Genomic DNA, 121,896 nt, shown 5'->3' on the forward strand with positions numbered 1-121,896 from the left:
TCCTCCTTATGCGGGCAGTCTAAAAAAGTTTCACGGACGGGAGGAGGAAATGGCGACCGGTATTCACTGTTTGGACATTACTCGGCTTGCTGAAGGAGCGAAAGTTTGAGCTGATAGTCCAGCAGCATGCTACGCGCTGCAGCTTTTTGCTAGCCTACAACCATAATGTGAGTTACACCTTCCAAACAAATCTTCCTCTCACCAATTCCCTATTTAAACATCATACACAATATATACACGGCTAAACTTGTGACTGGGATAAAAGTTAATTTTGCAGTTGATGTCACGCATCGTCATCCTTGATGGATGGATGGATGGATGGATGGATGGATGGATGGCCGTCCGTCCGTCCTCAACTATGTCAGACAAGGAAAGACACGTTGGACTAACTGGTCAGTGCTTTCTTTGGCAGTAGGGAGCTTGGGAAGAGCAAGAAAGTGGGCTGCTTTGGAAAATATGTCAACAATGGTGAGAATGACGGTATTACCTTTAGACGAGGGAAGTCCGGTAACATAGCCCAGGGCGATATGTGACCATGGACGTTTGGGAATGGGAAGGGGGCGGAGCAGGCCACAGCTAGGTATGGAGGAAGTTTTGTTCTGGGCACATAGCGTGTATGCCAAGACGAACGAGTGGGTGTCCTCCTCCATTGTGGGCCATCCAAAATTTTGGCGGAGAAAAGTCCTGCAGATACCCGGGTGGCAGGTCAGTTGTGAGGAGTGGGCCCGCTGAAGCACCTGGGAGCGGACGGGGTCAGAGACAGTTCTGTGGAGCTCCAGGGGGAAGAGTCAGTCCGACGTGGGTCTTCCTCACCAGTGCTTCGATTTCCAACGTGACAGATGTAACAAAACAGGTTGGAGGCAAGATTGGGTCCGGATCCGTTTTAGCGCCCTCTGCTGAAAACTGGTGGGACAGGGCATCCGGCTTGGCATTTTGGGACCCTGGGCAGTAGGACAGGGTCAACGTGAACCGATCAAAAAACAAGGCCCACCTGGCTTGACGAGAGCTCAGTCTTTTGGCAGAGCGGATGTACTCCAAATTATTTTGGTCTGTCCACACAACAAACAGCTGTTCGGTCCCTTCCAGGGGCTGTCTCCATTCTTCCAGTTCCCTGTCACCGATCCCGTAGTTCCTTTCCGCCTGAGAGAGCCTGCGTGAGTAGAAAGCACATGGGTGGATCTTACTGTCCTCCAAGGACCATTGGGACAAAACCGCACGAACTCCCACCTCCAAGGCATCCACTTCGACTATGAATTGTCTCTCTGGTTCTGGGTGGACAAGCACAGGAGCGACAGTGAACATATGTTTGAGTTTGTCAAAAGCCAGGTCAGCCTCCTCCGACCACTTGAAGGGCACCACTGTAGACGTAAGGGCATTAAGAGGAGCTGCAGCACGGCTGTAGTTTTTGATGAAACAGCGATAGAAATTGGCAAAACCAAGGAAGCGTTGCAGCTCCCTTCTGGACTCAGGTTTGAGCCAATCGGTGACTGCAGTTGTTTTTGCCGGGTCCATCTGGAGCTGTCCCTCAGAAATTACCTAGCCCAGAAAGAAGGTCTTGGCGACATGGAGCTCACACTTTTCAGCTTTCACAAAAAGCTTATTTTCAAGGAGTCTCTTGAGAACCTGGCGTACATGTTGCTTATGTTCAGAGTCAGAACTGGAGAAAATCAAGATGTCATCCAGATAAACCAGACAAACTTTCCAATCATCTCACGCAGAACGTCGTTGCCCAGAGCCTGGAAGACAGCAGAGGCATTAGTCAAACCAAAAGGCATGACAAGATATTCGTAGTGCTCGTAGAGGATAACTGAGTTGATAAAGTTTTTTTGGAGGAGGGTTGTGGTCTGTCGTGTGCTGAAAGCTGGGTCTGGGCGGCGAGGCGTGTGCAGCATTCAAGGAGTGCGGGCAAGATGTCAAGATGGAAACAAGTACGGAAATGCAAGTCAGGATAGATAATCCAAGGCTAACGTTGAATTCCAAGGAGTGGCTGGATGTACGAACTCATCGAGGAGTTGTGACGATCTGGCAGTGTGGTGAAGTCAGAGGCCAGTTTAAGTAGAGTAGTTGATTGTGATTGGGAACACCTGCTGCTCGACTCCAATGCACCACACCTGGACGGCTCAAACACATGCTTGCTTGCTTGTAGTTGTCCATTGAAGCTGATGATGATGTCCTCTTCTGTCTAACGGTGAGTTTTTGGGTGACTGAATAATCCTATCCTGGATCCACAGGCCCTGTTACAAGTGGGACTAGTGTATGTAGTAGTAGAGTTGCTGGCAATAGCTGCTGTGTTGGCTTTTCTGTGTCTTTTTTGCTGCATCCTGTCTATCCTCTCCTCAAGTGTTTGGATCCCAACTGAGCATAGTTGTCGCCAGGTGTTTCGGTTAAAAGCCACACTCTCAAAGACCCCAAGCTTGATCAAGCACTTCTTAAGTGCTATTTTCAGCTGGTCTTTATAGCGCATTTTGTAGCCTGCTGCAGAGCGCTGGCCATGGTGTAACTGGCCATAAAGCACTCTACGAGGTAGGCGATTTTGGGGCATCCTGAGAACATGACCCAACCACCGCAGCTGATGGTGGATGATGGTGGCCTCAATACTCTTGCGGCCTGTTCTCCTGAGAATCTCTGTGTGAGGCACTCGGTCAGGCCAAGTGAGTCCTAGAATGCGCTGAAGACAGCGGACGTGGAACTGCTCCAAGGACTTCATATGGCGACTGTAAGTGACCCAGCTTTCACAGCTGTAGAGGAGGGTAGTGATGCAGACAGCTTGATATACGGACACTTTTGTGGGGAGATGTAGATTCTTGTTTTGAAAAACCCGGCGCCTGAGTCTCCCAAATGCGGCTGATGCTTGCCGGAGACAGTTTTGGACTTCATTGTTAATGCTGTTGTCCTCAGAGAGGATGCTTCCCAGGTATTTAAATGATGATACGACTGGCAGTGCTTTACAGACGGTAGTGAAGGTAGGTGGTATGGGAGGGTGGGGCGTGCTCTACTGACACCTCTATTTTAGCAGTGTTGATTGTCAGTCCCAGTCTACTGTAAGCCTGAACTGCTGCGTTAAGAGCAGTATGGAGATCTTCTGGACTGTGAGCCACAAGACCACAGTTGTCCGCATACTGCAGTTCGAGGACCCTTTCCCTGTACAGTTTGGTGGTTGCTTGCATCCTCCTTATGTTGAAGAGGTTGCCATCTGGCCTGTAGGCAACTGACACCCCACCGCTCTCCTAAATTTCTTAATGGAGAAGCTGGGTGACACACATAAGGAAGATGTTAAAGAGCACTGGTCCAAGTACACACCCCTGCCTGACACCTGTGCACACAGGAAAGGAGGAAGACTCTTGTCCCCCAATTGTCACCCTAGCATTCATTTCATCATGGAACTGTCAGAGGATGTTTACAAATTTGTTTGGGCATCCAAACCTAGTGAGGATATCCCATAGGAGGTTCCTTACGCCCAATTCCCACTGACTGCGGAACGGACGCTGTGCGTTTTCCGTACGGCCGCCGCAAAGAATAGAACGCCTTCGAGTCTGCGTGTCAATTCACACCAGCTGCAGTGCTGTGCGTATGCGGTGCGAAAGGGATGCAGCGCTGCAGGAGGTTTCCGCAAGTGTTCTATTTTTTCCGGATGCCGCATGCGGATTTTCATGAAGCTGAAGAAATTACACGAGCCAAACAGGAAATTGAGCGTCGGCATCAAGGTCGATCCGGTTAATTTTAATGTAAAACCATTTGTGAACGCAATTTTTGGGGGGAGGGAAGCTAGCTAACAACATAGTATGACATGAATCGGACATTTAAGACAAAAAACGAGCTCAGATTAAATCAAACAGGACAAAATTGTCATGTCTGGGAAGATCTGGTTTTGGTTGAGGGTCCCGATTGGTCCTGAGTGGGTTCCAGCCCTTCCGCGGGTTGACCAATCCGGGCCCTCAGCCACTTGTGCCTGGCCCCAGGTGTGTCTAGTTACCCAATTAGTGTGGGTGTATTTAGTTCCCGGGTGGTGATCAGTCGGCGTGGGATCATTGGCGCTTGTCACGGTCACCCCCGGAATTCTGTCTGTCATTTTGATTTTGTATCTTTTCAGTTTGTTATTTAGTTAGCATTAACCAGTACCATGGTTAGTGTTTTCTGTAAAATAAAGTACGCCAGTCTCGCCCGCACTCCTGCTGTGGTTCTCCTGCCTCCCTGCATTTTGGATCCTCCACTTCACACGCCTACAGACACCACGCCGCTCCGTGACCACACCGTAACAGAATGATCCCACCATAAACAGACCCAGCGGACCAAGAGGCAGGTACCATTCCAGTTTCCAGCGGCGCGTGTGGAGCGCCCGTTGCCAGTTCTGGCGGCGCTCGTACAGCGGCCGTTGCCGATGTTCTGGCGGCGCTCGTGTAGCGCCCGTTGCCAGTTTTTCCGGCGGCGCTGATTGAAGCGCCCGTTGCTGATGTTCTGGCGGCGCTCGCGTAGCGCCTCTTGCCAGTTTTTACGGCGGCGCTAGTTGAGCGCCAGTTCTGGCGGCGCTCGTACAGCGCCCGCTTCCAGTTCAGGCGGCGTGTCGTGCGGCAGCGGCCACCGGCCCGTTCGCCTGTGCCGCTGCAGCCCCTGGACCGCTCACCTGTGCCGCTGCAGTCCCTGGCCCACTCGCCTGTGCCGCTGCAGCCCCTGGCCGGTTCGTCTGTGCCGCTGCAGCCCCTGGCCTCTACACCGGAGCCGTCATCCGGGTCCCGCTACCGACGTTGACTTTTGTTTGGGACGTCTGGGATCCGTCCCTTAAGGGGGGGGGGTTAGTGTTTTCTGTAAAATAAAGCACGCCAGTCTCACCCGCACTCCTGCTGTGGTTCTCCTGCTTCCCTGCATTTTGGGTCCTCCACTTCACACGCCGACAGACACCACGCCGCTCCGTGACCACACCGTAACAAAAATAACACTATATAAACACAAAATGTCTGTCTACCCATGGTAGAAGAGCCACGGTAGTCACAGAAATAATGTCCAAAAGCGTATCAATGTGACTACAGGCAAGTGTGGCTATTGTTTATAAAAAGGGCTCTATTTACACAGTTGTTAACGCGTAAAGTCACTCTCCAGCGTGAACCCCCATGATCTTGTGGTCTGGCGAGTGCAGATTTCCGGACACGGACAGCTCACGCAACGCACGCGGTGTAAATTGCGGTCCGTGCGGCGGCCGTACGGAAAAGGCACCATGGGCCTTCCGCAGTCAGTGTGAATTGGGCGTTACTCTGCACTAGGGGTGTTCCGATGAGGGTTTTATGCTGCCGATTCAGATTCCAATTATCCATGAGTGATATTGGCCAATTCTGACGCCATGGATTAGCTGCACAGTTTTCAATTTTAGAGCTGTTCACTTCAGAATATTTTAATAATTGATTAACCTGTCAATTATTTTTCAATTAATTGATGAATGACATAAAAAACATATTATGCATATTCCATCCCTTTATTACAGAAAAACACGAAATTATTTCAAATTGACAGTAGGAAATACACAAATATATTCTTTCCTCGACCTCAACCTCCTGCTCGTCCCCCACTGATTCCCCCTCTCAGTGTCACTTTTCTTCCTCTGACTTCTTCCGTTTTGGTTGAAAGCAGGTGAATTTACCTGCTGCATTTTTGTAGTGCTCAAATCCAACAAAGCAATCATGTGTTTAACCCTGGAGAACCCAAGAACCCTTTTCTTCTTTGGAAAATTATGAATTATACATTAAATGACTGCTATAAATTCACTGAACACCAAAATATATGTTTTTTCAATTTTAACCCTTTATTCCCTAATTTAGGATTAGGGTGAAATTTGACCCTTTGGGATTTAGGGGTATCATTTCGAAAAATCTGAATAACAAAAACTGTCAGTAAACTATTTAGAATTTAATCAAGCGGCTCATGAGTGTGGTGATTTGTCAGGAAGGAAGTGACATAATGATATACATGATGTACTTCTGTTCAGTGCCGGACTGGGACTCATTTTGATTCGGAAGAAAATCTGATAGCCACCATTAAAATGAAAGTTTTACCCCAAATAAATTATTTTTTCTCAATGATTCTATTTAAACCTACGTCTAACTGGTTCCATTTGTTGGATTTGGCCGTTACCAAATTTTACTGGAATAAAAAAAAGAAGCAAAGATTAGTCTATCTACTGTTCAGAAAAGTAAATCCAAAGGAGGTCTCGAGGCATCAAATTATATATATATATATAGCTAACGAGCTACAATATATTATTCTATGGGTACAACCCAACAGAGATACTAACTGTTGACTGGACCTAGAACAGAAGGATTGTAATAACCTCAGACTTTTAGATTTACTCTTTATTACAACATTGATTAAGCTACACAATTGTTTTAAAAACCCAATGATTTCTGCCACCCTGACCGCCTGGTGGAAGGCACTAGGAATGACAAAAGCCCAATTGAAGCCCTGCGGGCTTTCTCCCATATGGCATAACCCCGACTTTCAACTTAACAACCAATTGTTTTATTTTGGTGTGTGGGAGAGGAAAGGAATTACACGTCTCCACCATCTTTTCTCAGATAATATGTTTATATCATATACATCCTTGCTCCAAAAATACAAAATAAAAAAACTTAATTTTTTACATTATCTGCAAGTTAAAAATATGATAAAGAAACAAATTCTAACACTTTGGGGTACACTCCAACTGCCTGTTTTAGCTAAAGATATTACAAAGCTTTCTCCGACAACAACAAAAAAACTCTCAAAAATATATAAGTTACTTTCGTATCCTTATTAAATGTATTTACCCATCTCGACATGGGAGACAGACTTGTTTATAGCTCCGTAATTTCACTTTTAAATTCATATTTGTGAAAACGTATTTAAAATGACAAAACACACAAATTTACAACTTATCTAATATAAAATTATTCATAGAATATATATTACCCAATATAGGATGAAGAAAATGGGACTCTCAGACTCCAACATTTCTCCGGCCGGTGGCCCATGCGGGGCTCCGGGGTTGTGCCTTAGCGCTGCTGCGGCCTGGGGGGGGGCATGCGGGGGTGTGCTTGCTCTGTCCTGGCCGGGGTCGACGGCTCCCCTCTTTGGTGTAGGTTTTCATGCATGCTAGATCCACCACACCAGCATCTACCGAAATTCAAACACAATCTGCTTCTTCCTCTGGTCGTTGAATCGGTGGAGGCTGATCTATCATCTATCCTTCCTTCCTTTCCTCAGTCTTTCCTTTGGTCTCTTGAGGTCTCCCTAATTTGTTGGAATTTAGATGTTTCTGGGGTTGGTGAAAGATTCTGGTTGGTAACCCGGTGGGTAGTAGGTGATGTCTGGTCGGTGCTGGATTTCACTTTTCTTTCTTTTCTTTGATCCTTCCTCGGGTCTCCTGACAACTTCACGACTCTAGCTGGATTCTAAATTATTCGGTTTAGGTGAACGGTATGGGATTTTTAATAGGTTTTAGGTGAATTAATGAGCACACACACGCACGTATACACACATATGCACACACATACGCACATACACATTCTCGCACACATACAAAAAAAGAAAAAGAGAGAAAAAAAAGAGAGAGAGCATTGATGATGACATGTCGAATCGGTAATATTATCGAATGAACAATAGTGAGCTCTCTCATTAAAAAAGAAGAAAAAAAATCTAAAATAGCTTCACATTCCAACTCAACATTGATATTAATAGTGTATGTGATTTTTTGTTAAAAAACTATAATTTAACATTTAAATCAAGGAATATAAATGTATACAAAGGATATTAACACTTTATTTTTTTCACACTCTCAACTGCCATATAATGCAGATAAAGGGACAGTAAGACAAGGTACGGGACAAATTTTCTATGTATGCAATCAAACTTTAACTTCTTTATAAGTGTTGTGAGCTAATATGGGTTTTCAATACTATTAACAAGGGCAGGGTTTATAAAATCAAATACAAAATGGTATTTTCATTCACATTTAAAAAACAATCTTTTCTACAGGTCCAGCGCTCAGCCCTGCTATTTTATCTCTTCCTCCTGAATCTCATGACCAGTCTTACCCTAGCTGTGGGCTGCATGGTCCCCCCCCCCCTTTTTTTTATTACTAATAATAGTTACATTACATTACATCTCAATGTAACTTGCCGACAAATACACTTGTGGAAAGAAAATCAGGCAAACATACTGGACAATAATTTGCACATTATAAAAGTGTCTGTTTTGTGTTGTGCTAATGTGCTACATAGTGTCTTATGTGTCTAATGTATACAACTGTGTTTTGCAAATCACCGTGTCTTGTTCTGCAAAAAGTAGTGTGAGAGGCTAACTTCGTTTTTAGTGGTGAAAATCTCATCCAAAGTTTTGCTCCTTCAGTGTAAGGTGTTGATAATTATTTAATTGTTCTATTTGTAGTGTTTATGCAATCATAATTGTAATACCAATATACCGTGGATCCTGCATATTTGCTGTTCGGCACCTGCTGTTTCACCTATTATTATTATTAAAAAATATATATTTATTTATTTATTTTAATTATATGCAGATTTTAGCTATTGGCGGACTTGCCCGGTCCCAATAGTGGGAGTCCATTCTACAATATAGTGAGAATCTCACAATTGTCTCTGACACACATCCGACAATCCCACACTTCATCAGCAGGCATTTAATGGCATTCCTCTCAGTCAGTGTGTGTGTGTCTGCGTTTGAGGGCGAAACGGGGGCGAAGTATTTATGATTCCAAACTGTGATGTGACGGAGGCACTGAGGGAGAGAAAGTGCAGTTGGGTCGTGTTGCTGGCAGGCTGAATGTGGTAAAACACCATGGTGTCCTGCTTTATGAGCGGAGCCAGGTTGTGCATAGGTCACAGTTGTTAGTGCAGCTGAGCTGGAGGCCAGGGGCCGCTGGTGACCTGGTTTGATGTGTTGAGCTGTGGCATTTGTCAAAACAGGCGCTTTGATGGCCTCTCCGCCACTCAGGACCACTCTCCCTCCCACAGCACGGGTTAGTCTGGAAGCCATTTGCTCCGTTTCCACAGTGAAAGTTCAGGCTTCATCACCCTTCGCATCTGCTGAGTGTTTATTTACCCTCAGCGCTTAACCCATTAGACAAAATGAAAAATCCACAGCTCACATTGTATCTCTGACGACAACACGAGCCAATCTGGGGTCATCTATATTTTCACACTCTACATCTCATTAAAATGTCACTATTTTTCTTTAAGTGAGCGTATGTAATATACTTAAAGCATAGCCTACAGTATATCACTTTTCACACAGTGGTCAAAGTGTCTGGATGGAGAAATAAAAGAAAACAAACAAAAAAACAATCCTAAGAATACATTAACAAGCAGGTCATTTGGCGGCTGGGGCTGGCTTGTGGTGGGAGGGGGGCAGCGGGGGCTGTGGGCCGGCTCCTGGGTTTGCTCTCCGGCCGGTGGCCCCTGCGGGGCCCAGGGGTTGTGCTTGCTCTGTTCCTTTCTTTTCTTTGATCCTTCCTCGGGTCTCCTGACAACCTCACGACTCTAGCTGGATTCTGGAGTATTCGGTTTAGGTGAATGGTATGGGATTTTTAATAGGTTTTAGGTGAATTAATGAGTACACACTCACACGCACGCACCCCTGCACACACATATGCACACCTGCACATACTCACGCACATACAAAATAAAAATAAATAATAAAAACTTTTTTTTAAAGAGAGAGCAATGATGATGACATGTCAAATCGGTAAAATTATCGAATAAACAATACTGAGCTCTCTCTCTCTCTCAAAAAAAAAGTGGTCAAAATGTGTGTGAGTATGTACACTGTAACAAATTTCTGTCAAATCTACAGTTACAAAAATACAGCATTATCAGTTTTTTTTATTTCACAATATTTATCTGTATACCGCAATGCACTTTGGGTAAAACAAAGTGCATTATAGGTATAAAGTACAGTAATTTGCTGTATAATTAGCGGTCAAATACTATCAATTTTACAGCAACTATGTTTTGGCATGTACAGGTGCTGATCAAAAAATTTGAATATCCCTTATAAAGTTGAATAATTTCCATAATTCAATTCAAAAAGTCAAACTTTCACTTTTTATAGATTCAGGGCCTACAGTTTAAGTGATTTCAAGTATGTTTATCTTTACATTATTTAGGCTTCCAGCTCATAAAACCCACGAAAACAGGATGTCAAAAAATGTTAATACTGTGAAGAAATCATCATGCATATTTCCCAGTGTTTTGCATGAGAAAAATGGATGGATGGATAGATGGATGGATGGATGGTATTTTCAAAACGATATATCAATCTTCAGTAGTTGGTTGGGAATCCCTTTGCCTTAATCACTGCCTTGATGCACCGTGGCATTTAATTGCCTGGGGGTCCTGGAAGCCCAGGCTTTCTTGATGTTTGCTGTCATCTCTTTGTTTTTGGGTCTGATGGCTCTCATTTTCCTCTTGCAATAGAGGACTTGACCTTTTATTAAATGTTATTTTGTTTTTTTGCTATCACATTGTTGAACAGTGTGGAAATGATTGAAGCATAATTAAAAGCTTTGAAAACAAATGTTTCAGATAAGGTCAAAATTGAAATATTATAGCCTACGCTAAACTTCTGTTTTATTTTCATATTCAACTCCAGAGGAGTCAGTGCCTCATTAGTCACCGCACGTCACTGCTATGCTAAAATAAAATATTGAACACACCTTTTACTTTATCATCTTCTTCCATGCAATTGCGTTTGGTTGTTGTAGTTACACATACAATACAGTGGCCATTGTACTATGTTAGTTGAGGACAGTCCCTCAAAGCTAAAATGTAAGGCTACTCTTTCCTTCATAGAGGGGTGACCCTGCCCCTATAAGAGCCCCTCCCCTCCAAGATAGACCCTCAGGCAACCCCATCTTATTGAAACGAGACAACAAGCACGGCTGACCAAACATTTAGCTGGGTATAAGCCTACTTTGCTCCTGTCTCCATGCAGCTGTTGAACTGCGAAGAAAGATCGGTCTTCCACTAATCTGCACTAATGATGGCTTTCACTATGCTGAGGTCGATGTCCACTCATCCCTTCTCGTTCTCCGTTGACCTGACCCTGACGTCGGACGAGGACGAAGGAAACCGCAGCGAGAGCGAAAGCAGCACGGACCAAGGTTATAGGTGCTGCGCAGTGCCGGGCACAGGCGGCGTCGTGGTACAGCAGCGGAACGTCGCCAACGCCAGAGAGAGACACCGGACGCAGAACGTCAACACGGCTTTCAGCGCATTACGGACGCTCATTCCCACGGAGCCGGTGGACCGTAAACTGTCCAAAATCGAAACGCTGCGCCTGGCGTCCAGCTATATTTCGCACCTGGCCAATGTGCTCGTGGTTGGCGATGAGAGGGAGGACGGCGCGCCGTGTCTGAGCGCGGTGTACAAGGAGGCAAGGGGCAGTGGAAACTCCAGACAGCCCCGGAGCATCTGCACGTTCTGCCTCAGCAAACAGCGAAAGGGGGTATTGTTCACATTTACATTCGTTTTACTAAACATAGTGCACTTAAATCCACACGACTCCCCATGTTGAAATAGATTGTTGTGAATAACATCGAATAGGCGGAGAAGCTGTCAAAACAAGAATACAAACATAATTTCCAATTCTATTAAATACAACACATGTTCAATAGTGGGTTTGCAATGACTTTATAAACTGTAAAAAAAAAAAGAGGAAAAAAAAGAATGAGTAATATTTACTTGAAGACACCTAGGAAAGTTTTTTTCACTCAGAAAATTTGAGTACATTTTAGAAGAGGGTTTTTGAAAGTAAATTTTACTTGCATATTATTAGTTTATTAAAAAGAATAACTCAAATAATAAACCAATGACAGAAAATCGTAAATAAAGCCATTTTGCTCTGAAAAAAAAGCAAAACAGTCACTTTGCAATAGAGACTCAAATTACAAAATAAATTACAAACAACTTATCCCGAATTTCGGATTCATTTATAACAAATTAACCAAAGTGCAGAAAAAATGACAACTAACTCCAAGTTTCCTGGATGGCATTAAGCAGGAACAATTATTTAATAATAATTTCATTAATTAAAAGCACACTAATATATTATGTTAGTGTACATACATAGTGTAATTAGTGTACAATGTACATTATAATGTACGTTAAGCATTTAAACGTAAAATTATAAAAAAAATTCTCTCTCTTCTCGCTCTCTCACTCTCTCTTTTCCTATAAAGCTTACTCGTTATTAGCAGTTCTAAAATTAATCTCGTTAACTGAGTAAATCATACTTATTTTTTTTAATTTAAAACTTACTTCAACATTTGCTGTTAAAACATTACACGCAAAAACCAAGTAGCACATTAAAGTATACCTAATATTTTTAAGTAAATGTGAATAACTGGGGAAAAAGGTAAATATAATTATGAAACCAAGGTAATATTTACAAGGGCAAAAATCATTTTTATCAGTGCAGTCTGTGAATGGGACATAAGCAGCTATAGAGCACTCCTACATTATATTTCAGCAAAGTTGTATTTCAAACCCAACATGTGCTGGTACAGAAGCAACATTTAGGGAAAATGAGTCATTTTTGATGAAGACAGTTTATATGAATTATTTAAACATAGAGTTTGAATAAAACCTATTACAAACATTCTCAATTTAGCTCAATTTATGTTCAAAAATGTCTCTTGGGATTTTTTAAAGACACCTCAAACCTGCCAATGTCTTCTTTAGATTGAAATGATCTGAACATTGCCGTTGTAAAATAATCTGACTGACAGCCATTTCTTTCTTTGTTCACAGGCGAAAGACAGACGATGTTGTGTGAAAATGCATAAAGGGCCAGTGAGAAAACTACATTCTCGATAAAACTCTCCCTTTATTGGAACTAAAAAGAAATACCTGGTGTTTTGAGGAAATTTTAAGACACCAAATACTCTTTACCGGACTGTTCTGTTTTTGTTTTGTTTTTTGCCCATGAGGAAGTGTCACCAAACAAGATGCATTCTGGCTCAAGTGTGCATACTAATGCTTCATAAAGCCAATAATGAGTAATGTTTATGTGAGAAACATAAAGCATCAACATATTGGCTGATCGGCTCATGTTTATTGTCAAACATGGAGAAAAAAAAAAAAACAGTAGTCCAATACTGTTGTACACAGGAAGGACTATGCATTGTTTGTATGCACTTAACTACTAAGGAATGCTGAAATGATGAGAACAAATAATAATAATAATAATGATTAACAAAATAACAGTTAGTGTTTGTTCTTCCCAGCCATTTTCTGATTTACCCTCTGGTTGATTTTGCTGATGAATTAGCATAGCATGTTTTTTTTTTGACACAAAAGTCATTCTCTTCAAATCAATCACATTTACTTGTTTTACAGAGTCTGACGGTTGATTGTTCAGATTGTCTGATGTTTTATTAGGTTTTTGTAACTAAGAGCAGCATTTTGTTTTATAGATGAATGTGTTCACCAAATGGAGTTCAATTGAGCATGTTAAAGAACGAATCGAGCTGTCTTTGGTTGCGTTTGATTCACAAATATTTTATAGATGCCGATAGTCTCAGGGTGAGTGGCAGCCTAGGGAACATTATCACTTTTACATGTCTACAAAAGAATTAAAACAATTTTTACATTTTTATTGGATCTTCATTTTAAACATATATTTGCATGTGTATGCAGTGCTGTAATATATATATATGTATATATATGTATATATATGTATGTATGTATATATATATGTATATATATGTATGTATGTATATATATATATGTATATATATGTATATATATGTATATATATATATATGTATATATATGTATGTATGTATATATATATGTATATATATGTATGTATGTATATATATATATGTATATATATGTATGTATGTAGATATATGTGTATGTATATATATGTGTATGTATATATATGTATATGTATGTATATATATGTATATGTATGTATATATATGTATATGTATGTATATATAGAGATATATATATATGTATGTGTATATATATATGTATGTATATATATATATATATATATATGTATATATATATGTATATATATATATATATATATGTGTGTATATATATATGTATGTGTATATATATATATATATATATTAGGGGTGTTTAAACAATTATCGATTTGGCAATATATCGCAACATTACAGCGCAATTCTCATATCAATATGCAGCCGAATCGATTTTTAAAGATCAATTTTTGATGGAAATATTCAACAAAATGTCTTAATTAGAGTTAGGGTTCACACTTAAAGCATGGAAGAATGTTATATTAATGGAACATTAAGCCTTAAAATTTGATTTGTTTGTTTGTTAAATACGGTGAACCACAGGTTATAAGCCTGAAGTACATTTTCATATAAATCTTACAGTGTACATGGACAAGTTTATTGATTAGTATTTTCTAAATTTGAGTTTAAAAAAAATCACAATAATTTACTTAATCGGTATCGAATCGTGACCTATGAATCGTGATACAGATCGAATCGCAAGCTACTAAGCAATTCACACCCCTAATAAATATATATATATATATAGGCAAAAGATGCCTCTATCTATATATATATAGATAGATAGAGGCATATTTTGCCTACATGGAGAATTCCAGTGAGGGTAACCTCAATCTGAGTAATGCCAAAGAATCACAAGAGAGGAAGCCATTAATCTTTTTCTCAGTGGGATTACTGTGGATTTCTTCAACGTATTTCAGTAGTACCTTCCACTGCTTTTGGGGGTGGTAGTTCATGCCGAGCACCATTTAGGAAGGTATGAATCAGTGTCAGCCACGCGAGTTGTATAAAGGCAAAATAGGAAAGACACAAATTAGCTCTGTTGCATCTATTGTGATGGCTGATGATTACTCATAGGACAGTACCACACACTGCTGGACATAGGCCAACAAGCTCAAACTTAAAAAGAAGAAGCACAGTTAAAAGCTTCACATTCCATCTAAAAAATATATATACAATACACAATACCTTACAAACACAGAGCCAACCAAGACGATACACATGTGGTGTTGATCAGTCACAGTTAAGATCACCTAGCACCCTGTGTCCTGACAAACTCAGCTGTTGTTAAGGTAAAGGAATAAATCAGACAAAAAAAGGGGAAGAATCCCCGAGATTCTACATGTATACTGGAATAATGATAATAGTAAGGCAGCACTGTGGTTTCAAACATATCTACTTTATAGGTTAGATGTCCCAAAGTTGAATCACGGCTCAGGCCTCCTTATGTTGAGTTTACATTTGAGTTTGTAAGGTATGTCTCAACTTGGCAAGGTTATTATAGTTAATGAAATCTAACAAAAATAACCAGCGGTGTCTCTGGCATGAAAAGTTGAATGGGGCACAACAGTGGGCACTTTACATCCACAAGCAGCAAAGCCTACACAATAAATTCTAATTCAATTCAAGATCACAATCCGGTGGAAAGACACTGTATAAATGAAGAAGCCTATCATTTATTCATAGCCTTACAAATTAAGGCTATGAATGAAACCTTCGAATGGTTCAAAATAGGGTTGTGCAATTAATCGAAATTACAATTATTACACTCCACAATTACAAAATTGGCATAATCGTAAACAAAAATAAAAGATTATTAATGATAATTTTGAGTTGTTTAAATGTATATATTTGCACCTTTTTTTATTTTAAAATGACTAATTCAATAAATCATGTTTGCTCCAAAAGAACTTACATAAATAATTAATGGCCTATACAGATATATACACAGGACTGAGTTTATATTGTTTGTATGCATAAATTAGTTCTGGTTTCCTGGAATGTTTGTGGCGCTCGCTCACAGGCAAAAATAATAAAAACTTTAGACCATCTCTTAAAATTAAAAGCAGATATTTTCCTCATACAAGAAACCCACCTACAAAAATCTGAAGAAAAATTACTTATTGATAAGAATTTTAGCCAAGCGTACTCTGTCCCTTATAACAGTAGACAAAGAGGAGTCTGTATACTCATACATAAGAATTTACTCTTTACTCTAAATAATACAATAACAGACCCAGAGGGCCGATACATTATTATTCAGGTGACTATATTTAATAAAATATATACATTTGGTCATTTATATGCCCCTAATAATGATGATCCGGCCTTTTTCCATAAATTTTTCTCTAAGCTGTTTGAATTAGCAGCGAACTCTACTATTATTATTAGAGGAGACTTTAACACAGTCTTAAATCCATTAATAGATCGTTCTAATAATACAACATGTATAAGGCGATTACAATCTACTAAAGTAATAGGGGAATATATGGATGATTTTGGCCTCGTCGACAGCTGGAGACTTAAAAACCCAAATAAGAAGGAATTTACCTTATTTTCCGCTGTGCACAGGTCTTTTTCAAGAATTGATTTTTTTCTTACAAATAACTCTATTGCTGATAAAACTGTTACAAAAATACATCCTATTATTATTAGCGACCATGCACCAGTCTCCCTTTCCCTACAAGTTGATTATACCTTTAAACCACCACCGACATGGCGTTTTAACATCTCACTGCTAAACGACGCAGAATTTGACAAAATTATAAGAAAAGAGTGGGCAGACTTTTAGGAAATAAATGACTCTCCAGACCTATCTCCATCTCTTCTCTGGGAAGCTGGGAAAGCAGTAATTAAAGGTAAAATTATATCATATTCATCTTATAAAAAGAAACAGGATCAAAAATAAGAAAAATACTTGGAAGATAAAATTAAACAACTGACGGATGAGTACGCAATAAACCCAAATAACCAAATATGGACTGACTTACAAAATACAAAAATACAGTTAGACGATATGCTAACTAAAAAGACAGAGTTTATAATACAACAATTGAGATACAACAACTTTGAATATAATAACAAATCAGGTAAATTTCTTGCAAACCAACTTCAACGCAATCGGGAAAAATCGCTTATAACGGCTATTAAAGGGACAACTGGTGAATGTACACAATCACCAGAAGAAATTAATCAAATTTTTTATAACTATTATCACAACCTATACTCAGAAACTAACAAGCCTAACCCAGAGCATATTGAGGCATTCCTCAGTAGCTTAAATATACCTCAGTTAACTACTGAATATAAAGATATGTTAGATGCGCCACTTACTATAAACGAGTTGTACAGTGCTCCAGATAGTATGCCAAATGGCAAAGCACATGGCCCGGATGGTTATCCGGCTATATTTTTTAAGCACTTCTGGTTAATGCTTGCTCCACTATTCTTAAGAGTAGTAACAGAAATTAAAACTAATGGTCACATACGCCCACACATGAATACAGCAGCAATTAAACGTTTATTAAAGCCAGAAAAAGACCCCACCCTTCCATCAAGTTACCGTCCTATTTCACTAATTAACACTGATATTAAAATTATCACTAAGGCTTTCACATCTAGACTAGAAACAGTCATATCGACAATCATTTATAGCGACCAAACAGGCTTTATTAAAGGTCGTCACTCTAATAATATTAGGAGGCTCTTTAACCTTATTAGCATGTCACAGCGGCATGATAAAAAGGCAGTCTATCGTTGGATGCAGAAAAAGACTTCGACAAAGTTAACTAGTCATTCCTCTTTGCTGTTTTAAATAAATTTGGCTTTGGGAAGTCATTTATTCACTGGGTGTCAGTATTATATGATTCTCCTAAAGATACAGTTACTACTAATGCTATTATATCTCAGAGTTTTACTCTACAGAGAAGCACAAGACAGGGATGCCCACTGTCCCCTTTATTATTTGCAATATTTATTGAACCGCTTGCATTAGCCATACACCAGGAAAGAAGGATTCAAGGAATTCACTCTGGGGTAACAGAACATAAAATTCATCTATATGCCGATGATATTTTACTTTATTTAGAAAAGCCTGCTATTTCGTTAGGGGAAGTATTTGACTTAATAACTAAATTCTCACAGTTATCAGATTATTCTATTAACTGGACAAAATCAACACTTCTACCTATTACAGAAAATTCATGGAACCCTGCAAGCCAGGACCCACACTACTCATTTCCTATAGGTAATTTAAAATACTTAGGCACAAAAATTTCATCTAAATTAACTGATTGAATTAATTTAAACTTTACTCCACTTCTGGATAGCATTTATAGTGACTTGGAGCGCTGGAATAATCTTCCTATTTCTCTAATAGGACGAATAGCCACTATTAAAATGAAAGTTTTACCCAAAATAAACTATTTTCTCTCAATGATTCCATTTAAACCTACGGCTAACTGGTTCCAGTTGTTGGACTCAGCCGTTACAAAATTTTACTGGAATAAAAAAAAAGCAAAGATTAGTCTATCTACCCTTCAGAAAAATAAATCCAAAGGAGGTCTAGAGGCACCAAATTTTATGCACTACTTTATAGCTAACCAGCTACAATATATCATTTTATGGGCACAACTCAACAGAGATACTAACTGTTGGCTGGAACTAGAACAGAAGGATTGTAATAACCTCAGACTTCTAGATTTACTCTTTATTACAACATCGATTAAGGTATATAATTGTTTTAAAAACCCAATGATTTCCGCCACCCTGACTGCCTGGTGGAAGGCACTAAAAATTACAAAAGCCCAAGTGGAGCCCTGCGGGCTTTCTCCCCTATGGCATAACCCCGACTTTCAACTTAACAACCAATCGTTTTATTTAGGTGTGTGGGAGCAGAAAGGAATTACACATCTCCACCATCTCTTCTCAGATAATATGTTTATATCATATACATCCTTGCTCCAAAAATACAAAATAAAAAACGGAAATTAAAAGTATGATAAAGAAACAAATTCCAACACTTCAGGGTACGCTCCAACCGCCGGTTTTCGCTAAATATATTACCAAGCTTTCTCCGACAACAACAAAAAAACTCTCAAAAATATATAAGTTACTTTCATATACTGATAAACGTCTTTACCGGAATCTGACTTTTTGATTCAAGTTTGTGAAAACGTTTTTAAAATGACAAAACACACAAATTTACAACTTATCCAATATAAAATTATTCATAGAACATACATTACTCAATATATGATGAAGAAAATGGGACTCTCAGACTCCAACATTTGTCTCCAGTGTTTACAAAACACTACAGACACTTATTTTCATGCTTTATGGTTATGTACTCCGGTTATGTATTTCTGGACTAAAGTCTTAGAAAAACTTTCCGCTATCTTGGACTGTAGGATACCGTTCTCTCCAAACGTGTGTTTGCTAGGTGACTTAACAACAACTGACTTACCACATAAACAATTTCAATCTACACTTGTAGCTCTTACTATCGCAAAAAAACCCAATCCTTGTTAACTGGAAAAATATACAAACTCTGAATATCGACCAATGGTCTAACCTCCTCATAAATCACATTTTAATGGAAAAAATATCTGCCTCAAATAAAAACCAAATATCTAAATTTATAGAAACATGGTCTACGTATATAGAGAATTTTAACCTAAATCTGGTTACTTAATTCTGCCTGTTAGCGAGAGCCACCGCATCGCGATAACTTACATTGATGTTTCTGTATTTGGCAATTTGTAACTAATGGTTGTGTTTTTATAGTCAGGAACCCAGCTGCTGCCAACAGGATCGAGCAGATTCACCTCCAATGGGCACTAAGGGTTAATATTCGGATTCACTGCATGCCAGTGGGTTAATTCTATAGGTGCTGTCCCCCCCTGGCTGGGCGTGGGCGGGTCTGCCCCTCTGTTGGCTGCTGGGTGGCGGCTGCGTCTTGGCCGGTCCCTGGGTCTCTTGGGGGGTGCTGCGTTGCGGGGCTCTCCCTGGTGTCCGGGGCGGCACCACTCCGGCGCGGTCCGTCGCTCTGGGCCCGGCGACGCGGTTCGGGGCCTGTAGGCCGCCGGGGTGCCCTGTGGTTCCCTCTCCCCGCTCCATTCCTCCCGCTTGCTGCCTCTCCCTCCTCGCCTCTCCCCGCCCGTCCTCCGCCTCCCTGTCCCTTCTCCCTCGTCACCCTTCCTCCTCCTATCCCCCTCTCTCTGCGGCCCTGCCGCTGCCCCTTGCCCTTCTTGTTGTCTCCTTCCCCCCTCCCTTCCCCCTCCCCTGTATGCCTTCCTTCCCCTCCCCTGGGCCGGGGGGTCCATCCGTGGCCCGGGTCTCGGTGCTCCGGGGGCCGGGGGGGTGGGTGTGTTTGGTGTTGTGCCCGCCCCGCTCCGGTGGACCTCCTGGGACCTCGGGCGGGCCCCAGTATCCGGGGGGCAAGCCCTATCGCCCCGCCGGGCTGGTCCCATATGCCCGCCGGGGTCCCGGTGGGGTGGGTGGGGGTTTGGTGGGCGGGTGCGCCTCCTGCCCCCGCCCGGTTGGGGGGGGCCCGCTGGTCGCTCCTCTTAACTCACTGCTCCAATTTTAATGCACCACACAACTGTGTGTGTGTGGGGCGGGGGGGGGGCAACGGTTGGGGCAGACCGCAGTATAGAGCAGTGCTGCGGTCCCCTGTCCGTGTCCCCGCCGCGCCGCCCCCCCCATTAATTTTTTTAATGCACCACATACACTCACTGACATGCCTGGGAGGCGGGTGGATCGGAGCGTGGGGATATAATTTCCCTGGGGGTGGTGGGGGGCTGGTGGGGGGGGGACTTGGGGGCCTGGGGGTGGCTGGGGCTGGGTTGGGGTGGATGGCGGGGGTGGATGGGGGGCGGGGGGTCGTGGGGGGAGCGGGCACTGTGTACCGATGGGGTGCCAGGCGGGCCCCGTCCTGCTGCGTTGGGTTGGGGGCACGGGCCGTGTTGGGGCGGGGGGCGCTCCTGCTCCTGGGTTTGCTCTCCGGCCGGTGACCCTGGCGGGGCCCGGGGGTCGTCCTTTGGCGCTGCCGCGGCCTGGGGGGCCCTGAGGTGTTGCGCTTGCTCTGTCCTGGCAGGGGTCGACGGCTCCCCTCTTTGATGGAGATTTTCATGCATGCCAGATCCACCACACCAGTATCTATCGAAACTCAGACACAATCTGCTTCTTCCTCAGGTCATTGAATCGGTGGACGCTGGTGTCTGTGGATCTCACTCTGCTTCGTCTGTCCTTCCTTCCTTTCCTCAGTCTCTCCTTTGGTCTCTTGAGGTCTCCCTGATTTGTTGGAATTTAGATTTTTCTGGGGTTGGTGAAGAACTCTGGTTGGTGGCCGGGTGGGTGGTGTCTGGTCGGTGCTGGATTTCACTTTCCTTTCTTTTCTTTGGTTCCTTCCTCGGGTCTCCTGACGGCGGTGTTCGGTTTAGGTGAACGGTATGAGTTTTTTTTAATAGGTTTTTGGTGAACTAACGAATACACACACACTCACACGCACGCACACACGCACATACACATACTCACCCACATACAAAAAAAAGAAAGAAAAAAAGAGCAATGATGATGACATTACCGAATGAACAATACTGAGCTCTTAAAAAAAAAGAAAAAAAGAAGAAAAAAAAAAGGAAAACGTCTTCACTGTTTGCTGTCATTCATTTTGTGTTGATCAGCAGATATCACAAGTTTTAATTCTTTCTGTCCCCCAATCATTTCTTTTTTTAATGAGTGATTTAAAATAAAATGAAATAAATAAAACAGATTATATAAATGAACCCCAGAAAAACACATTATTATTGATTATATAAATGAATGATGATTATATGATTTGATTATATAAATGAACCCCAGAAGACCACATTTTGGTGTTTTGATTCCAATTCATGCCAACACAGTCACACAGTTCAAATAACAATCAAAGCTTTGGCCACCAAAGCTGAAGCCTCACGAGCTGAACCTTTTTGTGAACCAACTGGATGGAAAGCTTCAAGGGTTCAAAAGGCTTCATCTGCCCATCACTAGGTTCAGCTGCCTTTTAAAGCAGTCTGATTACAGATCAGCGGTAGATGCGTCGCTGGAGGATCTGTCCACCATCATTCAAGTTGTACTAAAAAAAACACCCTGGATTGATCACCTTCCAATTACAGGGCAGACATTTAAAAACAGAAAAACACAATTAGCAATCCTATTTGCTGTCTGTGTCTTCAGTGACTTTAAAATACAGTACATGTTTTTAGGAGGAAGCTACCTGAATGAAAAACTTCCACGCAGAGAGACTATTTTGTTGTGAGGCAGCAGTGCTAACTCATCCATTGTGCTATTATAATCAGTATAGTGTATTTGCTGCATTTTAGTAAATGTTTATTTTGAACATTTTTGACAGAAGAAAATTATATATATAAATATATATAATTGAAGGAATTTCCCTGACGGGATGCTCCCATAAATAGGCAATTGATAGGAAAAGTGTGTGATTGACAACTAAAAGCCATCTTCACCATCTAGTGCAATTGTATAGAGGATATCCTCAATCAATCAGAGTACTTAGAATAGCCTCACTAACAGAAAACAGCTGTTCCCAAACATCCTCAACATCATGCATGGGGTCAAGCAGAGACAATAAAGTTGGCGTGCTTCAACCAATGTGACATTCTATCTTCATTCCTCATCTAAAACAGATTCAAATCATCACATGTATACAATAGCATCAATATCAAATGTTGTTTTGTTCACATCCAGGTTGTTATTCATTTACATTATTATTGATCCTGACCGACCCCAGCATGCAGGCATGCAAAGAGCGCGCAAATTCACAAAATAGACTCGTAGCTGTTTCAGGTTTGAAGGGTGCCCTCTCCAACCAACATGTTTGAACTTGTTCTTTCACTGTAGGCACAATGTTTAGGAATTACACTGATGAAGAGCAGTGCAGCAAAGAGGCAAAGCTTGCGACAAAAGTAATACGTACAAGAGCACTGTACTGGGCAAACATAGGCTATGGATGATCAGAATTCTAAATATAATTTCATGAATAGCTTGTATGATATTTTTAATTACTGTATCATTTATTCAACTGAATGAAAGTCCTCAGTGAGATCCAGAGGAAAATCTTTTTATCCAGAGTTAGCTGGAACATAAAAGATAACTTCATTAATTAAAAAAAAGAAGAAGAAGAAAGTCAAACATAGCACACAGTTTATAAAACACTGCACACAATCTGTAAATGAGGAGCAGCATTACGTTTTGAACAATTCCACTATACATTTATTTGCAATCACATCGGAAAATCTAACTATCTATTCAAGATCTTTTAGGCTGTACTGATTCAGTAACCCAAGAAGAGATGACGTTTTTGCAATATTTTCTGTGATTTTTATAGCAGAGTTCCTGAATAAGTGTCTTCAATATGTTCAGTATAGGCTATACTGTATGAATTAGTGTGTAGCACCCTCCTTTGGTAGGATAAGGTATATTAGTAAAATTAGTCACCAATCTATTATGCTCGTTGGACACTATTGCAATTCCTTCAGAAATTGCACATGCATGCTGAGAACAATAGCAGAAATACAAAATATCTATCTACGTATGAGTGATTGAATGATTTAACATCAATTGCAAATTATTTGAATTTTTGTTACAAACTTAAAGTAGTTCGTAATGTACCAACAACAACAAAAAGAACATATTAACTAGCCCAATAAAGATGATGCCTTTTTTGCATCATCTTTTTGTGGTCAGCTCAGCTGTTAGGGGCTTCATGCCGCTGGTAGGTGAAAAGCAGGTCCTAGAGATGCATGGCTGATGGCTCACAGCCGCCAATGATGACCACAAAAAATTGACAAAATTGTTCCTCAAGTGGTCGCCTGGTGGCCAAGCCCGCAACCATGGCACAGCCCAAAGAGGCATCTCAGACGTTCTGCTGCGCTGGCCTTGGGGCGTCAACCATGTCGGCGAGGGTCGCTGGGAAGAGAAAATGACATATTTTGAACCTCAGGTGCAGCCAGGAAGAAAAGAGGAAAGTTCTGACATTATTTTTCATTCTTTTTTGTTGTTTATTCACATTAAATGAGGTCCGTCAAGCTAACCCTCATCAGATGAATGCTAAAAACCAGATCATTTAAAGAGACAGAGTTTGTCCATACCACCCCATCACAGTAAACTACTCCGTCACAGGATCATCTTGCAAAAAAAAAAAAAAAAAAAATTTAAATGAGGGAAACGGAGTGAAATGCTTCATAAAGTAAATGCTGAATAATGTTCTTGTTTTGTGGACTAATTAAAGGACTATAGGTTTTATTTTGAATTTTGAAGTCGATAGATATTTGTAAAAACAATGTAACAGATGACGTGAAATTCATATTTCATGGCCAATGAGCCTAAAAAAGAAAAAAACTGATTAAATTACATACTGTCTTTTGATGGTATAATAAAAAGAGGACACTTTACTATTTTCAAAATTTATTTAATGTGCCATCACTCAAATAGTGCACATATTGTCCCTGACGTAGTGGAGAGGTGGGATATAAATATATATACAGTGCTGCTCAAAAGCTTGTGAACCTCTTGAGCAATTTGGATTTTCCATTTGTTTCAACCTGATTTTGTTATTCAATCTGAGCCATTACATTTTATATGAATTAACAGGTGTAGGTTTAGCATTTCAATGCATTGTTCTTTTAAAAAAAATCTATTGTGTCGTCAAAACTAAATTAAAAAGAGTTTTTGGTCAATTCATGTAGGTGCAAAAGTAAGTGAACTCTGAGCTGCATTGCTTAAAACAAGCAGCCAAGTAGGATCAAGTAGGACAAATTGGTAGCTAAACTAACCACTGAAATGGACAAATGAAATGAGAGAGGTTTAGCGAAGAAATTGTGCATCACTGACTGAAACAAAGACAAAACCACGTCACTTTAATCTTACCCAGGTGAACTCATACAGGTCAGTCAAGATGAGAGTAAGAAAAATCTCAGGGGACCTCAGGAAGTGGGTAGTGACAGCACATCTCAAAACTCATCTGTTTAGACAAGCATACTCTCTCTGACTAGAACTGTTTCGTCTTTTCTTAATTTTTTAATTTACCTTATGTTGTTCTTACCTTTGTATTTGTATGCTTTAACTGATGTTATAAGGTGACCTTGAGTGTCCAGAAAGGCACCTATGAATACAATTTATTATTATTAGTATTATTATTGTTATTACATCTGTCTGGGGAAAGCTATAAAGTCATCTAAAAAGGTTGAGCTTCATCATTCCACCGTGAAGCAGATCATCTGCAACTAGAGAACACAAAATGATTACAATCCAGCTTAGAAGTGGATAACCTTCAAAAATATCAGCAAGACCCACAAGACAAATGATAATTCAGGTGGAAGCCAACTTGTGGATCACATTGAGGGATTTGCAGACCTTTTTTTGCTGCATCTGGGACACATGTGCATGCTTCAACAATCAGAAGAAAAGTAAATCGACAAGGCTTTCATAGAAGGCTTGCTCGGTAGAAGCCTCTGCTCACAAAAAAGATCAAAGCTGCCCATCTCAACTTTGCCAGAGAGTACCTGAACAAACCTGAAGCTTTTTGGAAGACCCTTCTGTGGACAGATGAATCCAAAATTGAACTGTTTGTTCACAACTAAAACAGTCATGTTTGGTGAAAAGTCAACACTGCATGCCAGCAAAAGAACCTTCTCCCTACAGTGAAGCAGGGTGGTGAGAATTTTAAATTCTGGCCTGGCTTTTCATCCTCAGGACCTGGACAACTCCACTAGTCCAGGGAATCACGAATTCAGAGGAATAATTTGAAATTCTTTGTGAAGTTACAGCCTGGTAGAAGATGGATCATGCAACATGACAATAATCCAAAGCATTCCAGCAATACAACCAAGGAATGTCTGAAGAACAAGATTCATGTTCTGGATGTGCCCAGTTTAAATTATTTCAAAATACTGTGGCAGGACCTGAAGCGGGCGGTTTATGCTGGACGCCCATCTTACCTCTCACAATTGGCTGCACATTACAAGGAAGAGTGGCAAAAATCCCCCAAAGTAGATGTGAAAGACTGATAAGTCACTAAAGAAAGTGTTTGGATGAAGTTATCATTGCTATATATATATATATTTGTATTGGAGGATCAATCGCGTGTCTTTCATTTGCTAGATTTTGAAAAAAGGAGTTTGCCCTGCAAGGCGGCACGGTGGCTGACTGGTTAGCACGTCTGCCTCCCAGTGCAAAGGTTGTGAGATCAAGTCCAGGCTTCGGCCTTCCTGGGTGGAGTTTGCATGTTCTCCCCGTGCTTGCGTGGGTTTTCTCCGGGTACTCCGGTTTCCTCCCACATTCCAAAAACATGCATGGCAGGTGAATTGGACACTCCAAATTTTCCATAGGTGTGATTGTGAGTATGGTTGTTCGTCTCTGTGTGCTCTGCGATTGGCTGGCAACCAGTTCAGGGTGTACCCCGCCTACTGCCTGAAGCCAGCTGGGATAGGCTCCAGCAACCCCTGCAACCCTTGTGAGGACAAGCGGTACAGAAAATGGATGGAGTTTGCCCTGCATGAAAAGCTTACAAATCTCTCTCTCTCTTTCTCTCTCTCTCACAAATAATTTGTGTAAATTAGTCGAAATACCTCGCGGGGCTTGTTTGTCCTTCTGCAGCTTCCGTCTCACTACTTGGTGACGTAGCAGTCGTGTTCCGCCATATTGTCTCTGATACAGCAGAAATCTCACATTAGAGCAGGCATACCGGCGACCGTCCGAAATTTGACAATTGGGATTGACAACTGATTTTCTGGGGCAGCGTTTTGTTCGTCTCATTGATCACGGGGGTAAATATGTACAGTATATCTGCTGATGATGTAAACCAGTCAAAAGTGGCTGACAAAACAAGTGAGCTTTGCCGTTTGCTATGGCTAGGATGCTAACGTCAAGGGTCCGCCCAACACGGATGAGTTTGTAGTCCTCTGTTAGCAGTAAACCCAGTCAATTACGCCAACCATATCGCAGGCCAATGTACTCTTATTTCTCTCATCCTTCTGCATTTCTCAAAACAAATTTTCAACATGCACGTTTAATATAATTTGATTACCAGCTTGTATTCGGCTGTGAGTCCCAATGCATCTAATTGTGTGCGAATAATCTTACCAAACGGCAGAAAACGAATCATCTAAACTAAACAGAAACCGCGTAAGTGATGTGCTTGGTTTCCTTATTGTGTAATTTATATGTTCTGATTGCATTACAGACTGCTGCATAACATAGTCACTTAATATATTGTCAGCGGATATTGTTGTCTGTGCTGAACATACAGCATCTTATGGGTCATTTCGGACAAACGATTACATATGTCGTTGTTGTTTGTTATCTACAGTCAAGTGGATGTTATTGATTATGACATGTAGACACAAGGTTTCCTATTTGCTGTGTCTGGAGAAGCATTTTGTATGACAGGCGTAATGTCATCATCTCCAGACGAGTTCAATTGGAATCTATTCAGCTCTGTTTTGTGTTTGTTGTAATGGTCGCTTAACAAATTGTTATTAGTGCTCTAAAAAAAAAACTACCCATTTGAAACAGTGTAAGGTGGTCGAACATGAGTGATATGCTTTGCTACACATGAGCCTGCAGTAGTTAGTTGTATCCCGGTTGAGGAATGACGTACTCCAGTGATCCTCGCTACTTTTTTTTTTTTTCTTAAATATATACACAACAGCCACATTAGCAGAGCAAAGTCAAGGGGGGAGTCACTTTAGCAATAATCTATCAAATCACCCCCAACCCAACAGTAAACTGGAACACGGACTGGAGCATGCTGTATTTGCGTGTGCCTAGTGTTTGTTATATTTTTATAAAGCAAACTATACAAGTATGGTTCTAAGTTGCCACTAGGTATGAGCCGATATTAGATTCTGACGGTATGATAACCGTGAGCACAAATTACATCTCTAAAATGTCCTTTTTGCAATTATGAGGGTGCGTCAATTACTCACTGATTTTTGCTGTTTGCTGAGTTCACCAGTGCTTTCTTTTTACCATAGTGTATATTTTGCCATACCCAATGTTATAGCAACTTTGCGAATGTTTCTTTTTTGTTTTTGTAGCTTAAGGATGATTTTTTTCTTCCAATCTTTCGAATGCAATAGTATTTCATTCATTTTCTTATCATTTTTTTAAGCGACAACAACCACGTGCCCTGGTGCCCCCTCCCTTGTCCTCTAATAACCCCTCCCCCTCCCATACCCCTTCCCCTTCTGAATTAAACCCTGCACCCCTCACCTTTGCTCCTACCCCTTCCTTCCTGAGCCTTCTGCTGCTGAGAGAGCCCACCATCCACTCTGCCAAGCTGTCGGACATGTCAGGACCCGTGCCAAGCCGGGCCAGAGTGTACAATGAAGTCAACACTCACCGGCCAAGGGAGTACTGGGACTATGAATCCCACGTAGTGGAATGGGGGTAAAGTGCTTGTTGCCTGCTTCACTATATTTTCACCATGTTGTTTCCGGTTTCCAACCTGAATTATGTATTTACAGTAACCAAGATGACTTTCAGCTGGTGCGAAAGCTAGGCCGTGGCAAATACAGTGAAGTGTTTGAGGCCATCAATATCACCAATAATGAGAAGATTGTAGTAAAGATCCTCAAGGTAAATGAAGCTATAAAATGATGATGGCGTGCCGCACGATACACGTCACCACACTTAATTAAAATTCATGACACTAGTGACTGAGGCTGGGAGGGGGGGGGGGGGCAGTCATGCTAGACACATGTAAACAGTCTACGAGCGAGATGTCTACTGAGCTTAACCTACTCATTCTGTCCAAGAATGATGTCCTTGGTGCCAAATTCATTGGTATAGATGTTGAAGAACATACTAATGTTCAATTGAAGAGATGGTTTGAGTGTAGAGGGCTGAAAAAGACACGAAAGAGCCAATCTGATCCAGAGGTTATTATTATTATTTTTTCGTCCTACACAACTGACACTGACATTCTCCTGTTTAAACAAGCCATCCTTTACCACTATATGCCCTGTCTGTCATATCTATCTGGTTGTTTTAGATGTTTGACAATTGTTGGGGGTAAATTTGTATTGCTTTTTTTTGGGTGTGTAGCAATCGCAAATTCTACTTGGGCACAATCAAAAACACTTGCTATATTAACAAACCTCAATTATTTTAATCCTTCCCCCCTTACTAAGGCTGTTTCCTTACTTTATAAAAGGCCCTACAGATAACTCACAGCATACCACGATTTATATGTAAGGCAAAAAAAAAATTAGTTTTGTAAGCAAGACGGGTTCGAACAATAGTGGCAAAGCTATTTTTAGCATTCATTATTGTCGTCCAGCAGTCGGGGTAGTGTCAAACGCCACACAAAAACCCCCCAAAAGAAAATCGCTTACCGGTACCTCTTCGGGACAAGCGGTGGCCGGTAAGGGATCAAGATTGTCGTCTGTAGGAGCATGCATGGCCCCCAACAAAATGTTTACTACATACAAGGATGAAGATGAAAGGCTTCACCTCGCTGGCGTTAAACTGGTCTTTTCGACGTCTGCACAAAGTTGACTTATCGTTCACATATAGAGTTTTTGGCTTCGGGAAGAAAAAAACCCCAAACATCCTTCATATGTGGGCGGTCGTAGTGTCTGGAGTTGTTTCTGCAAGTTCCATAGCAGCAGTGTTTACTTGGCATGTTGTTTTTCTGAGATAAACAAGAACAAAAACAAGCAGTACTAGCATGGGTCACCTGTGAGCGCGCTTCTACATTGACCCCCTTCCGGTTCAAGCTGCTGACGCCACGCGGCCTTGCAGTCTAAAAATATTACTTGTGTTGCACCCTATTATCTATGTTAGCCGTACTTTCATTCCAAAAACATTAATGAAATGTATGTCTTGTCAGCCTGTCAAGAAAAAGAAAATAAAGCGTGAAATCAAGATTTTGGAGAATCTACAAGGAGGCCCAAATATCATCTCACTCATAGATATTGTCAAAGACCCTGTGGTAAGTGTGCATTTTTTGTAATTGATATACTGTACAGGAATGGTCAAATCAATTTGATATATTTCTCTTGTCACCAAATGCAATAGCATGTTGATACTGTCACTTGTGTAAGCTCATCAATGTTTTTTTTTTGCTAAAATGATGTGACACCTCGTCCTTTTTATGGAGTTGACTTCCCGTTAAGGCTCTGCACACAGCCATCTAGTGAAAAGCAGAGTAATTAGTATTTTTAAAGATAGCTTTTTTGTTGCTTCAAAAGCAACACAATACCTTGAACATTGTTGTGTTTCAATGTACACATTGATGTCCAAACGGCGTTTTAACCAACCATGGATTTTCCAGTGAGTTTAACTCCCTCGTGAGTTGCGATGCTATTTCTCAGAACTTGCTTTCCTGGATACCGCAGTGCATTAAAGCAACACTAAATACGATTTTAACCTTCAATTCATATTTTCATAATTGTGCTGATGAAACATTGACTTACAGCTAGATTAATGAAACCATTGTCATGGCCTGAGGGGGGTCGGTGTAATTTTTACTTTTACTAAACAACTTTGAGGAGGATGGTGGGAAAACTGGCACACAAAATAGTATGAACGTGCAGACTGCTTTACGGCATACATCACATTCCCCTTTCTCCATTCGATCCAAAGACAGAAGTTAAATCAAACGTCTACGCGTGATTACTGTTGTCATGGAGAAGCTGCAAAACAACCCAAGAAACTAAGATTTTTGTCTAATGAGACAAACAAAATAAATAAAAAAGGAGTCTACCTGGATAAAAGCTAGCGTTGTTCCATTTTTTTGGCCCCCAATTCCGATACCACCGATTCTGATACCCAGATGATGTTGTTGTTCGACTGACCTATTTTTATACTGTGGTTTTGTGCTTCTTTATGGACCCGAAGCGGCTAGCCATACACCTAATTAGTTTTTACTGCGGGCCACATTATGTCAAGGTTGCCAAGTCACAGGCCAAATTGTTGTTTTTTCTTGGGTGTGCCAGCACCAAATTTTTTGACCGTATCACATTTGACACCGCAGTTCTCCAGTTTTAATGTTATTTAAAAAAATAATAATAATAAAATAATAATAATCTTATTGAAAAAACACCAAAAAAAACCCTGTATTTTCTGTAGTTAAGGGAGACCGTATCTTCACGACCATAAGGCGCACCGTATTAAAAGACACAGTCTCAGTTACATGCTTTATCTGTATTTAACACACACATAAGGAGCACCGTATTATTGGGCGCAGGCATGGTAAAACATACGCTAGCTTAAAACACACTGTAGCATGCTTTCACGCTAACACATACCTAGCATATAAAAAAAAAGGCAGTGTAATTGAAACTACAGTCATATACTAATAATACTTTTAACAGCAATAACGTATTGTATTTACTGTATTTTCACAACCATAAGTATTAAAAGGCACAACCATCACCACTACACATTAACAGAAGCCCAGAGGTGTAGATTGAGAAGGAGTTTATGTTTAAACATCCTGTATTTAAGAAGTGTTTATTTCTGAGTCAAAACGTTGGACAGTGCCTTTAAATACAGAAATAGCACACATAACTCAGATTGCGCCTTTTAATACTTATGATTGTGAAAATATGGTCAGTTGATGCTGTTAAAATTATTATTAGTATATGATTGTAGTTCCAATTACATTGAGTGTATTGGGTGAAACGTTTTTTTTTTAGAAGCTGGACTGTCATTGTTTATGCACACGCATGGTCTGAGGATGTTCTAAATTTGTTCGCAGAATACGCACAAATTCAAGTACGAAGATAATGATGAATCTCACATTTCATGCGTACCCATGTTTTGCACACGACTTGGTGCGTGAGCACAATAGTAAATCAGGCCCATTGTGCTTAACTCTTTGACTGCCATAAACGTTATAAAACGTTTAGTATAAACCTACGGAAGGGCGCCGAGGACGTTAAAAGACGTTCACTATGTTTTTTTTGTTTTTTTTGGAAACGGGTGGATGAAAGCCTTGGGCAGCTGTGCTGAAAGTATCAGGCAGATCTAGTTAGTATAATGACTCGTTTTGGCCCCTAGATGGCAGCGATGACTCTTTGCACAAGGTTGGGTGGCCCGCCCACCGTGGGCGTCAGTACAAGACGTGAGGCGGAGCTAGAGTGTTGAGGAGACGATGGCTGATCATGCAACAATGGCTGATGAAGCAACCGGTTGCAAGCAGCTCACGCTTGAGCATTTTTTTCAAAGACGGAAAGCATCGATCAATACTAAAAAGCGCATTGATGTCGACGATGATGATGACTCCGAGCTTGACGCCAAAGTTGGAAGCCTTGACGCGACCGTTATGATCACATAGTAAGTAAGCCTCACCGGCTAGCGCGGCTAGCGCTGCTAACGCTGGAAAACGCGCAGCCAGCACAACCGACCGGGTACTTCTGCACAAGCGGAGATTCGATCGGGCGAAGGAAGAGTTGTCGAAAAGCATCGACCAATGCACATTGATGATGATGATGATGATGATGATGATGGTGAATCCAGAGGTTGACGCCACAGTTGGACGCCACAGTTGGACGCGGCCTTTATTCTCACGTCATAAAGCCTCACCGGCTAGCGCTGCTAACGCCGTAGCTGCACAAGCGGACATTTTGTCGGACAATGAAGAGTACCCCGAGTCCAATGCATATTAATCGGAGGAGCGGGTACAGTCTGATCACGGAGAAGACACTGGTTCTGGACTACGATGCCACCATGAATGGAGTGGATAAGATGGATCAGAACATCTACCACCCGGTATAGCAACTGAAGGACATGAGGAAGCCAGACTAACGCCACCGTAACGTAACCGTAACATGATCCTGATATTAGACTTTATGGCAACACACACTGCAGTATATACTTGCTATTCCCCGGAAAAAACGGCCTGCAAGAAAGTGTAGCTTCTGCACGCGAAGAGGCAATCGTTTCCTTGCACGCAGGGGAGTGTTTCACAAAAAGAAAAACTATCGTTGAAACATCCACATAATTGTAAATAGCACCACAGTTGCACACATTTGTAAATAGTTTGCCAAATTGTTGTCAAATTGTTACACTGTTGAATGTAAATAAACGTATTTTGCTATCAAAAAACACTTTTTCATTCTTGGTGGTAGTGTTTTATAGAAGTAAAGCACTATTTAGGTGTTTGTGGCATCATTCATGGACAAAAAGAAGTGTAAAATTCACTAGAGTGCATGAAATAATATCGTTTCACTAAAAGCTTGATTTCTCCGTATTTTGGTCCAAAACAAGCGAAATCGGGTGAAACTAACCATTTTCTATTGTTGATTACTAAAGAACGGAATAAGGTAGAAACAAACTTTTTTTTCTGATGAAAGATGAAAGTTCAATCTTTCATTTGGTAGTATGTGTGTTTCCATAGTCCAAACAGAACATTTTCTGTGGACCTTGAAAGATCAGTCAAAATGCTTAAATCGGCTGGCACTGACAGCATGCATCCCTTTTCTGAAAACGTCTCACCGCGTCTTTGCTTGTGAATAACGGTGCAAATCAGAAAACTCTTTTTATACCCAATCATTGCGCCCACCTGTTAGCCTGTTGACCTGTGGGATGTTCCAAGCAGGTGTTTGATGAGCATTTCTAAACTTTTTCAGTCTTTTTTGCCACCTGTCCCATCTTTTTTGGAACGTGTTCAGGGTTTTTTCTGGCTCAAATTGAGGCAGAGGTGGTACCATCCTGACTATGATGGGTGACTACCGATACCAGTATAATCTGTATCTGTGCCAATTCCAGTCTTATTTTAAGGTATCGGTACTCACGGCGGTGACGATACCATTATCGGCCACCCTCCTGCGGCCGTTTACAATCAGGGACAAGGAATTAGAAATGATATGAATACAAAGTTGCCATTAACTTCATCCAATTTTAAGGAAAAATAATATATTGGGATGTATAGGTCTTTCTTTAAAATCATTTGTCATTTAAGGGTGGGAAATTGTATTTACGAGTGATTTCGGTATTTGGTATCAGTAGCAGTGACTACTGAAGAGTTGCGTATTGGTCGGGAAAAAAGTGGTGTTGAACATCCCTAATTCTGACCATGCGTCATGACCTGCATGTATTCTGTAAATTCCAACTGATTCTCTTTAATTTTTTACTGGCAATATATAATAATTCCATGTTCCAATAATAAGAATAATTGTTCCAATAACATTATGACTATTATCATGTTAAAGCATTCATACATTATCAGTCACTCAGGCTAGAGGTGGTGAGCAAAAAAGGTGGAGGTGGCTGCCTATGAATTTTGTACACAGGAAAAACACTGGTGTTGCAACCATACAATTTTAAGTTAATGATTATTTGCTAAAAACGAAGTTTATCAGTTTGAACATGACAAGTTTTGTCTTTTTTGTATATTCAATAGGTTGAACACGATTTGCAAATCGTTGTATTATTTTTATATTGTTTAACACAATGTCCCAACTCCACTGGAGTTGTTTGTATGCAACTTTCAAATTGTAGCCATTGCTATATGAAAATTGCATACTGTTACATTGCAATGTTGGTTTGAATTTTGATTAATTGTCCCTAAGTGTTATAAATGTTTCATTGTTCTTTTTTCAGTCTCGTACACCTGCCTTAGTCTTTGAGCATGTTAACAACACCGACTTCAAGGTGAGAAATTTGTAATTTCTTCAAATTATTTAAAAATTCTAAAACATCTTTCTTCTTTTTGCACTTTTGCTTTTTTTGTTCTTTGGTATGTATGTATTGACAAAGTTGTTGGTACCCCTCTCTTAATGAAAGGAAAACCTATGGTCACAGAAATAACTTGAACCAGACAAAAGAAGTTATAAATTAAATGAAATTATTTTTGTCATCGCACAGAGCAACGAAATTAAAAGGCACACCCCATGAAACATGAAAAGCAATGATGAACAGAGGGAGACAGAAAGGGAGACAGAACAGGAAAGCACGTCAATTAGCCACTGAGGTGCCCCGAGATCTAAACTAAGGAAAGAAACCACTAAGAAGGGCGAGGGGAGGAAAAACAAGGCTCAAACTATGCTCCTTTAAAGGGGATGCCACAAAAGGAAATGGCAAATTGGACAAAAAACTACTTTAAAGGTCTGGAATCAAATACAGTTTGCATTCAAACTACCAAACAATTTCACCTTTGGCAAACATTGTCATTTGTACTACCTTCACCCTTGAAAACCTTGATGCTGGCTTTATGAATTGGTCAAATAATAATAAGCTGAGCAATATATATCAGCTAACCGTGACAATCTTAAATCATTTGTCAAAAACAAAGCTCATGCTTGGGGGAGTATGGCACAAATATGGCCACATTCATGTATTCTGGTCATGCGCCAAATTTGACATGTTCTGGGAAGATATTTTTGACACGCTTAGTTATTTTTTTTAAACAGAATATTATTCCACAAAGCCCTGTAAGAATATTAATCCATATTCTTCCACATAATGTATTATAATGTAAATAGGGGACATTTATCAGGTAGGTGCAAATTACATATTCGTTAAGCCTCCAAAAACATTTAACAAACGTTGGAAACCTGCCATGCCCTTACTAATACAATGAATTGGTGACCTATGACTGCTGACATAATACATAATGGAGCGTAAAGAAGTGCACAACGGGAGCTTTAAGATTGCACTGGATGTTGAGAGTGGATTTATACACTTTTTCATTTATGTATGTATGTTTTTTTTCTCTTTACCCTCTGTCTTCTCCTTTTTTTTTATTCAAGTGTCTGTAATTGTCAACATTTCCCATTTATGTTTATTTGACCTTTGTATAAGAATATAAAAAATGTGCACAGTTGTAAGATGGAAATGTACTTGTACGCAAAAGGAAATGTATACTGTTAAAAGAAAAGAAAACTTACCGTAATTTCCGTACGATAAGCCGCAACAGTGTGGCTTCTCCACCAGGTCACGAGGAGGCGCACTATAAAGGAAGTGCAAGGGCGCCAGGCCGAGCAAGTCAAACAGTTTGCGCCCTCATTATGGAAAAGAAACTGAGAAGTGAAAAATATGCTGCGTTTAAGTTGAAGGCAATTGACCTGTTTGATTCTGACACTGACAAAAGAGGAAGAAGAGTTATTTTGGTTTTGAGAACGACAACCAAGGAGAGAGAGTGGCTGACGAGGCCATTCTGGGCCTGTTTATTTCCGACACAAGGATGAGGATGATGGCACGAGAATAAAGCACCTTTATTGCCGTGTTACAGGCAAGCACTTAAAAACGGATTTCATTTAGCCATTTGACGTTATTGCCTTGACAAGTGCTACAAGTTTTGTTCTCTTATACTGTACTACTACTGTGACTGCAGGACGTGCGCTTTTTTAAAATTTGTGCACCTCACGAATGCTGTTCAGATGTTAATAAATGAGACGCTTTGCGTTCCCAAACAGTCACCTCTGTCCCGACAATCCCTTCTGTGGTAGCGGGAACCCTTATATACCGGTGCAGTAACATTAAAACGCCTTTGGCTTAAAGTCGGGTGCAGCTTATACATGTAACAATCTCGAGTATTCCCCAAATTTAGCTAGCGCGGATTATCGTTAGGTGCGCCGGAAATTAGTCGGGGAAATTACGGTAAATTTAAAAAAAGTTTTTTCAAGGCTGTGAGGTTAAGATCAGGGGATGTTAATATTTGAAAACTGAGTGTGTGCGAAGCCTTTTAAGTCTGTTGTGATTCAAGGCTATATAAATAAACTTCACTTAACAAAATATCAAGTTACACAAAGAAATAAGCATCGACAAACACAGTAGTTAACAGCAAGAAAACAAAAGTAGGTTACAAAATTTACTAAAAGAACATACATCAACAATTTTGGTTAAGAAGGGATGGTGGCTGGGCAATAAATCAAATTAATTTGACACATCGTCATTTTAAAAATCGAATCGTTGAAAATTTGCTAAATCGTGAAATCAAATTTTGTCTTCCGGATTATTAAAAGATGTTGTTCTTATGTACTGTTACATTCAAATGTGTTTGTGATTTGCAATTTTGCACAAGTGGCAGAGAATGCTGGATGGGTGGTTTACAAGACATGTTTACAATAGCTGCCAACTACTTAATTTTGGCATTTAAGCACAAACTATGAATGTTAAATCTATGTTAAAACTAATTTAGAACCAGTATACATTATTGTAGTCTTAACATTTTGCACAGAAATTATTTTTGAAAAATGAAACCTTTAAATGTTTGTTGGGTTTATTAGATTAAAATCGATTAAAATCGTAATCGTCCTGAATGACTGCAAAAATTTTGATTTTTTTTGGGGGGGGGGCCATATCGCCCAGCCCTAAATAGGTCTATAATTTGCTAGAAGGGATACATCCAGCATTCTCTTTTAGGAAGGGCTGGACGGCAGCTACTTTCAGAGATTTAGGAAGCTCGCCTGATTGAAGTGAGCAGTTGATTATTTCCTTTTTATTTCTTTATTACAGATTTCACAATAGTTTTGAAAACCCCAGAGTCAAGACATCTCGTGGAAGGTTTCAAATGCTGAACCAAGTCTGTTATAGTATTTTGATCCACCGAGTCAAATTCTGTCATAGTAGTTATTCCTAGGTGATTTTAAGTGCTGCATCATTTTTTTCATTGTGCTGGTTTTGTGACAATGTTTGACCTGATGGCTTGTACTTTTTCACTAAAGTAGCAGGCAAATGAATTGCATTTATCTGTTGAAATGAGTTCTGGCGCTGTTTGATGTGGGGGATTTGTGAGTTGGCCGACCACGGCAAATAGGGTGCGTGTATTGTTGAGGTTCTTACTAATGATTTCAGAAAAGTGTTGTCTCGCTACTACTAGCTCTTTGTTAAAATTGCAAAGACATTGTCTGTACAGATCAAAATTAACTTGGAATTTAGTTTTTCTCCACTTTCGCTCTGCCTTTCTGCACTTTGATTTCAAAATCATTACGTTGGTAGCACACCTCCAAGGTGTTTTAGGTCAGGATGAAATGGTCTTAGTTTTAATAGGCGCAACAGCATCCAGAACATTTGAGATTTTTCAGGTGAATTCATCCAGAAGTTCATCAATAGTCTCTGCATTGACAGTTGGTGATGGAGCCATTAATTCCATAAACATATTGCTTGTGTTCTCATTTATATACTTTTTTTAAGAGAGACGGTGGTTGTCTGAATTTCTGGGATTGTTTGTACTTCAAATAACACACAGAAATGATCTGAAATTGCCAGATCTTTCACCTCAACAGATAAAATGTAAACACCTGTAGAGATGTCGAGATAAAGAATGTGACCTTGATTGTGTGAAGGATGTGAAAATGCAAGCAAAAACCTTTAATGCATATTTTCTGGGAGTGCTGAGCAATGTGAAACCCCTCTGTCACTATCTCTGTCACAGCTGCCTTCCCACAGGACATTGTTTGGAGCTTGGGGTCAAATTAAACTAGAGAAGCAGCAGGTGAAATCAGGTGTTTTGTACTGGTCAGAGTGCCCATTCGCATGAATTCCCCCAGCTGTTAGCTGCCTTCATCAACTCATGAGCCGCCTTCATCAACTCATGAGCCGACAATCACACTTTGACTGGCTCCGTACAGGGTCTAAAGCTAGTTATTTGGGGGAAAACACAAGTCATACAAACCGCGGTATTGTTCTTGACATTCCTAAACATAATTGCAAAATTATTCAGACCAATTGTTTTGGAAGTGACATTTATTGTTTGGCAGCTCTGCCTGCTAAGATCAGACTTGGGACAAAAGGAGTGGTAGAGTAGCAGTGCTTTGCGGGTCGCTCATCTTGGTCAGCCACAAATGCACTGATGTCCCGTTGTACCGAGCGGAGGTGGGCTGTCTTTCTTAGCCGACTTGGTGAAATCACAATACCAAGGACAAGGACATTCCTATCTATGGTGACAGCACACGTCACTACAAAAAGAACCAGGGAGCGCACACTTTAAAAAAAAAAATTCTAACACATAATCTCTTTTGGGTTTGGGCCTTGGTTTCCTAATTTTCAGTTTTTGTTTTTTGGCCAGGAATATTCATTTTGGTGCATCACTAATGTATGTGATAGTGGAGCATTATTGTCCAGTGCCATATCTTCTTGTTATATCCTCAAGCACTGGTGCCTTCTGGCTGCACTTTTTTTGTTGTTGCAATGAGTGATGCATTGTTGTAGTCGTATAGTCATTATTCTAAGATGTACCACCCTAATGACTTTGCTCTGATCCCTAGCAATTGTACCAAACTTTGACAGATTATGACATCCGGTTCTACATGTATGAGATCCTTAAGGTGAGTCAACCCTGAATTGTCTGCTGCACACAAATCTAGGCTTTGTTTTCTTTCCATATGTTATGCAAGTTGATGGGGTGGTTCTTTTCTACAGGCCCTGGACTATTGTCACAGTATGGGAATCATGCATAGAGATGTCAAGCCACATAATGTGATGATTGATCATGAACACCGCAAGGTAAGAAAATGTCTTGGTCTCATTTTTCTGAGTTGCACCACAAAAAGCTGGATTTTTGACAGGGTTATGTAGCCTTTAAAAAAAAAAAATGATATCCACTGTATCTTGTTTACACTTGGAACCAGCTCAGTGGTCTAGTGGTAGAGTGTCTGTCCTGAGACTGGGAGGTTGTGGGGTCAATTCCATAGTCTTACCAAAGACTATAAAAATAGGACCCATTTGCCTCCCTGCTTAGCACTCAGCATTAAGGGTTGGAAGTTTTTTTTGGGGGTTCGGGTTAGATCAACAAATGATTCCAGAGTGCAGCCGCTGCTGCTGCTCACCGCTCCCTCAGGGGATCGGTCAAATGCAGAGAACGAATTTCGCCCCACTTAGGGCGGTTTGACAATCAGTGGTACTTTAACAGTAGAACCAAAATTAGGTAGAAAAGGTCAAATTGCTATTCCAAGGCAAGACTGTATAGGGCTCCAACCGATCTTTTTGAAACTATCTTTTAGAGCAGGCTCTCGACTGATACTGTTTCTGTTTGTGTTGTCCACATGTTTATGTATGTGTTACAAACTGTAGTTACGTCTTATTGACTGGGGCCTGGCAGAATTTTACCACCCAGGACAGGAGTACAACGTCAGGGTCGCCTCACGCTACTTTAAAGGACCAGAGCTCTTGGTGGACTATCAGGTACAGCTGAGATTAATAGGGTGTAAAAGGAGAACATATCCTTGTTTTATCAATTTCACATGAACTTTATTGTGAATTGTATGGTACATTTTTGAATGATTTAAGAAAAATAATAATAATTAGAACGTTTCCCCGCTGCTGGAATTCTTTTTTTTGCATAGTTTGGCCACTTTAAAGCTGCTGAACGCAGAAAATTGAATGTGGCAGTAGCAAAAATGCACACTCCCTAATTCATGTACACAATGGATTCTGGTTAGAATTTCCCACCCACATCCACAGACAGAGGGTGGGAAATTCGAACCGAATCCAGTCTAAAAACTATTGGCCAGAGGTTTGTAGGAGTACCCATTGTGAACAACTAAGGTGTTAAAGGTATACTTGACTGATTGAGCCATTTTCAGCAGTAAAAAGTTCATATTTTGTCCAGAATGAATTTGATAACTTTATTATTTTGCTTGTACAATTAATAAATAAAAAGAAAAAAAAGAAATCCCACTTGCTGTCGACTGAAGATGACCTGTGCTGAGGAAATGGGTAACAACCAATCATGGCTCACCTGTTTTCTGGGTTTGGTCAGTAAATTATTGGGAGTTACCTACTTCCTCAGCACAGGTTATGTCATCTTCAGTTGACAGCAAGTGGAAAAATTAGTATTTAAAATTATCAATTGTACATGAAAAATAATGAAGTTACCAAATTCAAAATATTTTGCTGCTAAAAATGGCTCAATGATTCAAGTATCCCTTTAATCTGCTAATTAGAAGATGTTTCAGTCATGAATGGTCAAAAAATAAGGCTATTGTAAAGATATTTTTATGCTATATATGCTATGATATTGTTACATAGAGCTACATAGACATTGGGATCGTCAATAAAAAAAGGAAATATTATACAAGGATGACCCAAGTAAACATTAAATATAGCCTATTTTTAAAATTTTGTTTTTATTTAATAAGGAAACAAAACTATTCAAAGCTATCTAGCCAGCTCTGTGTGTGGGGATAAAAATACTTGTGCCCTTGTTAAATCATGAATTAACTCTTTAACTTTAGAAAGCTGGGTTTTCCCTCAATGAAACTCATTAAGTGAAGTCTTATCAGTGTGCTGCCCACCAGCACCTGACCACTGGCGGCTGTGCAAAGATATTTTCTCAATTGACAAAACATACTTTGTTTATAAAACACCACTAACGCTAATGCTAAAGTGATTGTTGTATCACATTCAAATGCTAACGGGAAAATTTGCATCAACTTCGGGCGTGATATTCCTTCAAATAATGAATATTCACAACCAAACGCTGTGGAAACACATAAATACAAGTAAGATAACACTACTCACAGGCACAATTTTTTCCCCCGATATGTGAAAAACAAGTTATATTAATAGAGCTCAAATGCAACTTTCTTCTACCTCATTGTAAACGTGTACTCCATGCATGCACGGCACCACACTGCCCCTAAGAGGACAACACGCTCAGGAATGGTTAGTTTTTTTTTAAATTACCATATTAGTATACACTATACAGTATTTTTTTTAACGTTTTTACTAAATTCTTCCTGTCATTTGAAGTTATATTTAAAGTTTAATTTTGAAGGAATTTTCCTTTCTTCATAATTCAAGGATTTAATACTCTAACATACATTTCCACATGGCATGGCACAAAATACAAACCCTGAGGTCCCAGGTTAGCCACTAAGTCCCAAGACTTGTAAACATAAGATAAAATAAATATGATGAAGAGATAAGGATATTATAATGCTTCAGACTGAAAATGAAGGTGTGAAAAAGCAAAAGGCTTGAATTATGAACTAGTTCATTTTTGGAACAATGAACTTAGTTCGGAAAATTTCAGTTATTAACTATGAACTGAACTAGTCAAGTTAAGTCAAGTTTATTTATATAGCCCTTAATCACACACGAGTCCCAAAGGGCTTCACATGCCCGCAGTTGACAAATAACAACAACATCCCCTAATAGAACCACAAGAACCACTAGTTAATTTTAAAATTTGTGAGCTGAACTTTAATAATTTGTGTAGAAAATGAAGTTTTCCAAAACAAGATTGCAAAGACGTTGTTAGTCTCATTTCTTATTGCTATTTCTTACGCAGCACTATGTGACCATGCATTTTTATTATACATTGATATGGTTTTCTAAATCAGCAGTCGCTGCTCGGGCCCTAAATAGATTATTTTCCATAATCTTTCAGACCTAGTTTGTTCAGTATTATTCAAATAATTGTACATGGACCTACTGCAGGATTGGCATCTCTGTGTTTCAGATGTATGACTACAGTCTGGATATGTGGAGCTTGGGGTGTATGCTTGCGAGCATGATCTTCAGGAAAGAGCCTTTCTTCCACGGCCATGACAACTATGACCAGGTAAATACGGTTTCAAGAGTGAGTTCTTTATAGCCCAATTGCTTTGCTTTATTGATTCATTCAAACCCCTCTAGCGCCATCAATTGCCTGCCAATTGCGGATCTCAAACAGATTTTAGTGTTAAAAAAAAAATACAATATTTATTCAAGAATATTTTGTAAACGATTCTGGTTTTGGTCACAAAATTACTTCCTATTTGGGCACATACGTTAGAGAATGAGAGAGAGACAGAAAGCTAGACGGAGTCTATTACTGGGTTGCAAAGCACACATGGTACGTTGCTTTATTGTTTATTAAATGTTTGAGTCAAGGAGATGATTATAAATATTAGTGATGTGACATTCATAAATAAATCTAGAACGGCTTTTCAATATGAACGATGGGACCGAGTCTTTATAGAGAGCCGTTCACCCCCTTATTTTCTGATCTTATACTTGCTGCCACTTGCTGGCATTAAAAAAATAAAAATAACATTGGAGTCAAACCTAATCTTTCAGTCAGAAGCTGCGTCAGACCCTCCTGTACACTCTTGCATGAGAAAAACGCTTATGACGCATAAATACCTCATTTGCGTGGTGACTATGACTTTTATAACGTATTTCTTATGTATAGAAAGAGTTAAAATAGTTTAAATAGGTCAGGGAACAGTGTGCAAACTGTTTCTTTTTTTTCACAGGACAGCAACGATATGTTCTTTATGTGTTCATTAAATTTTTCGAGAGATACATGTCCTTTTTTAGTCTTAATCAGTGAAAAAACATTTGATCATTACTCCAATTTAGAGTATCCGTTGTGCTGAGTAGCTGAGTAAGATTTTATAACTTGACTTTTGACTTGCTCGAACAAAGTAATGACTAGACCTGCTTTTTTGGTGACTTGCTTGATTTATTTTCCCACTTGAGACTTGTTTTTGATATGACTTGCACATATGTGACTAACTCCCATCTTTGGTGAGTACACAGCTTTGTTGTACCTTTTGCCATTCAATGAAAGAAGAGGTGGGCATTTTACATATTTTTGATGTTCCGTCATTCCTCGATGTCTAGTGCCCCCTTCCGTCATTGTCAGTCTACCATTTTTTTTCAAGCTGAGCCAACCTGTAATCGCTGGTCTGTCGATTTGCCGTGTTATTTTACCTGTGCTTCCATTGTCACTACTATTTTAGGACATTCCGTCAGTATTAATGGACTGTCTGACAGTAGTCCTTTACGTATAAAAAAAAAAAAAGCATTGCTGCTCTTATTAGTCGAGTTCACATTCACATGAAACACATGATTAAACTAGAGCTGCGAGCAGCTATAAAGGGCCCTCGCAACCTGGGCCACATTGGGGTACTGGCACGTCAGGGTATTGGCACTGGTAAATAGGACAAGGACCGTCTAAAATTTTAATGTTTTTGCCAAGCCCTGTGTGTACAAAGTTTCATTTAAAGGTAAAAAAAATGATGCGCAATTCCCAAAATAAAATAGAAATGGCGGACTTCCTGTTAGGTTTAGCATATGGCTACAAAATACTTTTTGTAGGTCTTAGGCATGGTAGTAGGTATGCCTCCCAATTTTCACAAATCTAGCTGAATCATATTATCAGAAATGCTTCATAAAAATGTGTAGAGGGCACAATTGAGCCATTTATTGCAAATTGCACAAGACATCTCTAAAATATTCATGTTCATGACAGGTCTGATGTGTGTGTGCAAAGTTTCATTCGTTTTTTTGCACGTTAAGACTCAAAAAAAAAAAGCTGCGTTCGTCTTTGCAAACAATGCATCGCTACGGATACGCCAAGCGACAAAATAAAAAGCTTTCGATAACATTTCATCTTAAACATCTTAAGATGAAACATGCGAAGTTTAAAGACGATCGGATACATTTTGTAGTAGGAGTTTGATCAAATATGACCCCTATAAATGACCACAAAAAATGGCTATAAATCCCAAAGTAAATCAAAATGGCGGATTTCCTGTTAGGTTTAGTATATGGCTCCCAAAGACTTTATGGTACGTCGTGGGCTGTTCTATATGCCTCCAAATTTTCATGGCACAAGGTGCAACGTACAACCGGGAATGCATCGTTAAAGAGTAATTTTGGAACTGCCTTTAAGTGCTTTTTACAACCGGTAATGCTTCATTAAGAAGGAATTTTTGCCTTTGCAAACAGTGCATGCCACGGCAACAGCGTGCGACGAAATAAAAAGCTTTCCATAACTTTTCATCTTCAACGTCTTAAGATGAAACACACCAAGTTTGAAGACAATCGGATAAATTCTGTAGGAGTTTGTTAAAATAAGTCCCCTATAAAACGGCCAAAACATTGGCAACAAGTTCCAAAGTAAATCAAAATTGAAGACTTCCTTTTACGTTTAGCATATAGCTCTAAAATAGTTTTTTGTACCTTGAGGGCTGTTCGGCCAAAACATTGGCAACAAGTTCCAAAGTAAATCAAAATTGAAGACTTCCTGTTACGTTTAGCATATAGCTCTAAAATATTTTTTTGTACCTTGAGGGCTGTTATATATGCCTTTAAATTTTGGTAACTCTAGGTGAAACGCACAACCGGGAATGCTTCATTAAGTAAGAATTTTGAAACCAAAAATTTGATGTCCCGCCTCTGGACTACTTCCTGTTAGGTTTAGCAAATGGCACCAATAGACTTTAGGTCATAGGCTGTTACATATGTGTACATATGTAGGCTGGGAATGCTTCGTTAAATAGGAATTTTGAAACTCCAAATTTGATGCCCGACAAAAACTGAAGATTTTTTTTTAACCTGATATTGTCCCAGATGTTGAGATAGTACAGACCAAGTTTGAAGTAAATCGGGTTAACCGTGTAGGACAAGGGGGCAAAAGTATGACCCCTGTAAATGTGCAAAAATGGGTCGAAATTTGCCATTCAAATATTCATACCTCACTCCGGGTTTTTTCTTCTTTCTTTTCTTCTTTTCTTCTGAGAGAGCTCACTATTGTTCATTCGGTAATCTTACCGATTCGACATATCATCGCTCTCTCTCTCTTTTTGATTTCTCTTCTCTTCTCTCTTTTTTTGTATGTGCGTGAGTATGTGCATGTGCGTGTGTGCATGTGTGCGTGCGTGTGAGTGTATACTCATTAATTCACCTTAACCGAATACTTCAGAATCCAGCTAGAGTTGTGAGGTTGTCAGGAGACCCGAGGAAGGATCAAAGAAAAGAAAGGAAAGTGAAATCCAGCACCGACCAGACATCACCTAGTACCCACCGGGTTACAAACCAGAATATTTCACCAACCCCAGAAACATCTAAATTCCAACAAATTAGGGAGACCTCAAGAGACCAAAGGAAAGACTGAGGAAAGGAAGGAAGGATAGAGGAAGCAGAGTGAGATCCACAGACATCAGCCTCCACCGATTCAACGACCAGAGGAAGAAGCAGATTGTGTTTGAATTTAGATAGATGCTGGTGTGGTGGATCTGGCATGCATTAAAACCTCCACCAAAGAGGGGAGCCGTCGACCCCGGTCAGGACAGAGCAAGCACAACCCCCCATGGCCCCTCAGGCCACGGCAGCGCCAAGGCAAAACCCCCGGGCCTCGCAGGGGCCACCGGCCAGAGAGCAAACCCAGAAGCGGCCCCCACCCCAACACGGCTCGCGCCCCCAAGAAGATGACAAGAAGGGCAATCAGCGGCGGCAGGGCAGCAGAGAGAGGGAAAAGGAGGAGGAGGGGTGATGAGGGTGAAGGGACAGAGAGGTGGAGGTCGGGCGGGGAGAGGCGAGAATGGAGAAGAAGGGGGAGGGGAGAGGGAACCACGGGGCACCCTGGAGGTCCACCCACCCCGAACCGCGTGGCCGGGAACGGAGCGATGGACCGCGCCGAGGCGGCGCCGCCCCGGACACCAGGGAGAGCACCGCAACGCAGCACCCCCCAAGAGACCCAGGGAACGGCCAAGACCACCCAGCAGCCAACAGAGGGGCAGAGCTGTCCACACTCAGCCAGGGGGGACAGCACCTATAAAGTTAACCCACTGGCATGCAGTAATTCTGAATATTAACCCTTAGTGCCCATTGGAAGTGAATCTTGAGGAGTTGGTGACTGTAAGGTGTCATTTGATGTAGTCTGCTCAACTGGGTTCCTGACTATAAAAACACAACCATTAGTTACAAATTGCCAAATACACAAACAGCAATATAATTTATCGCGATGTGGTGGCTCTCGCTAACAGGCGGAGTTAAGTAACCAGATTTAGATTCTATATACGTAGACCATGTTTCTATAAATTTTGATATTTGGTTTTTATTCGAGGCAGATATTTTTTCCATTAAAATGTGATTTATGAGGAGGTTAGACCATTGGTCGATATTCAGAGTTTGTTTATTTTTCCAGTTAACAAGAATTGTTTTTTTAGCGATAGTAAGGGCTACAAGTGTAGATTGAAATTGTTTACGTGGTAAGTCAGTTGTTGTTAGGTCACCTAGCAAACACAAGTTTGGAGATAAAGGTATCCTACAGTCCAAGATAGCGGAAAGTTTTTCTAAGACTTTAGTCCAGAAATAGATAACCGGAGTGCATAACCATAAAGCATGAAAATAAGTGGCTGTAGTGTTTTGTAACACTGGAGACAAATGTCGGAGGCTAAGAGTCCCATTTTCTTCATCATATATTGAGTAATGTATGTTCTATGAATAATTTAATATTGGATAAGTTGTAAATTTGTGTGTTTTGTCATTTTAAATACGTTTTCACAAACTTGAATCAAAAAGTCAAATTCCGGAGCTATAGACAAGTCTGTCTCCGATTTTAAGATGGGTAAATACATTTTATCAGTATACGAAAGTAACGTATATATTTTTGAGAGTTTTGTTGTTGTTTTCGGAGAAAGCTTTGTAATATCTTAAGCTAAAACAGGCGGTTGGAGCATACCCCAAAGTTTTGGAATTTGTTTCTTTATCATACTTTTAACTTGCAGATAATGTAAAAAAATTCAGTTTTTTATTTTGTATTTTTGGAGCAAGAATGTATATGATATAAATACTAGAAAAATTTCCGCCGAAATTTTGAATGGGCCTGCTGACTCTTTTAAATGAGCTGAACAGTTTAAAATTTAAACCATTGAAATCGGTCAAGAAATGTGGAAGTTAACCATAATCAACTAAAAGTATTACTGCCCCTTTAAGAAACATGCACATTCACGCACACACATTTGATTTTAAACTAACATTTCAATGAGCTGAACAGTTTAAAATTTAAACCATTGAAATCGGTCAAGAAATGTGGAAATTAACCACAATCAACTAAAAGTATCTCACTGCCCCTTTAAGAAACATGCACATTCACGCACACACATTTGATTTTAACTAACATTTCAATGAGCTGAACAGTTTAAAATTTAAACCATTGAAATCGGTCAAGAAATGTGGAAGTTAACCATAATCAACTAAAAGTATTACTGCCCCTTTAAGAAACATGCACATTCACGCACACACATTTGATTTTAATTAACATTTCAATGAGCTGAACAGTTTAAAATTTAAACCATTGAAATCGGTCAAGAAATGTGGAAGTTAACTATAATCAACATCAACTAAAAGTATCTTACTGCCCCTTTATGAAACATGCACAATCACGCACACACATTTGATTTTAACCAACATTTAAATGAGCTGAACAGTTTAAAATTTAAACCATTGAAATCGCTCAAGAAATGTGGAAGTTAACCATAATCAACTAAAAGTATTACTGCCCCTTTAAGAAACATGCACATTCACGCACCAACAGACGTCACGCACCAACATTCCATTGATTTTGTATAGGATACGCTCACCTCAAACAAAAGCCTCTCACGACTTAACGGTTGAAGTTGCTTGCTCCGCTCAGCAGGCCCATAATTATCTGAGAAAAGATGGTGGAGATGTGTAATTCCTTTCTGCTCCCACACACCTAAATGAAACGATTGGTTGTTAAGTTGAAAGTCGGGGTTATGCCATATGGGAGAAAGCCCGCAGGGCTCCAATTGGGCTTTTGTAATTTCTAGTGCCTTCCACCAGGCGGTCAGGGTGGCGGAAATCATTGGGTTTTTAAAACAATTGTGTCGCCTAATCGATGTTGTAATAAAGAGTAAATCTAAAAGTCTGAGATTATTACAATCCTTATGTTCTAGTTCCAGCCAACAGTTATTATCTCAGTTGTGTTGTGTCCATAGAATGATATCTTGTAGCAGGTTAGCTATATAGTAGTGCATACAATTTGGTGCCTCCAGACCTCCTAATCTTTGCTTTTTTTTTTTATTCCAGTAAAATTTTATAACGGCCGAGTCCAACAACTGGAACCAGTTAGACATAGGTTTAAATGAAATCATTGAGAAAAAATAATTTATTTTGGGTAAAACTTTAATTTTAATGGTGGCTATTCGTCCTATTAGAGAAATGGGAAGATTATTCCAGCGCTCCAAGTTACTATAAATGCTATCCAGAAGTGGAGTAAAGTTTAAATGAATTAAATCAGCTAATTTAGGTGAGATTTTTATGCCTAAATATTTTTAATTATCTATAGGAAATGAGTAGTGTGGGTCCTGGCTTGCAGGGTTCCATGAATTTTCTGTAATAGGTAGTAGTGTTGATTTTTTCCAGTTAATAGAATAATCTGATAAATGAGAGAATTTAGTTATTAAATAAAATACTTCCCCTAACGAAATAGCAGGCTTTTCTAAATAAAGTAAAATATCATCGGCATATAGATTATTTTTGTGTTCTGTTACCCCAGAGTGAATTCCTTGAATCCTTCTTTCCTGGCATGTAGCTAATGCAAGCGGCTCAATAACTATTGCAAATAATAAAGGGGACAGTGGGCATCCCTGTCTTGTGCCTCTCTGTGGAGTAAAACTCTGAGATATAATCCCATTAGTAGTAACTCGCTTTAGGAGAATCATATAATACTGATACCCAGTGAATAGATGACTTCCCAAAGCCAAATTTATTTAAAACCGCAAAGAGGAATGACTAGTTAACTTTGTCGAAGTCTTTTTCTGCATCCAACGATAGACTGCCTTTTTATCATGCCGCTGTGACATGCTAATAAGGTTAAAGAGCCTCCTAATATTATTAGAGTGACGACCTTTAATAAAGCCTGTTTGGTCGCTATAAATGATTGTCGATATGACTGTTTCTAGTCTAGATGCGAAAGCCTTAGCGATCATTTTAATATCTGTGTTAATTAGTGAAATCGGACGGTAACTTGATGGAAGGGTGGGGTCTTTTTCTGGCTTTAATAAAAGTTTAATTGCTGCTGTATTCATGTGTGGACGTATGTAACCATTAGTTTTAATTTCTGTTACTACTCATAAGAATAATGGAGCAAGCATTAACCTAAAGTGCCGGCGGGTGGTGTCTGGTCAGTGCTGGATTTAACTTTCCTTTGTTTCCTTTGGTCCCCTCGGGTCTCCTGACGGCGGTGTTTGGTTTAGGTGAACGGTATGGGATTTTTTCTAATAGGTTTTTGGAAGAAGAAAAAAAAAGAAGAAGAAAAAAAAAGAACCAAAAGTGCTTAAAAAAATCACTTCCTGTTCTTTTTAGGGTACAGCTATCAAAGTATTTTTTGTTCGTCTGGATGTGCTACAGGTGCCACCTAATTTTCGTAGCCGTAGGACAATCGTAGCGGGACAGGGATCCGTTAAACCTATGTAGGGGGTGCTACATACCCATTTTTCTGTTATCATGTATGGCAACTTTAAAATATCGAATTTTTTGGCCAGGCCCGACGTGTGTGTAAAATTTGGTGAGTTTTCGTTCACAGTTAGTGTCTCAAAAATGCGAACGTTTGCGGAGAAGAATATGAATAATAATTCCTTCCGTAACAATAGGGCCTTGCAGCGGCGCCTCCACCACCGCTGCTCGGACCCTAATTACAGGGTTTAAATACTCTGGCACAGTGCTGGATTTCCTGTGCAAGCCCTATATGTGTGTCTTGTTTTTTTAGAGAGAGCTCAATATTATTCATTTGGCAGCCTTTCTGAGTCAACATGTCATCATCATTGCTCCTTTTTTTTTTTTTTTTTTTTTGCGTGCATATGTTTGTGCGCTTTAATTCACCTGAAACCTATTATAAATCCAAGACCCTTCACTGGATATATCAGAGTCCCGGCAGAATCGTGAAGTTGTCAGGAGACCAGAGGAAGGACCAGAGGAAGGAAAGATGAAGCAAAGTGATATTCACAGACACCAACCTCCACCAACAGTTACAAATTCAGGACAATTTACCAACCCCAGATGCATCAGAATTCCAACCGGATCCAGGAGACATCAGGAGACCATAGGACAGACAAAAGGAAAGATAGATGAAGCAGAGTGAGATCCACAAACGGCAAACTCCATTGATTCAGCGACCGGTGGGAGAATCTAATTATTTTTTGATTTTTATTAGATGCTGGTGTGGTGTATCTGGCATGCATTCTCTAAGAACCTCCATCAAACGAGGGGAGCCGTCGACTTCGGCCTGACGAGGCACGCTAAATGCGTCCATACACACCTTAGCGAATCAAAATACTTAATTCCCTGGCAGTAAGGGTCCACCAATAGCATAAGTCAAATTAACAGCCACTAGCCAATCAGGCAGAGTAGGGCGGGTCTTGTCTTGAAGTAGCGCGATGGCATATGCAAATTTGCGACCCACACATCTTCAAAGATGGAAGGGAAATCATAAACACGGTGAGAACACATCTTTAATGAAAAAAGTGTAAAAAACAAATGGCGCTGGGCATGGCTCAATGTAAAAGGGGGCGATGGAAAGCCTTTCTATCCTAGGTCCTTGGAGAGCAAGCTGGATGAGCTGAGGAGCCTCACCTCGGCCTGCCGCGAGCACCGGGGACGCCTGCGCCATGGTGTTCACGGAGACATGGCTCCACAACTTTAATTTTATCTCTTTCTATTCTGTTGTTTTTTCTTTACTGTAACTGCAGCTGGACGGAGTCCAGGAAAAACTTCCCCACGGGGAAAATAAAAGTATATCGTATCGTATTTGTGCCACAATTTGACACACCAGTGCTAGCTTATGCTATATGTGCTCAAAGAAAGATGTACAGTAGTAGCGGAAAGAGAGAGTGCTAGTATGCCAATAACGCCATGAAGGGGACCCCAGCCACAAAGCTTCGGTTCGTGCGCTTAGCTATTACTAGTCCATTGCAGGTTTTGTGCCAATGTAGTAGTACATTAGCGCGATATATACGTTTGTTTTCATTTCAAGACATGACCACGCTTTTTTTTTTTTACATTTTCAACTGCATAAACAATGTTTTGCAAAAAAGTGCTTGCATTTAACAATGATAGCTAGCTGTGTGGAGAGACGTAAAACAAAAGTACAGTAGGCTGCTACGTTAGTCGCGTTTGGCAGTAGACTCAAGGTGCAACATCTGAATTAAACATAGGAAAACCTCATTTAATGTATCAAACCGAAATAACTCGTAGTACTTGAGCACATTGCAGTGGATAGTTGAAAATATTTGATAATTTATTGTATTGCTGTTGTTTTATGTCATGTGTCTGTATCAGCCGCATGTAAAGTCAATTGTCATACACATATTTAGAATCATCTCCTTGACTCAAACATTTAATAAACAAAAATGTAACATTATATGTGCACCTTGTTAACCCAGTAGTAGACTCTCTCTCTCTCTCTGTCTCTCTCTCTCTTTCTGTCTGCGAAAGTGCCCAAACAGGAAGTAATTGTATGACTCAAACCTATTTATAATAATAGAGCATTCCTATTTATATTTTATTGTTGGTAGTATCTACCATATATCTGAGAGGACTGTTTGTTTTCATTTAGCTGGTGAGAATAGCCAAGGTTTTGGGAACAGAAGATCTATACGACTATGTCGACAAGTACAACATTGAGCTAGAACCTCGCTTCAATGATATACTTGGAAGGTAAAGTGCTACTCAAGTTGAGTTTTTTGATTTTAATAGTGTCTCACATCTGCAAATTTCACTTTGAAAAGAGTAAAAACCTATTTTGAGTTTGCCATAGCCTCCGCCGCTACAATATTTTAATATGTATTCTGTATCTCAAGAAGGTTTAATATGTGGCATCTTGCACAATTTTTGCTTGTGTTCTAGGCATTCTCGTAAGCGGTGGGAACGTTTTGTCCACAGTGAAAATCAGCATCTGGTCAGCCCGGACGCTTTAGATTTCCTTGATAAGCTGCTGCGCTACGATCACCAGGCCCGGCTGACTGCTCGTGAGGCCATGGATCACTCCTACTTCTGTAAGCACTCGCATGCAGTCACGAGAGTTCAATCCGAAATGGGAATTGCTTGAAGTCCTTTGCACAAGGTGTCTCTCTGAAACTTTTGTGGTACAACAATGTATTTAGTGCACTGCTACAAAAAAAGGGAACTTAAAAAAAAAAAAATAACACCCAAGTACAAGTAAGCAGAGCTGGGCGAGTCAATGAATTTTGATCGTCTGTCATTTGGCAATCGTCAAGAGTCAAGACATCCTTCCGTCATCGTTAATCCGTCAATATTTCAAGTCGAACGGCATTGTAATGTCAATCCGTCATTCGCTCAGCGAAATGGGCGTCCGCCATGGATCCGTTGATGGACTGACGGACCTTTGACGGAATGCCCACTTTTCTTCCAAACCTAACATTAACGTCAAGTCCATGCGCTCGGCATGACTGACATCTAGTTGTAGAAACAGCACACTGCATGCTTCCAAAATCATTGTTTGTGAGACCAATTTTTCCGTCATGGTTTCATGAAATAAAATTCCAAACATATTAAAAATACAAGCAGGACCATATATATTTTTTTTTAAGAGCTCAGTATTGTTCATTCGGTAATGTCATCATCTTTGCGCTCTTTTTTTTTTTAATTTATTTTTTATTTTATTTTTTTTATTTTTTTGTATGTGTGTATTCGTTAGTTCACCAAAAACCTATTAAAAAAATCCCATACCGAACACCGCCGTCAGGAGACCCGAGGAAGGACCAAAGAAAACAAAGGAAAGTGAAATCCAGCACCGACCAGACACCACCCACCGGGCCACCAACCAGAGTTCTTAACCAACCCAGAAACATCTAAATTCCAACAAATCAGGGAGACCTCAAGAGACCAAAGGAGAGACTGACGAAAGGAAGGAAGGACAAACGAAGCAGAGTGAGATCCACAGACACCAGCCTCCACCGATTTCAATAACCTGAGGAAGAAGCAGATTGTGTCTGAGTTTCGATAGATGCTGGTGTGGTGGATCTGGCATGCATGAAAATCTCCACCAAAGAGGGGAGCCGTCGACCCCTGCCAGGACAGAGCAAGCGCAACACCTCAGGGCCCCCCAGGCCGCGGCAGCGCCAAAGGACGGCCCCCGGGCCCCGCCAGGGCCACCGGCCGGAGAGCAAACCCAGGAGCAGGAGCGCCCCCCACCCCAACACGGCCCGCCCCCCCAACCCAACGCAGCAGGACGGGGCACTGCAGGCCTGCCAGGCACCCCACCGGTCCACAGCCCCCGCTCCCCCCCCCCCCGCCCCCCATCCACCCCAACCCAGCCCCAGCTGCCTCCAAGCCCCCAGACACCCCCCCCAGCACCCTGCCAGCCCCCCCCCCCCCACGACCAACCGGCAGCCCCCGGGGACCCCCCGCACCCAGGCATCGGCGCCGAAGAGGGGTGGGGAGGACGGCCGGCACCCCGAACCCCAGGCCCAGCAGGGAAAGGCCCCGGTCGTCACTCCAGCGTTCTTAGTGAAAGCTAACCCCTGTTAATGAGTCTGCCAGCTCGCTGACTGCCGAACTCTACCCCTAAACCTTGAATGTGACCCCACCCAGTGTATATACAAGTGTGTGTGTGTGGTGCATTAAAATTGGGAGCAAGTGAACCGGAGCAGAGGGAAATGATATCCCCACACCTCTCACCCGCCTCCCAGGCATGTCAGTGAGTGTATGTGGTGCATTAAAAAAATTAATAGGGGGGGGGGGGCGGTGACACGGACAGGGGACCGCAGCACTGCTCTATACTGCGGTCTGCCCCAAACGATGGCACCCCACCACGACCCCCCCCCCCCCAGTTGTGTGGTGCATTAAAATTGGAGGGGAGTTGTAGGGCGAAGACGGTGTTTCCACCCTACCCCACCCACCCAAAGTGTGTTATGTGCCCTATATGTCTATAAAAGTGTATTGTGCAAACCTAGTGCAGTGAGTTAAGAGGAGCGACCAGCGGGCCCCCCCTCCAACCGGGCGGGGGCAGGAGGCGCACCCGCCCACCAAACCCCCACCCACCCCATATGGGACCAGCCCGGCGGGGCGATAGGGCTCGCCCCCCGGATACTGGGGCCCGCCCGAGGTCCCAGGAGGTCCACCGGAGCGGGGCGGGCACAACACCAAACACACCCACCCCCTCGGCTCCCGGAGCACCGAGACCCGGGCCACGGATGAACCCCCGGCCCAGGGGAGGGGAAGGAAGGCGTACAGGGGAGGGGGAAGGAGACGACAAGAAGGGCAAGGGGCAGCGGCAGGACCATATCTAAGTAATATGCAGGTTTATAATTGTGACGAAGTAAGAGTCATTGTGCTTTGTAAACATGGTTTCAATTGATGTGCCATCAATTGCACTGTGTAAAATGGAGATCACTGATTGGCTCTCTCTCTGAGCTCGCAAATACAAATCATTCCTCCTCTGGCCGAAGATCTCCGCTGGTTTATGATGTCACGCTACGGCAACGCCATTAGGACAAACTGCATTGCACCCCATTAAATAAGAGTGATAGGTCATTTATTAGTTCAATTTGTTCGTTGAATTCACCTGGAACTTTTGTCTCAATGTGTAATATATCCGTTGAGCCAGCGTACATGAATAAGTTGGAATGCACTTATCTTTTGACTGAGACTTTAACATGCCACGTTCTGACCATACAGTAACATAGGTGAGTCCGACCTCTTAATGTGTCACACCAGATATCTACCATTAGTTCCTATCTAACTACTCCCAGCACACCATGTAGTAAAGATAATGACAATTAACTGAACTTTGATTTGTGTTTTGATATTTTTTAATGAAATCTTCAGATCCTTGAATGTGAGTCTTACTGTAACTCTTGCGTTAAATTTAAGTAGCGAAGTTTGACTTGTCTGCAAATCATTATTATTCCGGACAGAATCACCATGTTTTTCTTCTCTAATTGAGATATAACTGGAAGAGCTAGAGCCATTGGTTCAATAATTTGGGGAAATACTCTCGATTGGTCCCTTTATAAGTCGCACCGTCTTTAAGCCACAGGTGTTTTAATTCTACTGCACCGGTATATAAAGGTTTCCGCTACCATAGAGGGGATTGACGGGACAGAGGTGACTGTTTGGGAACGCAAAGCGTCCCATTTATTAACATCTGAACAGCATTCGTGAGGTGCACAAATAATGTAGCACACGTTCTGCAGTCACAGTAGTAGTACAGTATAACAACAAAACAAAACTTACAGCGCTTTGACGAGGCAATAACGTCAAATGAGTCAATGAAATCCGTTTTTGAGTGCTTGCCAGTAACACGGCAGTAAAGGTGCATTAATAACATGGCTGTACAAAAATACATTACTGTAACAAAAATAACCAGCCTACTATAGCAGAAAAGTCAGTCATTACCGGGAATTCTCGTGCCATCGTCGTCTTCCTGAGTGTCGGAAACGAACAGACCCAGAATTGCCTCGTCAGCCACTCAGTCCTTTGTTGTCGCTCTCAACAAACAACAAAAAACTCCTCTTTGTTAGTGTGAGAACCAAACAGGTCGATTTAACTTAAATGCAGGTCAATTGTCTTCAACTTAAATGCAGCATCTTTTGCACTTCTCGGTTTCTTTTCCATAATGAGGGCGCAAACTGTCTCGCTCTCGTTCTGTCTCCTACTGTATTTGGGCTCACTGGTTTGTTTTGTTCTGCTTGGCGCTCTTGCGCTTCCTTTATAGGAGGATCCTTTGTTTCATCTTTGTTTATGTTTCGCGTGTTGCATCACGGGAGCTGTGTGGCAAGAAACAGTGTGTTTTAAATGTAGCACATTTGGAGGAGGATTAAGATGGTTCATTCTTGTTGTGCCATCAATTGTACCTGTTGGGGGTCTGTTAAAAAAGTTGTATCGCATCCCCACCAAAAGGGGCCGCAAAAAAAGAAAGAAATGGCTGTGAGCGATCAAGAGAGTATACCTGGACGTTTTGGAGTGACGTCTTCCACAAACTTAGTGTAATGCGATACACCTCCTGCATCGTCTTTCCTTTGGCACCACATAGGACATTTATCAATGAAAAATGATTACCCAGCTTTGCAGTCGCATTGAGCAGTGATGATTTCCCCGTTGTCTTTACGATCACCCACGGGCTTGGCCACTTTTAGCACAGTCACGGATTTGTGCTTGGTTGACAAGACTGGTCCAACTTTCCTCGAAACAAAATAATTGTAGGCCTCCAGGTTTTTTTGAAAGCCTTTAATTTTTCTGTAGAAAAAGGTCCAGGGCTTTCTATTAAAAAGAGTAAATGTCCCCAAAGCAGAGGTCTGTGTGGCCAGGTAACAGGTTAGTCGGACCAGTGTTTATCATCATCCCACATCTCATATCATTAGTTTTGAAGAATTTCGTCGCCAATACATATATTATACTTCTCTGTAAACCTCCTTCGGTTGTTAAAGTGCTTAAATAGGGGTGATTTTCGCCCGCTAACTTTAATGTTGTATGTCTCATTTATACAGCACACGTTCATTTTCTGCCACCCAACCAACTGCAGATTCGCAAAATGTCAACAAATGATCCTCCTATAGTGCGCCCGCTTGTGACCTGGTGGATAAGTCGCATCGTTGTATTAGCCTCAGGGTCGAATGCAAGTGAAAAAAGTAGCGCCTTATAGTCCGGAAATTACAGTACTACCAAAATAATCGTGATTTTTTTTTTTTCATAATCGTGCAGCCCTACTGTAAACATACCTCTAGCCTCTGGTGGCGGGCAAGCAAGCACAACTAGTTTGTGCCAGTCGCAAGCCCAGATAAAATAATAGGGAGGGTTTGAGTCAATAACGGCCTTTGACCTTATTAAGCCACACCAAAACTTCATGAAGCGATCTTGAATAGGGGAAATGTTGGGATGAAGAAGATAGGGATATTTTTTTAATAAAACAAATGCAATTTTGCCAGGGGTGGCCAAAATAGAGCTTTCTGCTTGACTGCAGACTTTTGGAGGATCCTGCATTGGGAGGGGCTTGGGACTCCAGAAACTCCAGCAGCTTCAAATATCAGTTTACAGTGACTTTTTAAACAGTACAATGATTTATCTGAAGTTTTCTTAAAATGTTCAGGGCCCTCAATCTTTTTGGAAAAACGTTTTTGATTATTACTTTAAGTAGTTTTCCTTTACTTGAGCTGAGCTGGGAAATGAATTATCAAACCTTTTTGTGATTGATATATGAGCTTCATTTAGATAGACTGAAAAACATAATTTACAAAAACTAAAATGTTTAAAATGACAGAATTACTTGAAACTAAATGTTTCTGACTTGCTACTGCTACTTGCTTATTAGCTGAATAATCTGGTTGTTGATGACTTCCAATTCTGCACCACAATACAAGGTTGTGATATGCAAAAAAAAAAAACATGCCTCTTGGTTTTTATAATTATCTGGATGAGGAGCAAAATACAGATGGTATGTTGTTCTAGCATGAATTTAATCGAATAATTTTTGGTTGTTGTTCTTTTAGTCCCCATTGTGAAGGACCAGTCTCGTGGTGGAGCTGGAGTTGCCAACCTACCCAGTGGGAACACGGCTGTCAGCACAGCCAGCATTATCACTGGTGAGAACGGTCACACCTCAGATCTCCACATCACAGTTTTCACATACTACTACAGTCTTGAATTATTATTTTTTGGTCCATGTATTGTAGTGAAACGCCGTGCCATGTTTACTGCACGTTTCCATTTGTGAGACAAGAACTGATCACTCTTGCAGTGTTTTAATAAATCAAGCATCCATACTGTAACTAAACATTATGCCTAATGTTTTGGGCTCATCAACAGCAATCTTGAGTGATTGCCGCTTGCTTGCTCAGAACTAGGTGGCTAAATTAGGCCATTAAGTTGCAGTGTTTATTTGAAATATCAAGGCAATATTTTATTGCATTGTATTGCCATGACAAACTCAGGAAGCCATTTTTACACATGGACATACAACTCCTATTGCTATTGGAAATTATATATAAATGTGCAAATTTTCAATAGATTGCCACTTGTAAGATTAGTTGTGTTGAGCCATTAAGTATTTTGAAATTAGAGTTGAATAATATTGAGTGTAATATTGACTTAACTCTCAACTCAACCTTATTTATAAAGCACTTTAAAACAAGCATTGCTGTATACAGAGTGCTGTACATGGAACAGAAATTAGTCATGCAGTAAACAAAACAAACATACGGACAGACATTCTGGACATTTCACAACTCTTATGGTGTATTTCTGCATACATTTGCATCAAAGGACCTTTTCATGTTAATGGGAAAAAGGTCATGTGACATACAGCCCTGTCATTGGAAAGTGACAATATTTGTATTTACTCATATCCAGTGATGTAGTGGTCCCTGGAGAAGTGGGTATACTCACAATTTTCACTTCTTTTTTAAGTATGCCAGAAAAACTTGCTCTTTTAGAAACGGTGACATGTAAGAATTAAAAATCCATCATTTGTGCTTGCTCACAATAATTTTTTTTATTATGACTTGTTAAGAAAAGTTTGGTAACACAAGCAGCCTAAAATAATGTAAAATGTATTCATCATGAGGCAAACAAAGTATATATCATAAAACAAATTACAATATTTAGTTAACAATGAACAAAAATAGTGAAAAACAGTCTGGTTAGACGTTGTTTTGTGCTGAATCTTAAACTATTTGTCCTCATTCTTGTGTTTTAATATATCGGTATTTATAAATCAAGTACCATCCTATAGCTACTATAAAACTTAACTAGAACATGTAGTTGGTGTGTAACCGGCAGCGTCCAACCCAGGAATCGAACCCACGTTGCGATCAAGTAAATTAGGGCACATCAGTTCACCTGAGCTAAATTTCTAGGTTACCATTGCGGCTCGGGGGAGCATTTGAAGGATTGCTTTCCTCGACATGACCCGCCCTACTCTGCCTCCGATTGGCTTTTCAGTCCTCTAATCAGTTAAGGCATTGGGTACCAGCCAATTAGAGGCAGAGGAGGGGGTAGGTCATGACTGAACAGTGTTCAGTGAGTGCATCAGGAGGATTTAGAAGTGGGTATACGCAATTGGGTATACGCAATTGGGTATATGCCACGGAGGAGGCAGGACTTTTGACTTCCGGGTTTCACACACTAGCGCTGTTTCCGGTTGCTGTTTGCGACATGTGGGCCGTGTCCCAGTGGTTGCGCTTCCGCCTTTGTGCCCCTCGGTTGCGCGTTCCCGTCCACGGGTGTGAGCGTGTAGTGTGTCTGTCTCAGTTGTCTGATGCATTTCGGCAAGCTGAGACGGGCGGTGGGCGCGCGGTTGGGAGGCGAAGGGGTGGGGGTGCGAGTGTTGGTGCGAGTGTTGGAACGCGGCCAGCAGAGGCCGGAAACGGCGCTGTGTGAAACCCTTCTTAAATATCTCAATGACCTTATGCTCTGTGGCGGATTTGACCTATTTTTCAAAATAGTCCTTTAGCTGCAGGTACCGAAAATAGTCATGTCCCTGCAATCCAAATCTATCCTTTAACTCTACAAAACTCTGCAACTTACCTCGTTCCACTATCGTGCAGTGCTGTTATTCCTTTATTCGCCCATTGCTTGTGATGGAACCCTTTATAATTCACCTCAGGAATTAACCTTTCATCAAATGCAAACCAACTCAAAGCCCTTTCCAACTCAAATCTTTCCACAAACATGTTCCATATTTCCATTGTAGTTTTGATTATCCCACTCAGTTGATTACTTTTTTTTTTTAGTAGACCCTTGTGTGCTATTAAATTCCGTACCTCAGTGTTTGCCTTCCCCAATTCTATACTTTTCCATTTTGCAACATAACTCTCCTTACACCAGTGATGCTGCTTTTTAAATATATTTTAAAATCTCAAGTACCCTAAGGAATACGAGTACCATCATTTGAGAACCACTGACATAAAGCATTGATTAACCATGATTTTTAACATTTACATTCTGAACATACATGAATGTGTTTATTAAATCTATACTGCATCATGTGATTTTCACGTTTTGAATTGTATTGAAATAAACATTTTCAACTATACAGCAAAACCCCTGCGTTGGCAAATTTACCTATTCATTGTTTTGAGCTTTGCCGCCATCTTATGGCCTCTTGGTGTCGGACTATCATTGTAGGAGCTTCACTTTGACAAAGGATGTGCTTTGCTGCCATCTTTTGGAACCTAGTAGACAAATCTAAACACTTTTTGGAGGTGTTGATTACGCATAGATTTTTGTTATTCACCGCATGGCTCGGTCTTTCTCATCCCAAATGGTGTTAGTTGACTGTGTACTAATTCATTGACACTTATCCGTGTGCCTTAACAATCACCGTTGTTTCAGTGCTGTAGGCACAAAACACTGCAAACTCCAGGTTGTTATCTTCATTTGTTACAGTGCATCTTTGGTCCTTGTTCTCCTTCAGGTATCTCTGCCTTGCCAGCCTCTACTACTCTGGGTCCACTCACTGGCTCGCCTGTCCTGTCTGCCGCCACCAATGCTCTAAGTGCCCCGGTCCCCGCTGCTGCCGGAGGCCCCCAGTGACACCCTCATCAAATCCAGATGGAGACAGGTGCAACTCTACCAGCTCTCTACATCGAAACTCTGCGTGGCCAAGCCTCATCAAAACCTTACCATTTTTGATTTTGAAAGTCTCTTCTTCCTTTTCTCTTGCTCGTCTCAGTTTAACATGCTCATGTGACATCCAAAATGAATGTCTTGTGATATTCGTTTCTCCAAATGCAGCAATGCATTCAAGGGGGAAACGGTGGTTGTTGTTTTTGTTGGGATTATGTGGTACTTTAAGAAGTATGTTGGCAGAAAGCAAACAAGATTTGCCATCATGACCAAAAGGAGCACATCTTGAATAAACTTGTCTCGCTTCCAATAACTCAACACATGTGTCTGGTGCTGTTATGTGCTCCAGATGCATGACACGAATGCTTTATTTGCCTTTCAGCACCAACCGACCATGCCAGCCAAAACATGGAGGCCAAACCATGCTCATTGGTTAGCGACAATACACAGACACTCACATACTCGTCTGGACTGTTGAATGCGGCCCAATAAAGAGTCACTGGTTTTGTGAGAAATGCTGCTTTCTTGTTCTTTGAAATACTTCAAGTTGTAACCAAAGTTTGACCCCATTCACCGGAAAGAATAGTGGAACAAACCTGGTTTTATTCCAATAGATAATGGTGTTTTTTTTCTACATGCAAATAATTTGCTCATTAACTATGGAGAAAGAACACAGTTAAAAAATAATAATAAAATAATCATGTCCAAAACTACGTATTAGCGCCACATATATATTTATTTATTTATTGAGGGGGGAAATATTATTCAGAGAAAAAACTCACAAATTTGTCACTTTCTAAACTCGCAAATTTCCGAGTTTTTTCCTTGCAAATTTGCACGTTTTTTTCTTGGAATATTGCCCCCACCCTCTAAAAAATATATATAATTATACGTAGCCCTAATGCGCCGTCGTAAAACAACTGCCTACAAAAGGAGTTTTTGTTCTGTATATGTTTGGATGATGTGGAGTTGCTGGTTGAGGCAAAAACTGAATGCTTTCAAGCCCTGAGTACTGCACAGACTATCCAAAGTAATATAAGGCACTGGACAGTAGAATAATAATATGATGGTGCAAATAAATTATGAAAAAAATGTGTTTTACCAATATGAAGAGTTTTTATGCATGGTGGGGGGAGGGTAGTGTGTTTATTATTTTGTTGTCCCCAATGAATGAAAACCTTAATGGTTACGGTTGACAATGTGAGTATTCATAGCTTTTTATTTGAATAATCGTTCTTGACAGGTGAGTGAAATGGTGTTGAAGTAAAACTTGGCAGTGTTGTGTGACTCTGTGATGGCGAACAGTTGGATGTTCACAAACATGAGTTGAAAAATGCTGAATAGCACTTGAAGGACATCAGTCTCATGTGTTTTTGTGCCACAGTTTGAAAGTGTGACTTTCTGACCCTGCTGTACATCTTTTGTAAACATGGAAATGCAAATAAATCAAAATGTGTACATTGAATTCCTATGCCACTGTATATATTTTTATGTCCTTATGTAGAAGACTAGTATTTGCAAATATGTGTGTAAATAAACAGTTATTTATCAGGTACCTGGTGTTTTTGTCATCTCTTAAAGATTATTTGTGTCAAGTGTGCATAAGCACACATGCTAGAAGTTTTTTCTTCCAGGTAGAATAAAGCAACCTCTTTATAATTAAAATTTTGTTTTATTTGATGGTAAGTGGACTTGGTTCACCTAGATCTCATTTTCAACTGCTTAGTACAGTAGGATGAAAAAGTATTCACACCTACATGAGCAACACGCAATTTCTCAGCACAGAACAAAGGAAATGTGTTTTTCACCTGTTTGCGTGAAAGGAAACACGAACACAACAAACTCACTGTTTTTCTTTATAAGCAATCTTTATTATAGATAGATTATATAGAAATAGAAATTACATCACTGGTCTGTGAAAGTGAAAGCGTGGATGGAACCACTGTGAAGAACAGTGTGTCCCTCCAACATCACGGCAAAAGGCAAGAGGAAACCCCTCTGTAACTCTTGAAGACCTGAACAAGTCTCTCCAGATTATTGGGACTAATGTACACATCCACAATATCCTGCAGGTAGGGCTCTATGGGTGTGCTACAAAGAAAAAGCCATACTTTGAAGAAGCAACATCTCACGGCTTGCATTATGCTATCACACATATGAAAACGAGTCTTGAAAAATTAAACTTGCATATACGGTATAATGCGATGACCTACATCAGGATTTTTTTCCCCACAACTGTGATTACTCATGAAAAAAAGTCACCTTCATTTTTTTGAAACATACATTTTTCAAGGAGATGGTGACATGTCCACTCGGGTGGATAATGTGCATTTGAGCAGATGATGAAATATGTTTGTAAGAAAAGAATAAATAACAAAAAAATTATGTAAACACTAAAGAAAATGTCTCTTTGATTTTTAACATTGTGTTCACATATTTTTAACATATTTCAAAACTACTACATGTATTGCAAAAACATTTACCTAAAGAAAAAGTAACTTTTTATTAAGTACAGATAGTTATTTTCTTTTTTCCGGCAACCATTCATCATCACTGCCGCTGTCATATCCCCACTTGAGTCAGATGGTCGTAACTTCGCAGTGTTTTATTGGCTCGTTGACGTTGCTGGGCGTTCAATTGCCTCGTTAATGTCATGAGCTTCGGTGCTAAAAATAGAACAGTGCCGCTTGTGGCCTTCACAGACGCTAATTGTAGCCTTTATAAATACTACATTCTATTTTGTAATGTGGCTTTTTGCGTTTTCTTTGGGTTTTATGTATCTAATTTCTGCATATTGTTTCTTCTGTTTCAGACCACACACACACACAACACATACAAACTTACTCACACACAATGCTCATGTAAATAATATCCCACCTGCTGCCATTAAAGCATTCAAGACATTCTGGAATCCTGATTCTCTGACCGGAATCAATGGTCCGTAGCGCCCGCTTCAATCAGCGTAATTAAAATAATTAATGTGGACAACACTACATTAAATTTGGACCTTCAGAGCCGTATTGAAGCAACACTAAAGCTCTATGGACCCTGCAGCAGAGACGGAGGACACATTCAGCAGGCCCCGCAGAGCGACTCGGCTTCCCCCTCATCTAATGGACTATGAAGTTGGCTATTGTTAGAAGACCATCTTTGTCTTCCGCGTGTTCGTTTTGTTCCGGGTAGAGAGAATGTTGATTTTCTGAATACAGACTGGAGATCGGTGAACAGTTCCTTCGAAGGATTTATTTTACAGAATATTCCGGTCACTCATGAATGACAGACAAATGGCTGCTTCTCATCACAAGTGCCAAGATTGCTGACACTTACAACATTCTTATACTATCTAGAAGGGCGGTACCACCACCCCCGCCTTTCCCAAGCTGCAATTCTGGAAGAGAATGCTAAACAACTTCAACTTGCTAATCTTCAGAGACAACTGGAAGAAGATGCTGAGCGTGAACTCCATCGATTACAATGCCATCCTGAATTCTGCTGCACTCAAGATAAGTGATGCTAAAATTTTTGACTCTTTTGCTCTGTCTGTCCAATCACTCTTGGGCATGCTGAAGACACTAGAAGGCTACAATGGCATTGAGCTCATGTGTAGGTCCCACGTCGATCGGCTGTTGAGTAAATTGCCTCCCTCCTACCGTGACAGTTTTGTAGAGTATTGCCTCAACCGAGGGATCCTACATTCAGGATCTGACCGAACTTACACGCTTCCTGATCTTGCAACTTGGCTCCAAGTCAAATCACAAGCCAAGCGCATCTCCAGCCGTGCCGCAGCCTTGTATCAGTCCGAACCGAGCAAGCCAGCTCAAACTAGAAAGAACTTCGGCTCAACTATCGATAAGGAGCGGTCCACACCTGTGCTTCTAACGGCGAAGGAAGAGTGTCCTCATCCCAAGCCTGCCAAGCCTAAATCAAGTGCCAAGCCTAAATCAAGTTCCAAGCCACAGCCTTACTGTCCTCACTGTGATAACAAAGACCATTACCTGAACTCTTTGTGAGAATTTCAAGAAGCTCACGCCTAATCAGATTACCCAGTGGATCAAGGATGGAAACCGCTGCTGGAAATGCGGTCACAGCCACCCTGTAGAGAACTGCAACCTGAAATGCAACCGCAAGGTCTGTCAAGAACAGCATCTCACAGTCCTGCATGACTCCATCCATGACCTCCAATGCAGTCCTGGTGATAAACCCAGCTTCCACAAAGGTCTATCTTGACCAACCCAACCGTGCACAGAGAGTGATGCTGAAGGTGGTAAAGATCCTCATTCATCACGGCAATCAGGCAATAGAAGCGTATGCAATCCCAGACGATGGTTCAGAACGTACGATCATCTTTTCACAAGTTCTCCAGTCCCTCAAGCTACCAGGAGTGCCGGAGACCCCTCCCATTCAGACAATACACCAGAATGTGAGACAGCTACAGGGCCTTACCGTCTCCTTTGAAGTGTCTCTCTCCAAACCTAATGAGAGGTACCTCATCTCCAATGCCTTCTCCGCTGACGGACTATGCTTCGCTGAGCACCACTTACGGGGCATCCCACTACAAGCTGTCGACTACGTGCATCCACTTATCCTCATTGGCTCCGACATGTGTCAGCTTATCACTCCAGTGCAGCCAAGTGTCCATGGGCCTCCAGATGGTTCAGTTGCAGTCCGCATACGCCTTGGCTGGTGCCTTCAAGGTCCCATGACTCCAGTACAGAGCCGTCACAGTCCATCTCGATGTCTGCATATCTCGACAGCTTCGATGAACACAGAGCTACTGCATCATGTGCAGCGCCTCCGGTAGCTGGACACTTTACCGTAAAGCAGTTACGAGGTCTAAGCTTGACCAAAAAGCACTCAATCTTCTCCAAGCCTCTACCGTCCGGGTAAACACAAGGGGGGAGTTTTACGCTATGCCATGCCACTCCTGCGCCGCTCTCCTCCCGTTCCACTACATGCTCCGAAGGAAGCAGCACTACCAAGTCTTTGCAGCACGGAATGTAGACTTGCCAAGGACCCATCAAAAGCCGGCACCTACTGTGCTGAGATCCAGAAACTGGAAGTAGCAAAGATCACAGCTGAAGAAGCACGAAAGTCCATAGAGTCCTGGTACATCCCGCACCACCTTGTTCACCATAATGGCAAGGACCGTATTGTCTTTAACTGCTCCTTTCAATACAAAGGGCAATCCCTAAACGAACAACTGCTCACAGGCCCTACACTAGGTCCTACTCTGCTGGGGGTGCTCCTGAGGCTTCGCCAGCACAGCATAGCCATCAGCGGCGACATCCGTAGTATTTTCCATCAGGTGCTCTTGCTTGCTGCTGACAAACCTATTATGCGTATCTTGTGGAGAAACATGCAGAGAGAGGAAGAACCTGAGATCTACGAGTGGCAAGTCCTGCCTTTTGGGACCACATGCAGCCCGTGCTGCGCAACATATGCTCTGCAGCGACGTGGAGGTCTCCCAAGTCAACCAATCAGGACTTACCAAGGTTGTGACCCAAGCGTTCTATGTTGACAACTGCCTTTACAGCACGCCTGATCCCGCACATGCCAAGGCCGTTGTGGACGGATTACGCAGCCTCCTCGCCGAAGGTGGCTTCGAGATTAGACAGTGGGCGAGCAATCTGCCTTCATTCATCGAACACTTGCACTCCGAGGCAAGATCTGTCAGTAGCGATTTGTGGTTGTCCCGTGATAGTGTCGACCTCGATGAGCCCAGGCTGGGACTGCAGTGGAATTGTCTCGACGACACCATGGGCTACCGGCACCGCTCATCTGAGCCTCTTCAGCCCACACTGAGAAACCTGGCAAGCCAATACGATCCATTGGGCTTCATAATACCCTTTACAACTATAGCCAAGGTTCTTATCCAAGATCTCTGGAAGCAAAATCTGAGCTGGGACGACCCCATTGAACATCACCAGCTTAAAGAGCATTGGCTGACATGGGTTGACGAGCTTCCCAACCTTCCTCAAGTGCAGTGGCCTAGGGCCTACACACCACCAAGTGCTGATACCTCCACAGTGACCAGGCAGCTTCACGTGTTCTGCGATGCCTCGGAGAGGGCATACGGCTCTGTCGCTTATCTGCGAACAACTGACGATCAAGGTAAAGTCCATGTCGCCTTCGTTTTAGCCCGCTCTAGGGTCGCTCCCAAGACTGTTGACTGTTTTGGCCCATTCATTGTGAAGATCGGTCGTCGTCAAAAAAAGAGATGGGGCATTCTATTCAAATGCATGACTACCAGGCGCCTCGCCTCCACTTATACCTCCTCGAGAGCTTAGACTCTGACGCCTTCCTGCTCTGCCTTCGACGTTTCGTGGCTTGCCGAGGGAGGCCATTTGAGATTATCTGCGATAATGGCATGAACTTCACCGGTCAGCCGCAAACTCCAAGAGGCTTTCCATGCAATGAGCCCTCAACTTCGAGCACAACTAGTAGAGCAGAAGATACAGTTCATGTTCATTCCTCCAGCCGCTCCGCACTTCGGGGGAACATGGAAGAGGGAGGTGAGATCAATCAAGGTCTCCCTGAGTGTCATCCTAAAGGAACAAGTCATTCCGGAACCCGTTCTGCGCACCCTGCTCATCGAAGTAGAAGGCATACTGAACGCCAAGCCACTTGGCTATATCTCGACGGACATCGCCAATCCTGACCCAATAACGCCGAACATGCTACTTATGGAACGCAGAGATTCGTCACTGCCACAAGCCATCTACGACAGTGAAGATCTTCTTGGGCGACGTCGGTGGAGGCAAAGCCAGGTGCTTGCCGACAACTTCTGGTCATCCTTCGCCCGCCAGTACCTACCAGGTCTACAAAATCGTCCGAAGTGGCAGTCAGACTCCAAAAAGCTCAGTGTTGGTCAAGTGGTCCTCATCGTTGATCCTCGCTTCCCAAGAGCATTCTGGCCAGTGGGCACCATAACAGAGACATTCCCTGCTTCAGATGGTCGAGTACGTACAGCTGCTGTTAAGGTAAAGGAGAAGATCTACACGTGATTTTAACAGTTAAAGACTATAGGGTTGTGACGTGGTACATTCTGAGACAAGGGAACTGATGCACCAATTATAGCTGGCAGGGATAAAGGACCACAAGAAGAGCTTTCTATCTCTACCCATTTAGGTCGAGCCCCATCATAACCATGATGCACCCAAAAAGACATGCAGCAAAGATTAGCAGCCCAGTAGTAATAACGCAAATTAGGAAGTGCTAATCTGCCATCTTTTTTTAATTTCTGTAGATGTCCTTTACGCAAACGCGGTCTTTTACCACTCCAAATAAAAGATGAGATTAAAGAGTCCAGTTTCTTAAAATAAGCACCAGGGATGAAAACAGGGAGGGCCTGAAAGAAATATAAGAATTTGGGTAATACAGACATTTTTACAATATTCACTCTTCCAACCAGAGATATTGAAAGGAGTGACCATCTTGACATATCTTGTTGCACTTTATGTCATAGGTCAATAAAATTACACAATATTTCCTTGTCACTCTAATACCGAGATATGTTAAGCTCAGGAATCTTAAGGGGCACTGACATATTTTGTAACGCCACCTTAGTCAGTTTCAATGGGAGTATTTCACTTTTGTGTTGCCATGAATAGAACGGTTATTCCTTATGGCTATGGCGAGTGGTTCAATGGCTAGCACAAAGAGAAAGGGGCTGAATGGGCAACCCTGACGTGTAACCCGATGTAGCCTAAATAGTGGTTGTTAGTTTATACCCTCGCTGAAGGACACGCATACAACAACTTCATCCATGAAATAAATGTACTGCCAAAGCCAAATCTATGCAAAGTTTCAAACAAATAATTCCATTCCATTCTATCGAATGCTTTCTCAGCATCCATGGAGAGAAGGCATTTGGAGTCGGACTGACAGGGAATATACAAAACATTCAATAAACGACAAAGACCAAAATAGAAACGCCTGCCTTTCGCAAAGCCCGTCTGGTCTACGGATATAACATACGGCAAAATCTCTTCTAAACGACAGACCAATATTTTAGCCAACATTTTATAATCACAATTAAAAAGTGAGATTAGCCAATACAATGAACATTCTTAGGGGTTCTTATCCTTTTTCGGGAGCAAAGTAATACAGGCCTGATTCAGAGTATTAGGAAGAGATCCCCTAGTAAAAGAGTCACATACTGCTGCAAAAAGTGGTGCTAGCTGTAGAGAAAAAGCAGCATGGAACTCGTTATGTAGACCATCCAAACCCAGAGACCTGCGGGGCTGCAATAATTTAATTGCTTCCTCTATTTCCTGTTGCTCCATTGGCCTATCCAGTGTGGAGGCCTGGTCTGGAGACAAAGTTGGAATCGGGAAATCTCTAAAAAATGGAAATAAGAAAGGGTCATAAGAAGACTCAGAGCTATAGAGATCTTGGTAATAGTGTTGAAATGTATCATTAATTCCTAGCTGGTCATTCACAGTCTTACCATCCTGAGCTCTCACACCATTAATAATTTGCATAGCTCTGGCACATTTAAGTTGATTTGCAACTAACTTCCCTACCCGTTCGCCATGTTCATAGAAATTACTATTTTTTAGAAGCAAATACTCGATTGAATGTGATGTAAGTTTGTCATATTCTAATCGTTCCTTGCATAGATCTGGGGGGGAAGGGGATTGTGCATTTATGTTATCTATATCAGCTATTTGCCCTTAAGCTCCCTTTGTTTGACCTGTAAGTCTCTCCTCCTGCCAGCCACAAAAGATATCACCTTCCCTCTCAGATATGCCTTCAGGGCTTCCCATATAGTCAAGACAGAGACATCTGATGTCATGTTGATGTCTAAAAATAAGGAAATTTGCTCAGACATGAAATCCCCAAAATTTTCATCTAATAACAAAAGAGAATTAAACCTCCACAGTCGCCTGGATTCCATAGCATCAGACATCCTGAGTTTAAGTAAAAGAGGTGCTACTGTAGGTTGATATTCACATAATAAAATTTCAGATGTCACTTTGTTATCAATGAAAAAATAATCAATTCAACTGTATGTTTGATGACGGTGTGAAAAAAAAGAATATTGCTTATCCTGCGGGTGTAAAAAACGCCAAATATCCAAAACCCCATAAGTTGACAGAAAGGACCGCATAATATGAGTAGCAGATTTAGTTATTACATATCCAGGCCTAACTGATGATCTATCCATCACCAGATCCAAACATAAATTGAAATCCCCCCCTAAAATGAATACATTTTAATTCAAACAGGCGAGCAAAAGACGCGAGAGAAAAATCAGTTCGGAGCATATACTGTATATTCGCCAATATTACATCAAAATTATACAGTCTCCCGGTGACTATAATATATCGGCCATATGTGTCAGCTATAGTTGAGGAAGGTGTAAAGGAAACACATGTATTTATTAATATAGATACACCTCTGGCCTTACCTTGAAAAGTTGAGTAGAATACTGGAAGTTGTCCCACCCATCCACATTTCAACCGGACATCGTCAACATTTTTAAGATGTGTTTCTTGTGTGCGATGGGAAGGCATCCCGTCCAAAAACATCCTGAAACACTTGTGAAAAGAACTTGCTGGGCTGCGGGCCTTCAATGCCCTCACGTAGACCAATGAGACGAACGTTGCGCATCCTGTTTCAAATCCGTTAGCATGGTATTATCGGCCAGCAGTTTTTCACAGCAATCATCCACTTTAGCCAAGCATTGGTATAGCAATTCGGCGTTATCTTCCAGGGAATTAAAACGCTCGTCATGACTGTTGACCGTTTTTTGGAGCCCATCCAGATTCTCATTCTCTTCGTCAAAAGACTTTTTTAGCTCCGCGAGCAGCGATGCTTAGAGCTTAACTAACGAGGCAGCTAAATCGGCTATGCTAATGTTCGTGGCGGTCGCCTCCGACTGGTGCTTTTCACTCACTTTAGAAAATTTCGGTGCCATCATGAGCCGGGGTACTAGTAAGTTACAGTGAAAGTGTAGGTTCAGGTATCACAAAAACAGTTAAAACGGTGGATTGCATAGTTAAGTAGTGGGAGCTCGAGCTATATGCAGCCTACTCCATGCTTGCCCAAACTGGAAGTCTCCAAAAAATAGTTTTTAAAAAGGTATTAATTGTTCATGAAAAATAATGAAGACATCACATTAATCATAGACGAAATATTATCTTCTTACTGCTGAAAATGGCTGTTACAAAAATACTTCTAAATACATTGATGAGAATCTAGAAGAACAGTGTATTTTAAGTGTGGAGATGTGAGAAAGAATGAAACAAAAGTCAAATAAAATGCTCCCTATAAGTTTATTGTGAAAAGCTGTTAAGTGATGTTAGTTCTCATCTGCTTAATTGACAGACTACTCTTTGGTATTCTGGAGGGTAATTTCTTCGTCTGATGACGTCACAACACTCCATACCGTGGTGAAACCTAGACAAAATCACATGAGAAGACGCTGCTGTCCGAGTATTGTGTCCAATCGGATAATTAAGTTTATGACATTGACGAAGGTACCTGTTTAAACGCAATTCCTTGTCGATCTCCTCCAATGTCTTGCCTTTGGTTTCTGGTAGCATGAAGTAGAAGAAAACGGCAGCCACCATTGAGGTCATCCCATACATTAGAAAAGTCCCAGACAGACCTATTGCATCTGGTGACAGAAACAAACACGCGTTTCCAATCCTTACTAAGCCATGGCACATACTTTACATATCTATCATGTTACAAAAATATCAGTGCACACCATCCATCCATCCTGTTTGTATATCACCCATCCTCAACAGATGACATGGGGCCTATCCCTTCTGAATTTAGGCGAGAGAGCTGGACACCAGTCAAAAAATGTACCGATCCTCTACTTGGGTCGATTTGACCCAAATTTTAGTCAAGAAATGTGTCTTTCAGGGTAAAACAACTCATAAATATTGGTCAGATCCTTTACTTGGGTAAAAAAATTGGGCCATTTTGTCTAAAACAACCCAGAAAGTTGGGTCAAATTGACCCATAAAGTGAATTGGTCCATTTTTAATCCATAATTGGGTTACTTTTGACCCAACTGTTTTTAGAGTGTAAATTTAACTAAATTTAGAGTGTGACCACATAGACTCAGTTGTAGAGTAATATTTACACTTGGAAGAAAGTAAAATGAATAATTGAAATGAAACGTCACATTTACAGTACTGTCAAGTTCGATAATATTGTAAAATGACAAAAAATTCATTGCCTTATGCCCAGTTGAACTGAGCCGTACCATATTGAATTGGAATCCTACTGAATCTAATTGAATTGTATCAATTTCAAATGAACCGTCCTCTTATTGTATTGCACATATCATACATATCGAAATGTCTTTTATTGAAGAGATGCACACCCTTATTAGATGCACAAATATAAATTGTAAAATATATATTTTTTGGATGCATCAACTCATTCACTCCCAGCTATTTTCACTGAAGCAACCCCCTTCGCTCCCGGCTGTTTTGCTGGATTTTGACTGATTTTGCAATGCCCACAGAATATTGTGTTCCATTGCTTTAAAACCATGGAACCTATCAAAAGAAAGATTAAAGTCTCTTCTTTCATCAGGAAAAATAAGTATATTTGTATCAGTTTCCGTTTTGCAATTAGCATTAGAATATAGAAAAATGTCATCATTATTCACAAATTTGTTGAAAACACTGTGAAAAGAGCTTGTTGCAACATGGCCCTGGTTGATCTCTTATACTATGCTGCCACCTGCTGACTTTTTTTTTTTTTTAATAACTACTATTGCTTTAAGCGACCTCTTCAGGTCATCTGCATCATCTGCATCAAAGTATTCTGTAGGCTCTAGCATAAAAAACATTTTAAAACAACAACAACAACGTATAAAAAAAATTTTGGGAGTGCAGGACTAACTATTAAAAACGTATTTATATGTTTTTGGGTTTGAATGGGTTAAATTAAACTGGACGATTTCCCATAGCGGGTGACATCATTAGGTGTGCTTTGGCACAGTGATTAAGCAAGGCTGTAGATGGCGGTATAAGAGCTCACTGAAGATGTCCAGGAAGGTGAAGGCAACCAATAGGTGTGCACTCCAGTTGAAGCAGCTGGTGAATGCGAATGCTCTTCCTCGCACAGAAGCGGGAAATATCTCACTGAGGAGGAGCCAGGTCACTGCAACAAACAAATAACACTTTTTCTTTCCATGATTACAAGACACACTTGGGTACAGAAGTATATGGACAATCAAAGAGTATTTATGATTTCGATATTTTGATCCTTGCGACTTGTAGCTTTATTTTGAGAGGTTTCACAAAAATATGGCATCAACCATTTTGGAAACGCAGCCATTGTATGCACTGTGCCTCCATTTTAAGGTGCTCTTACTTACTAGACTATGGTTGTGGCAGTATAGTTTTTGTCAGATAAAATCAGAGGATGATTAAGCCATACAATACCATTATCCTGAGACAAGAGAAAACAATGGTAGTCGGACTGCGCATAGTCCATGTCTAGTGAAGATAATGGAGCGTGACTTTGGAGAAGCTCAGAAGTGTTCCGTGAACATTAACAACCACTGTCTAAGCTGCATAGGTTTTGTTTCTTCTTTCCAGACATTAAGGTTTGAAGTACTGTCATTTTAGCTCTAGCATATGTGGAGATACTATGCATAAAATTGACTGCAAGTCATGCATGATAAATGTCTTATTTTTGTTAAATTGCTGAAAGTCTACGTTTTCTTTATCAAAACCATTCTAGTGGAATGAAAAAACTCAATCCTCAAAACTCTGTTATTGCTAAAATACTTCTAGACTAAACTATAAATGAATGCTACATTATATAGGCTGTATTTTATACAGTATATTTTCAGGATAGCAGCTTCGAAAGAACAATGGATTTGTTGATAATAAGCATGTACCTTGTGATACGACTGATTTGTTTGCTTCGACTTGAGTGCAAACATTTTTATAACAATGTACAAGCGCTGTATGGTGGCAGTTAACTCAACTTGTTTCATAACAAGCAGCGGTTTAGCATAGTAAACAGAACTTCCCCAAAAAAAGGCTTCAAGCTGTTTAATGGCACTCCCAGTTAAAGTTTACTGTCTGTTATGTTTAATGTGCCATTGGGAATGAATGGGGAATTTTTTGTTGAAAATGTTGAATTTGGGGGAAAAAGGAAACTTTTGGAATGAGAAAAATAATAGCCCGCGTGACCTGAATTTTTGGAATATGGTAAAATTAGAATGCTGGGAATCAGATGAATTATGTGGAAGTAGAAGCATGTCAAAATAATGGATGAAAGAATAATAGGAACTAGACAAAGTGCAATTTCAGTAGAAATTGCGTGGGAATGCTGAAAGCTGAATGCTAATAGCTAAATGCTAAGATTTGAATGCATGCCGAATGCTTACGAAGTAAATTGAAAGATAAATTATGTTAAAACGATAAATTATTAATTGTAGTTGAATGATAAATTAATAAAAAGAAAACTTGAACTGCGGGTTTGTCTAAAGTGGGATTTGAACCATTGCCTCCTGTTTACCAGTCAAACATTTTAAAGTCTGTACCATTGAAAATGAATGGGGAAAAGTTAATAATTAACATTAAATTGTGCGAAAACTGTAAGTAATGTGGAATCAGCCAATGTACTGTATTCCCAGGAAGGCGTGAATTTTTGAAGCAAGTGAACAGTGTAAATAAGATGTATTATGTGGGAGGTTTTGAATGGCAAAAAAGTGTGGAGAATAAAAAGTACCTGAAATAATAATAAAGATTAGAAACAACAATGCTGTCAGCATTCCCACAATAACATATGAATACTTTCGGCATTCACACAACAATGCATAGAGCAGGTGTACACTGTCTATTCTCAATAAAGTCAAGGTGAATATACAAACTTGGTCCAAATCCAATGGAGTATGCAGTGACGACTGCCATCATGCACATGAGAATGATCCAGTTGAAAACTTTTTCACGAATGCTGGGAGAAAATTCCATAGCAGGTTGAAGTGTTTTTTCTGTTTTGTGTCCGGCAACTAGTGAACGAGCAGCTTGGAGTTCCCGGTTCTCATTAGGAGTTGAATTAAGAGGTGTGTAATTTCCAATGGTAAAATGAAATTGACTCGTCTTGTTGCCAATAGAATCCTCTGAATGACAAGGCGCCACCGCACCATTTAGCGAATGTCCACTGAGTAGTCCAATGCATATCAGACAAGTGGCCATGACACAGCATCCGCTGATGAGCAAAGGCCTCCGGCCCACTTTGTCAGAATACGCCATGGAGGTGAGCGTGGCCACCACCTTGACCATTCCGATCCCAACAGATGCGAGTACTGCAGAGTTGTCGCTCTGAAATCCTGCCGAGTGAAATATGGTGGAGGCATAAAAGAGAATGTTTGGCTGGCCTGTGAACTGCTGAAAAAGCACCAGTCCCAGTCCAATGATGGTGCGAGTCCTCATGTTGTCTTTACGCTGGAACAGGTACATGATATTATACTGCACCTTCTTGTCTTCATTGCTGCCATTAGAGCAAGCGTCATCTTCAGTTTCCATGGCAGCCATAAGGGCTGTTTCGGAATGGCTACATTGCACCTCAGTGTTTGACGGGAGAAACCATATTGAGGCCAGTTGAATCAAGGTTGGTACTACAGCTAAGCCAAACATCCACTTCCAGCCACTTTGCAAATTAAACAAAATGTAGTTTATGGTATAAGATACAAGGATGCCTACAGTAATCCCAGCTTCGTACAGTGTTACCAAAAATCCCCTCCGCTCAGGGGTTACCATCTCCGACACGAGGATGCAGCAGGACATGGAGGATTGACACATGGCAAAGCCCACCGTGAACCTTCCAAACAAAAGGCTTTGGTAGGAGCTGATAAGCAGGATGAGACTTCCACTCAGCATTAGGACAATACTGAGCAGGATGGACTTTCTGCAGCCATAACGGTCGATCAAGCCTCCTCCCAACAAAGAGGCCAGCAGGGCCCCGATCAACAAGGAGCTCACCAGCGCCTCTTGCTGGATGCAGCTGAGTCCGAACTCGGCCTTGAGCTGCAGCAAAGCTCCAGAGATGATGCCAAGTTCGTAACCAAAAACCAGACCTCCCAGTGACGACACAACACTGGCCAGCAGGAGGGAAGAGCAACCTAAGATGATGGAGACATGCAGAAAGAAGGTCAACATTCTCAAGGACACTCTTTTCATAATATATAAATTTACACATAACAGTTGGATGGTGAATTAGATCATGTAAATATTTGACTTATTTGCTCCCAAAAACGTATAAAAAACGTTCCATTTTAAATATTGTCATGGTCCCAAAAATGTATTTATATATTTTTTTAAATGTTCTTTTATGCTAGAGCATACAGAAGGCTTTTATGCAGCCTCTGACCAGAAGAGGTCACTTAGAAAAACAGCCAGCAGGTGGCAGCAGGGTATAAGAGGTCAGCCAGCGCCATGTTGCAACAAGCTCTTTTCCCCAGTGTTTTGAACAAGTTTGTGAATAATGATAAAACTTAGCTATATTCTGATGCTAATTGCTGCAAAACGGAAACAGATACAAATATACTTTTTTTTCCTGATGAAAGAAGAGACTCTAATCTTTTATTTTGCGAGGTGTCTATGTTTTAAAGCAATAGAACATAATATTCTTTGGACTTGGCAAAATCAGTCAAAATCCAGAAAAACAGCCAAGAGCGAGTTGAGAAAATGAGAAATGGGTAAATTGATACAATGGCTGTGAAGCAACAAGTCAAATCAATGTTTGTCTCACCCTTATCACAAAAGAATCTCAAAGGGACAATTATTAACATTGCTAACCCGAACCCTGCAACAAGTCTCATGTGAAAACTTTTTGTTCAGTATTTTTCTACCATGTTGTTGGTTCAAAACAACAACAGAAAAATCCAAAATACATTTGCAAGTCTCTTTGCAGCCGTTCCACAGAATCCTTGATCTCCTCTGTCTATTGACAGCTATGCAAATTCAAGAGACAGATATTCAAATGAAGCCAGCAACTGTCCCCACTTCATTCCATGTATAATACAGTGGTGGCAAGTGAGGGCCAGCTAGGCCTTTCACACAATCAACAGCGCTGACCTAAATTTACAAACTAAATTCTAATATTGTATTAATTTATTCCCAACATTATGTTGTATTTACAAAATATTTTTCCTGGCTTCAATACTTCCCACACATCGCTAGCATTGGGCCAAAACTCTGTATCTCCAAAATGGTCACTTTTCAGGAGACTCCCAAAACGGCATCTTTTTACACCAACGCATGTGGAATGACCAATAATAATTCTGAAAAACTATTTAATTTACCAAATTACGACATATGAGGTTTCTGTCATGTTACTATACGATACGATACGATATACTTTTATTTTCCCCGTGGGGAACTTTTTCCTGGACTCCGTCCAGCTGCAGTTACAGTAAGGAAGAAACAACAGAATAGAAAGAGATAAAATTAAAGTTAAATAAGAAGTGCAGCAATAAGAAATCTTCACAGAAGTATACATGTGTAGAGAAGTACATACATGAGGACTGCACACACTCCTAAATATATATATATATATATATATACATGAGTATGTACAGCACGGCTGCATATATTCCACACACACAACATTGCACCATATATCTATTGTACTGAGTTAATGTCGGTTGTTAAGCAGTTTGATGGATGTCGGCAGGAATGAGTTCTTGTAGCGGTTCAGCCTGGTTCTGGGGGCCCTGAATCTCCTGCCGGAAGGCAGTAGCTGGAACTCATGATGTTCTGTGGGGGTTGGGTTTTTGTTTGTTATGGGTGCTCTTGTCATTAATATTTTGTGTTCCTGGTTTCTTCCCTCGTCTCGTTATGTCTAACCATGTCCACCTGTGTGTTTCTTCCCTTCTCCAGGTGTGTCTCATTAGTGTTGGTGTATGTAGTCTGTTTTTTCCAGTTAGGGTGGGTGCATTGTCTATGTTATGTGTGGAAGTTCGTGTGTCAAGTCATCGCCACAGCCAAGTCGTTTTCGTCACAGCCAAGTAGCCATTAACCCCGTTTCCACTTCAGGCCGTTTGGGTATAGGGTGGGGGGTAGGGACTAACACAGGAACCGTCCTCTCAGCCGGCCCGCTTGTGGCTGTGTTTCGACCCATTTCGCAATGTCATGAGTTTCGATCGACACGTAAACGCCGTGCGACGGTTTCTCCTGTGACGTCACTCAAGCACGGCGCGGTGAAAATCACAACAATGAGTAAAGTGGAAAACTTTAGGTGGCTGCCGTTTTCTCTGCTTTTTATTTTTGTGTAGGCTGCTTGGCATGGGTGGATGGTTTTAGTGAGAGGAGCCGGCGTTTAGATGAAGAATTTGAAAAGGCTGACTCGCAAGTCACAAGTTTCGATCGACACGTAATCGGCGTACGACGGTTAACGTGACGTCACCCAAGCACGGCGTGGCAAAAATCTGAACAAGGAAAGAGGAAAACTTGAGGCGGTTGCCTTTGTTCCTGCTTTTTATTTTTGTGTACTTGCCGTGGATGGACAGTTTGCGTGAGAGAAGATGGCGCCGAGATGAAGAATTTGAAAAGGCTGACTCGCAACGTCACGAGTTTTGATCGACATGTAATCGCTGGGCGGTAGTTTCTTCCGTGACGTCACCCAAGCATGGCGCCGCAAAAATCAGAACAACAACGGAAAAAGAGGAAAACTTGTGGCGGTTGCCGCTTTTTTCAGCATTTTATTTTTGTGTATCTGGCGTGGATGGCTGGTTTGAGTAAGAGGAGACGGTGTCAAGATGAAGAATCTGAAAAGGCGAACAGTAGAGTGGAACGAAAATAGGCAAAGGATTATTATTATGTTGGTGGAAGAGTCTTAAGACGAGAATGTATCATTATCGCGCATGAAAGTAAAATAATTTTTTATTCTAAATAATTTTTAGCCAATCAGCGCCAAAACCCAATAGGGAGTTAATTGGTCTGGCGGAGTACCTACCCTCAAGTAGGACCTCCACTCGTCCCCATAAGTTCCTGTAAATGTGGCTCGGTTGGGAAGGCTTCTGCAGTGGAGACGCGCACATACGGACGGGGCTGGCCCCGTAAATTCATCCTGCGGTGGAAACGGGCCTATTGTCACAGCCAAGTCGTCCACGTTACAGCCAAATCGAACTCGGCACAGCTAAGTCATCCTCGTCACAGCTAAGTCGTCCTCGTCACAGCCAAGAAGCCAAAGCCCCAGCCAAATCATAGCCACTCCACAGCAAGGCAAATCAAGTCCTGTCACATCATGCTTGTTCCAGTCATGGCGACCAGTCTACTCACATCCCGTCCATCCATGGTGACCAGTCTACTCACACCCCGTCCAGTCATGGCGACCAGTCTACTCATGTCCCGCCCTGTCATGGCGACCAGTCCAGTCACGCCCTGTCCAGCCATGATGACCAGTCCAGTCACGCCCCGTATGGCAACCAGTCCAGTCATGTTTGTCTACTCACTTTTCTCCCTATGGTTAGTTAAAGTACCACGCATTGCACTTGATTCCTGTTCCACTGCCTTGTTCCACTTGGGTCTGACATCCCTCAATTACTAAGGTCCCTCACGCCCAATTCACACTGACTGCGGAACGGATGCAGTGCATTTTCCATACGGCCGCCGCAAGGAATAGAACGCATTCGAGTCTGCGTGTCAATTCACACCAGCTGCAGTGCGGTGCGTATGCAGTGCGGAAGGGATGCGGTGCTGCGAAAGGTTTCCGCAAGCGTTCTATTTTTTCCGGACGCTGCATGCGGAACGCTTGCGGATTTCCATGAAGCTGAAGAAATTACACGAGCCGGACAGGAAGTCGAGCATCGGCATTAAGGTAGATCCGGTATATTTCAAAATGAAACCCTTTGCGAACTCATTTTTGGGGGAGGGAAGCTAGCTAACTACATAGCATGACATGAGTCGGACAGTTAAGACAAAAAACGAGCTCAGATTAAATTAAACATGACAAAATAACACTATTTAAAAACAAAACTTACTTAGCCATGGTAGAAGTCACATAAATAATGTCCAAAAGCATATCGATGTGACAACAGGCAAGTGTGGCTATTGTTTACAAATAGGACTCAACTCAACTCTCCAGCGTAAACCCCCGTGATCTTGTGGACACGGACAGCTCATGCAACGCACGCAGTGTGAATTGCGGCCGTACGGAAAACGCACCGGGGCCGTTTCGCAGTCAGTGTGAATTGGGCATCATGACTGTTTCTGCCCAATGCCAGCAATATGTAATGGACGTTAATATTTTGTTTTGTGCAATCATTTTTCAGCATCTTTAATCTGCCCGAAGCCTTCAGACTCAGTAGTGCTGGCCGATGTAACTTGCATTACAAATGGGATTGTTCTTTTTTTAATCGATCAGATTTTAAATTTGCCTCACAGAGCCTGCTAGCTGGTCCACAATAATGTGAGTGGGGGGTTTTTCCCCTTCTGATTGGTTTGTCAGAAAAATCAAAGTCCCCACTGAAGGGCCAGGTGCCAAATGTCTGCCATTGCTTAACATGTGATCCACATGAAATATCTTAGCTTTGCATTGATTTGATGGTAATGCATAAAGAATTATCAATCAATTATGAATTATGCAATTTAACTTTTAAATGGAAAGAGACATTGCTTACCCATTGCCAACCCGTTAAAAGTGCTGTTCAGCCATATTGCTTAGGTTCTTCTTAGGCCCAAGGAGACGTTTGTTCTCTGTGAAACAAATGCAAAACATCAGTCGACGTTCCACTAAAAGAAAATCTTCAGTACTTGCTCTCCTGGACTGGCACCCACAGGGAGACAGATTCATGCTCATATGGGCCTCTAGAGCCTGCAAGAGTGTGAGGCAAGCAAGGTCACCATGACAACCTCCTTGTTGATTGCTGTGATTTCATTACTGGCTCCACTTGAGATAAGCACAACAAAATGCAAGCAGATCTACATTCACTTAGCTTGCTTGCATTTGAGTCAATACTAACACACAAATCAAATCTGTCCTTTGTTTACAATACCTGATAGTGTTCGACATGTGAAAATCACATGCTTTTGTGATGCCTGGATAAGGCTGCAACGCCAATATTACATGACTTTGTTTTTCTCTTTTGTAGAATCAAAGGACACATATTTTGATTGTCAGTAACTAATTCACAACTGGGCACATTTTACAGTGCCGTGCCATTTGTGTAATTCAAACTGTTGAGACTTCTCATTTGCAAAACCAATTGAAAAGCAAAATGTGAAATACATTTTGCAATTTTTTGTACAGCTTCCTGCCAGAAAAAAAAAGAGATCCCAAATACAAAATACAAACAAACATGCAGTTGTTATGAAATTACAAAACATCTAACAGGTGTAATCAGGCTCCAATAGTCATCCCTTTCAATAGCGATAGCTACATTATAAACCTGGATTTAAAAGCATTTTAAATGAGCCCCATGAAATATAGTAAACAAATCTAGTACAGTAATACGTCACATTATTATTATTATTATCATTATTATTATTACAAATTAATCGATAGTCATTCAATAGCATGTCAAGCCCTATCTTTTTGGTTTGTATATTAAATTAATTGATTTATGTATTTAAAAAAAAGAAGAAGAAAGAAGCAAAGCTACGATGAAACTCATTGTAGCAGCATTATCCGTCTCACATGGAATTTATTGATTAATTTGTCAGGTCACGCCCAAACCACATAATAGCTTTAAATTAAAGTTATTAAATTTGTGACCTGACGGGTTCTTCTACTCGCTAGAAGTGGATAGGCCCACTTTGTCAAAGGACACGCACACACTGCAGCGACAAGTTAAACTTTAGGGTATGATCCTTATCTTTTCCAAGTACTGTACATCGTAAGAGGAAAATAACTTACAAGAGTTTCCTTCTCGTGCTCCAGGAAAGTTTACGCTACGTGGCAGAGGCGCGTCAAGTTGCAGCAAAAGGCTGTTCGGGGAAATCAATAGCGTAACGTCACTCCTGTCACACTTCATGTGTGTGCGTGTGTTCCAAATGTATTTAAATAGTTGTTTTGTTTTCCGACTCCCTTCACAAAGCGTTGGAGATGGATGTTGTTTGTCCTCACAGTGGGTTCACAGTGCGTTGTTAGTTCACTCCTGGAATTCGATATCCCTTCTTCTTCAACTCAGACTGACAAACGATCTGTTATTTCATTTAAAAGATACTTATGCCGTGTTTGGGCAGAGAGCGTTTCCTACACCCACGTATTGTCACGGCGTTAACCCATAAGAACCCAGGCTCGATTTTCATTGAAGGCAAACGACGAACACGTTTTGAAAAGTTTGTTTTAAAATACTGCCACCCAGTGGCAGCTGGTGGAGTATTCTCCAGAGGCAGTAATAATAATAATAATAATAATATTGCAATAATGATGCGATTGGCTGGCAACCAGTACAGGGTGTACCCCGCCTACTGCCCGAAGCCAGCTGGGATAGGCTCCAGCGCCCCAAATGGGACACAATTGTGAAGTGTAATAACATTTATACGATATTTTAAATTGTTATTATTTTTATTTTTACAAATAAAAATCTGAAATGTAGGCCATACAACCCCACCTCCCAACTAATACTGTAGTTGTCCTATGGAAAAAGTAATACCTTAGCTGTGGCTCTCTCAAATTAATCCGGGGTGATCATGGGCCTCTTGGCTGTATCTCTGATCAGTGTTCTCCTTATTTGGGCTGAATGTTTAGAGGGACGGTCGGGTCTTAGTAGGTTAGCTTTCGTCTGACACTCCCTACATTTCAATATGATTGATTGTACGCCGTAAGATCTTTAAAACTTGTGAAATATTTTTATATCCTAATGCTGCTTCAAATTTCTCCATAACTTTATCCCGGACGTGCCTGGTGTGTTCCTTAGTCTTCATGATGCAGTTTGCTCACCAATATCCTTTTAACAGACCTCTGAGACCATCACAGAGAAGATGCATTTACATCGAGACTAGATTACACACAGGTGACTCGATTATCATCAGTCATTTAGGTCGACATTGGGAACAATATTTTTACATATATGTAATAAAGTAATATTTAAAGTAATCCATAAAAGTACCCATATCTCATAGCTCTTCTGTTTTCTTCTGTGTAGCACTGTATAAAGCTGTTGCAACCTTGATTAGGAAAAAAGTGCCCTGTCCGGTATGAGAATCATGAACTATGAATGTTATTTAAACAGCAAAGTAAATAAGGAAGATGAAATGATGAACAAGTTGAGCTGTTTAGTCTTTGCCTTTTGCTTGTCTGACGTGTGCTTACTGTAGTTGTAGATTACAACTGTTATTTGAAACAACTGGTAATTGAATCACTCCTGGCCCTCATGGACAAGTGGTATAGAAAATAGATGGATGAAGTGTTTATTCATTTACACAGTCACATGCACAGACAGATCGTGATGCTCCAGCACCAGCCCTTTTGTTGTGGAATATAAATAAATAAATAAATAAAAAAGTGCACTTTCTAGCTCATTTCCCCGTATATTCGTCAATATTAAAATAAAAGTAATAATAAAATAAAATCACAATGTCTCTCCAAATAAAGTTCTGGAAATTCAGTAGACGTTGTCAAGAATACAAATAATCTGTTTGACAGCTGTCTTGCTGTAGGTACCGACCCATATTGGAGTAATGGGAAATGAAAAATCTTCGGACAAAAGTAAACAATAGAACATGAAATATTACCGTTTCCAAAATATCCCCTGGAAACAAGACTGAAAGATTTGATGTAAGACAAATTCGGCAAAATAGTCATTTTCCTCTTATTTTGTTTGTAAAGGTAACATCTTATCAGTAAAATATGACACTTATTTCCACACCAGTAGGTAGCGGTAATGCGCAACGTGATTTGCCATAATAACCGAGAAGAAGCAGACCCGAAAAAAAAAACATGGTAAGTAACAGCGGAGTAGAGCCACCCGACTTTCTTAGAACAGCAGAGCTATTAAAGTAAGGCGCAGAAGCGCGAGTATACCGGACTGTGTTTCTTGGGAGGCCGACAATTGAGAAAGAAAGGTTCCCGAAACGTTACAGACACCCAGTGTTGGACGAAAAACTGACACATCGTCGGACTGTGCAGGAGGTTCGTTCTATTCTGCGCTGTCGGAGAGCAGGCAAGTACAGTAGTTAATGTCAAGAAGCTCACGAAGATAACGGATTAATGTCAAGTGTTTGGGTTGAATAAATTCAGACGGTGTCAGTACCAGATGTGATCAGGCTGCCAGATTGTATCGGGGTCGCCTGGCTGACGTCAAATATTGTAAAAGAAAATATTTATTTTAAATAACAAAATGTATGGACTGGAATTGCAAAACGTAAATAAACATAAGAATATAAAAGCGAAATATATTGAATAAATAAAATAGATTGAATGAATGATAAATACACAAATAAATTTACTGGGATGTGACAAATATTGTCAGATTGCTAATGTGTTCTTATTATATTTAAGACTGTTTTTGTGATGTATTATGATTTGTGAACAGCTAAAAAAAGAAACTAAACCAAAGTGAATACATTTGACTCGCGCGTTTCGTGAGCGCCTGTTGTACTGACGTCATTGGCAAGCCCGAAGGCGCTTCACTCTATTCTATTATTGGGGCTCCGGAGTGAGTTAGCTTCCCCGCCTGGGAGACCATATAAGTGTGTGAGTGCACCAAAAACAACAACCCTCTATTCTATTATTTCTTCAATCTTAAAGTATCCTGCTTTTATATTCTTAGATTTATTTGTTTTACAATTTCAGTCCATACATTTTGTTATTTAAATGACATCTTTAATATTTTCTTTCCAATGTTTTGGTATCAAGCCAATCCTGTATCGTGACGTCATCGGTAGGCGACCCAGTTACAATCTGACAGCCTGATCACATCTGGTACCAACAACTGCATTTCACAAGGTACAAAATGAAAATTGCATGTGACAAATGGCTCCCAACTCGTATCGTATACTTGACTCACCTGAATGATATTTTCAACAAAAAACGAAAAACACACGTTTCATGTTATGTTCATTATCACACCTGTGTATTTGTTTTTTTGTGTGTTTTTTTTACAATTCTTGGTTAAGCTTTAGGGAACAACTTCACAGCCAGTTTATTATTATTTTTTAAATCTCTTTTTAGGTGTCTACTTTGTGGACTACAAATTCCACTGCATTTTCTTGGAGGAAATCGTGGGTTCTTCGACAGTGCGTGACCACATTGCTTCCGCTCAGCTTGCTGGTTCCTCCTGTCCTGATGTGGAGCTGGAGCATCTGGTCAAGAAGATGGGCCACCTGACCAAAATGCACAATGAGGATGTCATCCATGGCGACTTGACCACCTCCCACATGCTGTTGTGTCTACCAGGGGATAGCGAGTCCGACCTGGTCCTCATCGACTTTGGTTTAAGTTACATCTCGACTCTGCCAGAGGATAAGGGGGTAGATTTGTATGTGCTGGAGAAAGCTTTCCTCAGTACTCATCCCAACACAGAAGCACTGTTTGAGACACTACTGAAGAGCTACACAACCTCATCCAAAAAATCAGAAGCAGTCATTAAAAAGCTTGATGAAGTTCGTTTGAGGGGGAAAAAACGGTCGATGGTGGGATGAAACATAACTTAAAAATAAAAACAATTCTCATCGGTTTATCAGTGGGCGTTAATATATATTTTTAACTGAATTATGTTAAAAAATTCTGGCAAGAATTTGCTCGATTGTTTGGAGTTCATTCAATTCACCCTATGGCATTATTCTGCTCAAAACAGCAACTTACATCAAAACATCAACATTAAAGGTTTTTTGACTGCCTGTTTAGTGTGCAATGCTGTTTGAATTTTTAAAAACTTTTTCCTTGGCATCTGCACCTCCTGCACTATTTGGTGTGCATTGCCTTTCCTTTTTCCCCCCAAAACAGATCAGAACATTCTGAGTGATTGCCATAATGTTCCATTCATTTAACGAAATGCTTATTCTCACTCTGGTCATGAGTTTATATAAAAAAAATAAAAAAAAATCACACTTAGGGATAATTTGGTAATTTTCTCATTCAAGGGTTAAAGGTTGTAAAAGGATTTGCGGTTCAGATAATGAATGGATGGAAATAAAACTAGATGCAGTGTTATTTTGTTCAGAATATCTATATAAATTTCATGGTGCATTATATATATATATATATATATATATATACAGTACAGGCCAAAAGTTTGGACACGCCTCATGCAATGCATTTTCATGACTTTTACATTGTAGATTCTCACCGAAGGCATCAAAACTGAACACATAGTTATATACTTTAAAAAAAAGTGAAATAATTGAAAACGTTTTATATTCTAGTTTCTTCAAAATAGTCACCCTTTGCTCTGATTATTTTTTTTGCACACTCTTGGCATTCCCTCAATGAGCTTCAAGAGTAGTCACCTGAAAGGGTTTTCCAACTGTATTGAAGGACTTCCCAGAGTGTGTGCAACACAGTCATTAGAGCAAAGGGTGCAAGTTATTGCACTTTTTTTTTTAAGTATATAACTCCACATGTGTTCATTCTTAGGTTTGACACCTTCAGTGAGAATCTACAATGTAAATATAAAAATGAGAATAAAGCAAAAACATTGAATGAGATTTGTGTCCAAACTTTTGCCTGTACTTATATATATTATATATATTTTTTAATTAACTATCAACTAAATGCTTCAACAACAAACATGATTCAGCAGTGTATTTTCATTAGCAACACAAACACCAACATGGGTAACAATGCTTTAATGTGAAGTTTGTGAACGATACCATACGAGGGGTATTAATTTTCAGTAGAACAAGCCCCATTTTTATGTAACTGCAGTGTCCTCCTTAAATGCGCCAACAAGGCACCATAGTTTGTGTTTGTCATATATTGGTGCCAGTGAGAATATATATGTGTGTATATATATATATATATATATATATATATATATATGTGTATATATATATATATGTGTATATATATATATATGTATATATATATATATATATATATATATGTATATATATATATATATATATGTATATATATATATATATATGTGTATATATATATATATGTATATATATATATATATATATATGTGTATATATATATATATGTATATATATATATATATATATGTATATATATATATATATGTATATATATATATATATGTATATATATATGTATATATATGTATATATATATATATATATATATATGTATATATATATATATATATATATATATATATATATGGCTATGGCTGCAGGTTATAGGCAAGTACATTACTGTAAACAAAACTCAGTGAGCTATTTTTTTAAACCGCTTTAAAGAAAAAAACTATCTAAAACATTTAAAAACCCATCAAATCAAGCAAGTTTTATAAATATTTGGCAAGAACAGCATTTGATATTCATAAACGTGTGTAGGCGCAGTCATTTACTACAATTATCTTTATTATATGTACAAATAAGTCTTATTTATCAACAGTTGTAAGGCATAGAAGAGACACAGTAGACTGAACTAAGCAAAGGGGGATGTTCCAATGGGAGGCAGCCTTCATATTAATGCAATCATAAAATGTGTCCTGGAATGAATGTGACCAATTTAGCTTATTTTGGATCTCCAACTTCATGTACATTCAAAATGTAAACAAGCCCCAGACAGGAATTATTTTTCACAACACGACTGATATAACAAGGGAGATGCAGCAGTTTTGTGAAGGAGTGTCGAGTCCAGAAATCATTCAAAGTCTCTGTTGGTGATAACCATGGGAGCCACCAAGGTCCAGATGTATAGGGCCAAACACAACCAGCTGGAGGTGATCTTCACCCACACTGCTGGCCACTTCTTGGTTACGGTGTAGTCTGCATTTGGACTAGGAGGATAATAACATAATGACATTAAAGAAATTGAAAAATGCACTAGAGTGGATAACGTGCATTTGAGCAACTGATGAAATGTTTGCAAGAAAAGAATAAATAAAAAATAATGTTAACACTATAGAAAATGTTTGTTTGATTTTTAACATTGTGTTCACATATTTTTTAACATATTTCAAAACTACTATATGAAGTGCAGAAACATTTACCCAAAGAAAAGTGAACTTTTAATAAGGTACAGAAAGTAATCTTTTTTTCTGACAACCATTCATCATCACTGCCGCTGTCATCATCCCCAGTTCCCCACTTGAGTCAGATGGTCAACTATCCTGTAGGTTTTGCTAGCATGCTCTGCACCTGACCACTACAAATGATAAGGACCAAGGGCCTCGTGTATGAAGGGTGCGTATGCATAAAAACGTGGCGTATGCACCTTTCCACTCACGTCAAGATGTATCAAGAGTGAAATGAGCGTGGGAATGTGCGATTCTTCACGGCAACTCCTTGGCTGGCGTACACAAGTTGTTGTAACCTTAATTTCTGATCTAACCAATTAATTAAGGCCAACAAGTTCCACATTTAATTTTTAAGAGGACGTTGCAGATTTTGTGCAAGATTCAAAGTAAAGTATTGTGAAATAAAGAGAACTCCCAAACGACTTTGCCTTTCTTTCTTCTATCAGCAATATCAAAGTAAGTCTTCAAATGTGATGGCAGTACTGACCTGTACCAGTTTGTGAGGGTCATCATGATGTAAAGAGACGCCAGGAAGAGCATGAAATGAAAAAATGAGTAGCTGTATTCGACCAACTGTCCTTCACTGTCCGCCACCCGTCTCCTTCCAGTCTCCCCCTCCATTGATTCCTGACTACCACCTTTAGCCAGGATATCCGAGTCTTTCGTGGCAATGGTCAGTTTGCTCATCTGGCTGGCGCTGGATGAGCGAAGGCTGGGGGAAATGCAACACAAAAACTGATTTAACAGGTTGTTATACCACTTTCATTTAAAGGTAGTGACTAACATTTGAGATCAAACACATTTAACTAATTTGCTCCCAAAAATGTATAAACATGTTCTATTTTATATTGCCATGGTCCCCAAAAACATATTTATAGGTGGTTTTTTTAAAATGTTTTTTTTAATGCTAGAGTGAAGGCTTTGATGCAGCCTTTGACTGGGGGGTGTGGGGGTTGGGGGCCGGTGGGGTGCCTGGCGGGCCTGCAGTGCCCCGTCCTGCTGCGTTGGGTCGTGGGCGCGGACCGTGTTGGGGCGGGGGGCGCTCCTGCTCCTGGGTTTGCTCTCCGGCCGGTGGCCCTGGCGGGGCCCGGGGGTCGTCCTTTGGCGCTGCCGCGGCCTGGGGGGCCCTGAGGTGTTGCGCTTGCTCTGTTCCGGCGGGGGTCGACGGCTCCCCTCTTTGGTGGAGATTTTCATGCATGCCAGATCCACCACACCAGTATCTACCGAAACTCAGACACAATCTGTTTCCTCCTCAGGTCATTGAATCGGTGGAGGCTGGTGTCTGCGGATCTCACGCGGCTTCGTCTGTCCTTCCTTCCTTTTCTCGGTCTCTCCTTTGGTCTCTTGAGGCCTCCCTGATTTTATGTTTTTTGGATTTGTTGGGGTCTGGATGTTTCTTGGGCTGGGGAGGAGTTCTGGTGGGGGGTGTCTGGTCGGTGCTGGATTTCACCTTCCTTGGTTTTCTTTGGTCCCCTCGGGTCTCCTGGTGTTCGGTTTAGGTGAACGGTATGAGATTTTTTCTAATAGGTTTTCTGGTGAGCTAACAAATACACGCACGCACGCACGCACATACACATACTCACCCAGACACACAAAAAAATAAACAAAAAAAAATAAAAGAGCAATGATGATGACATTTCCGAATGAACAATACTGAAAATGGTTAGTTTCACCCGATTTCGCTTGTTTTGGACTAAAATACGGAGAAATCAAGCTTTTAGTGAAACAATATTATTTCATGCACTCTAGTGAATTTTACACTTCTTTTTGTCCATGAATGATGCCACAAACACCTAAATAGTGCTTTACTTCTATAAAACACTACCACCAAGAATGAAAAAGTGTTTTTTGATAGCAAAATACGTTTATTTACATTCAACAGTGTAACAATTTGACAACAATTTGACAACAATTTGGCAAACTATTTACAAATGTGTGCAACTGTGGTGCTATTTACAAATATGTGGATGTTTCAACGACAGTTTTTCTTTTTGTGTAACACTCCCCTGCGTGCAAGGAGACGCAACAGCATTTGCACAACAGATTGCCTCTTCGCGTGCAAAAGCTACACTTTCTTGCAGGCCGTTTTTTCCGGGGAATAGCAAGTATATACTGCAGTGTGTGTTGCCATCAAGTCTAATATCAGGATCATGCTACGGTTACGTTACGGTGGTGTTACGTCTGGCTTCCTCATGTCCTTCAGTTGCTATACCGGGTGGTAAGAGATGTTCTGATCCATCTTATCCACTTTATTCATGGTGGCATCGTAGTCCAGAAACAGTGTCTTCTCCGTGATCAGACTGTACCCGCTCCTCCGATGAATATGCATTGGACTCGGGGTACTCTTCATTGTCCGACAAAATGTCCGCATGTGCAGCTCCGGCGTTAGCAGCGCTAGCCGGTGATGCTTTATGACGTGAGAATAAAGGCCGCGTCCAACTGTGGCGTCAACCTCGGGATTCACCATCATCATCATCATCAATGTGCATTGGTCGATGCTTTTCGACAACTCTCCATCGCCCGATCGAATGTCCGATTGTGTAGAAGTACCCGGTCGGTTATTGTGCGCGTTTTCCGGCGTTAGCAGCGCTAGCCGCGCTTAGCCGGTGAGGCTTACTACGTGATCATAACGGTCGCGTCAAGGCTTCCAACTTTGGCGTCAAGCTCGGAGTCATCATCATCGTCGACATCAATGCGCTTTTTAGTATTGATCGATGCTTTCCGTCTTTGAAAAAAATGCTCAAGCGTGAGCTGCTTGCAACCAGTCGCCATTGTGGCTTCATCAGCCATTGTCTCCTCAACACTCTAGCTCCGCCTCACGTCTTCTACTGACGCCCACGGTGGGCGGCCCATCCAACCTTGTGCAAAGAGAGTCATCGCTGCCATCTAGGGGCCAAAACGAGTCATTATACTAACCAGATCTGCTTGAGACTTTCAGCACAGCTGCCCAAGGCTTTCCTCCACCAGTTTCCAAAAAAAACCCAAAAAAACATAGTGAACGTCTTTTAACGTCCTCGGCGCCCTTCCGTAGGTTTTTACTAAACGTTTTATAACGTTTATGGCGGTCAAAGAGTTAAAGAGCTCAGTATTGTTCATTCGGTAATGTCAATGTAATTTTTATTTTTTATTATTTTGTATGTGGGTGAGTATGTGTATGTGTATGTGCGTGTATGTGTATGTGTATGTGCGTGTGCGTGAGTGTGTGTAGTGTTAGTTCACCAAAAACCTATTTAAAAAATCCCATACCGTTCACCTAAACCGAACACCGCCGTCAGGAGACCCGAGGAAGGACCAAAGAAAAGAAAGGAAAGTGAAATCCAGCACCGACCAGACACCACCCACTGGGTCTTCTTCACCAACCTCAGAAACATCTAAATTCCAACAAATCAAGGAGTACCCAAGAGACCAAAGGAGAGACTGAGGAAAGGAAGGAAGGACAGACGAAGCAGAGTGCGATCCACAGACACCAGCCTCCACCGATTCAATGACCTGAGGAAGAAGCAGATTGTGTCTGAGTTTCAATAGATGCTGGTGTGGTGGATCTGGCATGCATGAAAATCTCCACCAAAGAGGGGAGCCGTCGACCCCCGCCAGGACAGAGCAAGCGCAACACCTCAGGGCCCCCCAGGCCGCGGCAGCGCCAAAGGACGACCCCCGCCAGGGTCACCGGCCGGAGAGCAAACCCAGGAGCAGGAGCGCCCCCCACCCCAACACGGCCCGCGCCCCCAACCCAACGCAGCAGGACGGGGCACTGCAGGCCCGCCAGGCACCCCACCGGTCCACAGCCCCCAACCCCCCACGACCCCGCCCCGACCCAGACCCCCCCCCCCCCCCAACACCGGAGGACGGCCGGCACCCCCGAACCCCAGGCCCAGCGGGGAAAGGCCCCGGTCGTCACTCCAGCGTTCAAGCTAACCCCTGTTACTGAGTCCGCCAGCTCGCCGACTGGCGAACTCTACCCCTAAACCTTGAATGTGACCCCACCCAGTGTATATACAAGTGTGTGTGTATGGTGCATTAAAATTGGGAGCAGGTGAACCGGAGCAGAGGGAAATGATATCCCCACACTCCGATCCACCCGCCTCCCAGGCATGTCAGTGAGTGTATGTTTTTTATGTATTAAAAAAATAAAAAGGGGGGGGGCGGCGCGGCGGGGACACGGACAGGGGACCGCAGCACTGCTCTATACTGCGGTCTGCCCCAACCGATGGCACCCCGCCCCGACAATCCCCCCCCCCACACACACACACACACAGTTGTGTGGTGCATTACAATTGGAGCGGAGTTGTAGGGCGAAGACGGTGTTTCCACCCTACCCCACCCCCCGAAAGTGTGTTATGTGCCCTATATGTCTATAAAAGTGTATTGTGCAAACCTCGTGCAGTGAGTTAAGAGGAGCGACCAGCAGGGCCCCCCCCAACCGGGCGGGGGCAGGAGGCGCACCCGCCCACCAAACTCCCACCCACCCCACCGGGACCCCGGCGGGCATATGGGACCAGCCCGGCGGGGCGATAGGGCTCGCCCCCCGTATACTGGCGCCCGCCCGAGGTGCCAGGAGGTCCACCGGAGCGGGGCGGGCACAACACCAAACCCACCCACCCCCCCCTGCCCCCGGAGCGCCGAGACCCGGGACTCGGATGGAGCCCCCGGCCCAGGGGAGGGGAAGGAAGGCGTACAGGGGAGGGGGAAGGGAGGGGGGAAGGAGACGACAAGAAGGGCAAGGGGCAGCGGCAGGGCCGCAGAGAGAGTGGGAGAGGAGGAGGAAGGGTGGACAGGAAACTTTCAGTTTACGTTGATTATGGCGACGCCATATGAACAAAAGCGGTATTGTTATGTCTGAAGGAAGACCACATTTCCAATGAGGGCAAGCGCATTGTGTCGTTTTTTAGCTCACTCGAGCGAGTGAAATCCGGGCCAATGTTGAAACTTGACTGTCCTTTCATCTGGGGTAGCGGTAGCTTTTGACGTATGCCATAAAGCAGTCAGCACATTTGTAGTTTTTTGTGTGTGGCAGTGTTCCTACCAGCCTTAGTACCAGTAAAAATGATACAGGCCTCAGGCCATGGCATAGGTACCATTCAACTAGTTTTAAGTATTTTTCATCAGAAGAGTTATGAACATATTTTATTAAGGTCGAAAAGTTCCTTAGTGCTACTTTAACTGCACCACACAACACCACGCATTCTGGGAACAATATATATGCAAAATAGGTAGATATAACACGTCCGGAACTCATACAGGCAAAGTGTTGCCGCGTTCCATTTGCATTACAGTTGAGCCCCGTCCGTACATGCTTAGAAGTAAGAACTTCAAAAGGGTTTTTCGTGAAGGGCAGAGGTTCTAACCAGAACTATGAGCTTCTGGGGAACCATTTTTTGGAGAAAAAAATTATTCTTTTGAGGCCAAGGGTTCCTGTTAGAACTGTTTCAACATAGAAAACTCTTTTTGGAAGAAGGGTTCTTCAAGGGATGTTAAAAATATGGGTATTACTATGTGATTTGGTGCCCTAGGCAAAAGTGTAGATTGTACCCCCCCAGACAACTACAAGTAATACAAATAAATAGCATAAGTACAGTGCAATACAACTGTTTAGTGCAATTTGTGCTGCCATTATTAACTACAAAATGTTTTCAAACTATGTACAATATATTTGTGTGAGATACATATAAAAAGTAATAAAAATAATGAGGTCAATGACGGATGCCCATTTTGTTAACAATTGACGGGAAACTTCGAAAAATAACGCTATTTTGATTTTTATAGACAATTCTGATTGACTGACATACATGCCTCTACCCTGGGCCCGTTTTTCCTCCTCCTTCTTTTGCCACTTTCTTAATGCAGTACCTGAGGACTTGAACCTTTTCATTGTAAAGGTTTTTGATGTATAGACAACAACATAAGCGAGCCATCCATCTATCAATAGCGCTAACACTCTGAGATGATGCGCGACCCCTCCCCCTACCTTTAACTGTAAACAGCAGCAGCAGGTCAGATTCAGGGTGCCAGGTCATGATCTATTTATTTGGACTAGAAGTAATAAAAAATATAATTATTATATAAAATATATATGCAGTATAATATAACATATATAAATAATGTAATGTAATAATGTGAAATACAGAAAATGTATATGCTCTATAACATTTTGTAGCATCCTCGGTTGAAATAAAGGTGGTCTCTCCAACTGATGGTTCACAACTTTTATTAAACCTTCCTTTGTGTGAAGACACTGTAAGAGCTACAATACAAATAAACAAAAATTGCCATTAATAACTCAAACGGTATGTTTTGTGTATCCTTTACCGTATTTAAGCCATATACTAAGGTGACCATATTTCCATTTCCAAAAAAAAGAGGTCTCTTGCCCCGGTCTTGAAATTGTGGTACCAGTTGCAGTTACACAGTGCACTTTACCTCCTATTAGTCATGCAATGCCAACCGGACATTTTTATGAATTTATAAAAACCCCGGACGCCCCAACAGGACGTTAAGAAAATCGTTCGTCCTCCCAAAAGAGGCCATATTTGGTGACCCTACCATATACTATAAATTAATTGCCTTAAATTACCTTTTATAGCCTTGACAATCTCGAGTGCAATTTATATTGTAAATAAACATTTTAACCTTGCCTGTTGCCTTTATAAATACCTTAAAACAAAAATAAACCATACAGAAATACAGATTCTTAGTCAATAAAATGGAATCTTGAGCATTGCTAAATATTTACCAAGGAGCCCACACTCCACACTCCAGTGGACGAAAACGGTAACGTTTTACTATGCAGTAAACTACACAATAAACATAAAATATAGCAACATTAGTTAAACAATGAAACATTGCTCCAATACGAACCTCGTCCCTTTCTCAGCCAGGTGCTAAATAATTGCTCACTCAATTAGTTGTAAACTTCAGTTTTCTCTGATTTCCTGTGGCGCACGCACAAGTCTTCTCTGCACTTGGAAGACGGCACTACATATGGCATGGCAGTACGTCGGTTAGTTACGTCAGTTCCTACTGGTTTATGAGACCTTTTCCTGTATCCTTCAAAATAAAAGTATCAACTATATTATAATAGCACAATAAAACAACGCAATTCTGCAATACAAAAATGCAAAAACAAAAATAATAGCAGGATTATTTGCATATTTTATTTTAGAAAACCTGAGGAGGAAAAATATTTTGTATCTTTTTATTTTTGCCCTGCAATTTGGCACCACCTCCACTAGATGACGACCTAGGCGACCACCTAGTTCGCCTATTCCCTGGGCCTGCTTGCCATCAAATATTAAAATGTTTAGCCATGTTTCAGTATTCACTCAAAAATCCTCAGGAAATTATACAAAGAGAGTATTGAGTACATTTTACAATTTTATTGTATTTGTTTTCATAAAAAAAAGTTACTCAAGCATTGAGGATCAAAGTCACAACCTTCAGGTTGGGAGACAATCACTGTACTATCTGAGCTATGCCAATCTTGTTTGTCACTGCTGGTGTGTCCAAAATGAGGCCAACTTGGAGTTAGGATTCCACCGAACCTGAAGGTTGTGGGTTTGTACCTCACCCTTTGTAGCCTTTTTTTTCTTTCTTTTTTAATAAACTTGTAAAATGTACTCAAAACTCTCATTGTAAACAAACTTTATTACGTTCTTTTAATCCCCCCTTCTTTTTTTTTTTAATCAGTGCACTATGAGTTAAGAAGCATTTGTCTGCAAAATAACTTTTTTGTGAGGGAAAATTTCCAATTTGTGATGTACAACATTTACCCTAAGAATACAGTACAAATATATAATCTAACAACACAATATACTCTCTGTATATTAATTCCTGCCATTGTAACCCACCCTGGAAAGAGGACCTCATGAGCCCGATTTGTTCACTTTTGGAAATTGGGGAGTTGACCTATTTCTTCTTGATTGCGTATGCCGGCTGTGGCCCAGGATGTAGAGCTGGTTGTTCAGTAACCAGAAGGTCTGCTGTTCCATTCCCACTCTCTCCAAGTTGTATTGTTGAGACCTTGGGCAAGACATTTTACACACGTTGCATCCAGACAACTCACACTGGTGTACGGATGGTGTGAATGTTTGGTGGTGGTTGTGTTGCCCAGGGGAAAAGGTGGATTTATTGTGTGGGACCTGTGAGCTGGCTGCCATTTTGGTTTCCTTGTGGGAGTTGAATGCCGGTTTTGTTACCAATTACACACTCCGCCCTCTTCAAAACAGGTGTGACACATCAGTGGTGATTACTATTCACACACGTGATCACCTGCGTAGGAATTTGTGTTACAAGTAATCAAATAATCAAGATGAGTTAAATCTTGAGTCTAGTATGACTCTAGGACCCTTATGGAGAAAGTTTAGACTTTTTTTATGTTAACATTTGCTTCTTCTTTTTTTTTTGTCGACATGAGTTAGAGAGTTTGGACAAAAAAGACAAGTGCCACTGGCTTCAACAAGTGGGTTAGGGTGAGTATTGAAGCTCATTTTCCAGTAATTAATTTTTACTGAAAAGTATTTCAACTTTATTGATAGTAATTAGTATGAAAATATAATGGGGTTCCTTCACTTTCACCTGATTTTGTGCCAGTGGAGGCTCTTGTTATAGGAGTTAGAGGACAGGCTTATTTAGTCTGTTCTGCTGTTACCATTATGATGATGAATAAATTAAATAAATGCATACTCGGACTGCTCTCATTTGACCATGCATGGCTTCACTTTATTTTTTTTTAATGGCTTCAACTGGTGCAGTATGTATGCCTTGTATTGGTGCTACTAACTTTCTTCTTTTTTTTTGTCCTCCCTTTCTATGTTGCAATTGCTGGAGATGATATGAATCCACCTGCTGAGGACAGCCTCGTGTGCATGGCTTGCGTGCGTCTTGCTGTCATGTTGCTGATTCCACTGGACCTGTGCTCATTTCAGTTCTGCCCTCCCTCCGGGACTTGCATAATACCTTTTTCTTAGACGGTCTGCTGTCCTTATTCACCATTGTCTGAAGATTTATAGATAATCAAAACAAAATCCTCGTTAAAAAATTGTTGGAATGTTTCTCAGTGTCAATAATGATGACCAAAATAAGCAATAATTTTGATCTGTAGAATAAAATGTGGTTCTTGAAAAAAAAAAACACTTGTGAAAAACAAAACCCTTGTGCAGGTTCTAGATAAAACCCTTGAAATATAACAGGGTTCTCAGTATAACTTACTGTGTTAGTTCGAGATGAAACCCTTGCAATATAAAAGGGTTCTCAGTGGAATTCACTGTGAAGGTTCTGGATGAACAGGGTTCTCGGTGGAACTTCCTGTGTGAGATCTAGATGAAACCTCTTAAAGGGTTCTTTGTTAAACCTCTCATACAGGGTTCTAGGTGGAACCTTTCACAGATGGTTCTAACAGGAACCAAAAAAATGGTTCTCCTATGAGGACAAGCTGGGGAACCTAAAAAGGTTCTAACAAGCACTTTTACTTCTAAGAGTGTAGTTCAGGGCTGGCCCACAAATAGCGAAAATCTGCTTATAATTGATCGACAGCAAATGTTTTTAAGCTATATACCATGATTTTACTGATCCGGCCCACTTGATAATATATTTTCCTCCATGTGTCTCCTGAGCTAATATGAGTTTGACATCTCTGCTCTAAATCACCTATTAGGTTGTTGAGCCAACCTCAGCAACAACAAACCAAATCAGGCGTTTTCTTTGGCAATCAGTCTTTCACATCTCTGTGGAGATATATCTTCCTTGCAGAATTGCTTTAATTCAGCAACACTGGAGGGGTTTCAAACTTGAACGGCCTTTGTAAGGTCATGCAATAGCATTTCACTAAGACTGGATTTCAACTAGGCCACGCCAAAACCTTTTTTTTATTTTTTAAGACATTCACAAGTTGATATATCAGTTCTGATTCAGAACCCAAATGCAGCTCATCTTGAGGTCACAAACTGCCGCCAAACATTCTGAATTGAATTTTCTGGTAAAGAGCAGAATTCATCAATCACGGCAACAAGTCATCCAAGTCCTGAAGTTTTAAATCAGCCACAGACTACCACACTAGCACCACGTCTTGACTGTTGGTATGTTCTTACTAGAGGCTTGCCTTCCAATAATTTCAATTTGGCAATCCTTCAGATGAGCTTGAGCCTTTATGATCTTTTTGTTAGCAGTGGTTTTCTGCCGGGAATGTCATTTTTGCCCAGTCTCTTCCTTAACTGAGGTGAGGGAGGCCAGCAGTTCTTTAGATATTGTCCTGGGTTCCTTTGTGACCACCTGGATAAAGCAACACTGTGCTCGGGAAAATTTATGTAGGCTGGCCACTGCTGGGAAGTTTCACCAATGTTCACAATTTTTCAATTTGTGGATAATCTCACTCACTGTGATTTGATTTTGTTCTAAAGCTTTAAGGAATGGCCCTGTAACCCTTTCCAGACTGATAGATATCAATTACTTTATTTCTCATCCGTTCTTGGATTTCTTTGGATCACAACATTTTGCAGCAGTTTCTTTTATATTTTTTTGGTAATATGTACAGTTTGATTTGGGTGATTTATTGATTTAACAGGTGTGTGGCCAGTGAAAATGAACTGAAAAATGTGATTAGCCACAGTAAATTCATGATTTAACAAGTGTTGTTTTTTTATTCATCCCAATTACTGTTTTTTTCTCTCTCTCCAGTGAACAAGAACAGTGAGTGAACAAGAACAGTGAACATTGTATAATACAAAAATATTAAAAATAACAAACCATTCAACTAACTAGCACATGTAGGGCCGTATGCAAGTGCACAACTTTTGAAGATACATTTCTTACACCTGCAGCACACAGTATGTGTTTTACAGTTCTGCTTTTGAAGTGGCAGTGGGAGCTGGATTATCAGGTTGATCAGGAGCTCCTGCGCTCTGAATAGCTCTCACAACTGCTGCTGAGGCTTCTGTTACCTCTAAATGAAACCAGTTGCTCATCCACTGTTACATCAGGCTCTGCATTGTAGAGGTAGGGCAGCCACTTCATCCACTTGTCCCAGACCTCTTATGGCTGCAAGTTTGTCTGTCACACGTCTTGCTGGTCTTGACTCACGTTTATAAAATCGTAGCAGTCTCGAGTAGGTGTGAAAGAGTTTGAGTGGCATTGTGGCTCGGAAAATTGGCCTCCCACTCTGTGCATCCATAAACTAGCAGCAGCCTCACCTTAGGACCTATATACACCTGCTAAGATTAGTAGTCCTAAATAGGCCTGCAGGTCAGTTTAATCCATATTTTTCCAGCTGTCTCCACATTTGCGAAAACCTTCCAAATTTGTCATCTCCAGAATTATTTTCTCTATTCATAGGCATGAGAAACGGCATACCTTGTGGGTCCTGGGATCATCTTTATGACGTTTTCTTTTGCATGGATTCCATGTTGGTCATATGGTGCTAAGGACAATGTTATTTTTGCCATTTTTTTTAAAGGAAAGTCTCTCTCTTTCAGCTTCAGGGTTTTCTTCTATTCAAGATGATTCATCGTGCTCTGGGTGCATCTTCCTCTTCTTGTGATACATCTTCCACTTCCTCTTCTGAATCCAGAGTTGTCTTGCTGGACATCTGAAGAAATCAGCTCTAGAGTCTCTTGAATGCAAGCACTGGGCCCACACATTGCAAACAGCAACCAGAAACAGCGCTGTGTGAAATCCGGAAGTCCTGCCTCCTCCGTGGCTTATACCCCATTGATCCAAGACTGAGCAAAGGCGCAGTCCGCGAGAAGACCACCTCATTTGTCTTGTTTACGTCTTCTACTAATTGATCTGAGAATTAACTAAAATATTGTAACATTCTGTGTTGTGGAAATAATTATGTGACCTTGAGTTCAACTCTTTTTGCCTCACGGGTCATTTTGACCCGAAGACCACCTTTGTAACTTTTTTTATGTGCAGCTTACATGGAAATGTGAATATAAGCAACATTTCACTTTTTCTACTGTTGGGGCCAATCTAGGAAAAGTCATAACATTTCAAGTTTAAAAAATATAGTTTAGGGGATTTTTGTGTGTTTTTAACAAAGTGGCGGTTCATTTTGACCCAAGGACAACAGGAGGGAACATTAAAGTGGAGAATAATAATTTTGGACGGGGGAAAATATTTTTTCATGGCACTGTATATACATTGTTCATTGAGTCTGTTACGTTCTATTGTAAATGAAAAATATTTTTTTCATTAAATTATTAGTTTTTGTTAACTGAACACAAGTTCAAGAAAATTTGTTAAATTATGGTATGGTATACTTTTTAAGTTTTATCTGTCAATCCCTGCTCTGGTCTTTCTGTGTGGAGTTTGAATGTTGAACTGTGTAAATTGTAATTAGACTTGCTGAAATAACATGTAAATTGAATGTAAGAGTAATTGATTGAAAATGTTTTCTGTTGTACCTTCTGAAGTTTTACAATTTTTTTCAAATTATATAATGAAAACAGACAGAATTTACATGATTTGTTTCGATGTAATTTGGGTACAAAGATAAATCATAATTCATCTATTCTTTTGGCACGTACCTGGAGTAGATGATGCATAAGACAAATAAAGCGAGTCCCACAATGCTCTGTGCATCCCACCACTGTAGATAAGGCGCTGAGGGTATGGGTTCCTCTGTGCCACTCATCACCGTCACAGCAGTCTGGTTTTCGTCCCCAAAAGGAGTCAGAGTGGGCGCTGCAATCTGTTGGACAATATTCAGCAGGCCTGGGTTGCATGCACTGTCTGGAGACAAAGATGAGTAACATTGTCTCTTCATCTATTTTTGAAAACAGTAATACAGATCAAACTCTAACAAAATAAACATCAGAATATTTTGATGGAATAATGTCGCCTTAGTGATGTTCTGTTTGTACAAATCACTAGGTGGCAAATCCAGGTCCGGAAAGTAAAAACCCTGCCACAGCTTTGTCTTTAGCCCCTTGTGCTAGTTAGCTAGCTCCCTAGGAGGTAAACGAGGACCATGGGAGCTAGCTAGGGAGCTAGATAGCTAGCACGACAAGTCGACAACTGAAACAATTAGCAATGTTCTCAGTCTTTTCAGCAAGCGCATACTAGAGTGCAATGATAGGTTTTTAGCAAAAAAAAATAAAAAAAATACACACTTACACTAATAGGAGTAACAGAGGTTAAAGGGACAATTGTTCACACAGTCATGTGAAAAAAAATCAGGACACCCTGTCAAAGAGAAAACTAGTGGATTTACTGATGTTTTGGGTCATTGTCATGTTGTAGGGTCCAATTCAGTTTCGGCTTTAATTTTTGTACAGATGGCTTCACATGTTTTTCAAGCACCCTCTACACAGTAGAATTCATGGAGAAAGAACTCTGATGGTGAGCTGTCCAGGGTCCTGCAATGGGGTAGATGCCACGGGCTTCCGACTTCTGGGATTTGCACATCAGGCCTTTTCCGGCCACTTCTGGCCACAATCCAACACTTGCACCCCCACCCCTGCGCCCCCCAATCATCTCAGCTCTCTGAAATGCTTCAGACAACTGAGACAGACACACTACACACTCACACCCGTCGACGGGAAAGCACAATCGAGGGGCACAAAGGCGGAAGCGCAAGTACTGGAACACGGCCTACATGTCGCAAACCGGAACCAGAAACAAAGCTGATGGGTGAAAACCCGGAAGTCGGAAGTCCCACCTCCTCCGTGGCATATATACCATAGCAAAGCATCCCCAAACCATGACGTTTCCACCTCCATGCTTCATATTGGTAGGCCTTTGATGAGGTCCTTTTTTTTCTGGAATGCTGTATTTGGTCTATGCCAAACATTTATATTTCAAGTATTTAATTTTTCAAATATTATTTTTGTAGTCCACATTTGTCCACATTCTCTCTGGCAAACTTCGTCTGGCCTTGCTGCTGTTATTAGAAAGCAAAGGTTTCCTTTGGGTCATCATTTAGTTACCATTAGAGATGGGCGGGCGGGTAAAGCATGAAGGTTTTCCTTCAAAATTGTTCCAAAATTGATTTGGAGCTTTGTTGCTTCAGTTAAACAAGGACATCTAGTGGACGAAAGAGGTCAAAGCAAACCTATGTCACTAAAAAGTGAAACATTCACTCACTCTTATATTTCAGCAATCATCGTGAAATAAATGATACTGATTAATGTATTATGACTGTTTGAGTTAATTCAAATGGAAAATGTTGCAATAAAAAAGTTTTTCACATAAATACAATAAAACAGTAGACTTGTGCATCTTTATTATAACGGGAGTATGGGAGAACAGAAACAACAAAAGAACACAGTGATGCATTTATAAGCTTTAATTAAAAAATAAAGTTTTCTCCACAATAAAAGGTTTTAGGCAGTTCCTCTTCACGCTCACTATTTATTTTTGGGAAAAAATATCATTCACATATCACTGATTATGCTGGAAGACATATTTGCAAACAACTTTCCACAAAACGTATTTGACGCTGTAAGATCCAAATGATCGGGTGGTGAGGGTTGGGGTGATTCCTGGGCTACGTAATCATTTGTCCAAGATGGCTGCCACCCTGGGTGGGCGGAGGGGAAGAAATATGGGAATTCGAGTAAAGAAACAAGAAAATGTGGTAATTTTTGGCTTTTTGTGAGGGTATTTTAATGGTAAAAATGTTGAATTTATGGTAAGTGGAAATTTCTGGCATTGGTAGGTAAAAGCTGAACAGTTGAATTGAAAGTTAGAATGGTTTGAATCAGTGAATAAATGTAGAAATCAGAGCAGAAAAACAAGTAAACATGGTCATTTTTGTGGGTATTTTAATGGTGAAAGTGTTGAATTTCTGGTAAGTGGGAATTTCTGGCAATTTTCTGGCATTGATAGGTAAAAGCTGAACAGTTGAAAGTTAGAATGGTTTGAATCAGTGAATAAATGTAGAAATCAGAGCAGAAAAACAAGTAAACATGGTCATTTTTGGCTTTTTTGTGGGTATTTTATTGGTGAAAGTGTTGAATTTATGATAAGTGGGAATTTCTGGCAATTTCCTGAGTGGAGCGCGTTTAGTTGTGTTTGTTTTGTAAATAAACTGCTGCCATTGAGGCCAACCTCCTCCCTGCGCCTGGGACCTCCCTTCCTCGTTGTGTCATACATAGCCCTGGCAGGTTTTTGGGATATAAATCTTTCTCACTTTTACCTAACCTGCACACACAACTCCACTTGGAGTTAAACAGAGGCACTTGAAATGCTGACAGGCTTACCAGTAGCCACATATTATTTTCGACTGCGCTACCGTCTTGTATTTAATTTTGTACCAAATCTTATACAGGAATGCACAAACATTTCTACCTGTGTTGTTTTGAGTCACTCCAGCATACAAGAGGAATAGGGGTGAGGCTGATTGGCAAGGCGGAAGTACATGTACAATTCTCCCAAGGACTTGCAAATAAATGCCCATCAAATATCAAAACACTTATCTAGAATTCAAGACACATTTATTTTTTTATATTTGAAGGGGAAAAACATTGGCTGCAGCAAAATTAGCATTTTTTTTTTCATCCAGGGCAAAAGTAAAAATTCTTAAACATCTCACATGGTCAATGTGTATTTGTGCTTGCCTAAGACTTACTGTGCTTTCCTCCTTTCCTCCGTTACATTTACTTGAGCAACTTTTTGGAAAAAAAAGTACTTCTAAGAGTAGTTTTATCACGCAATACTTTTTTTTACTTTAGTTGATGTGGGAAGAAGTAACGCTATTCTTACTCCGCTATATTGGGCTACACTAAGTCGTTACCCGCCGCCCCATTCATACATTAGATTTACCGTATTATCACGTAAGCGCTCCACTTGACTGACTGTGTGGATAGCATTTCCGCGGACACATTGCTTATCTGCAGGAAATGCAGCCCTGGTTGAGGAATGGCAGGCATGAGAACCCAAAAGAGTCAACTGAAAGATGACGTCTTGGTGCTTTCGCTTTAAGAAACTGCCACCTATGGTGATTATACTGGGAGGCAGAGCGAGTTACGCCACAATTTGTCAATGGATTGTGTGTGCTTGGGCTAATGTGTCTGCTTGCTCTGTTGTTCGAGCTCAAAAAATTAATTTTATTTTATGATTTGAAGATGCCAGCATTTGCACATAATTTTATGTTTTTGTCTGTTTGATGACATTGTTTTTAAGAATAAATAAGACTTTGTTCAAGCAGTTACTCATTGTTTGAGTATTATTTTCAGCGAATACTTTTTTTTACTTATACTTGAGTGATTTTTTTACATGACTTCTTTTTACTTTTACTTGAGTAATATTATTTTGAAGTAACGTTATTCTATTTGAGTACAATTTTTGGCTACTCTACCCACCTCTGTCTCCTTCTAATGTAGGGGTTTGGAGATTTTGAGTCTTATAAATGAATATAAATGTCAATTATATTGATAAATTAAAAAAGCATATCTAAACCCCAGCCCTAATTTAGGAACCTAACTTCTTGCCAGCAATCATTCTTACCTGGCTCGTTGCTCATGGCAGACCAGGTTAGAAATGTGGCATACAGGGTGATGATGGAGGATTGAAGAAGACCAGAGCGAGGCTGATACTCCTAGGAAAGCCGACAAAAAAAAAGATTAAAAAAACATTTGCATGTGAACCTGGTCTCTTGTGTGTACACATCAGGTATAACGACATATCATTAAATTAACAGACTCTGAAATGAGTTGACATAACTTGTAAAACAGAATCACTCATTTCAAGATAGTGGTAATCAAGTTATTGGTGCACTAAAATTTCAGAGCTTTTTAAGTAGGGCTACTGATCAGTGATGGGAAAATGAAGTGAAATTGATTAAATTTCCATTGCATCTTTAAACCAGTGCCAGTTAAATGAGTAAAAACAACAACAAACAAAAACAAAAAACATCACAAATGCTTCATGAAGGAAGCTTCATTTGTCCATCACTAGATAACGGCTCTGAAATCAGGCAGGGTTCAAAAATGTATTCACAACTGTGCATGTACCTGTACTTTATTCAGCACAGAGATGACAGAGGCCCCAATGCAAAGCAACATGTTGAAGCTAATGAAGAACTTGTTGATGGCGCAATCATTAGGTGTAGTGTAGAAGACGTAGAACAGTATACAAGCGATGAATGATAGTAGGTAGTTCACGATTGTGACCAACGGCAAACCTGTAAGAGGACAAGACTTATGATTTATGTATTTGAGAAATTGTTGTTTGTCAACATTTACACATTTACCTCATAATCACTAACCTGTATACCAGATCATTGAGCCATCACTCTCCATTCTGTCCAGCCAGGACTCATTCCACGAATGAGCAAAGTCAACCAGCAGGACCAGCTGGATTACAATGAAGAAGAAGGCTCCAGCTGAGCCCACAGCAAACCAAGCTAAAATAGTAAAGTCATACTATAAAACAAGCCTCCAAAAAACATATTTGGAAGTCTTATTATCATTAAGCATATTTAGAACTTACCATATGTAAAAGTACCATCTGGAATGTAAAAGGAACTAGCTGTAACTAGCACCAGGCCAAGAACCTTAAAGAACCAAAATCTGCAGGGGGAAAAAAGGTCATGTCAGATTGAAGAACATCCTCTTTAACCACAACAGATATTGTGAAAACATTCTATACATTACACTGGTCTGCATAAAAAATAAACAAAAATGACAAATATTTTCTCGAGCATTCATTTACCATTCATTTTGGCCCATATGCTCTAGTTTTTCCTGTTACACACTATGTGCTATTTTTTTAAACTTTTTTTTTAAAAAACACATCGAAACACTGCACACGACTAACTTTTGGTATATATATATTTTTTAATCATTTGTCCTTGCAGCCAGTGTCTTTGAAACAGGTGAACGTTTATCAGTGATCAGCTAAAGGTAAGATTCTCCTCTACGGGTTGTAGCCTCACCAAGGGTCAGTGTACATTCTGTTATATGCATCCTAGTCTTAGCGGTTTAGTTGGTACCCCCTTCAGACCCGTACATGGCCCCAGTGGACACGACATATTTGCATGTCTAAAGAAATGAAACGCATAATTTGGATTATGTCAACACTTCTGGCTCATGATTGGATCTTAACTAACCAATCACAATCAAGTTGATTTGCATGATGTTCATGTTAAAAATGTTGCATATAAGCTTGGTAAGTTTACAACACGCTACAGGCAAATTATCCTGGCGTCCACTACATTAACTAAAAACAGAGATGACCCCCCCCCCCCCCCAATTTTTTTTTTCCATGTCGTCCTTATGTACGCCCCAGCTTCCCCCGCCCACAAAAAAAATTCCATGTTGTTCTTATGTACGGAAGAGGATTAGGGCCAGTGAAGAGAAAAAAAGCAGTTTGGCAGGATTCTCACTTTATTCTCAGAATTCTCACTTTAAAGTCAGAATTCTGACTTAGTGCTACATACTGTGTGATGTGGGGTATGACTGGGTCTAGATCGACCAGGGCGATGTGATTGCATATCAACTTTAATTTGACTGCACTTGTAAGCGGTCAAACTAGGGTTTTTTCATGATTCGGAGTTGATTGCAATCATGTATTTTTCACAAAAAGAATTCCTTGGTTAAAAAAAGGCCACACCCACTCTTATGTTCAAAATTCAATCAATTCAATCTCTGGGTCTTCTCACCACCATCATGACCATGTAGCGATTATTTGGTTTGCCGTAATGGCTTATGAGAAATTTAGACGGTACAGAGGGGAGTTGTAATTTCCTCAGCAACCTCGGGGGCACCACGTTGACTTTGCTTGTTTGTAGGAGCAAAATAAACGATAAAAATCCTATTATCAAGTATTCGTAATCTGAAGTTGCTACTTTAGTTAATCATGGAGTTCTTTGCTTTCATAAGAGAATTACTAATCCACTCAGTAAACACAAATGATTCGGCAGAAATGGAATTTCTAGACAACAAATGTATTTAGTAAACACACATATATTAGTCACAGCCTAACCTATTAATGAAACGGAATAAAAATGTGAATCAAAGATAAAACGAAAACTTGCAACCTCACTAACTAAGATAAAAGAAGGTAGATAAAAAAGGTAGATGGGGGATAAAGATGGAAGCGTTTGACCTGTCAACTCTTTTATGTTTGAATAAAAGCATTGCACCAGTAGTATATGATGCAATGGAGGCGCAACTCACGAACGGGTTCAGTCGCACGAGGGAGAGACTCGAGCGTCGATCCTCGGTTGAATGCTGGAATGCTGCAGCAGGTTTCCGGCTGCTTGTCAGGTGCACGCGCGGCGTGGATGCAGCGGCCGGTCCTTGGCTGGCGCACGTCCAGCTGGAATGCTGCCCGGGAGTCTCTGGTTGCTGTCCGGTGATGCACGCGCAGCCTGGAGGTCTGCAGGTCCTTGTGTGAGCGCTGCGGGGGCGCCTCGGACTCACGGCTGGAACAGACACGCGCGTTTTGGGGATGCGTAGTGTGTTTGTAAGTCCTTGCTTGATGCGCGTTTTGGGGACGCGCGTTGTGACTCAAGTCCGGGGCTCAAAGGAAGAAGCCGTGTGGTCACCCTCAAAGACCACGTCTCTCGTGATGATCAGGAAAAGTTCATGGGGCCAGACGTGAGGTGGAGTGAGGGTGGAGGAGTTGCAGGAACGAGAGAGTCCTTGAGCAGTTCAGGGGGCAGAGAGTTCAGGAAAAGAGTTCCAGGAAAAGAGCGTGAGGAAAAGAGTTGCAGGCAAGAGCGTCAGGAAAAGAGAGAGAAGTTCCTTTGCGCGCTAGCTTTTAAAAGCTGTGTCACACCCCCTGCCGTGCGCATGAAGCAAACTTGGTCGACTGAGACCAAGCTTTTGGGATAGTATTTAATAATTTTGGATCAGAATTGACAAGCCAGATGCTTCATTTGTCATACTGAACACATTTCAAACATTACCACGATCATAAAGTTATTGATTCTGCTAAGCTTACTAATGAGCTAAACTTAGGTGGCTACAGAAATTACACACATTCATTTGAGATAGACATACATGTTGTGTACAAAGATAAACAACAGGAGTCCGTGTATGTCCCGAATTATGTAGACTTCAGATTAATTAGGAGCGGCAGGATTCTTGAGGATAATCGATAGTGACAGTTGGAGGGCACTGTTGTACCATACACCTTCCACGGGACATTGTTTCCCAAAAAAAACCACATGGCTAATTCCTGTGGATAGGCCAGACCATAAAAGATGGTCTGGGGACTGCTTATCAGACAGGATTTCAGGTCTGTCGGAGCTGTGGTATGCGTTTCCGGGGGGTTATAAACCGAAGTCCAGTCCCTGCTGGAGGGAAACTCAAAGAGTCCTTTTGAACTGAAAACACAGAGTTAAGACACACACACATATTCCCCAGGGGGAAATGTTTAAAAAGACACATAAAATGAAAAAATTGAGGGTGACGGGCAATATTCGGTACAACCACAATTCTTGCATGAAATTCCTATACCGATTCTACATGCTGAGATGCCATTCCTCTTGCAGCACCACAACACTGGTTGTTGCAATCTCCATTGCAGTTGTAGCTTGTGAACTGCAGTAGCATGTATGCATTCTTTAAATCAACCTGCACAGATCTACAGAACCCGTCCAAAGGAAGCGAGAAAGAGATACAGCGTGCCAGATAATTTGACTGCAGCTAGACTGAAGGCAAGCTTGCGGAAGACAGCACAGAGTCGCGGGGATGACTGGGGCACTGAAGTTGTTGGACGTCTAGGGTTAGGGTTAAGGCTGCATAACTACACAGAATAAATTCAGTAGAGTAAATTTGACTCTATTTAGAGTGGGACCAAATAGACTCAGTTTTAGAGTAATATTTACACTTGGAAGAGGGTGAAATAAAGAATTGGAAAAAATAAAAATGACTCAATGGTAGAGGAACAAACTCACAACCTTCAGCTTGGGAGACGGCCAGCCGATCTACTCCCTGAGCCACGCAGCTCCTGCTTTCTATTAGTATACCGCCCGTGTCTGCTGCAGCTGAATCCATGATTCCATGGAATCTTCCTCCAAGAGACCAAAAACCATGTCTTTGGTCTCTTGGAAATAAGCAAACAGTAGGAGTGGCAAAGCTCAGGTGGTAGTGTGGCAGTCTCCCAAGCTGAAGGTCGTGAGTTCGTTCCTCAACCCTTGACTTTTTTAAATTATTATTTTTAGTTTACTCTCTTCCTAGTGTAAATCTTAGCCTACTTTAAAACTGAGTGTATTTGGCCCCTCTCTAAAATTCTAATTTACTCTAAAATAGAGTCAAATTTACTCGACAGAATTTACTGTGTAATTTTGAAACAGGTGGCCATTACTCCAAAACTGAACATAGGGGGAAAAGGAAGAGAGGACAAAAGAAAATTGACGAGGAACGAGAGGCTGGTTTTTTTTATTAGTTAGACTCAGAACTCAAGCATAGGGTGATGACTCTTGACCAAGTCCACAAAAAGCCACAGCAGTTTGATCCATCACCAGATAAGAGCCTTTGTTATTCAAGGTATTGGCTAAAGAAGAAACTCCAAGATAAATTACGTGACACCTCATTTTTCACATCACACAAGAGAAAGATAGATGTACTCTGCCTCAAAGATGGCACAGACTACATTCTGCGAGAGCATCATGCCACTCTTGTGCATGGAGATGAGAAGACACAGATCATAAAGACTGCACTATAGTTGATATGCAATGACATCGCCCTGGTCGATCTAGACCCAGATATACCCCACATCACACAGTAACTCTTATATCCAGAGTCAACAGGTTCTTGTTTCTGAAAGTCTGCAGATGGGCCTTGCCATACAACTTGATCATAGATTTGGGTCAAGATGGATGCTCAACAACATATTTTGAACATAAGAGTGGGTGTGCCTTTTTTTTTTAACCAAGGAGATATCTTTGTGAAAAATACATGATTGCAATCAACTCTGAATCATGAAAAACTCCTAGTTTGACGGCTTACAAGTGCTGTCAAATTATCTGGCACTCTGTATCTCTTTCGCGCTTCCTCTGGACGGGTTCTGTAGATCTGTGCAAGTTGATGGGCAAAGAATGCATACATTCTTGTACAGAAAGAAGCTGAACGGAGAGAGCAGGAAAGGTGGGCATGGCTGTGTTCCCACAAAGGAATGATTTTTGCAAAAAATACATTATTGCAATCAACTGAGAATCATGTAAGTTACCCAAGGCCAAACAGAATTTTTTTTTTTTTCGAAAAGCAGTATTCAGTACCTCAACTTTGAGCATTTGTTACAAAAAAAAATTCAGGATTTGAACTTAAACTTTTTGATACATCTTACTACACACCTTCACAAATACATTAGCAAAGAAATTGATTGGTAAGGATTTAGTTTACAGATTTTCATATATTTCCCTTACTACAATGGACCATCAGTTTGCACAGATCCACAGAAGACACCATTGCTACACTACTCCATAACACCCTTTCTAATCTGGAAAGTGGAAAATAAGAACTCATATGGCAGACTGCTTTATGTGAACTACAATTCAGCATTTTGTGCAATAATTCCTTCAAAACTGCTTACGAAACTCAACCATAGTTTTCATCCTGGACTTCCTGACTATCAATAGGTGGTTAAGATGGGCTCCATTTTCTCTACTCCCCTGACACTGAACATGGGCGCTCCTCAACGGTAGGTCTGGAAGCCCCTACTGTATTCTCTATACAGCCACGATTGGGTGTATAGGGTGGATTTGAATTTAGTGGTCAAGTTTGCAGATGACTGTGGTTGTCTTGTTCACTGACTCTATTATTGTTTAGTGTGAAGATTAAGATAAGAATTGCTTTCCTTGTTCATCATTGAGAAATGGCAGCTTGAGTAGAGTAAAGTCCTATTTGCAGTAACCAGTATGACACTAGCACGAAAAAGCAGGCTGCAAAGAGGCTAAAAGTCACAAGTTGTATTGTCAGTCTCTAGTATGTCTATTAAAGCGTACTCACCCATTGTGTACAGCAGCACGGGGGTCTTTGGTGTTCTTGACATTAACCAAAAGAATGGAAAACCAAACAAACCACATACTCATTCCAAAGCAGACACGGTAGACTGCCTTGTACCCCATAAATAGTTCACAGTTGAAATCAGCTTGTATGCCAGGTAGAGAAGAGTCTGCCCCACCTGCACAGAAGCCTGGTATCTAAACAAATGACAGGTAAGCAACGTTTAACTTTGTAAAGGAAAAGAAACATCCAACAAAGGAAGTATCAACATCAGTAACAAAGACATTGAAATAATTCAATAACAAGGTCTCAAATCTGCAGTAAGAAACCATTGTCATTTTTGTTGCATCCATAGGAACCACATATGAGAAGAGCACATGTGGTAAATACAAATCATCATTTGAGAACATGCATCTTCACAAACATAAGTCAAAGCCAAGCCAATTGACATCCAAGCTAAACACTTAAAACTGGAAGGACATTGAAGATTTTGTTGTGCAGCAAAATTTGTCCACTAGTCTAGTGTGCAAGATGATCATTTAAAAAAACAGTTTGCTGTTATAATTTCCCATTAAGGCAGCAAAATTTGTCCACTAGTCTAGTGTGCAAGATGATCATTTAAAAAAACTGTTTGCTGTTATAATTTTCCATTAAGGCTATTTTAAAAGAACTTGCTTTAAGTGTATTTTCATCGCTTTGAAAGTACCGTCACAATTATTGTCATGATGGCACTGAGGTAGTCTAAAAACCTCGTATTTCTGGGATTGCCATTAAGGAGACAACATGTACGTTTATAACCAACCAAGACTGAACAGGTTAAGTTGAACGTTAACTGATATTGTAACACTGAATAGTACAAAATTGAACATAATAAGGCCAGTAAACTAAGGCTATAGCAAGTTTTTGTTTTTTAAATTGGCAATTATCTCAAATGTACGACGGCGTATTAGGGCCACATATAAATATATTTTTTTAGAGGGTGGGGGCAATATTCAGAGAAAAAAACTCATACATTTGTGACTTTATAAAGTTGCAAATTTGCGACTACAAGGAGCTAATTTATGAGAAAAAACTCGTAAATTTGCGACTTTATAAAGTTGCAAATTTGCTAGTTTATAAAGTGAGGTAAAGAAAAAAAACTCAGAAACTTACGAGAAATACACGTAGCGTACTACTCGAATGTTTGTGCCAATACTTTTCGGTCGGGTTTTTAAAAAAGGAGATAGTAATGGCTTTAACAAGATGATGTTAAGCATTCGCTCTTGGGTTGGGTACTGCCAGCAACAAAGACGCCTCGCTTTGCAAAGATCCATAGCCGGAGGATCAAGCAATTAAGTTAATTTGTTAAAATGTATATTTACTTGTACATTGATGTTTCCAGAATTATTTACACATTCATACATTTTGGTATTTTTTTGTACTAATAGCTAAATTAATGTGTCAAATCTGCTGCTCTCAGTCATTCACTTGCATTTACCTACATTATGCTAGCTTTTGATTGGTCAGTGTTAGTCAGCTGATAGGGGATCAGGAAGTGTTTTCGCTCTAGCTGCTGCGTATGACGAGTAAAGTTTAAATTAAGAATGAATCAGTCTCCAATCCTGCCTTTTCATTTTATAAACAGCGTCACATAAACCACCAATGTATCCTCACAGACTATTGCTACGCTACGTGTATTTGTCGTAAGTTTCTGAGTTTTTTTTCCTTGCAATTTTGCCACTTTGTAAACTCACAAATTTGCGAGTTTCTTTTTTCCTCTGAATATGAACATCTCTGCTTTTTGCAGACGATGTGATTCTCTTGACTTCATTAAGCCGTCATCTTAGACCCTGTCCCGAGTGGCAGAGTTCAAATGGCTTGAAGTCTTGTGGGGAGAATGGAGTGGAGGATCAATAGATGGATGTCTGAATTGGTGGGAGGGGGTGGTCTATAAAATGCACCAGTGAAAACCAGCATGCAGTGATCCAATTTTCAGAGGTGGGCACTTCCTTCTCTCCGTCGGCTTCCTTGTTGACGGATGCCCACATTTTCGGCAATTGCTTTATGACGCAAAACCTTGAAAAAATACACACTGAAAAAGTCTGTACTGACCCGGATCGACGGACAAAAAACCTGCTTCAATTGGTGCTTAGTTTTTTTCTAGGCTTTGCATCAAAAAGCAATCACCGAAAATGTAGGCATACATCAACGACGGGACTGACGGAGAGAAGCAAGTGCCGACCTCTGACGATTTTTCTGGTCAGAAGGTGTACCAGGCGCTGAAATTCACTGCAGGCTGTTAGCACAATGTGGGAATTTTAGATATTAAACATGGCAGAAATAGGTTCTATTGGCAAACAGCTTTCACACACACTCTTACCCGTATAAGCAGCTTCTCCGCCCCTGGTGACAGCATGATGCAGGACAAGATGGTCCCCAGCAGCAGGATCCAAGCATACATGATCCTGGTCACTGTGGAATTCCTGCACAAACACGGCGACTAGAGGACATGTTGTACTTTTAGTGACCATGCTTCCACATCACCAGAGAAGAAATTATTTCAATAAGGTTGGGGGAAAATATTTCTATGATTTTATTAGAAGTTAAGTTATCCCCCACATTTACTCTTATAGTATTGCAAAACATGACTTATGCTCTTGCAGCTGCAGGGCAGAAACTGTGCCTTATCACAAGATAGCGGCTGCAACACTTTGTGGATGAACTGTTGAACATTGACTGTTGAAACCTTCAGCGCCGAAGAAAGACACGTCTGTATTATTATCTGCATTATCTGCATAATGACTCATATCCTTGAATGTTGCTGCTGTGTATTCCCCCTACCTTTAGCAACATCTGTGTAAACTAGGGGAAACCCTATTAAAAAGAGAGGACCCGGCGGAATGTGCTCAGAACGGGTAGGAGATTGTAATCTGTGCACATCTCTGTCCATTCTCCTCGCGAGTAAAAATAATCTAAATCTCTTATCTTCTTTCCTTGTCTGTTGTTTATTAAATGTTCTAGGTTAACTGAACCTGACAGATTTAAACTAGGGTTACACGATAATGCTATTTTCAATTGATACCGATAAGCCAATAATTTAGAAAGTGCCGATGTTGATAACTGATAAACCGATAATTGTTTGCAAAATTAACTTGAATACAAATATGTTTTCAAGTCCTACTTATATGTCTAACATGTTAAATACATTGAAAGATTGTGTAAAGCACAATGAAGCTTAATTTTATTGGTATCTCTGCTTCAAAGACAACCAGTAACTTATTTTGAGTTTGCCAAAACAAAACAATCATGTTTTAAAAATGCAACAAAAAACTGTGAGGGTAACATTTTGGTGACGCGCAGTAAAGACAGCCCACACTGAAAACTGGCATGTCGCCATGAGGCATCTTCTGTGAATACAAGCTTGTGTGCATTATGACATCACAAATATGCAACACTACCATAGGAGAGGGGAGGCAACTCGAGCTACAACCACAACAGATTATTATTGATTATTATCGGCTGATTTCTTTATTATCTGGTTTATCTGTATGACGTCAAATTGGTCGATAATTGCCGATAATTATCGGCCACCAATATTATCGTGCAGCCCTAATTTAAACATCATAGACCTCATGGATGAAACATAACACGACTGTCAAAATCTAAGTGTTAACTCTGGAGATTAATAACAATTATTAAAAGTGTTTAAAAAAAACTCAGTCAAATCAGCTTCATTTACTTGTGGAATTCCTGCACAAACACGACAACTCGAAGACATGTTGTACTTTTAGTGACCATGCTTCCACATCACCGGACAATACTTAATTTCAGTAAGGTTGGGAGGAAATAATTCAATGTTTTAAATATCATAGACATAATGAATGGAACTTAATGGCATAATTAAAGTGTTAACTCTGGAGATTAATTATTTATTATTTAAAGAGTAAAAAAAATAAAATATATGTGGCGGCCTTTAACGTCCACTCACATTTGGAGCCAAACTTTGTAAGGAGTCACTGGCGGGAAGATGGATAAACACAGACTATAGTTCATTTTACTTTACTTGCTTGACGCTTGTTGGAAAAATTTTAAAATAATTTGCACACTTCACAAAGGCAATTTCAAACAGCAGGTTAAAAATAGGTTACAAAATAGTAGCTTAGTTATTCATATTTATATATATATAAGATGCCTTGGACAGTTTTGTTTCAACATTTGTATTTTACAGGAAAAACTAATAGAACAGTGTTTGAGTGTATACTTTCTATTTGATGATTTTATATCTATTCCAATATTTTACTCAAGTGATTGTTTGTTACCAGCTTTGTCGAACATAGTAGTTTACTATATATTTCTCTCTCTCTCTCACTAGTGTCGGGCTGAAACGTCGTAAGTCACAATTTGGCAAATTTCACATTTTAAAAATCTATACTTTCGGTATCGGTACTCGCCCATCTCTAGTTTTTACTAAATCATTTTTGTTCACACTAGCATTTGATCTTACAAAAACAGCCAAAATTGACATTGAGATTGTCAACGTAGTGGGGGTTGCAAGGTATTTGCCTTTGGTGATTTGTCCACTGCATGTGCCACATACATGCATCTGCACACTAATTGACAAGTATAATTTGGAAGCTTAGTAATGAACTGCAGACTGCATGAATTAAGTTACACTATAATTGCACTATAATTCATGTTGTCTTTGTGGTGGCTCATGAGTGTTTTGCAGTTCAGTCTTTTTTTTTAGATTTGGGGCAAAAGATGCAGCCAAAACCCTGTGCAAATCATTGTATTAAGATTCTTGATACTCAGGATATTTTGATCAAACACACAGAATGAGAATGAGAACTAGAAAAAATTTCCGCCGAAATTTTGAATGGGCCTGCTGACTCTTTTAAATGAGCTGAACAGTTTAAAATTGAAACCATTGAAATCGCTCAAGAAATGTGGAAGTTAAACATAATCAACTAAAAGTATTACTGCCCCTTTAAGAAACATGCACATTCACGCACACACATTTGATTTTAACTAACATTGAAATGAGCTGAACAGTTTAAAATTTAAACCATTGAAATCGGTCAAGAAATGTGGAAGTTAACCATAATCAACTAAAAGTATTACTGCCCCTTTAAGAAACGTGCACATTCACGCACACACATTTGATTTTAACTAACATTTCAATGAGCTGAACAGTTTAAAATTTAAACCATTGAAATCGGTCAAGAAATGTGGAAGTTAACCATCATCAACAGTATCTTACTGCCCCTTTAAGAAACATGCACATTCACGCACACACATTTGATTTTAACTAACATTTCAATGAGATGAACAGTTTAAAATTTAAACCATTGAAATCGGTCAAGAAATGTGGAAGTTAACCATAATCAACATCAAATAAAAGTATCTTACTGTCCCTTTAAGAACGCATACACATTTGATTAACTTGAGTAACTTGTTGGGAGACGTCACGCACCAACATTCCATAGATTTTGTATGGGATAAGCACACCTCAAACAAAAGCCTCTCACGACTTAACGGTTGAAGATGCAGATTCCAGAAATGGCTCGGTCGAACGGCAAGGGTTTGGGGAACGCGAGTTCTCAGTTGTTTCATCGGATGAAAAATGACCAAATGAGAGCAGGTTGAAAACTTATGATTTATCGAAAATGAAGAAACAAAGGCGGATAACTAACATTGAAATGAGCTGAAATCGGTCAATAAATGTGGAAGTTAACCATAATCAACTAAAAGTATTACTGCCCCTTTAAGAAACATGCACATTCACGCACCAACAGACGTCACGCACCAACATTCCATTGATTTTGTATAGGATACGCACATCGTAAACAAAAGCCTCTCACGACTTAACGGTTAAAGATGCAGATTCCAGAAATGGCTCGTTAGAATGGCAAGGGTTTGGGGAACGCGAGCATGTTCTCAATTTTTTAATCGGATGAAAAATGACCAAATGAGAGCAGGTTGAAAACTTCTGATTTATCGAAAATGAAGAAACAAAGGCGGCGAAATTAACATGGAGGAGATAGGCGCCCAAGTCCGAGCTCAGAAATGTGGAAGTTAACCATAATCAACTAAAAGTATTACTGCCCCTTTAAGAAACATGCACATTCACGCACACACATTTGATTTTAACTAACATTTCAATGAGCTGAACAGTTTAAAATTTAAACCATTGAAATCGGTCAAGAAATGTGGAAGTTAACCATAATCAATATCAACTAAAAGTATCTTACTGTCCCTTTAAGAAACATGCACATTCACGCACACACATTTGATTTTAACCAACATTTAAATGAGCTGAACAGTTTAAAATTTAAACCATTGAAATCGGTCAAGAAATGTGGAAGTTAACCATAATCAACTAAAAGTATTACTGCCCCTTTAAGAAACATGCACATTCACGCACCAACATTCCATTGATTTTGTATAGGATACGCACATCGTAAACAAAAGCCTCTCACGACTTAACGGTTAAAGATGCAGATTCCAGAAATGTCTCGTTAAAACGGCAAAGGTTTGGGGAACGCGAGCATGTTCTCAGTTTTTTAATCGGATGAAAAATGACCAAATGAGAGCATGTTGAAAACTTATGATTGATCGAAAATGAAGAGGGAAAAACGCCGAAATTAACATGGAAAAAGAGGCGAAATAGTCCGACTTCTTCTCGCTTAAAGTGAAAATAAAGGTACTAAATGACACCTTAGCCAAATAAAAATAGGTTTGTCAGAAACTAGACACTTGTGGCTACAAAATGTGCGAATTTGATGTCTAGTGAGCAAAGATTGTGGCCATGGTGACGAGTTGAAGTGAAACTTGAAATTAATTTTTTCCCTGTCTACACTCTGATTCTTAATTGGTCCGCTCAAGCCCATGCAATACAAACCAATGTGATAAAGGCTATTTCACTCACTGTCTTTGAACCCGCACAGGGGGGAGAGCTTTCATTCCTTAAATTTTTTTTTGACACTGAGCTAAAGATGACAAAAATTCCAACAAAATGAGCTACATTTCATATCGGCCGGGTAACGTATGCGCGCGCAGCGTGTCTTGGAAAAAGGTGCTTGATTGGAGTTGATCTCTTTCGGTTTTCCATTCATTCCTATGGGACTTTTTTTGGGAGTTTTTTGGGAATTGTGTCGCCATGGTAACTGGGAATTCTTAGAAAAAAAATGCCGCACCGAGTCAGATCGAGCCGCATCGTTTGATACCTCATTTGTGCCGGTGCGATCTACGGTACGGGCCGCATTTTTGCGGAAAATAATAAACCCTTTTTCCCTTTTTCTAGGATAGTAATATGTGCCTTCTGCTTCGCAGCAGGCCCATAATAAAGCTCATTTCTAACCTTTACTCTGAATTTTTATTGGTTTGTTTTCTTACCTTTTATTTTTCATTCAAGTATAGATAGATGTATCTTTTTCCCTCCCCACACCCACATTACTGTAAGTTTGGACCAAGCATGGCACTAAAAACTGAAAACTCAAAAGACATCCATTGTCAGTGTACAGTAAGAGGAGTCAGTCAGGAGAATTGATTAACTAATTCAACAGTTTTGTATCACACCGTCCAATGTATCAAATTTATATACATGTACATACAGTACAATTATGATAATGTAGCCGCAAGAGGGCACAAGCCAGTGTCTTCTTGTGCCGGTCCCAAGCCCGGATAAATACAGAGGGTTGTGTCAGGAAGGGCATCCGACGTAAAAACTCTGACCAAATCAAAAATACTAATCAAATTTATGACTTCCATACCGGATCCGTCGAGGCCCGAGTTAACAACGACCACCATCGGTGCTGTTGACCTACAGGATGCCTGTGGAAACTGGACTACTGTTGGTCAAAGGAGAGGAGGAAGGTGTGTTTGTAGGAGGAAAGAGAAGGGGAACACCAAGAGTCTAGGACTGAGAGTAGGGACTTTGGAATGTTGGAACTATGACAGGAAAAGGTAAAGCTGGTTGACATGATGCAGGGGAGGAAGGTGGAGATATTGTGTGTTCAGGAGACCTAGGAGCAGGGTTCAAGTTATTCTATCATGGTGTAGATAGGAAGATAAATGGAGTAGGAGTTATCGTGAGGGAGGAGTTTGTTAGGAACGTCCTGGAGGTAAAAAGAGTGTCAGACAGAGTGATGAGCCTGAAGCTAGGAATCGAAGGTGTGATGACCAATGTTGTTAGTGGGTATGCGCCACAGGTAGGATGTGAGCTGGAGGAGAAGGAAAACATTTGGTTGGACCTTGATGAAATGATGCAGAGCATCCCTAGAAGTGAGAGAGTTGTCATTGGTGCAGACTTCAATGGGCATGTTGGTGCAGGAAACAGAGGTGATGGGCAAGTTTGGTATTCAGGAGAGAAACGCAGAAGGACAGATGGTGGTTGACTTTACAAAAAGAATGGAAATGGCTGTTGTGAATACTTTCTTCCAGAAGAGGCAGGAATACAGGGTGACCTACAAGAGTGGAGGTAGGAGTACACAGGTAGACTAAATCTTGTATAGATATGTAATCTCAAGGAGATCAGCAATTGCAAAGTAGTGGTAGGTGAGAGTGTAGCCAGACAGCATAGGGTGGAAGTGTGTAGGATGACTCTGGTGGTGAGGAAGACAAAGACGGCAAAGGCAGAGCAGAGGACGAAATGGTGGAAGCTGAAAAAAGAAAAGTGTTGTATGACTTTCAGAAAGGAGTTGAGACAGGCTCTGGATGGTCAGGAGGTGCTTCCAAATGACTGGACAACTACAGCAAATGTGATCAGGGAGACAAATAGGACAGTCCTTGGTGTGTCATCTGGAAGGGAAGGAGATAAGGAGACTTGGTGGTGGAATGAGGAGGTGCAGAAGTGGATCTAGAGAAAGAGGTTAGCTAAGAAGTTGTGGGACACTGAGAGGACTGAAGAAAGTAGACTGGAGTACAGGGAAAGGCAGCGTAGGGTGAAAGTAGAAGTGGCAAAGGCCAAACAAGAGGCTTACGATGACTTGTATGCTAGGTTAGATAGTAAGGAGAGACTGATCTATACAGGTTGGCAAAGTGGGCAGAAAGAAAGAAGTTTTAGTATGAAGGTAAGATTTATTGTACGATCATAGCTTGTAATCCGGTGCTAGCTAGCTCATCTCATGTTGTTAATTGTCACGAAAACTGAACACATTGAAGAGCCTCTTTTTTTAAACTGTTTGCAAACTTCTTTCTTTCTGCCCATTTTGAGTGCTCTGCATGTCAACCAACGTTTAAGCTGTTCCACACGGTGTTTGTATATTGAACCATGTTGAAATTTTCACGCCTGGGACGTCCTCTTCTTCCAAAATGACACGTAAACTGGTGTGGCTACTCTGTTTGTTTGGAATTTCGGAATTGTGCATATTAATGATAAAAACATGGCGTCATTTGAGTTCAACCCACTGTTGTTCGCTCAACCAATGAGGTTGAGCTTTAGCCCGCCCAAATCCTCCAGAGCCCGCCCTCTTCTTCTACGAGTACAAATCACGGTGCTCTACAAGTACGAATCAGTTTTGCACCATTTGTAGCGAGATATTTGGTGCAAAACTCACGTGAATGGACAGCAGCAGAAAAACCACTTGTGACTCCTAGTGGCGACTTCTTTGACTACAAGTTGTCATTTCTACAGGTACAAATCACAACTTTTACAGATACAAATTTACACTTTTTTGTACAGGTACAAATCATGACTTTTACACATACAAATTTGTTTTCACAGATACAATTTTTTTTACAAGTTAGTTTTGCACCATAATTACCTCCATACACAGCCCTTTTTATTAGGGGTTTGTCAGTGGAGCACGGTAATGTAATGTTTTTAAGCTTGGCGTGGTCATGCACAAAGACAAAGCAGAGTTAAGCCATTTAAGCACGCGTAAGCAGTAAGCACATGCCTGGCGCACGTTATGAGAAACCCTTTATGAGCTCAAGACATTGCTTGCAACTTTACAAATATTATACTTTTAACTTTTGGTGGATTGAGCATATTACACATCTCTGACACGAGAACGACAACGTAAATTACGCGGAGGGCTAAATGATTCGAATATGTGAATGGAGTGCGGCTTAGCAGGAGCTACGAAGGAAATGCGCAGCAGCATTTAGCTACCTGTTGCTTTTCAGTCACATCAATTCCTTCATTCAAAGAAAAGTATTTCTGATGCATGTGTGTTACTTACGGCCGCAAAAATAGACCCCATGACTACCAGCTCTCGGCGTGGCGGTATTAAGCATATAAAAATGTGCAATTCCCTCTTTTCCGACGTTTCCACGATTCTGCGCCTCCAGGAGATGCTACAACTGTTTCTCCCTGGTGTCAGACTGCAAAGGCGTCATCATCGTCCTAAACATATGACGTCACCGGCTCGTTGACTTGAAAGAACTGCCCCGTTAAACCGAAAAGTGACGTGTATTGGTTTTACATTCAATTAGAAACGTTATTGTCGATTGTTGTTTTTATGTACGTCGCATTTCTTTACGCATTGATATGATCCATTCACAGACGAAATGTGTGAAGACTTACATGCTGTTACTTTCACGTAAATGATTAGTGAGACAAAATAAATATGTTATATGTTTCGAACCATTTATGTTAATGCTACTGGTAAATATTGTGCACAGTGACACGTTATTTACTACAAGTACGATACCAAGATATTTTGTGACAACTTCAGTGCTGTTTAAGTACCGAATTTTGAGAAAGCATATATTTCACATTGTAAATATGGATATTTTGTATGTTTAGAAAGCAGATGTAATGCAAATTAAGAAGACAATTTGTCCCAGTTTATCTTCTGCATGTATGTTTTTATTTGATCGACATTATTATATTTACTGTTACTCTT

The 121,896-nt window shown here is 40.7% G+C and overlaps 4 protein-coding genes and 1 pseudogene across 6 annotated transcripts; 3 read left to right on the plus strand and 2 right to left on the minus strand.

Moving 5' to 3' along the window:
- Positions 1-10,908: 10,908 nt before the first annotated feature.
- LOC147166728 (transcription factor 15-like) lies at positions 10,909-13,572 on the plus strand. Its single transcript, XM_086087452.1, has 2 exons — positions 10,909-11,484; positions 12,789-13,572. Exons 1-2 carry the CDS (start codon positions 11,017-11,019, stop codon positions 12,852-12,854), a joined length of 534 nt encoding a protein of 177 aa, XP_085943578.1. The 5' UTR covers positions 10,909-11,016; the 3' UTR covers positions 12,855-13,572.
- A 12,907-nt stretch (positions 13,573-26,479) lies between these two features.
- Positions 26,480-62,648, plus strand: LOC147166729 (casein kinase II subunit alpha). Of its 2 annotated transcripts, none has more exons than XM_086086448.1 (13): positions 26,480-26,643; positions 27,990-28,267; positions 28,345-28,456; positions 29,712-29,813; positions 34,430-34,480; positions 39,037-39,096; positions 39,191-39,274; positions 39,842-39,952; positions 42,234-42,335; positions 52,125-52,225; positions 52,415-52,563; positions 58,018-58,110; positions 60,942-62,648. In XM_086086448.1, the coding sequence occupies exons 2-13, from the start codon at positions 28,167-28,169 to the stop codon at positions 61,058-61,060; spliced, it is 1,185 nt and encodes a 394-aa protein (XP_085942574.1). In that variant the 5' UTR covers positions 26,480-26,643; positions 27,990-28,166; the 3' UTR covers positions 61,061-62,648. The 2 variants fall into 2 exon arrangements, with proteins under 2 accessions (XP_085942574.1, XP_085942575.1); XM_086086449.1 differs by having other exon boundaries at positions 26,513-27,001.
- An 8,706-nt stretch (positions 62,649-71,354) lies between these two features.
- On the minus strand, positions 71,355-82,320 carry slc2a10 (solute carrier family 2 member 10). Its single transcript, XM_086087224.1, has 6 exons — positions 81,938-82,320; positions 80,703-80,778; positions 74,952-76,202; positions 73,103-73,225; positions 71,582-71,717; positions 71,355-71,497 (listed from the first exon to the last, which is right to left on the minus strand). The coding sequence occupies exons 2-6, from the start codon at positions 80,704-80,706 to the stop codon at positions 71,407-71,409; spliced, it is 1,605 nt and encodes a 534-aa protein (XP_085943350.1). The 5' UTR covers positions 80,707-80,778; positions 81,938-82,320; the 3' UTR covers positions 71,355-71,406.
- Positions 82,321-83,965: 1,645 nt separating this feature from the next.
- LOC147166731 (EKC/KEOPS complex subunit TP53RK-like) lies at positions 83,966-85,866 on the plus strand (annotated as a pseudogene). The gene is made up of 2 exons (XR_015096314.1): positions 83,966-84,188; positions 85,199-85,866. The product of XR_015096314.1 is annotated as an EKC/KEOPS complex subunit TP53RK-like (transcript).
- A 1,629-nt stretch (positions 85,867-87,495) lies between these two features.
- On the minus strand, positions 87,496-121,379 carry serinc3 (serine incorporator 3). The gene is made up of 10 exons (XM_086086974.1): positions 121,231-121,379; positions 113,427-113,546; positions 111,071-111,264; positions 105,603-105,682; positions 105,379-105,516; positions 105,125-105,294; positions 104,619-104,709; positions 100,697-100,901; positions 88,666-88,890; positions 87,496-87,938 (listed from the first exon to the last, which is right to left on the minus strand). Exons 1-10 carry the CDS (start codon positions 121,249-121,251, stop codon positions 87,803-87,805), a joined length of 1,380 nt encoding a protein of 459 aa, XP_085943100.1. The 5' UTR covers positions 121,252-121,379; the 3' UTR covers positions 87,496-87,802.
- Positions 121,380-121,896: the final 517 nt, after the last annotated feature.

The sequence above is a fragment of the Leptonotus elevatus genome, chromosome 10, assembly GCF_054856555.1.
Source record: "Leptonotus elevatus isolate MCC_2025b chromosome 10, RoL_Lele_1.0, whole genome shotgun sequence".
In the NCBI taxonomy this organism is placed as follows: domain Eukaryota; kingdom Metazoa; phylum Chordata; class Actinopteri; order Syngnathiformes; family Syngnathidae; genus Leptonotus; species Leptonotus elevatus.

Bases quoted from the DNA above. Each gene is read 5' to 3' on its own strand.
- serinc3 (XM_086086974.1), bottom strand. From the start codon at position 121,251: ATGGGGTCTATTTTTGCGGCC. The intron at 113,547-121,230 runs GTAAGTAACACA...CATGTCCTCTAG, and splicing joins TGGGGTCTATTTTTGCGGCC to TCGCCGTGTTTGTGCAGGAA. The intron at 100,902-104,618 runs GTAAGAATGATT...CTTTGTCTCCAG, and splicing joins TGCCATGAGCAACGAGCCAG to ACAGTGCATGCAACCCAGGC.
- slc2a10 (XM_086087224.1), bottom strand. The intron at 73,226-74,951 runs GTTTGTATATTC...TGTTTGTTGCAG, and splicing joins CTCCATTGGATTTGGACCAA to TGACCTGGCTCCTCCTCAGT. The intron at 71,718-73,102 runs GTGAGCTCTTAT...TTCTGTCACCAG, and splicing joins CACCTTCCTGGACATCTTCA to ATGCAATAGGTCTGTCTGGG.
- LOC147166729 (XM_086086448.1), top strand. From the start codon at position 28,167: ATGTCAGGACCCGTGCCAAGCCGGGCCAGAGTGTACAATGAAGTCAAC. The intron at 28,457-29,711 runs GTAAATGAAGCT...ATGTCTTGTCAG, and splicing joins TTGTAGTAAAGATCCTCAAG to CCTGTCAAGAAAAAGAAAAT. The intron at 52,226-52,414 runs GTAAAGTGCTAC...CTTGTGTTCTAG, and splicing joins TTCAATGATATACTTGGAAG to GCATTCTCGTAAGCGGTGGG.
- LOC147166728 (XM_086087452.1), top strand. From the start codon at position 11,017: ATGATGGCTTTCACTATGCTGAGGTCGATGTCCACTCATCCCTTCTCG. The intron at 11,485-12,788 runs GTATTGTTCACA...CTTTGTTCACAG, and splicing joins TCAGCAAACAGCGAAAGGGG to GCGAAAGACAGACGATGTTG.